At 35.4% G+C, this 122,987-nt stretch overlaps 3 protein-coding genes across 5 annotated transcripts; all 3 read left to right on the top strand.

The window, feature by feature from the left end:
* Positions 1 to 5,040: 5,040 nt before the first annotated feature.
* LOC149423127 (beta-1,4-glucuronyltransferase 1-like) lies at positions 5,041 to 24,430 on the top strand. The gene is made up of 7 exons (XM_089633051.1): positions 5,041 to 5,251; positions 6,277 to 6,607; positions 6,729 to 6,882; positions 19,373 to 19,681; positions 23,700 to 23,832; positions 23,929 to 24,065; positions 24,185 to 24,430. Exons 1-7 carry the CDS (start codon positions 5,041 to 5,043, stop codon positions 24,428 to 24,430), a joined length of 1,521 nt encoding a protein of 506 aa, XP_089489177.1.
* Positions 24,431 to 29,930: 5,500 nt separating this feature from the next.
* On the top strand, positions 29,931 to 52,187 carry LOC149423126 (carbonic anhydrase 2-like). Of its 3 annotated transcripts, none has more exons than XM_089632492.1 (10): positions 29,931 to 30,115; positions 33,213 to 33,313; positions 37,887 to 38,020; positions 39,214 to 39,265; positions 39,783 to 39,812; positions 44,577 to 44,741; positions 46,676 to 46,874; positions 49,945 to 50,011; positions 50,445 to 50,666; positions 51,907 to 52,187. In XM_089632492.1, the coding sequence occupies exons 2-10, from the start codon at positions 33,238 to 33,240 to the stop codon at positions 52,012 to 52,014; spliced, it is 1,053 nt and encodes a 350-aa protein (XP_089488618.1). In that variant the 5' UTR covers positions 29,931 to 30,115; positions 33,213 to 33,237; the 3' UTR covers positions 52,015 to 52,187. The 3 variants fall into 3 exon arrangements, with proteins under 3 accessions (XP_089488618.1, XP_089488619.1, XP_089488620.1); XM_089632493.1 differs by lacking the exon at positions 29,931 to 30,115 and adding an exon at positions 31,669 to 31,896; XM_089632494.1 differs by lacking the exon at positions 29,931 to 30,115 and adding an exon at positions 31,910 to 31,948.
* A 25,325-nt stretch (positions 52,188 to 77,512) lies between these two features.
* Positions 77,513 to 117,746, top strand: Ltn1 (E3 ubiquitin-protein ligase listerin). Its single transcript, XM_089632491.1, has 25 exons — positions 77,513 to 77,691; positions 79,887 to 80,087; positions 82,422 to 82,553; positions 82,902 to 83,036; positions 84,217 to 84,332; positions 85,947 to 86,132; positions 91,488 to 91,659; positions 93,382 to 93,566; positions 94,201 to 95,062; positions 95,858 to 96,056; positions 96,180 to 96,376; positions 97,994 to 98,136; positions 100,701 to 101,256; positions 103,695 to 103,997; positions 105,017 to 105,231; positions 105,813 to 105,996; positions 106,980 to 107,166; positions 108,408 to 108,641; positions 109,252 to 109,381; positions 109,628 to 109,771; positions 109,852 to 109,970; positions 111,822 to 112,045; positions 113,454 to 113,627; positions 115,689 to 115,856; positions 116,736 to 117,746. The coding sequence occupies exons 1-25, from the start codon at positions 77,641 to 77,643 to the stop codon at positions 116,799 to 116,801; spliced, it is 5,283 nt and encodes a 1,760-aa protein (XP_089488617.1). The 5' UTR covers positions 77,513 to 77,640; the 3' UTR covers positions 116,802 to 117,746.
* Positions 117,747 to 122,987: the final 5,241 nt, after the last annotated feature.

Raw genomic sequence — 122,987 nt, 5'->3', positions numbered from 1 at the left:
AATTATATGATATAAAAAAAATAATACTACCTATGAAGAAAAAAACGGAAAAAAAGTTACGTAATATTAGCACCAAGGAATGGCGCTGTGAGTTACGGTAAGTTCATTAATCTAGTTTTTAGTTAGTTAAATACATTCTCCGAAGAGTAAGGCGGAAGCAGCACTTCTCGGATCAATCATAATCTTAATTTAGGAAAAAATTGAGCTACGTGCGTGCTATTAGATTAAGGTAACGTAAAATAACACGGTACAGTAAAGAAATAAACAATATACAGAATATCAAGAATTTTACAAACTGATGGAGATCGAGAAATGGAAATCATTTATCACGCCAATCTTTAAAACAACTCAAACGCAAAACCATTATATTTACCAAGCCATAAAAAACTACAATAATCTCCCTTCCGAATTGCGCTGTATTACGAACCAACAAGAACAAATAAATAAAATCAAACTTTTTTCCAAAAACATTTATAGTAAAAAATAAATATTTATAGTAAAAAAAATATTATAGTAAAAAATTTATAGTAAAAAAATATATATTAAAAAAAATTATATATATATTATTATATATAGTTTACATTTAAGAATCTAAGTAAGAATCGTGGCTCCCTTATCAGGCACAAGAGCTCCTCTTTTCTGATAAGGTATACATGACCAATTATGAACCTAAATATTATATTTTGCAAAATATGTGTGTATTAATGTAACCCATATGATCTATATTAAAATAATAAAAAAATATATATATTTAATTATTGAAGAAAATATTAGCGATTCTTAAACGAAAAATTGGAAACAGAAAAATCAGAAAAAAGATACTGTCACATCTAGAACTTGAATTGCCTTTTGTGTTTCAAATTTATTGAAATATTGTCCTCAATAATTAAATATTACAAATTGAGATTTTACTCGATACTTTTTGAAATGTTGGCATTCAGAGCTCCGGGCCAAAAAGGCCCCTTTCTCTTTCATCATGATTTTAAAATAATGGTTGTTGATAAATTACTTTAGGCGGTTGTTTGTGAAAAAATATTTGCATAGGGAAATGGATGCAATATGGGGAGGTTAAACTTTACGAAGGATTTGTTTAGGTTTTTTATATGTGGTACGTACGTTTTCGTCGTACCGGGCGAGACAATTTATGAACGCGTTTTCATGGGTGGGAATACCCGCATAAAATGTTTCTGCGATGTGGTTTTTTAATAAGGGGATTTCAGAGTCTTTGTGAAGTGGGGTTACCCTTAACCATTTGGGGGCACCCAGGGCTATGCGTATGTCTTTATACTGAAATGTTTGAAGTTTTTTCAAAAGAGAATCTGAAACGTGAGGGTGGGTCCCAGATGGGACTTTCATAAGTTAGTTTCGGCCCTATAGTTGATAATATATAAATTAGGAGTTTATTTTGGTTGATAACTTTTTTTATTCTTTTTGCTTAGCGTGCAAAAATTTTATTTGCCGAGGCTAGGATTTCATTTATGTGCTTTTTCCAAGTTAGTCTACTGTCGAGGGCTCTCCGAGATATTTAATGCTTTTTTTCCACGGGACGTTTTTTCCGAACAAGTGAATATTAGGTGGCCTTTTAGGGTCGCGTAAATAAATGTTGAAGAGAGCTGGCGAGATAATAGAACCTTGAGGGACACCGGCTCTTATCAATCTCTTTGAGGAGAAGATGCCATCTAGTTTGATTCTAAATTTGCGGTCTTTATAATTTTTTTTAAGAGTTGGGTCATTGAGAGGGGAATACCTAAGAAGTTCATTTTATAAATGAGACTTCTGAGCCATACTTTGTCAAATGCTTTGCAGACGTCTAGGGAGAGGACTACCGTGTGTTGGCGATAATTGAAACCGTTAGTTATTTCGTTAGTTTTACTCAGGAAGTTATTAAAAAAGTGATTGTTATTTCCCTATGTTCATTACTTACTTCTCTATTTTTTCGGTCCTTAACTGGAGACTGCTGCCCGCCCCCCGCTCGCCCACCACTAACCTGGGAGCTGGGGTTTTCAAAGTTTTGTAGGTACCGAAGTATGAACACCGTTTCCATACAATCATAGTTCCACGGGTACAAGTCATTGCAGAAGCACGAAGCATGAAATCCAGTCTATCAGGAGAGCGATTTTAAACTTATTATTTTTTATTCTACATCTGATTATTAAATTATAATATGTACATACAATTAATGGAAAAGTAAAATATTTTACGTGGTTTTTAAGATATTTTCCTAACTATTCAAATTATTTATTTATTTTATATGTCACATCACTTGTTTACATAAAATTTCATCCGTAACCAAAACCATTTTATTAAAAATATAATTTTATTTCTGCTCTTGCGGTACGAGATTTCTGAAATGTAGAATAAAACTTTAATTTATTTTTGTATTTCAATGTAAATAAATAAAACCTTAAATTGAGTTTTAAATTGTTTAAGAATTAAAGGTTTCCTCAGACTTGACAATATAAATGGAACAAGAAACTCCATTTCATTTAAATTTTTTAACATAAATAACCTTTAAGGTGACACAGTACCCTGATAATGGGGATTTGCCCCGACGCTCACATTTTTATTATTTCTGATGAGCTTATTACTAAAATCTTAAATGTTTCTAGAGGGATTCGAAGGGATGGAAGTTATTTATATTTAAGATTGATAAAAACGGGACCTTACTATTAAATATATTATGTAAAACGATATGTACATTTTACTAAATGTAAAATGTTGTAAGATAAGCGACAAGCACAAGATTTTATTTTTCTAGATGATGAATTAGTAACTTCCCGACGAATCCCTCTAGAAACATTAGAGATTTTATTAATGTATTCATAAGAATTAATTAAAATATACCACTCGCAAAAATTCAATTTCTGGCCAGATAAAGCAAACTCGGCCGCGAGTTACTTCAAAACTCTGGATCGTGCATTGTTATATTTGTGTGCACGTCAGCAAGGACTTACTCCGTATTGCTTCAGTCGCCGCCAAAGTTTCGGCCTATAAGGTTGTCTGTCACCCGGCCCGTCGCTCCTGTTATTTCTTTTACGTATTTTTTTTATTTAATCAAACGATTACTTTTAAATCTATTAGTGATATTTTCTGTTTATTATAATTTAACTTCTTCCTCAAGTGAGTAAAGGTTTTTTGTATGTTTCACCAATATAAAAGAATACATTTTTTTAATAATTTGTACTTTAAATGTGCACAGTGGTCATGTTTCAGATAAATTTGGACATTGTTAAAAAAATATGAAAACAGTTTATTTGGTAGAAGTTTTTTTTAATTCTTAAGTTTCTTTATTTTAATAGTTAAATATTACCAAATATTTTTTTCAATAAAAAGTTCCGCTGTTATGTGTGATTTTCATTTGTAATTGTCACGCCTAAAAATGATTATCAAGTAAAACCATTTTCATATAAAAAGTATTTCAAATATAATAATATAATAAATTTGGATTTCCTTATTCTGTAAATAGAAAAAATGACTTTAAATATTAAATTGAATGTGGGCTCGCACGCTCGACCGACTCGTATGAGACATGATATAGTGACAATCTGACATGTAAAATAACTGTTTTGTAAAAAATATTTTTTGTGTAAAAGTTTTATTAGTAAAAATATTATATTTTTCTTTTTTTGTACTGTTTCGTATGTGCAACTTGTAATTTTGATCAAAATACAAACGTAAAATTGTACCTATTAACTCCCACCTATGTATTGTAAGTTCCTCCCGTCCTACAGGCAGTTTTGCAACTCATCGGGATTGCTTTAGCAAGAAATAATTAAAAAATCATTAATAATTAAAAACGTGCGAAATTTTTTTTTAGCTTTCTTTGGCTCCTATCAAAAGTGTCTACCAAATAAATATACATTTATTAACCAAAAAAGGATTTGTGATTTATATTTTTTTGGGATCCCTTACAAATTTTTTCACTGAACTAAGATACCATGAATTTCCAAACACCATGCAAATTATGCAATTCATTAACTAATGCTAGCAATAATAATTATTATTATTATCGTACCGAAATTTATATTTATAAAACTTGTCCGTGTGAAATCAAACCATGTCACACTGTGCAATATTTGGTCCGGTAGGGCGCGCAAATGAAACTTGATACTAAATGGATCGGTCTCTGGCTTCGCCCACTTAAAGCGCGTTCACGCCCATAACTGATATTTTTTTGGCGTCTTATTTCGCCTTCACGTCACTAATGTTATTGTACTAAACCAAAGTGCAAAAAAGCATCCATGACCACACCAGGTATGAGGTGTGGGTAAGAATCTGGGGGTCAATGTGTTTCTGGAGTGACGGACGTGTGAATCCATCCCCCCACTGCGGTGCAAGGCGATGGGTCGAGAGCGACTCCGGCCGGAGAGCTCAAAAGGTCTTCCTCAACCAGTCTCTACCGATCCAACCAACCACGCAGTATGTGGGTAAACGCATTCACGCCAAGTCCTACACAAACATCACCTCATGAACCCGGGACCCCTACAAACTCACCAAACGTAGCGAACCAGTTTGGAGTGAACTATGGCAGGGGTTATCCAATAAATGGTTTCCGGGGCGGCAGTACCATACCCGCCTCCCAAATTGAAATTACAACTAGGGAAAGTGATACAGAGAGCAAACGGTAAACTCAGCCTCAAAAACAGACTTCTCAATTACACACCGACAATCCGGCAAAAACAAACATAAGAATCACCCATATAATATGGTCTATATCAAACACAAAAAGGCTAGAATCCAGAACGCGTTGCTCCGACTTGTTGCTAGATGCTTATTCATCCGCGTCTGAGTCTATGAATCTAAGAAGATCGAAGTTATTTGTAGAAACGTTCAGTGAGTCTGTGTGTAAATTCGTACAAAGTCGGTATTTGTTCGCGGTCGTGTAGTCTCTTCATGTTGGTTCTCTTTAGTAGTCTCGAGTTGTATGTTGTTTTTTTGCAAATATATCGATGTTTGTGTCGTTGGCCAGAGCGAGCAGTTCGTCAGTCCTCACCACCTCTGAATTATCCATCGAGAGTGATAGTGATAAGGTCCATCAGGATGATGAGCTTCTCTTTGAAGTGTAGCAGGCAAGCTGGGATTGCACGCGCAGAAGACCTTGGAGCAGCTGGGAACCTGCTGTGCTGGGAGTTGGGGCTGTCCGGGTCGCTGCTGGAGCGTGGCGACGTATGGTACCCGCTTCGGGCAGCCTCTGCAGTTTGCCATATGTGGGCCTCTGTTGTTTCGGGGCAAACACTTCACACACCTTGCCGTATGTGAGCAGTTTCGGAATCCGTAACTGTAATAAACATTAATAAATACATAGTATTTTCTGATAAATTAGTTTTATAAGACCATTTCCTACAGTAATTATTTTAAAAGATAAGTAGGTATTTATTTACAAAAAACGCAATTCAACAACAAAACTTTTTTCGTAACGTGTTTAATTTTTTAAATACATATGTTTGAATTTCACTTTTGTTTTCTGTAATGAATGAATGAAAATCTTCGAAGCGGTAATTAACCCACTTTACGACATCCGATCGACCTGAAAGTCGGCAGATAGGCTCGTTGTCGATGACAATGCTTTCTAGTTGTTAGCGCGAGACTCCAGTCCCCGTGGAGAAAGGTTGAAGTATTTTTTAAATTTTAAAATACATTTGAAAAGAGATCATTCTTTAATAAAAATACAGTTATTTTAAAACCATCCTGATATCCCGTGTCACGGGATTTTATTTTAGTATTTTGGTAGGTATGTTATTTTATTACCCCTTCTAGCTAGAAATAAATTTAATGACACACGAATTGTCAATCAAAATAATATATATTTTTTAATTATCAATAAAATAAATATAAATAACCTTATATTGAAAAGAGAAAAACTAATTCATTCTTTTAGTTAGTTACAAACACCGGAGTGGAGTCGAACGCTGAAATTACGGTTGGAAGTTCGGCAGCGAGAACTTCTTCTTACCTACAATATACATATTTTATAAGTTTATATTTATAACATTTTCCTTAAACTTTTCTCACAAAATATTGTTCCCGTGCATATGATTAAGTTTTACGAAATGAAAATAAGAATCAAAAAATTAAACATCATTATATTTTTTGGTTTTTGTTTAGTTCCAACACTTATTATTATAATGCACTATTCATCAAACGAACCGATTGAACGGTATATGGAGGAAGCAGCCGAATTTCGTGGGAATTGTACAGATGACAAAATTGATAAAAGTGAGCAGGATTATAAAACCGTGACAGAATTCCCCAACACACATCAAAGTTCGATTTCAGCCAGCCAAGAAGGTGCACTTATGGTAGAGGAAAGTACTATTACGGGGAATGGTTTATCCGGTAACAAGAACAGAGCCGGGCAGATCGACACGATTGCAGGGAGTGATGTGCCCGATACAGAGTACAGAGCCGGGAAGGACGAGAGGCTGCGTCTGCTGTTGCAGTGTGGGGACAGGATCCAGCTGAGCCGCGTGGCACATCGGGGGCCCTACTGGGTGCTGCTGAACTGGGTGCCCGCGGAGCACGGGCACCTCCGCTGTCACCAGACCATCACGCTCACTACTCACGGGGACTACACATTCATGCACCACGTGCGAGCCACCGCCGCGAGGTCTGCCTTCTAATTCATTTGCGGTTATCTCCTCCTAGATCAGTTGGCTGATCCAGGTCCCTGCCGTTTGCCACGACCGAACTCGGTGCTGCAATCTGATAAGTGTATTCATTTGTTGCAGTTGGTTGGCCCCCGTCAGCCTGGCGATTCACGCTCCCGGCGACGATTATCCCCCAACTCTGGCTACCATAGAACAGCTTCGTCACTGCGATCCTCTCGTAAAAAAATGGGTGTCTTTCCACATATTTTTTCATCAAGATCACATGCCCTTGCAGGTTAGTGGTGCTAAGAGTACATTTAGATAATAATGTTTTACTCCCTTGAAATGCACGAGGGCGATGCCTTACCGCTAGGGCTGCCACCTTTCAAAAACAGTGGACCCGGAGATTTTAGAAATATAGTTTTTTTTACTAAAAAAAACTTTTTTTGTATGAATTATTTAACTAAGGCAAAATGTCATGGTAAATTACCATTGTTAATATTTTAATATAAATGAGCTAGTTAGTGCTAAGCTGACTTGGACCAGCCAGACACTTAAAACTATATTTTTCATTCTGAAGGCATTGTTTAAGCATCTTTTCTTGCTATCGAAAAAATTCTTGGCAATTCATATAGTAATTTTATTAATCTTTACAATTAACTCTGCCTTCACCATGTCCACTAACAAGCAGTTTCGCTCGTCTGTCCACAAATTTCCCATTAAAAAAAGACGCATTTTCATGCATAAATCAAAACTGGCGGATGGTGTTAAACGGGAATTTAAACCTAATCGCCACCTACGTAATGGTTGTTATTGATAGCGGCTAAATTTAAAATATCACACGACGTAGTGCATCGCCTTAACGACTTTGGTGTCAGAATATTTCTCATTAATTTTTTGGTACACGGAATTGTGAGCACCATAATTCACCGATGCATTGTCTGCAGAGAATGCAGACAACAAAGTTGTATCTAAGTCGTGTTGAAGCATTAAATTTTCAATTTTCTCAAAAATCTTTTGAGATATTTCGTTGGAATCCTCATAAAAATCCATTAATTTATCTTGAACACCTTTTTCTTGGTCAAAGTATCTGATGACTATTGGATACATTTTCTAGGATCCTTTATTTGAGGCGTCGATAGCAATCGAAAAGTGAACCCCATTTCCAGATTGAGACCTTTTTAGGCCTTGTATTATAGACTCTATTGAGTTCGGTGCTAGGACATTCAAAACAATGGCTTCAGCTTTGGTTCTGCCACAGTGAACTTTATGTGATAGTGGTAAATCGAAAAAAAGAGATGCATTCTATTTAATTCCGCGATCGGTGCTCAAATAACTGTGGTGGTTTCTAATTGCATGATAAATCGACGCAATTTCGATTGTCGCTACGTTTACCTCTTCAGAATAATTTTTCTTTGGTAGAAATGCGGTCATCAAAGAATTTAATTCAATGTTTCTCACCTTTTTCTTGTGCGTTTCACTGTTGAGATGAGTTGATAAAGTCTTTTCACCATCCAATTTCACTGTAAATTTCACATTACAAAATACACATTTCGCGTTTTTTTCATCGACTTTTCTCACCCATTTTCTAGCCACGATTGTTAAAAAATAATTTTGTCCTTTTTTTTCGATTTTGATTCTCCGTCTTCCATTATGCTAATTATACATCAACACACTACAACACTAGGTACTTTTAATTGGAAAAACGTTCTAAAATAATCTATGATTGAAATTAAAAAAATAAAGCATAAAACACTGCTGTTTGTGTTGACTGAGCTGAGCTATTGTTTCCATTCTAATGTTTGTCGCGCAGGTATTCCCCGCCCCGCCCCCGCGCGATGCACTCAGTCAGTCGTGACGGTCGTATGTCGCTTCGCTGCCACTGCCCGGTCTGACCCGGAGATATCGATGTTAAACCCGTAGCCCGGACATACACCATGCAAACCCGTAGACTCCGGGTCAAACCCGGAGATGTGGCAGCCCTACCTACCGCCTATACCAATCACTAATTCTCAAAATACAATTCACCTACCTGCTACTTGTTGACTGCTCAGTGAACGGACTCAATGTGAAGATTTTGAGGACGAGCTACAAAAATGATCTGTCATGCATCTGCCCTAATAATGGACACTGTAACACTATCGGACACGTTCGCAATGGTAGAAAGCACAACACGGCACAATACCCAATTTATACTTTTGGCCGTGAAATCAAATCGAGAAAAAAAAGAAAAATTATGTTTTATTCGGTTCAGGAAGATATTTTAGCCACGAAAATATTTTAAATATATTTTTTTTGATTCTTTCGAAAGTGAAACATTTTTTTATAAACCAGAAAAGCTATCTGTATTGAACCACCACAGCTATATTTGATGTAATTTTTTAACTTACACTCGAGCTCACATAGCCCAAAATACATATTCTGAGAACCTTGCACGTTAGTTACACGTTGGCTGTATGGATATTGACCTGGGCACATTTCGCATTCACAGCTCTCATCGAACTGTCATTGAGTTTACTGAAATTGAGCCATAATATGTATGTACAGAATAATATAGATATCCAACTATCACAGGGTTGATGATCATAGAAATGAATTAACTGTTTAATGATTTGTTTAAAGTCGTAACAACAACTTGCATTAGCAAAAACCGTTGATGTAATTGTTAAGCTGTGTCACCAGTGACAATATTACTACAAAAATGAACCAAATGTTTGTGCAAACATGACACAATAGGGCAGACCACAATATTTATTTGTTTTCCGTGCCGATGAAATAAAAATTCAGGCCTGACACAATGTTTTTGCTTTTATCGAAGATGCGCGCACGAACGCGAAAGGCGATCGGCGCAATGAAGCCGAAGCCCGCTATATCCATCCCAGAACCAAACTCTTTATTTACTACTCGCTTATCGCCCCGGTACTGTCCTATGCTATTCCTTTATGGAGTAGCATATCACACACAGACCACATAAAACTTCAGACCCTCCAAAATCATTACATCAAAATTACATACAGCACAAGATTCAGAACCAACTTGAAAAAACCACACGGCCGCGAACAAATACCGACTTTGTACGAATACACATACAGACCACCTGAAAGTTTTTACAAATTACTCATTCAATAAAAAAAAACAATACATTCTCAGAACGACTTTATTTATTTATTTATTTATTTATTAACGGACATCGTTCAAATTACAAAATAATAACATGAAAACAATAAAATGAAAAATACAGGATTAGACAAAGGTACATGAAAGCAAAGACATAAGGCAGATATAATATAAGAAAATAAAGTGACAAGTCGAATCAAGTCAAGACTACGCCGTGGGTCAGGACCACGGGACACTTATAATATTCCGTCACTTGTTTAGCGACCGGCAAAAATCATTCAGACTTATTCCAAAGAAGTTAAGGTTTTGACTTGAGTTGACCAGTATACACATTCTGGACAATGGTGAATAATATCCAAAATTTGTCGAATGATGGTTGAGGAAGAGCAGTTCATTATTTCTGAGTCTGTGCGAGGGGATATTGAAGGGAATGAGTTGCAGTAGAGTAGGTGAATCAATAATACCATTTATAATTTTGAAGAAGCAAATGAGGCCATTTCTTTCCCGACGGACTTCCAAAGGAGAGAGGTTTAGAGTTAGTTCAATTTCGTCATATGAGTATTTGCCTTTTTCTAATCCTAGCCTCCTAGCAATCCCGATGTTGAAGAGATTCAATGCGTCGAATGTGGACAGCATAAAAAGGAGACCAGATTACACAAGCATATTCAAGATGGGGGCGAACCAAAGAGTAGTAAAGAGTTCTAAGGGTATTTACGTTTTTGAAGTCCGAAGTGATTCTAGTGATGAAACCAAGTAGTTTGAGGGATTTATTAACGATTGCAGTTTTGTGATCCCGAAAAGAAAGCTTGCTATCTAGAGAGACACCAAGGTCTTTAATAGATGTAACAGTTGTTAAGCAAATATTATTAAGTTTGTATTCGAAGACAATCGGTTTTTTTGATCTATAGAAGGACATAATTTTGCATTTATCGACATTTAGTTTTAAACAATTAATTTTACACCAATCATAGAAAGAGTCGATATCCGATTGGAAAAGAAGGCAGTCATCGTGATTTTTTATTATTTTTAGAATCTTATTGTCGTCCGCAAAAAGCCAAAAGCTTGTATGAGAGAAAATACTTATAATGTCGTTTATAAATAAGTTAAAAATAAGTGGCGCTAGATGTGCTCCTTGAGGTACGCCGGACGTTACTTCAATAATAGTAGACACAAGGTTGTTTAATTTAACTCGTTGTTTTCTATAGCTTAAGTAAGAATTAAAGAAGGATAGCAAGGGGTTTCTAATACCGATAGCATATAGTTTGGCCATAAGGATTGAGTGGTTTACTTTGTCAAAAGCTTTAGAGAAGTCTGTATATAGAACGTCTATTTGTGGGTTATCTTCTAGGCCATTGACGATGGAATTGGTAAAGGATAGTAAGTTAGTAGTAGTAGATTTAGCAGATCTAAATCCATGCTGTTCTTCGATCAGTACGTTTTTAAAGATAGGTGTGATTTTCTTCGTGATTATTGACTCAAATATTTTAGGAATATGGGATAGTGTCGATATGGGTCTATAGTTTTCTACGTTCGACTTATTGCCGGATTTGAAAATAGGTCTGATATAAGAAACTTTCCAGGAGTCCGGAAAAGTGGCAGATGATATTGACAAGTTATATAACAAACAAATTGGCTTAGATATAGTAAATTAACATTCCTTCAGTAATATTTCTGGAATATCATCAGGACCAGTGCTTGTTTTGCTGGGGAGATTTTTTAAGGAGTTAAAGACATCTATGAGTGTGATTTGGCAATTATTTAAATCAATAGTATTAGTATAGTTGAGTGGAGGGATAGTGCACGAGGTATCAGAGTAGACGGAGGAGAAGTGTTCAGCGAAAAGGTTAGCAATGTCGAGACCGTTGGTAGCATGATTTTCATTAAAGAACATACTTGGAGGGAGATCATTATCATCAGTACGTTTTTGTTTAACAAATTTCCAGAATTGTTTAGGGTTAAGCTTTAATCGTGTCTCAGTGAGTTCGATGTAGGATTTGTAGCACCTAACAGATTCGATTTTGGATAGTTCTCTTAGCTGAGAAAATTTTTGATAATATTCTAAGTTGTTCGTACATTTGAATAATTTGTGTATTTTCTTTTTCTCGATTATCAACTTCTTTAGTTTCATGCTGAACCAAATGGGAAACTTAGGCTGGGAATAAGTTCCCTTAGGTACAAATAAGTCTATGGCATGAGTTATACATTCGTTGAATTTAAATGTAGCATCGTTAATATTGATGTTCGATTCAAGAAATGTCCAGTCAGTTTGGGCGAGATATCTGTTCATGCTAGTATAGTCACCTTTGTTAAATTTGTAGTGGTATGTAACCGTTGATTTTAAGGTAACATTTTTGAAAGGATTAGTGAAGTTGATATCGAGTAGTGGGTGATATTTATCTATTGGTAGTAATGAGTCCGGAGCTTCACTTACACAAACGCTAGGCGTGTTAGTAAAGATCAGGTCAAGACAGTAACCTTGACAATTATGGATCGAGTTTAGTTGGAACATGTTCAAGTAGGCAAATAGATTCATTATTATGGAAGCTTGAAGAGAAATATTACTAGGAGTTTTCACACCATGATTGTCATTAAGCCATATTACCTTCGGTAGATTGTAATCACCGCAAATAATTAATGAATCGGCATTTATGGAAATACGTTCAACAGCTTCAGTATGTGACTTGTAGATATCTGTTGAAGAGGATGGGGGAATGTAGACACAACCAATGACAAGTTTCTTGGAGCCAAGAAGAACACAAACAAATAGTTCTTCAGATACATCATTACGAGAATCAAGAATGTGGCAAGAGTATTTTTTTAACACATATCATGACCCTGCCACCTCTAGACTTGTTGGAAGATGAAGAGCGGTCACAGCGAAAAATATTATAATTATGCAGTCCAAGTTCGGTTGAAGCAATATTGTCTGATAACCATGTTTCAGTGAAAAATAAGAAATCATAAGGACTTATTATTATATTACTTATATTACCTTCAGTATACCCACAGACTATACCTACTAACATTATTTTAAAATAGAAAGACAAACATTCCCGTGTTACGAATAACCTGACAATATTTGAAAATCTCCTACTACCACCACAGCAAGCGGAAAATTTTGCTTGTGTTGTGAAGGAGGACTTAGCCAGCAGAGGAATTGAACAAACTACGCCTGGGTGGGACCCAAACGCGATGTCAACTCAGCCACCGACCGGTCATCATATCATGATGGACTTAGACAATATCTGGTCTGACCCAGATCCAGACTCGGACGAGTAAGCAACGAGCAGTAGGTATTTCCTAATCACCCTACCTCCATCCCATAAATCTATTTATATAATATTTTATAATTTCTATGTTTTTGTAAGTTTATTCTTTTTTTCCCCATAAACACACACACACAGAGACCTCACAATACAGGACATCATATTTTGATGTTACTGAAGGCCGTCCCTGTATCAAGTTGATAGACGGCGGCTTCCTCCTGAATATGGTTTTCTGCGATTTTCCCGATTCCACAAGCAAATGCGGAGGAATTCCTAAAAATATTGATTATAATTTCCCTCCAGATCCCAACGTAACACAAACAGACACGTATGTAGTCAATGGCCGCGGTTGACTGCTAGAGAGCTGATGATGCTGAATATGAGGATCACAAACATTTAATTTTAGTAAGGTTTTTAGTAAACACTTTTCTCCACACCCAGAAAATACAAGGCCTCTTAGTCTATACAGCGGACAGCCAGGTAACATTTGTAAAAAATGTGAGGCGCGATGACGCGATTCTATTTGCATAAAGAACATTAACTTTAAATTCACTACATTTAAATGATTCACGATTTCATGGAAAAAATAATCTGGAAAATCGTTAAAAAAAACTTTTATCGGATTTTTTTTTAAAAACTGGTCGCTGGAGACCCGACTTTGGAGATCGTCCAAGTCTAAGAATGGTTCCACTTTGGCATAGACATAAATTGGTCCAATAACAGTGTGATGGACTCGCCCTGGGATAATTTTTTTTTATTGTTGATTTATTATGGTGGGAAAGAAATTTTCAGTTGGTCTCACGACATAGGAGATTACCAGATGTTGGACAACTGATTTTAAAACAAGTGTTTAGATTTATTAGGGTAGAGAAAAAAAATAGGAACATGCACTGTATCGGCAGAGACCTCCGTGATGGTGGTTGATAATAGTAAGCCGAGCTAAAATGCTGGTGGGCCAACACGCCACTGGACTGGGGGTAGTCAAGTTTCATCCTTTGAACAAAGAATTAGACTTTACTGGAGAAGTAACAATTTATTGGTTTTGAAACGATTTAAAATTAATGTGACAGGTTCTAGGGCCATAATTGATGTGTTCCTTTAGTGCATTTCTGTCTTTTGAAAACAAAAAGCATTCAGAATTCAAAAGAACATAAATTAGAAATCGCATATGGTGATTTGGGGGGTTGGTTTGAGAAGGGGGAGTCTGGATTTGAAAGCGCGGGGAGACGGTCAAGGCAGTCAGCGTTGAAGGTCGGAAGAAGCAAGTCGATAGTCGTGGTTAAGGAGCGCGGGCGGGTAGTCAGTTTTTGGGAGTCTGGATTTGAAAGCGCGGGGAGACGGTCGGGACAGTCAGCGTTGAAGGTCGGAAGAAGCAAGTCGATAGTCGTGGTTAAGGAGCGCGGGCGGGTAGTCAGTTTTTGGGAGTCTGGATTTGAAAGCGCGGGGAGACGGTCGGGACAGTTAGCGTTGAAGATCGGAAGGAGGAAGTCGATAGTCGTGGTTAATGAGACGGTCGAGACAGTTAGCGTTGAAGAACGGAAGAAGGAAGTCGATAGTCGGTGGTTAGAAAAAGCGGTTCAAGATAGTCAGTTTGAAAACGTTGGGAGGCGGGAAATACAGTCAAGGGGTCAGAGTTTCAAGGTCTGGGAGACGGTCAGGAATAATCAGGATCGGTCAGCGTTTTAAGATAGTCGAGTTAGTAAAAACTAGGAAGCGCGTCAACAAGAATTAATCGTCGGGACGCGAACACGGCTAAAATCATTTAGTGTAGAAGGTGCGGTTTTCTAACAGCATGAGTTTTTCTGCATGTGACTTTTTATAATTATTTGGATTGTTGACACTAAGATGTATCGGTAAGTCTATTATAATCTAATTATTAACACTTATTTCCTTAATGTAAACCAAATAATCCAATTGTATTTTGAAGTAAGGGTATTCAACTTGAGCACTATAGGTACCCGTTAGCGAAGGAGGTCATAAATTACGAGACCTGGCCATTAAAAAAAAGGGACGAAGAACGGTTACCCTGAAACCGCTTTAGATCATCCAACAATAGACATTGTTTATGAGTTTAAAATGATTTAATAAATCTCTAGTAGTTATATTTAGCGCCAAAATTTAAAGAACACAAACCATTGTATTTATGCAGTGTTTTTATAGTAACGGATAGAACGGTAAATTAAATGCTTCAATGCCTGTTATTTGAAAATGAGTTGTCGTATCCTCCTTGGGAATTCAACTTATTCTATACGGAATTCATAAAATATATTTAATTAAATATAATTTATTCAAACATCGCTCTTTTAATTCATTTTTGAATCGGAATAACGCAGCGGATCGAGGCTAGTCGCCGAGAGAGTGCATCTGTCTGGCATTCCTATTCTATCAAGCGAGATTTTAATTTTTCATGGGTTTGACGGGGACGAAGTATACGAATTTTCCGTAGGCTGTCCTATCTTACCAAAGCGACAAAAGCGAAGGGAACGAAATTTGTAATTTGGCTTGCCTAATAGGGACTCTTGTGTTAGCAAAGTCGATAACCCTGGATACCGATATAACGTCTATTTTAGTATAGCAGCGCCGGCTTTTTCCCCTGCTATTGGTGTGGTTGAGTTATTCCCGTAAAAGCACCGGTGTCTGTCGAAGGTGTTGGCGGACCAGCCTTAGATAGTCACCCGGAATAGACCCCTGTTTCGAGTATTTTCAGCTGGTGAGAGGACGCTTTCACTGAGTTCAGATCGAAGGGAACGAAAATTGCTAATGGGCTTTCCTACTTGAGTTAGCTGGTAGACGAAGGAACAAAGCGGATAAGGGCTATGCTATTCTTGGCTGGCGGGTGAGGAGGATTTTCTCGCTGACAGAACGAAGGGATCGTGACGAATATGAAGTTGTTACGGCGCTTTCTGACGTCCTTCCTGTCAAATTCAATAAGTACTTACCCCACTATAGGAGGAGAAGTCATCCAGAATTAGGTTGGAAATTGACTCCGACTGAAACCGTTTGAGCTGACGGAGATCGGATGATTTCAGATTCACGACCTGATGATTCCAGTATCCCTGATCCTTAGCGCCGGAAGTCGAGGATATCAATTTCTACCATTCTTTGATATTTGAAGCGAACGGAGGGTAACAAACGATAGAGCGAATGACCATGACTTTGAAGTGGGGTAAAATCTCCCGTCTAGGAAACATTCGTTATGTCGGATGGACGCCCTCATCCAAATTAAATATTGACATGACTATTTTGAGTGTGGACAAAAGACTTGAAGTATGCTCTGTATTGTACATATGATAAATAGGTGTCATTACCTCTACTGGAACGAGAAGCTGTATAGACTGGAGCCAGGAGCTATTTGGAGTAGCGTGACTGCAGAGGCGAAGTCGAACAAACTGAAGCTGAATTCATCATTATCCTTACGAGCGTAAACCAGAGGGGTGTTCACGGGACTCCCGAACTCCTGACGTTGCTGATGCAAACCACTTCAGTATATGTTTATGTTTGAGGTTAGTAGAGTGGACTCCTAATTTTCGGCATGCTGGCGAAGCTCAACTCATCATCGATTTGGGGGAGGTTGACGCGACCTAAACCTCGCGCTACCCACGTGGCCCAAATGGTTCCTGACACCAGGCTATCATGCCACCGGACCGGAGCAGCCCTTGTACCTAACGGTATAAGATGAATCTTCATCATTCATCATCAACATCAACATCAACAGTTACCACCAAGGACCCACATTCCACCTTCATCACCCTCCGGCAGGAGGCAAAACATGTCATTATTTCATCTGTCGCTGAGCGATATTCAATTCATTTCTGGAGGTGTTGGGATTGGACCATCAACTTGGCTGCTCTCGAGCTGGTCACGTTGATGGATGGGATTTGGACGGAGACCAATCGAAAGCAACACATGTTTTGTCTCTAGCTATTCCCGAAAATACCTACTCATAGAAATAACTCACAAAACTAACAATCCATAGTCAAATCATTAACTTAGAATCTTGTGCATCTTGAATTGAATTGTCTATAGTGAATTTCATGTACTTAATTTGTAATTAATTGTCTCATTATATTAGCACATTATCAACTGCAGCAACCGGAAACGTTTGGGCGAGCAAACAAGGTAGGAAAAGGTAGTTAAAATCAGGGTAGTCGGTCATTGTCTTATTTTCAAACCATACAGAATGTAACACGCCTCATCTAAAAAGAACCAAAGTTACCACAACCAATTAAAATGATCCTTCAATGAATTAATCCCTGTCGAAACAAAAAATTGACACAACGTGACATATTAATTCGTTAAGATTGAAGGGTTGATAAACCGCGAGAAGTTGCAAATCAAACGTATAACAAAAGATTAATCCGTTAACGAGAACGATAAGGGGAGACGGGAAAACATTACAACAGCAAGTGCGGAAAGAATCTATCTATATGACGATAGTTGGTTGCTTGACACGTCTTGTCATATTTGTGTAAAGGGGTGACTTTCGACAGCTTCCATAATCTAGAAAAAGTCCATTTTGTATAAGTGGCTTAGATATGTTTCGGAACATCCCTTAATAACAAAGGGTGGAATTAAATCAGGATCGGTTGCTATTGATTTCAATTTTTGACTGCTAAACTGAAATGCATGTTTTCGATCAAAACCATCCTGTACATAAGATTCAGAATATTTTTTTCTGATTATAGACAGATTGAAAATACTTTGCGAAAGCTTCCGGTATGATAGGAGTCAAACGGGGCCTGGCGGGGCCTGTGTTAGGTATTACGTTTTGCATCACCAACGCCTTGACTCCTTGGTAAGTCAGCGCCAAGAGCGGATTGCTCCAATTACGCCAGCACAGGGCCGGCCCTGCTGTTATGTCGGTTCCCTTGTTTATTCTTGATGCGAGAACATAAACATACATTAATAATGAACACAGCAGCTGTTCATGAGAACTGTAGTTTTTTATGTACGCGTGCGCATAAAACTTGACGTATTAATTTGTCAGGGTAGCGTCCATGACAAATTAATAAACATACTACAACGCAAAAAAAATCTTACACTTTAATGGGATTATTCATTTTTTTAATTTTTTTTATTTATTTATTTCTATATAATATTTACAGTGTTCACATAATTATTTATATTTGTACATGTTACATTTCAAACTTATAACTATAATATGTTGTGTGTAAGGTAGGTTTGAGAAGGTGAAACTGTATGTGATTAATATTGTATGTTTCGTGAACACCTCACTAGGAGAACCTGTGCTGAGGTGTTTACGTGGTTATGTATAGGTGTGACAAGTATTTATGTGTTGTAGAAGAAAGTTTTTATTTTCTACATGTTTTAATTTTAATTGTTATAATTTTTTTTTGGTTTTTGTAAATTGAATATTCATAAAATATTAATAGTTTTTGTAAATTGAATATTCATAATGTATATGTAAAAAAAATATATTAATATATATTAAGAGCATATATTTGTATTGTAAGTGTGAGTATAGTTGGTAAAATCTCGAAAAACGTGTTTATTTATTATACACTTTTTATGTTTTAGTTATGTTTGGTTTGGAGTTATTATGTTTTGAAAAAATAAAATATCTTGGTTTTTGATCCAGGCTGTGATATGTTTTTTGTGAATTTTTGCGGATGTATTTGCAGTTAGTAGTTGCTTCAGAGTAATGGGCATACAATTAAACAGTTTAGTAGCGTAGTATTTAAAGTGTCTTTGTCCGTGTGTGGTGTGTGTTATAGGTATGTTTAGTGTTTTATTTGTTAAGGATCTGGTTTTTAACGAAGTTTTTGGTTGAATTCGAATATGGAGTTTGTGTTGGAGGAGGAGTAGCAATGCAGACTTGGCATAAAGTTGTCTTATTGACAAGACTTCTAATGTTTTGTAAATTTTGCTTGATTCTGTGTCGAATGGTACTTTTAGGATTATTTTAATTATCGCCTTTTGAATTTTTTGGATTGGGTTAATTGTCATTCTTGTAGCACTTCCCCAAGCCAGTATTCCATATGTGGCAATGGATTGACACAGTGCAAAATATATGGATCTGAGTATTGTTAGAGGGAAAATGTTTTTGATGGACTTCATTAGGTACATGACTCGTTTTAGTTTATTAGTGATGAAATTAATGTGGTCAGTCCAGCGTAAGTGTGTATCAATAATAACCCCTAGGTATTTTATTTGTTTTACCCTTTCTAAACGTTCGCATTGGCAATTAAATGAAGTTTGTTCACAGTCATGTAGTAATAGGTCTATGTTAGTTGGAGGTTGGCCTCTTTGTGTTATACTGTGTGTGATGTATTTTGTTTTAATTGTATTAATGGTAAGAGTATTACTATTTAGCCATTTTTTTACAATTGATAAACTTTTTTCGGCTATTATAAATACTAAATTGAATTTGAACATTTCCAGATCCTAAATATTTCTAGTATTCCGATGGAAGAGTTCAACTGTTGCTCGGCAGAAATAGAGAAAGTGATAAATCGCACGGTGCTGTACAAGGAGAGGTTGGGCCTCGAGTACCCGGTGAACACGGCGCGGAACATCGCACGTGACGCGGCCCTGACGCACCTTGTGTTTCCGCTGGACATAGAACTGGTGCCCAATCCGGGCCTAGCACCGGACCTCCTGCGACTGATAGCCGCAGATCCGCCAGAGCTCCACAGGAAGGTGCCTTTCGTCTTCGCGATGCCGGAATTTGAAGTTGAAAATGATCAACAGGTTAATTATGAGGAATTTACATTATTTAGTTTACCGTGGAGGGGAATCACTTTGTTGTCTGACATTTGAATTGAAATAATAGCACAATTGCTTTGTACCAACCAAAATAAAACCATCCAGTTGCCCACTACTTTCACTCACATCTAAGCTTCATTCAGAGCAATGCAATAAATTATTTTTATTTTAACTAGGAATACAGAGATTAAGCATCTTATGTCTTAGGACTATAAGCAGCGATTCCTGAGATTATTTGGAAGTAAAAAAATGTGGGTGTCTTTTTGGTCTATGGTGATGTTTTTTGTTAATGTTTCATTTTTATTTTATTAGTTTTTATTTTATTCAATTTACACCCGTAGGGCTTTCACATAAGTATAAGTGGTATAATTTAGAAAATGAGAAAGAAATGATAAAAAATAAAATTACTATAGACAAAAATACACACATTAAATTAAAATACATAAACAAACAAACAAAAACACAGTGATCAAACAGGTTTACAAAGAGACATTCAAAGGTTCAATAATAGGGTTGGAATAGTTTTTTAATATGATCCACAAAATTCACTAAGTTAACATTAAACATACATATTAATGTCACCTCAGTATTGAATTCCCATAGTGTGAAACCGCTGTACGGGAGAACTAACAATGTAGTTGCGCTTATGCACATTGCGGTGGGATAGAGTATTGTGTCGTGTTGTTCTAGTGGATATGTGTAAGTTTATAAGTTGCAGGAACAGTCTAATCTGGTGTTTATTATATTAAATAAGAATGTTAATCGATTTATTTTGCGTCTGTCTTCGAACGTATAAATATTAAGAGTATTTAAAATGAAAGAAAAATTTATGTATTATCCCTAGCGGGATATTTAATTTAAAATTTATGAAAGATAGTTTTTTTTGTATTCTCTCAATGTTATTATTACGAATTTTGTAAGAAGAAGACAAAACTACTGAGTTGTATTCGAATAAGCTTCTGACTAGAGACACGTATACCAGTTTAATGACTTGTACGGGATTAAAGTTATTGGTCGTTCTTAATATGAAGCCTAGTGTTTTATACCTTTGTTCGCAATTGGTGGATGTGACTAGCAAAGTTTAATTTTTCATTCAAAATGATACCAAAGTGTCTCATTTCCGTGACTCTTTCTAATGCCATGTTGTTTGAAATATTCAAATAAAACAGGAAAATTTATTGCGGTAGACAGTCAATAATTTGCACTTTTGACATTTAAGAATATATTATTTTCTTAATACCAATTAATTAATTACCAATCTGTAGTATTTGACAGTGATTTTCATTAGTATTTTTTCGGTATAGCTTGATGACATCAGCAAAGAGCAATAATTCGACATCTTAGAAGAAATTTGTAATATGGTTAATGAAGATGAGGAATAAAACTGGACCTAGGTGACTTACCTTGCGGTAAGCCACCAGTCGCACGGAAAGCTTTCGATAGCGAAGATTTTATTTCAATCAACAGTTTACGTTTTAAAAAATAACTAATTAACCATTTTAGCAAATTATCTCTTATTCCTAACATTAAGTAACATTATTTTTAATATATGAAGCTGCTTACTGAGATTTAAAGCCAACGAATCCACCTAGATTTCATTTCGATTATCGCCGGTGTGTAAAAGGGTACATAGGATTCAATAGTATTAGAAAATATTAAATATAGTTTTTCTAAGGATTTGTCAATATTTTCATCAGACAAAAACGATCTGCCTATATTTGAGAGATGGCAGATAATTGAATCGAAGTCGGCTCATTTTAAGTTCAATGTTCTATGTTCAGGTTTAGTATCGTTATCGCATAGTATGTTTAAATTGATGTATAGGTGAGGATGTCGGATATCTATAACAATACTTATAACCTTTAATATCTATAACAACAGACATTTTACGAATATTCGACAGTCAAGTAAGCGATCGTTATTGTTAAAAATAAAATTATGCTTGTATAGGTTAAGAAAATTTACTGCGTTCAAGATTTATCATACACGGTCGTTTTCACTTTATTTTGTGATGAATCCACTGTCTTTGGAATTTAAATTTACATTTGGGAGGTTGTGACTACAACATTTTGAGATATACATTTTCTTACAAATTTTGAGTTTTGGTATTTTGATGAGAGGTTTTCGACATCTTCAATGGTTTTTATACGTACTATATATTTAGTATCAGGTAGTGGTGGTAGAAAAGTTTCTCCAATGTTATTTTTTTTCAAGTTAAGTAGAGTTTCACGAATAAATGTTCAATGTTGTTGTTTTTCATGTGTAATTTTCTGGATGACACCTTTGTTTTATCGCTTTAGAACTCTTCCACCTCTTGACTTCGAAATTGATCTAGCATCTGTCACTGCGAAAAAAAATATAGTTATTGAGTCCGAGTTCAGATGATTTTATTACGAGGTCAAACCAATTTTCACTTAGTAAAAGGGTAGAGCTGCTTGTAGTTTTGTTCGTAGTCCACGGACGTTTGGTAGTATTTTTTTTTAGTTTCGCGTTACATCGTTTTTTGGATGAACCTTAACTCTTCTTGGTGACGAATCAATGTATTTTAACGTTATGTACGTTACTCCTTCGGCTTTTCGTTTTTCTAGTTCAGCCCTTAAATCCATTAGTTGCTTTTGTTGTGCCAGAATCAAGTCAGAGTAAATGCGCAAGTCATCATTTGGTGCTTTTTTGTGCCAGGGTCGTCAGAGTAAATGAGTAAGTTGTCCTTTGGGAGATTTTTTTCCTTGCAGTGCTTTTGCTGTCTGAGAGTTGTCAAAATATATTTATATTGGTCTAGGTTTTATAGTTGTATTTACCGAATCTGTACATTTTTACTATTAGTGTTGTTTTTACAGGTGTGTTTGGTTTGAAAATTATTTCGGTTACTGCAGTAAGGTCTTCTTTTTCTCCTTCTAAGGAGAACTTCAATTGAGGTTAAGATTTCGCTGTTGAATTTATTTCCAGGATCAAAAATTACCTTGTTCATAGCGTTGAATGGCTTTTCTGCGTCGAAGATAAACGATTAGATATCCATTGCAAAAGCAAAATATGCTTTTACAATATTGTTTCACTCTTGGGCAGTGGCGGTTTTCACCAAAGTGCGTTTACGCAGTGAACTCCATTTAAATATGAGATTATGAAACAAACTTGAATTTTAATAATATTAGCTCATTAAAAACAGCGTGGTATTAAAATTCTGATATTAAAATCGACGCTACCGAAAAATATGGTCTAAGAGCAACCCGATATTCCCATGCTGTGCGTTATAAAATCAGCACTCAGTACTTCATTCAACAAAAAGAAAGAAACACAATCCCACTGTAAAATCTTATAACCTACACCAAAACAAGACAATCTATGAGCGCCGGAATTTGAAGGGTGTCACGGAGATTGACCAAGCCTGGGCCAGCAGCTGAACTTTGCACTACATATGCAAGTTAACTGTTATTTTTCTTTAATGATTTATAGTATTTTTTTTTTTTTTTTTTCTTGTTTCTGATTTTTTTTTTCTAATGGCATTTGTAAATCACTAGTAAAAAAGATTTTGTCTTTATTGTCTTACTCGCTAATAATTGTGTTGCTTTTTCTCTAGATTGGATTAGAGGATTTTTCGCAGTTATTCTTGGCAGTTGCATATACTATTGTATAGCTTACATATTTTAGAATATTGTGTGTGAAAAAATAATTAAACGTTAGTTCAGAGCCAACAGTTTAACTTCACTGTCACGAGTTTCGGATAGATAGACGTATGTGTAGTATAGGTACTGTGCTTGTCGAAGACGTGTATTTTATGTTTTTCTTTCTACTCCGTTGATAAAGGGACACTAAACACAAAGCTTTTAACACTTTATTTTACTAATATTATTTTGATACTGTTAATATAATTTTGTACCCCAATAATAATTGACATATATGTATGAAAAATTATTTTGAATATAAAAAATAAAAAAAATTTAAGGTAACGGTAAAAGTTTAATTTTTTATTGTTAATTAAACATTCGTAAGTAAGTATGTATTTTAGATTCCTCTTAATAAGAGCGCACTAGTGAGCTTATTTCAAAAGAAGAAGGCGGTACCTTTCCACGAGCTCTTCGCCGCTCCGTGTCACACCATCCCGCTTGCTGACGAGTGGCTGCTGAGGCCACAGGAGGAGCGTGAGTAGAACCTAACAAATATCCAAACTTCCAAGCCACCAATCAACCGTATATATATGGAGCAGATTTCGACTAACCATAACAACAACCCTTTAGGGCTTGAGGTGCTAGGAGTGGGCAAGAGAATCGGACCCTACAAGCGCTGGGAGGCCATTCACATCGGGGCTCGGGATCTTCTCCCATCCTACGAGGAGCGTCTCTCCTGGGAGGGCAAGCAAGACAAAATTACCCAGGTACTTCAAAAATGTCAACATGAACAATTAAACATTTTAATTTTATGCCATTTTCACAGAACTATATTTTAAGTTCATTCCCCGGTTTAAAAAATAAACAGAGTTTGTAATCTTTCTAGGGCTATATATTCTGCCTCCAGGACTACGATTTTCTGATACTGAACAATGCCTTCGTGACTCACACTCCTGGAATCAAGGTTTATCAAATGGACCTAAAGCGCAAAAAGTTCTGCGATCAAACCAAAAAGTTCATCGCAAATAAACTCATCCCCGAGATTAATCTTCTATACGGCAAACGAGAGGAGTGTGACTTTGAGAAATCTCAAAGTGGAAAGCTAAAAGTACGTCAATTGTACGACTTTTAATTTCATAGTTTTAGTACTGTCACGCGTCGCGTAATGTTGTGTGCTACCTCTAAGTAAATTACATTTAAAAGTGCGAAGATTCCCCCATGTGTGACGAGAAAGTGTTTTAATTACTCGGTTATATGCTTGTGGTGAAAAAACATAAAAATCAGCTGTAACGAGTATCAATAAAAATCGCCGCCATTTACAAACTGTCGTTGTTATATTTATGGCACGCCACTGACGTAAGGCGAAGCTTAGTGCTTAATCACTAATTTGATTAATCTTTATCACGAATTGGTGTACATTATGAATACCAAAAATATGCTTTTGATAAATTGCGGGTTTTCCGCTTGAGTAGAATACAAATAAAAAATAAATTACACAGTAAAAAATATAAAGTAAACTACTAATAAAAATATTTTTTCAATAGAAATGTATGAACGCGTAAAATAAACAACTTAAAAAATACAGTATTATAGCTAAGATAATCTGTGACAGTTTCACTTGATAAAGTTTTTTGCTTTCTTATAAAATTATTTACAAAATAAATAAAAAAAACAGTTTTGTGCTTGAAATCGAACGTTTCTAGACTCTGTTTGTACACCGATTTTAATTCGTATTACCTACAATATAAGGTATACCAAGAATATACACATTTTTGGCTTGTAGCTTCCTCTTAATCATTTGACATCTCAAATCCGGCAGGCGCACAAGCCTAGCCGGCCTTGAAGTTGTATTCAACGCAACTTTTGAATACGAAAATGTCTCCCGGTCCTATCGTTTATTTCGTTAATATGTTAATCTTTGTCATACATTAGCAACGTTTGAATTAAGAATCCAACGGAAACATAAGAGTGTTTCTTACTTGCCACATTTTAACTTAATTTTGTGAGACAATAACAAGTCTAGATATATTGTAACGGCATTGGGTACAAATCATTGGAGAAGCACGAAATACGAGAAGCTATTTTTCAGGAGAGCGGTTTTAAACTAAGATAGTTTTTTATCCTAAATCTGATTATTTAATTATAATATGTACAAATTAAATGATAAAGTATAATATTTCAGGTGATATTTATGATATCTTCTTTAGTATTCAAATTATTTATTTATTTTAAAAGTTACATTAATTGTTAACCTAATATTTCATCCCTAACCAAAAACGGTTAGTAAAAAAATGTTAACATTATTTCTGTTTCTGCTTCTGTGGTACGAGATCTCTTAAATGCACAAAAATACTTTACTTTATTTTATGAAGCCCAAAAAGATATACATCTTTGTCCCAAAGGAACCATATAAAAAAATCTCAAAAATACCTTGTTTTTCAGCCCTTTAAAGTGAGATGATCCCCTAACTGACATGGTGTTATGATTGATGGAGATTTCGTCAGTGCTAGTACTTAGAGGGACTTTCAGTATAATTATCGTAATGGCTTTTAGGGTTTTAATTTGTGATTTTAGAATACTGTCATTTTGCACTGCCCCATCCCGTAAAACCGTATTCTAACAGTAATGTAGAAATGTACAAAAAACCTTACAGTAGCAATGGGCAGCCCTCTTCCCGGATTGAAACCTCTACCCACAGTTGACACAAGAAGAGGGACAACAAAATTTTCACTGACACTATACAAAAAAAGGTTTTGATTTATGCAAAAATGTTGAAGTTCAGGCAGAAATATTTAAATATTTTACAATAATCTTCTAATGTTCTTAATTTTCCATATTATACAATACAACCATTACCGAAAAGGGGTTCGTAAGTAGGAAATTTTTAAATTTAAAGCAGTTTTTATGGAACTATCAAAAATTCTCTTTTATTTCATAGATTATGTTTTCTGCTCGAGCACATACAATATTTCTAAGCAATCAAATTTTCAAAGCAAAAGCGCATGATTGTGCATTACTGGAAATAGCGTTTTTGATAAGATTGTCTTTAAAATATTTTTCACACTGTCAAATAGTTGTTCATCATTTATGTAAAATTAAAAACAAGTTTATTAGTAAGAGGGCTATTATTTATTTATACTTATGATTACTTATATAGAAAACAATATTTTTGTTCCTTCCAGTAAATAAGGAATGTTGTTGAAGGTTGAGAAACCAGTCCTCCTGGGTGCTAAGCATTAGGTACGTATATACTCGTATTATGTATTACACACAGTTACATAAATTAACTACGGTTAAGGTTGGTTCACACGGACTGATTTCGTCGCTGTTGAGCTGCCGTGGCGAGTGATCTCCACTTTACTCGTAGTGAGTGAAATATCTTACGTGTCGATAAATACATGCGGAAAATAACTAATTACTTTTTAATTTTTTCAACTTGTGTAGATGCATAGATCATAACGTATGGGTCATAGAATAAAGAGGAACACAGGAAATGCCCTGTGGGCGGGTTTCGTGATCCGAAATCTATTGAAAGGTTCAAAAACCACATAAAAATATGGTTAAGTAAAGATGAAGATGAGGAAATCTTAAAAATTATGTATTTACATCAACACAATCTACATGAAGATGATGAAATCAACAAACACGAAGTTGAGGAAATCTTGATGTAACACCAACACAACCTACACGAAGATGATGATATAAAAAAACACGAAGTTCAGGAAATCTTTATGTAACACCAACACAACCTACATGAAGATGATGAAATCAATAATCACGAAGTTGAGGAAATCTGGATGTAACACCAACACAACTAACTCATAACAGGACTCCCTAGCGAGGACTGTGAATTAACTACTATATTTAAAAAAATTTAATTAGTCATCAAAAAACATAGCGACTAGAAACTTGAGATGTCAGTCGAGGCTAATGGCGCGAATACATTTCCGAGCCAAGCCTCGAATTAAGGGAAAGGAACGAATGGCGCGAAACGCCGCTTGCGAGTTTCTGCTAGCAAATATATACGCAGCATAAGAGGTCACGTGACCGTCAACCAGTTTACTTGACCACCAAATTCGCGCGTTTATTGCGATCAAAGTTGAAAACGTGTTCTCATAATCGAACGCTGCCAACTGAGTCACTCTCAGCTAGGGTTGCCATCCGTCCGGGTTTCCCCGGATTGTCCTAGTTTAGAAGGCGTCCGGGGAGCGTCCGGGCGGGGTTTTATATGTGGTCCGGGTTTAAAAATTTAAAGTCTTGGGCCGCCCGCCACACACGGACTGTGCCTGCACGCCGCGACGAACCGACTCATAAATATACCACTCTCTAGATCGATATCTTCCGGCTTTTTGTATCCAATAGAATTATACAGTACTTAACCACAGATATACAACCAGTACCTACCGTGCGGAGCAGAGCAGTAGACAAGGTAGAGGAAACTCAAGGCCATTTAAAAAAAGATGCGACCATAGACAACATAATTGCTCTCAGCCTACTCTATTCATTCACTAGCCCAAAAAAACTATTATAAAAATAAAAATGTCCTTGAAGCAGAAAAATGTCGAAATGTTTTCCAAGGGCAAGGTTCATCTGACTAAGAAAATAAACTTTTACAGTGCATTTCCTTAAGATGAAACTTGTTAATCTGAGAAGAAGAAACCCAAAATGACAAGAAATTTGCAAAAACACTGAAGAAAATTTCCAAAACATGATTGTCCGACAGTACGACGAAAAATTCCGACATTTGTCAGCCTCATGAACTCATGGTTACATATGTTTAATAATCTTTAATTTCACCAAAACAATAAGATAATACAGGATAACACTAATCAATAACATGAATAAGTTTATCGATATAATAAATAACATTTATACGTTGTGGAGGAAGACATATGTCAAGTATGAAGCATTGTTCAAAAAACCGAACGAATAACCTAAAACTGTTAATTCACTTTAAACTTGAACTTACGTAGGTAGGTAGAATATAATATGTTTGTAACTCGCTAACACTATACTGGCTTATATTGTATTTTTATCACGAACAACTTTAACACGCAATATTTTCGACGGAAATGATAGTATTTCGGCAGAAAATGACAACCCGCGTGTATAAATAAACCACTCTCATTTTGTTTGAATGATTTGAAACTGTCAAACGCCAAAATTCCGTCATCTCTTTCTGTTACACGAGTCATTATGGTAGAGAGCGAGAGATCAAACCAATCCTTCTGTTCTCACCAATGAGATCTGAGCTTTTAGCCATATTATTCGTTTTCTATAAGAATTTTGAGGTGGGCGTGGCGGTTTCAAATGAGTTTCGAGGCCAAAGCTTAGTTAAATGCCCCTGAACCGACTCGTTAAATTCACCGTCCCCCCGCACCTCCCCATCGCAGTTGTACGGTGTTCACTTTGACTTCGCCGCCCACGCAGTCGCACTCCGCAGTGACACTGACTTTGTAGTCTGGCACTGTCTGGCAGTGAGTCGCAGGACGCAGGACAGTTGTGAGTGTGGACGTCGTTACAGTTAAGCGGGTTGTAGATACATACACGTGTTCACAACAATGGACAAAAGAAAGAAATTTACTAAACGTAGAAACAATCTCGTCAGTAATTAAAATTAAATTCAATTTCCTATAATACAGCTGCATTGATTTTTACAAATTCCTCTTAAAAAGGGAAGATATTCTAAAAGCTATCGGAAAGAGTGATAAATACAAAAAAAAATTGAAAAGTAAAAAGGCAAGAGGCTGAGGAAAAATCTTTAATAGCTAAATAATCAAATAATGTACTTACAAGTGCTATAATTTCTATTCATTTGTGTAGTTAAAGTTATGATTGTTTTTATTACGTAAAAGAAACGTAGAATTTTTATTTTTATTTTTTATTATTTCATAGATTCTTGAAATTACAATTGTTATGTTTTTTTACAACCATACTAGGCTAATGCCCGTGTTAAGGCAATATGGCTGTTGATTAAAATTTAAGGTGGTATAAATGAGAATAGTTTTGGATATTTTATGTTTTAAAAAATTAATAATGTAACTTACATTCCAGTGAGTTTTAAACTTTAAAAAGGGTCAATTTTGTTGCTTAAGATTTGAGAAGACTGAATTTAGTTCATATTATGTTAAGAGGTATTTTGTTGTGTAAATGGCTGCTGATACAAATTCAAAGAAGATAATTATTATTCAGTTAAAACAGTTACCTCAAAAATTGTAAAACTGAATACTAAAATGGTCTCAGTATTTTTAAGATTTTTGTTTAAAAATTTAATTGAATTTTGTTAAGTTTAATATTTTAATAAGGTTTAGTTTTCATAACATAGTATATTAATAATTTTTGTTTTATTTTAAGAATGAAAAAATTCTAACTGATTATGAAAACAATGTGTAACAAACTGTAATAAGATTCTGTTTTGTTAGGTACATTTAAAATGATGATAAAAGATGACAAAATTCAATTTTAAGGTCTCAAAATAAATAAAAAGGTGATTTATGAAATTTTAAACTGTTTTTATTACTGACTGTGTTTAAAAAAACCTGTTGACATGTCCGGGTTATGGGCTCTAAAATCCGGGGTTTTCACGCCTCTTGTCCTGGTTGCCAAATTTTAGAGATGGCAACCCTACTCTCAGCGAATACCTTGTTACTTGAAGCGATTCCGAAGCTACACATAATCTTATATCAAATTCCCGTTCATGTTCAGTCAGACAACATCTCGTTGAAGAGAGAAGCTAGGAAATTAATATTTCGATAGAAGTTCAATTTTTTTTAAAGTGTTAAAGTGATTTGATTTCTTGAGATACAGTTTTTAAAAGGTTAGTGTGAAAAAACTAATATTTTTATAACAAGCCCCGAAAATGCTATATTATTGTAACTTTTGCGATTTTAGATTGTGGTTACTTTTTTTGTAGAAATCGTAGTGACCTGAAATCTAAAGATATACATGTAATAGTTTGCATGCAAACCACACAGCTTTTCCTAGACTTTCCACTTCTTGTATCGACAGACATAACAATACTGAATGTAATATATAGGGTTATATATTATATGCTATATACTCGTACGTGTAATGTTCCAAACCGGGCTAAGCTCGACATTCCAACCAAGCCTAGCTTTAAATCAACCGTATACCGGGTCTATGTCGCCGGCAAGTGTTAAATGTACTCTAAAAACATAACTACCACACAATGTTTTGTCTCTACGTTTAAAATTTGGTATTTTTATACGCTGCGTTTATTGTTGTTATTATGACTCTTAACATGGCCTGACTGATAAGTATTTAGTTTAACTACTTATCGTGTCGTGAAGTTGTACTAAAACACTCACTCCGTTTATTCTTTCTAAAACAATGAACATTTAAATTCACACTAGGTACCTACCGTTGTTCTAAAATGTATTACGCTTTATGTCCCCGATAACTTCACTAGAGCCAGCAACACAGGTTTTTTATCTTTCCAAGAGGCAGGACCAATCTACCAACGATCATGCCGTTTTTTTTTTATTTCAACTTCTCCCCAACCATCTGAAGCCAGTGAGACTATGGCATCCCCAAACACGGCAAAAGCCATTTCAAGCCATTTGAATTGTAACGCTTTTTCTATAAATTTATCTATCCTTTCTACAACTCACTTGCTGTAACTTTCTAAACTGTAGTACATTATGTTTTCTCTTTACTTTTTATAATAACTAAAAACAAAAAAAACTTAGGTATTTTATACTTTAGGTAAGTACTTGGAAATATAGTAATCGTTTTTATATTACCCACACTCAGGCAGTGCCTTAGTTGGTTTTCATTTCTTGCTTATACTATTTGTATATATTATGTTATTATGTATTATATGTGTAAAGAAATGAGAATAAATAAAGGAAAAAAAATAATAGCGATAAAAATCAACGTTTCAATTCTGAATGGTGGTCTTACACCAGGGCGATACTGAGAGTGTTTTTTCGAAATAACACAAATTAAATTTACTTGAGCACTCCGTGATTAAAACCACCGAAGCCAATTTTTGGGTAGAATGAATCACACTCTCAATCACCTTTCTTCTGAGATAGACATTTTTCTGTTAAACTTCGGTGATTTCATGATTGCAATAAATATATTTTTTAAACAAGACTACTAAATAAATGGATTAACTGCATTTCACAGTGAACAAATAATACATTTTTAGTTGAAAAAAATTATAAATTTAAATGGGTACAAATTTAAATATGCATTTGATTAAACCTTATCTGTGTCTATATTTTAATTGGGTTTTAATTAGTGTTTTAAGTTAGTATTAGACACTAGATTTATTTATTTTATTTCTCTACATTACACAATAGGTACTTAATCATTTGACACAGTTACGATATTTATGATAACGGTGATTTGCATAGATTTTTATTATGTGGAGTCTAATGTAGGATTGAGAAGGTTATCTAAGAATGGAAAACACATAAACACGTCGCCAAGAGAACCTGTTCTTAAGTGTTCACGTTCCTGTGAATTGGAAGGAGGACCGGTGACTATAAGTACTTGACCTTCAGCGAAGGAAAAACAACAATTAATAACATAGATCATTCAATAGATTATTGAACAACATGCTGTGCTCAGGTAATTATGAGCGTCAAGGATTTCCTTCCGACAAAAATAATGTCTCAATAAGGTGAGTAGTCCCACGGTTCAGTAAGGAATCGATAAAAACCGAGTGCTGTAAAGACGCGGGAAATGTTGCGCGATGTATGTTCCACATTGACTAATCAATGATGTTGCATGATCTCTGTACTCGGCAAATATACATAGATAAGCCATGTAGCTTTTGGTAGCTTGAAGCTCAGTAAACTATCGGTAATGCAGATTTCGTAACAGGTAATTTAATATACTAATATAAATTGTAATTTGGCGCGTAAACATAAAACTAAAAGCCATATAGGGCCTTTTAAGTTTATAAAAAAAATGCTAACATGTAAACAGATGCTCATTTTTAAGAAAACAATTTAAATATGCGTATACACGCAGCTCCTTTTTAAATGTATGCAGCTATAGATATTTCCAGTACCTATACTATAGACCAGAGGTTATACAAAATGGTCTACATGAACCTCAGTCAGTAAAAACAGAATCTGGGGATCCTCGATATTACAGGAGTACACGCGAGTGAACTCCCATTTGCATCAAGTCATCATCAGCATTCAGGCTCTCCGAAAATGGCATAATACAATTAACACAGATTGTGCGTTCATAATGGGTACTGTATAGAAATAACTAATTTGATAATTAATAAAATTGTTGACATATACATAAATAGACTCCATGTTTCTTTTCTTATACTGAAGCAACACATTGGAGTTGACAGACGTACAGGAAAAATTAGGAATCCTAAAAATATGGAATAAACTATGAATTAAAGGATAACCGGGTAACTCGGGAGAGTTGGAATTAAACACACTCTTAAAAAGTGAAATAAAGTCTTGAAAATTGATGAAAAAACCGTGTTAAAGAGGTTACTGGCTGGGTTAGGTTTATGGGCCAATTTTTTGTTCCTTTTTTTTTTCATATCACACTTTTCAAAAGTGTGTTTAATTGCCACTCTACGGAGTTGCAATGTAATCAAAATAATAAAGGTGGAATATTGGCTTTGAACAACAGTAGCAGTTTATATGTCCGGAATTATGGTTTTTATGTAAACCTTCACCATCGACCTAGTATCTGGTGGATAATTACATTTAATTTATTACTAACCATTGTAAACCTTAGTACGATTGTAAGTTGTAACCTTATGTACCAAATGTAAACGCCTCATGGGCGTATAAAAATAAAAAATAAAATTAAATATTTTTTTAGAACACCGCTTTGTTAAAATTCCTTTTGTAATTTTTACTTTGTTAAAATGCAAAATGTAATAATTACTGTATTCATATTTTTTACAGACCTTGAAAACTTCACAGAACAGAAATGAAGTCGATTTATTTCATATTTATAACTTGGACTGTTATAATAAATAATTTCTTATCAAATTATTCAACTTCTGGTAAGTACAAAAACGAGTAAATCTGGATTTCATTTGTTTTCCATTTATTTCACATATATTTTTAAACTTTGGTAAATAAACATGAGAAAGCAATCAGCAAGATAAATAGTAATTTTTACATTAGGTCAAAATGGCTTCTATTAATAAATTAAAATCAACAGAACAAAATAAATTAATGAAGCAACAACAACAAAAAATACACCAGGATCCAAAGGTTATATTAATGAAGAAATCAAAAAAGGTTTAAGAAATTTAATAACTAGATGTCATTAAATATTTAAAGCTGAACTTTTCTTGGCGCAAAATCAGTAATCAGTAATTAATTAGCCACAAAAATTACAAAACTACACTTTAATTTTTTACTGTGCAAGTATTATTATTCTGTGCAATAGAACATGACAACTGGAAAATAAAAGGGTTGACTCACTTGCACTTTACCTACTCTCATGGCTTGGCCCATTTAAACATTTAAACAAAATTATCAACGACCGTCAATACGGATTCCGGCGGAACAGCTCGTGCTGTGATCTTCTCGCGTATGTGACGCATGTTTGGGGGCGATGCCTGGAACGTCACGGTAAGACCCAAACGGTCGCACTAGACATATCCAAGGCCTTTGACCGGGTCTGGCACCGAGGACTTGTCAACAAATTGCCTTCTTACGGACTTCCCGCATCCCCGTGTACGTGGATTGCTGAATTTTTAAGGGATAGGTCGATTCAGGCGGTTGCTGATGGTTTCACCTCTTCCTCGCACTCCATAAATGCTGGCGTCCCACAGGGATCGGTTCTATCTCCGACTTTGTTTTTGTTGCACATCAATGACCTTTTGACATGTGCACCGATTATTGTTACGCGGATGACAGTACAGTTCATGATAGCTTTTTGTTTGACAAGCCCCCAAAGGGCACACAAACTCCAACGGCTCGGAAGGCTTTGAAGCAGAGAATGGACGGTTATCTCAAGAGTATTTCCTCCTGGGGTAAAAATAATCTCGTCGAATTTAATGTTTCAAAGACCCAATCCTGTCTGATTACGTCTAAAAGGGATCCAAATGATAATCTAGTCTCCTTTAATGGAAGTAATCTTCCGAACAGGCCTTCCATTGATATGCTTGGTGTAACTATAAGTGACCAGCTCAGGTACGGGGGCTCCATGAAGCCAGAGTAAAGTTGGCATCTCAGAAGCTGGGCGTACTGTACAGGGCCCGCAGATACTTTAATAGTACACAACTGCTGACCTTGTACAAATCGCAAGTGCGCCCTACTGTCCAATTTGGCGCCATCTCTGGTCCGGAGCCCCTAAATACCTGAAAAAAACCCTTGACTCTGTGCAAAAACGGGCGGTCCGTTTGATAGATTCCCCAATCTTAACAAACGGACTGCAATCTTTAGAGCACAGGCGTCAGGTAGGTATGCTGTCCTTGTTCTATCGGTATTACAATGAAAGATGCTCTGAGGAACTAGCGTCATTGATCCCTTCGGCACCGGTGCGTAGTCGGGATACACGCCAAACTCGCGCACAACATTTGTACACGGTTGACATTTGTCACATGAGAACGGGTCGCTTCTACGATTCGTTCTTAAGTTCAACAGCTCGGCTGTGGAACGAACTGCCGGCCTCTGTGTTTCCTCCCTCCTACAACATGGGACTCTTCAAGACCCATGTTCACTCCTTCCTCTCCACAAAAAGACCCTCCACACAGCATCCCCAAAGATGACATATGCCCCAAGGGAAATTATTTTCTTCAGGGCCTCCTGTGTGAAGTTAATCTAAAAAATTTTTTTAAAAAAGCATATCGCTCGCCATACATTCTTATTGGTAGTGTATGGTGAGGGATAGGCTGAAATAGGCCAAGCCATAATGCGTGTAGTGTAATGTGTCACGTGTCTACTTTAAGAGTAAGCTACATGCCAAAAATGTGTATATTCTTGGTATACCTTATATCATAGGTAATAGACATTAAAATTGCTTGACAAACGGAGTCTAGAAACGTTCGATTTGAAGCACAAAACTGGCTTTTATTTATTTTGTAAATACTTTTATAAGAAAGCAAAAAAGTTAATCAAGTAAAACTGTCACAGATAATCTAAGCTATAATACTGTATTTTCAAAAATTCGTTTCCCTTACGCGTTCATACATTTCTATTGAATCAATATTTTTTTTAGTAGTTTACATTTATATTTTTTATTGAGTAATTTATTATTTTATTTGTATTCTACTCAAGCGAAACGATAGAAAAACCTTCAATTTATCTAAAACATATTTTTTGGTATTCATAATGTACACCAATTCGTTATAAAGATTAATCAAAACAGTGATTTGGCATTAAGCTTCGCATTAAGCGTGTCCCTATTTTTGGTTTACTAAAATTAAATTACAGTGACGAGATACACGGACACGTGACGAGAAATGTGAAGCAAATTAAATTATCAACAAGGAAAAATCAAGCACCCAGAAATCTATTTTTTATTTTTCTGTATCGAATTTTCGTTTGAGAATCGCTAATAATGTCTTCAATATGTTTTCCAAATAATGTCTATTGTTATATTATATTTATGTTTGTAAAATTATTAGCACATACGTTGATCTGAGCAAACTTAACAATAATTATTTAAATGGTAAATGTACAAAAAACGGGGACGTTTCCAGGAATCGAAAATGCATTTTAATAGTTATTTCGATAAAATTAAAATCCATTGTTCACTCGCCGGCCATTTGTTATTGACGTGAAAGTTTTAAGATTTTTTTTCTTGTCTCATTTAATCAAAAATATGAACCTAAGAACCTAAAATAGGTTCTTAGTTTGGGTTTATAAAAACATATACATAAATACAAAACAAGCCTAAAAAAACATGGCGTGGAGAATTAATAGATTTCAAGTTATCAGTTTTAACGAAATTAAAATGAAAGATTAATGCATTATTTTAGATTTTCGGCTATTGAAATGGTAATTGTTTATCTAAAAAATATCATGATAAAATATTAGTCATTCAGAATATATCGAGAACACATGTTCTTTTCCTAATAAATATCATGACGGAATGCAACAATATCAGTATGTCAATATCTATATTTGTATGAACACGTGTTCCACCGTCCTAATATAACATTCGCTTTTAACTGATTACGAAATTTGTTACAAACTCTGTCAATTCATTAGTTGAAGGCCTGCAGTTCCGTTTTTAAGAGGAAAATGAATAATTAGACCAGATCTTTAATAATGTAACAATATTTCATGTTGTTAAATAAGTTTTCTCCATGTCATTGTTATGATCTAACTTGTGCAGTGTTTTTAAAATAAAATTTGAACAGAAAGCCTGTCATTCTACGGGTCGGAAAGTAATCAACATAAACCGAATGCTACAAGACCCTGCGCAGAAAACGAAGTGTTTTATGGTAAGGCAACGGTCTGCAGCGCAGTTCAGTGTGGAACATTTCTGTTCAGGGTTTAAGAGCATTTGGTTTATGTCGATTTATGGCTAAATCTGACAAATCATGAAAAATCATTTGTTTATGCCAACTCCTTAGTACGCAGCAAGCAGTCAGCGCTCGCTTGGTGGTTACTCTGGTTGGTAAGAACGCCGAACGCTCGCATTGTGTCTAGAGTGTTCCCGCTACAATGCGTTTTGCATTGGCGAGCGTTCCAGAAAATTCTCGTAGCATTATTATTATTATTATTTAATGAGCAGGCAGCATTCTGCTGATGCGCTCATATCTGATTTCACAACAAGTTTGACAGTAATTGAGTTGTTTTAAGTTTGAACTAAGTCCTTTCTTCTCTCCAAATGTGAATCCAATAGAGCTTTGAATTGATTTATATTTGTTGCATCGATGACATGTTGTGGGAGTTTGTTCCAAGCATCCACTACTCTATTTGCAAGGAAGTGTTTTCTAGGATTAGATGCAAAAGGCGTTTTAGTAATTTTTTTTGAGTATCCACGGATATTTATATTTTTATTAGTAGTGAACTTGGATGCTAGGGCAACTGTAATGTCCGGATAAAATTTTGAAAGTCTCGATCAAGTCACCCCTTTCTCTTCTTTCTTGTAAGGTTGGTAATCTTAGTTCCTTGAGTCTATCTTCGTATCGTAGATCTTTCAGAGCTCTTGGTATTTTAGTGAAACATCTCTGTACTATCTCTTACAGATTTATATCTTTTGCGAAGTAAAGACTCCATATTTGGAAAGCATATTCCAGGAGAGGTCGCACATATATGTTTTATATATTTTTAACATCGTGTCCGGTGTTAGGTCAAGGAAGGTTTTCCTGATTAGATATGTTAGTGAATTTGCTCTTTTCACAATTCCAGCGATGTGTGGTTCCCATTTCAATTCCTGTGATATGGTAACTCCTAAGTCTTGTTCTAATGTCACTGCTTTTAGAGGTGTTCCATTAAGTTTGTAGGCAAGTGTAGGGTTAGTTTTTCCAACATGTAGGACAGTGCATTTTTCGACATTGAGTTTTAGAAGCCAATCATTTGTCCATTGATATATTTCGTTTAAATCGTTTTGCATCGCTACATATTAACCATACTTAATAGTCAATTAACCATATTTTTTTATTGTTTCAGGTTGTATATTTGAAAATGAATTGGAGTCCGTAAATACACGATACAATAGAAAAATAGATGTCCTCAATAAACTGTTGGCATCGCAGCTTTCGGAGAGTTTGTACAACATCCCACATGAGACTCTTTGGGAAAATGTGAGTAGTAAAAAAATTAAACATTAATATATATGTAATGGTACGTACACATATGTGAACTGAAACGCGAGCCGAGCCATGAATTACGGGAAGTAAACTAAGAAACTGTCATTTTCGGTTGCTTCGTTCCTTTCCCATAAGTTGAGGTTCAGGTCGGCAGTTCGGCTCGCGTATGTATACGAAGCATAATACAAGCGCAGACCCGTGAAAAATCATGGGTTTGTCATAGGTGAAGTGTTGAATAGTGTTCCACTATTATCACGCGAGTGGCAATGCGCGGGGACCGGATTCGGTGGTTTCCGATCGTTTGGCGTATTCTCGACAAATCAGTGAAAATTTTGAAAATGGAAATAAAAAAAAGTAATTTTCCATTAGAACTGTTATATTTAAGGTTGGTAATTTATCGTCTGAATTCTTCTCTTTTCAAAGTTCAAAGCTAGAAGCTCAAAGCTCAAAACAAAATGATGAATGAAAATGGCCGGTGAGAATAAGCTTTTCTTCAAAATAAAATAAATACACGTTATAAAAACCCAATTAAATTCGATTATAAGCTAAATGATGAAATACTAAGGGACCTCGACGAGGGAAATCAATGTTCAACAGCATTATACGATCAAAACTAGAATACGCTTATGCTGTTTGGGCCTCGTACCAGCAAAAATACATAGAATTTACTAGAACAAATTTAGTTTAAGTTACCAAGGTATCTTTATACTATAGTAACAGCATTTAAAATAAAATAAAACTATTTTATTGACAGCCCATACCTCCTGGAATGCTAAAAATTGTTCGTACCGAACACGACACGACTTGCTCTATATTTCACATGCCAGAAAGGACGTTCTAGCCCAGCATAGCATGACAAGAGGTATGGTGATGCTACTGATGCTAAATGAACTCTCTAAGTTTCTGGACATTATCAACATTGGCTTTGAAGGTTTCAACAGTCAATTTAGGAAAGAACCCTAAAACAAATTGTTGTTAAATATCTTAATCTATGTAAATTATGTCTTGTGTATTGTAATATGATTATATAAATCTGTAAAATACCTTATTAAAACAAAAAACCACCGACCTCATTGTTGTGGTTCAACTCTCACTTTAATAATCAACAAGTTCTTCGATTTCGGGATTTGTTTTAATCGTCTGGCTTGTTTTTTTGTCCATATTCATATGTTTTATTGTACTTTCAGTTGGATAACATCGCAGGACCTTTTAATATTTCAGAAGCATTTATGGAGCCAGGTGAGCACACAATACTTAACTAGTTTTAATAAACGTGTTGAATTTTATTTAGCCCAGACCCCAGACTACACACTGCTCTCTTAGCGTTTGAAGAAGTTTTCAACTAACAAATAATTGTTTTAGCAGCCAAAGAGGGAAACGAAATCAATTGTGTTAAATATTGCTTCATACCAGTTGAACTTGCTCGCATTTGTCTAGGTCATATATGTTGCACGTCGAACGCCTCCCGGACTCAGTACGGAACTAACACTAGTCATTCTTATTATATTAAATATTTAAAAGTGTGGAAGAAATAATATGATGTCTAATTTTATTCTACGATAGTTAATGAAAATTTAAATGATCCAAGGTGCACGATGGAAATCACGATGCAATCGACTTCCATACGGAAAACGCTGTGAAAATAATTTTGATGATTCAGAAAAAAAATTGTTTAAAAATCTAGATTTTTAAGCATTTTATAGTGTATTTTGTAGTGTACGTTTTGAAATATTTAAATAAATGGTATTTTTTGCAGGTAGTTCGGAATCACTCTGGGATCACACAGGTAATGTCATTTTTTTAATACGCAATTAGGTAGGTACCTAATGCATAAGCATTATGCCTGTGTCAGACTATTCTATACTTTCATGGCTTAGCCTATTTAAGTACATTGTTTGCCCACGCTCGCTATACATTCCCAATGGGAAAGTATGATGCGATTTGCTGAAATAGGCCAAGCCACTAGAGTATTGCACAAGTCCGTTAGTCCCATTAAGCATAACTTTGACCCGGGGCCATTGAATACATAACATCCCCCTATGTAAAAAAATGCTTTTCGAGGAGAAAACAACAAAATGTTTCTAGTTCGGTATTTTCAAAATAAATAGACGTACATGAGATAAACATCGAGATTAAGGTTTGTAATATATTATACTCAATGGAGATAATCGCCGAAATAGTCTGATACTTGTGATGGACCAAGGTCTTTCCCAAGGTAAATGATATAAACCGTCATAGTAGAGCCATCTATCGGGACAGACACATATGAATTACAGGGAACTGCATACATTTTTTTTTTTTTTTAAAAGAAAGACAAACATTCCCGGGTTACGAATAATCCAACAATGTTTGAAAATCTCCTACTACCACCACAGAAAGCCGAAAATGTTGCTTGTGTTGTGATGGAGGACTTAGCCAGTCGAGGAATCGAACACGCGACGCTCGGGTGAGACCCAAGCGCTATGCCCACTCAACCACTGACCGGTCAAACATGTGTGGGAGGTTTCCTTTGGGGTCGCAACGGGAGGACTGGATTGCCCAGTCATGATTACAGAAAAAAAAGGGGGCGCGACTTTCTGACAGGACAAAGAATATTTAAGAGGGGGGGTGTGTTTAAGCTTTGATTTATATGGCATCGACCTTGGAAATATTCCCACCAAATGATTAGGTGAACGCACTAGCTGTATTCAAGGCTGAACAACTTGACATTTTTAGGGGTTCAAAACCCTTTTTAGAGGCGTAGCATCACTGGAACGGAGCGAGATTTGGTGGCAACAGATCTGTTACTCGAGGTTAAAAGAAGGAGAAAGGTTGGCGATTTCTGGCACTCGAGCGGGTTAATTTTGGAAAAAATTCGAACATGGTTTTGCACCATTTAGACACTAATAATCATTTACGAAAGTAATAAAATTAACACGGGGCTTATGGAAGAAGAAAATACATTAAATAATCAAATTAAATCAAATTAATGGGTTAACCATTAACAGAGGAATTATGAGCAAGTACGTTCGGTTTTGTTGTGACGGGGGCTTGAGGCCTCTGATTAATGTGAAATGAGATGAGAGACGAAGACAAAAAATGGGCGTGTGGCAGTATCCTTAGGGTTAACACCCTTAATTGCAGAGAGGGGCCGTGAAAATTCAGTAATAATTCTTGAAATAAAACTGGCCGGAGGAATAAACAGGATATCAAATCGATGCGGTCTCGGGCAGAGGATAAAAAAAATAGGTGACATAATGAGTACTGGGACATTTCAACTAGAACGAGTACCGAGGGGACCTTAGGAGATTGAAATAATCGGTGAAGAATGAAATAGTTATACTAAACCAAGGAAAAAGGAAGATTACTAAATGTGAGGTGTAGGAGACGATCGTACGCAAGGGATTTAGCATACGCTGGAATGGGAATGATTGTCGGAAGTAATTGGTTCGGAAGGTAGAGGGGGGAACGGTCGTGTACACCATTTAATTCGACAAGAGGCGAGTTGCAAGTCCTATTCTTACACGGGGGAGAGGAGACCGGGGAGAGGCTATAGGAGATATTCACGAAAACGAAGAGTTAAAAGGAAAATTTTGAGTAGTTACGCGTAAGGGGCTGTCTCAACGCACAAAAGGAAAGGTCATCATTACACACACCACGGACCAAATAGAAACGCGAAAAATTTAGATTAGAAAAATAGGTCAATTCTGACGGATTAGAAGACATCTACCAGATGGGGCGAACTTGAGAATTTCACCAGTACGGGCCTGTGCTGTGAAACGGCAAATGCCCGTTTTTTCTGAGAAACGCAGAAGGGCAGACCCGATAAGATTTAAGGGACACAGAGAATATTGTGCGAGAAAGATAGGGCCGTAGCACTTCGATAAAGGTGGGATTGCAATGACAAACATAATTACTTGCCGGTATAAAACGTCATGCACGGGGAATAGAAGGGGAGTTCAACACAAATCGCCGGGAACCGTTCAAAGACATATACACGTCGCGCTACGTCTTAATATCACTTGGTAATTATTCGTGGACTTAGAAAAATTTCTAGTCAAACAATTAGTTAAACGGAGTTCGTCACAAATCGCCGGGAACCGTTCAAAGAAAATATACGCGTCGCGCTACGACCTAATCACGTGGTACTTTACTCTCTCGGAAATTTATTCTGGACTTAGAAAATTTTTCTGGTCAAAAACATACAGTTATTCAGTGTTTGAAGAAATAATAAACCCTGAAATTCCTTCTCGAATAAAATTAAACGCGATTGTAATGGATTTAAATAAAGTCGCGGATTATAAACAAAAATTGTAATCAAAAAAATAATAAACCCAAAAATTCCTTCTCGAATAAAATAAAACGCAAGTGTTAAGATCTCTCGTTGGGATTTTGATGAAGTCTCGGACTAAAATTAAATTTATAATTGAAAATCTATATACATAAGTGTCTTGCTATCGCGTGTGTTAGGCTCGATCGAAGCCGTGTTACAACGAAATTTTTTTCAATAATTACTAGGTTAGGGAGGGAAGATCGAAGTGCATTCATTACGGCGAATAGCGAGGGTAACACAATCAAAATTAGGGAAATAAGATTGAAGCTATCCAAAAATTAATCTAGTGGTTATGCGGGCACTCCACCCAAGGCAACGGTTGTGTAGATCCCACCTGGATGTTTGCTATTTAGCGGGTAGGAGCTGGGTAAGTGGTTTTCATTTCCAATTAAGGTGTACCAGTCTAACGTAGAACGTGCGCTGCTGACATCTGTCGACTAACAATTACCACTAATCCATTTTAATATGTAAATAAAATCAACATGTCAATTTTCAGGATTCCCCAACAAGACTGATATTATCATTCACAAACCTTACCTCATTCCCGAATTTAATCCTCGATTAAACTTCATAGTTGGTTAATGTCTGATAGTGTCGCTGCAAATTCGTCTCCCACAAATATGGACTAGTCAGAATGATTTTTTTTCTCACGCTATCACGTGATAGGGGTTGCCAACGCGGACGGATCGGACCGACGGGTTGTTGAAAACTTTTCCCTCTGACGGGACCGTGTTGAGTGATGGGCGTGAGAGTGGAATGAAAATTGAGATGCCACCTGGTAATGAACGGGAACATGGTCAGCAGTTGGGGCGTCTAGGATGGAGGCATCTTGAGCGTCTGTGAAAATCCACGTGGAGGGGGTGACGGCGTGGTATTACGTGAGAATAAGTCCGCAGCGCTATCACATTATCCAATGGTGTCGACCGGGAAGATGATGTAAGCCAACTGGAACGCTCCCTTGGCGGAATTACAGCAGCTTCTTTGAGGTGGAGTGTAGGTCTGACGGCACGTGGGAGTTTGAGCTTCATCAGACGAAACCTACACGACACACTTTTCGCGTTAGTATCGTGATATGGGATGCAATTACCTCCCCCATCTAGACTCAGTAAAGTAGTTCGTCCGGAGGAATGGGCGTTGGAGCGATTTCGGAAATGGCGTGATGACTTAATTCGCTTTTTCTCGGACGTGAACGGATCCGCATTGGTCAGGGTACCTTTATGAAATGGGTTGCCAGCAATGGGGGATAGTCTAGCCGCGTCGGAGTCAGCGTTTGATTTCTGATCACCATCCACCGCTATCGTATTGGTCAGTGGAGGAGCCAACGTAGTTTGAAAAAATATTTCGATCATATAGCTTACCCCTTCTCCCCCCCCCCCCCTTCTCATCCCTTCCCTTTAAAAGAATAAGGTGTCGAGTAACAAAATTAATATATAATAAAACAGATGGAGGCGACCCCGGAGCTGAGATGACAGGGAATTCCCCCGAAAACCGACGCTCTATGCATGTCAGTACTATACTATACTAGTTTGTGCAATAACGAAACTATTTCATGTTCTCGGATATATTTAAGGTCGGAAAGAGTTTAAAAAATAAATTTACAAGTGATTACTACTATATTAGAGTTAAGCGTACCGTAGGGGACAAGAGTAGGTTAAGCGCACGGTCTTATAAGAAAAGTAAAAAAAAAAATTCAATGGTAAAGGGATCACTCACTTTAATTTAAACGAAACAGGATTACCACAAACATATGCATTAATAGCTCGTTCATATCTCATATGAATTTCAAAACCAAAAAAAACACAACGCTTAAAAAGGGCATTATTGCGAAACAACTCTTAAGATCTTTTACCGTATGTTCCATACGGGAATCGAAAGGCTTAGCTAGGGTTTCCTTTAAGGTATTCCTTCTAAAGGGCGCCACCAACAGCTTAGGAAAATCGAAGGACAATGACCAGGATGTTACAACATTTTGCAAATCAGACAGGAGGAGTAATCATTATTTTAACGTAGGTATAAATGTAGAAGGGCGAACCGTTACATACTTGAAAATCAAAGTACGTAATGTAACAGACAGGTACATAAACAGAATAATATGCTTTGTTGTGTATGGTACGATTTGTATTATTTGCAAGATCTCGGTTGCGTAGTGGTAATCTTAAATCCATATCGTATAAAATAGAGTTGTCATTCATTATCCAAAAAAAAAAATAATAATATATTTGAAATAATTTTTCTCAGATCAATTTAACTGGGGTGCCCAGTTCCCACAGTGCGACGGCTTACATCAGTCTCCTATAAATATTGACACAGCTGAGGCGAGGGATATGGAGGCTCCTTGCATCAGATGGCACAACTACAATGATATCCACCCTCAGATGAACATAATCAACAATGGACACACAGGTAACGAACTTCTTTAATATAAATAGACTAAGAAATATTCTTAATTAATAAGGTAATTTAAAAAATGATTATTAGGCGTTATTCCAGTTATTAATTCAAAATGGATTAATGGGAAGGTTCGGTGACCGGGTATCTGATCAAAATGACAGTTCAACACATCCAAAGTCATGAAAAGCGATGAAAAAAAACTAGGTTATATAGGTTACCTAGGTAACTATTTAACCTAGTTTTTGTTGCATTACTTTTAATGACTATATCACTTTTTAAAGGTGTGTATTCATGGAACCGAATCCTAGTTATCTTACTAAAGTTTTTGTTTCACTTTCAACAAATAGCCACTTTCATACAAACTTTAAGATTTTTAATTAATTCTAATAATTCGGAAAAAAACTTAGTTTATCGTCTCCTGCAAAGCTTTGAAGGGTTTTACCAAACCACTGTCGAATGTAACTAGATTTGTTTTTAATCTAGTAAGCTAGTGAAGAAGGCAGTTGGTAAGCATGTCAAGCCAGGATAGTTTTATAGGTTTGGATTCTATTGTTTGAGGTAGTATGGCCCCCCACCACCGAAGTAACTATCCTGACTTTGTGTTTAGCTTCGTGTGGCTGGCGAAGCTAGTGCATGATCGGCTAGTGAAAATGTTTTTTTCCCTTAGGACGTGTTGTTACTGTATTCACTGCAATGATACTGGCTTAAAATTTCCTATCATCGTATAAACCGCTTGGTGATGATCTGGCTTGTAGTCACACAGACCATCAGGGATTAAATTAATTCCCTATGAAAAAAATGGATTGATTATTAAATTCACTCTGCAGGAGAAGTAACAACTTATAATCCAGCCATCAAATACATAAAAACAGAAGACTCACCAAAAAATATCACTCGCATTGAGTTTAGTTCCTTTATCTTCAAATCCGGCAGCGGACGGCAAATCGGCACAATAATATTTGCATTCGCACTATGAAATTATAATCTGTCAACCAGCTCTCAAGAGAGTAGAATTTAGAATAATAATGAATTAGCACATTGTAATTCCAAAAGTACTGCCACATTATTGTGACAAAAATATTTTAAACCTTTAGTGTTAAATCGACCTCTTTTGTCAAACGATATAATTCGGATCAATCCATCTGATTAATGCAAAGATGACTGTAATTCATTATCACTCATCTGCAGAGCAAAATCTATACAAAACTGACCAGAGATGTCTCTTCTGTCCACTATTTTTAATTTTAAAATTTTATTTCAAACTATATTTAAGTCTACTGCTTCTCCATCGCTCTAGCTTAGTGTAAGGACGGGTTGTTTCAGAGAATTTGAACACTTCTTCAAATTTCATAGTTAATTTTCAAGTTCTGTGAAATATTTTTCAAATTCTTGTATTATTTCAGTTCTGTCAAGCAACTAATAATGATATAATAACAAAACATGACTAAGACCTTCACAGAACCTTATAATGAACGCTGAAATTTGATGAATTGTTCAAATTATGTGAAAAAACCCATCCTTAATCTAATTATCAAAGTAATTAAAATAACAATCTACATTCCCATTAGCAACATCGTTCAAAATTTTCCAATTTCCAAAAATTAACGACTATAAAAAGAACCACTTTTACAAATATTCAAGGAAAACCCATTAAAACTAAATTCATCACAAAACTCCTTTATTTTCTTTATTTTAAGGATAAAATATTTTAATAGTCTTCCCGAAGTAAAAAATAACAGATTTGGTATTATTCTCTATGGCTTTTTCAACGATATGGGAAAGTGAATATTTAAATGGGTTTGGTTGATGTTAAAGTTCTGCAAAAATGTGTGGGTACATTTTGTTTTGATCCAGACTGCAACTTTTGGCTAGATTTTTTGTGTTGTGTGTTCTCTGCAGGTTGTTTTAATGAGACCAATTTGAACTAATATTAAACTCTTTTCCAGTGGAAGTGCGAGGCCCCTGGGGCAGCGGGGTCCCCAGCGAGCAGCCCACGATGGATGGCGGACCTCTCAACGGCAGCTACCGATTGGCCAACGTTCACGCCCATTGGGGGGACTCCGACATAGCAGGAGCGGAACATACTATCAATGAAAAGAAATACGCCATGGAGTTGCATTTCGTGCATTATAAAGCTACATTCCAGTGAGTGGTTATAATATATTGTGTATTTATTCTAACGACTAGATCTAATAATAATAAATTGTGACCTCAATAGCGGCGTTTTCTTCGGAAAATCACCCCAAGAAGGGCGTTTTATAATTATATGATTATAACTATTATAATTTAATTTATATGCCCTATAACTTTTCACTAAGGATGGGTTGCCTCGGAGAATTTGAAAAATTCTTCAAATTTTAAAGTTAATTTTCAAGTTCTGTGAAAGATTTTTTCAAGTTCTGTTATTTATCTCTATTATTTATCTCATTATTTTAGTTCTCTCATGCTAATAGCCTATGGTGATATAGTAACAGAAGTTGAATAGGACTTTCACAGAAAACGGAAATGAACTTTGAAATTTGATCAATTGTTCAAATTCTCCGAAACAACCCGTTCTAAGAATTAAACTAATAGCTTACAGCTAAAATTTATTTCAAATAGCTATGGCTTGTAACTTGCGACTATTTATAGCTAGTGACTTACAATTATTAAGACTTATAGCTAGCAACTAACTATGATACGTAGAACCTCGTTAATTCGAAATCCAGCGGACATCAAAAATCAAATTTCGAATTAACGAATTCCCACGTAATTCGAAATTTTATGAACAAAAAAAAACGGCGAAAATCGAGTTCCTCGGCCGCCCCTTCAAATTCGGGTGGTATCTTTGGAGTAAATTCGTATTGATACGAATTATTCCCGTTTAAATCGAATTTTTGCAGCCGATTTCCGCCGCGATTGGCCCTTCAAGTTCAGTTATTCTAAGCAAATTTATAAAAATACCACACATTTCCGCGTAAATCAAATTTTCGCGGCCGATTAACGTCGCGGCCGGTCCTTTAAACTCAGATATTCGAATAATACGATATATTTATGCGTAAACCGAAATTTCGCGGCCGATTTCGGCCGCGGCCTACTCTTCACATTGAATATTCGTAAAAATACGATATATTTACGCGTAAATAGAAATTTCGCGGCCGATTTCGGTCGCAGCCGACCTCTTAAATTCAGATATCCGCTATCCGTCGCGCCGGTTCTTTGAAATTCAGATATTTGAAATAAACTCGTTAAAATACGATATTTTTCCGCGTAAATCGCATTTTGTCGGCAGATTTTCGTCGCGGCCGGTCTTTTAAATTCAGATATTTGATGTATATTCGTCGTATTTCCGCGAAAATTGAAATTTAGCGTTCGAATTCCGTCGCAGCAGATGCTTTGAATTCAGATATTTGGTGTAAATTCATAAAACTACGACATATTTCCGCGTAAAACGAATTTTCTCGGTCCTTCAAACTCGGATATTCGAAATAAATTGGAAAAAAATACGACATTCCAGTGTAAATCGATTCCGATTTACAAAATAATAATACTAATAAGGACGTTGTATAATCACGTAAAAATACCCCTTTCGGCGTTTTACCGTCATGGCTGTCTTTTAGATTCAGATTTACGAAATTTTATGATTTATTTTCACAAAAATCGAACTTTTACGAATTACACAAACAAATTTTCGTGTGCGGATAAAAATAAATTTCTAATTAACGAGTTTCGAATTAAAAAACAATTTTGCATGAAAATTTTTTTCTGTGGATATTTTTTGGCAAAAATTTCGAATTACGTGTTTTTTAGAACTATCGGGGTTCGAATTAACGGGGTTCTACTTATTTATAACTAGTGACTTACATCTAAGACATATGACTAGTTACTTACAACTAAGACTTATAAGAAATTAGTTACTTAAAACTATGGACAAAGGTTCATAATTTCTACTCAAAATACTGCGAGGTATATGACTTACAACTATGATTTAAAATTAGAGATGTGGGTACAACTAACATATTTATTTCTTCTTCAATAGTTGATAAATTTGTGGCGTCATTTTGATTGTTAAATAATTTACTTACACCACTTTTAATTAATAAGTTTCTTCGTCAGGATAATTAAAATTAACGAATTTAAAAAGTATAGACAAAAATCTTATAATCAAAGGTGATTAACTGATTATTATTATAAAAAAAATTGAAAGATTTATCATAAAGTAGCATTTTTATACTATATAAAATAACACATTTATGTTTACATCGAAAACTTTAATAATTTAACATAAAATAATCAAAGAGTTACTAAGATTAAAAATATTATCAATACAGGTATCAACTCGAAAACAAATATAAGAGATGGCTATTTAAAAAAATATTTGATTATTAACAATGCTTAGCTCTAATATAAAAATTTTAGAAGTCGTACCTGTATAAAAATTTACAATCATTACAAATTCATTTATCAACCCCTCTCTGATTTGTGTAAAATATCATCCTTATTCTTGTTATATAAAATAAAATGTTTTAATTTATTTTTAGAATAAAAAGCTGATTGGATAGTTTTGGGATGTTTTTAATTATTAAATTTGAAGAATGATTATTTAATACTAATTTTCTCCACTTCTTAGAAATGTCAATTGTTTAAGTATACGATTTTTTTTCCTCTTTTTTTGATTAACATCTATTAATTTAGCACCAAACAAGTGTTTAATTTATATTTATATTTAAATTTAAAAATACACATTATGCTTATTGCCGCTGTCAGTGATAACAATAAACAAATAAAAATTAGAACTACGTAATAATAACAGTGGGGCGACTTTGTGTATGATACAACATAACTATGTATACCGTAGGTATATCTATTGAAAACCAGATATATCATTTCAGTTATTCATTTTTAAAACAGGTATTTTATTTCTGTTTCATTATAATAGTAAGTTACGTATATTATATTGCCTCTATATATTAACTCTAACTTGCTTTGAATTGTCATTTACAAAATTGCCAAATTGGAAATGATTGTAGCTCCATCCTGAATATTGTTTTACACGAGTTTATCACTTGTCAGATTCTCACTTTATTTTAGAGATTTAATGGGGCAAATTCAACCCCAGATCTGTCCAATACACAGGACCACTCATCGCATATTTTTGTGCACGGCTGCTTCACTTACGTCGTTAAGATTCTGGGTTTATTGTCTCGTCTTAATGGAGTTTCTATTATGGTTACAGAAATGCATCGGTTGCGCTTGCATCGGGTGATCCGGAAGCTATTGCGGTGGTTGCATTACTCTTCAAGGTAATACTTATTATTCATAATGTTAGCAATAATACTACAATGTCCATAACGGGTTGCATGTTATAAATGCCTTCCTTGAGCAGGGCCGGCCCCATGCGGACGCAATGGGAGCACTCCGCTCCGGGCGTCGAATTATCAAGGCCCCAAGGCGCTGATAAGGCGCTAATACTTAATAGTCCTGACACATCACCCTTGAGATTATTTTTCACAAAAACGGCTCTACACAAAATAACAAATCATCCGAAGATTATTGATTACTGTCTTCTAGAGAGTCTAGAGTACTTGTCACTCTGGGGAATACCAGAAAATCCTTGGGCTTAAGAAAAATACCTGAAATTTTGAAATTCTTATTAGTAACTTTTTGTTACAAAACATAAAGAACTGGAGCACTCGCTATTCTCTCATACAATAAATATGAATATTTGAATTCCAGTCTTCAAAACGAGTGTTGGCCTCCGTAGAGTCAATGCTGTCCACCTTGACCAAGGCCCAGAAAGGCCAGCTGATATTCCCGGCCATATTCCCCCTGAAGTTGGTGGAGGTCCCCTGGGGGAGCCATTACTACACCTTCAAGGGTTCTCTGACCACGCCGCAGTGCAACGAGAATGTGCGCTGGATAGTTTTCGAACAGCCTTTACCAATACCTTATGGATCTGTAAGTATTGTTTCCTTCAAGACCGGTAATGGAACAAACATAATGATTTGGAACAAATACAGAAACAAAATCTTAGGTGTCCATAATAAAGACAAAATTTCGGGTGCTCTTCGTGCATTCAGCGCCGGCCCTGTGCGATTGGAGCAGTTCTAATAATATCTGACACAGCGCCCTTGAGGTTTTTGCGAGCGGCAGGCGCGGTTTGACGGGTTGTTACGTTGTTTGTGGGCTGGCCCTTCATGTATCATGAAGATTTGCTCTCTGAGACTCGTTATCAAAGTCTCCTGTCGAGAAGGAGTGGGGTCCTTGCATTAACAGTAGCGTGCAAAACAATTACTTCTATGAACCCTACCACGATCTGCTATGCATACCACATGGCAGAACAGACTTATAGACTTGCACAACTTGACAGGGGTATTTTTTTATATTTTTTTTTTATATTAACTCCACACAGGAGGCCCTGAAGAAAATAATTTCCCTCAGGGTCTATGTCATCTTTGGGGATGCTGTGTGGAGGGTCTTTTTGTGGAGAGGAAGGAGTGAACATGGGTCTTGAAGAGTCCCATGTTGTAGGACGGAGGAAACACAGAGGCCGGCAGTTCGTTCCACAGCCGAGCTGTTGAACTTAAGAACGAATCGTAGAAGCGACCCGTTCTCATGTGACAAATGTCAACTGTGTACAAATGTTGGGCGCGCGTTTGGCGTGTATCCCGACTACGCACCGGTGCCGAAGGGATCAATGACGCTAGTTCCTTAGAGCATCTTCCATTGTAATACCGATAGAACAAGGACAGCATACCTACCTGACGCCTGTGCTCTAAAGATTGCAGTCCGTTTGCTAAGATTGGGGAATCTATCAAACGGACCGCCCGTTTTTGCACATAGTCAAGGGTTAATGGTCTGGTACATTCGTACAACAAACTACCCTGGTACCTATTCACAACAAACTACCCTTGTACATACATACAACAAACTACGCTGGTACATTCGTACAACAAACTACCCTGGTACATATTCACAACAAACTACCCTGGTACATACATACAACAAACTACCATGGTACATTCGTACAACAAACTACCCTGGTATATATCTACAATACAACAAACTATACTTATTTTTATATTAGTATGTACGGGAAAGCTGAAACTGCTGATCTCCTGTCACAAACTTTTTCTTTTTTACTCTGAAAAAGCAGGATTTTTTAAATATTAAAATTAATAATTTATTATTTTTCCAGGTGAACGTGTTCAAGAGTTACACAAATAACGGACCACCCATAGTAAACAATTTTAGGTACACACGATCTACGAAAAATAGAATTATATATAGACACGAGGCTTGTTAATTAATACAGTCCATCAGAAGCAAGCCTGCCCTGTGCAGGTGCAATTGGAGCAATCCGCTCCGGGCGCCAACTTGCCAAGGAGGCCAATAAGCCAACGAGCCAAGGCGCTGATCAGAGGCATCAGATCTGTACAAGAAATGTTATATTTATATAGGAATAACATATTTTTTAAACAAAGCACTCTTTTTAGGGAGAATTGCCTAACACAAATAAAAAAATAAAAATGTTTTTTTTTTAAATTAGTTTAATCGGACTGATTTGATTGAAACTGAATTCCTGTAAAGTAGTTATTTACAGCTTGGCATAGTATTCTAAAAAAATATACTAACGGTACTATTTTTTCACACTATTAATTTTTAAAACAAGCTATTCACTTTGTTTTAGAAATCAAATTTGTTATTTGCATTCAAATTTCATCACATTCGAGTTTTGACAGTTCGTAACTTGGTTTTACAAACATCAATGTCCAAAGGAAAAAGAACATAACTCGATTTTTTTTGTGAATTAGATTTTATTTTAATTCTAATAAATGGCTCTTTTGATGCATAAATTTCGATATATTTTTTTAAAATCGCCCTTCTTTTAGTTATATTCCTTTCAGGGCATTAAATAATAAAATAAAACGTTTCAAAATAAAATTTTCTAAAAATGTGACGTACACGGAGAAAAATCAACATGGCTCATTTATTGAAATCCTGCTAATGATGTGATTACAATACATTTCCTAATAAAATATTAGCCTATTCATAATATATCGGAACACGTGTTCATGTAGGCTTTCTTTTCCTAAAAAACATAGTGACGATATGTTATAATTTTAGAATTTTTATGAAAAATTATTCGTGTTTTTCTGTCAGTTTGCTCGGAAACCCGTCAATTCTTTGGTTGAAGGCCTGCAGTCCCGTTTTTAACATGAATTCGTATAATTTGAGCAGATTTTGAATAAATTAGCAATATTTTATATTCGTAATTTTTCTCCGTGTAAAATCATCTGCTTTCCGAAAGTACCTACCACCAATTTCTGAATTTGGTTAAAGTAAAAAACATGCACTTGAAGCATTGTGCTTTTTCAAACTTTAATCCATTCTTAAATCTTTTCTTATGAGTCAGCTTGGTGTTGCTATTTAAAATCTTTTACGAACGAAGCGCCATCAATCTTTGCCTACTACTAATTAAATGCATGAACCTCGGCTTTTTAGGTCCATGATAAGGTCAGGCTGTCAGTAAGTTATCTCACCAGTGTCAATGATTTCATCGAGGGTTCCTATGGTAATAATAATAACAATAAATTGGATCATTTCTTGAACAACTCTTTTGTGAAAAACCACCTCTAGGGCGCTGAACTGAACAATTTTCTTACTAAGCTAGGTATATCATATTACGTAGGTACAATCAGATATTGAAACATCCTTACCGGATGCTAAAGTTTTAGGTAGTTTTATATAACCTTATTTTTACATAAAGTAGTTTTATAAATATAACTGTGTTTTTATTTATATTGACTAAGCGCAGACCAGTGAAAAATCACAGGATAATCTGAATTCTCAACCTATTTGTAATATTTGATGGAATACGACGAGCATAAATAAACCACCCACGACAAGTTTGCAAGAAACAGTCATTTTGGTTAGATGGTCGTTTATTCTACACAGGTAACAACCATCTCTAGTTTTGGGACCTCTCATATCCTCACGATATAATTCTCCCTGCCGCCCGTTTAGCCACGTCACAAATCCGTTTTAACCCTTCCCTTACGGTATCCAAAAATTCCTCGTCCTCCGGTGCTATACACTCGGTAAATATTTATATATTGTAATTACTTAATGCAATACATAAATGCATTGCGGGGGAATACCTACAATTTTAACTCTGTTTTTAGTATACTTAGAGAGAAATTTTATTAATTAGAGACGATGTTCACTTAGTTGATAGCGCCGGCAAGGAAAGGTTAAACCATGAACTTACTGGTTTGTTAAACCGAAAGATACAGAGTAGGCCCCCAGATGTCCGACAGTCGGGCGCCGTTCACGTCTCTGAGTGAAAAACCAATTAATACTTAGATACTTTTAATCGTACAATTTTTTAAAAATATCTCCCGATAAAAAAGAGTAGTCGTTCTATTGAGCTGTGGTACGATTTACGGGGAGTCGTACGAATACCAGTCAATGTTATAAAATGAAAAATTTTAAAGTGATAATTTTAAAATGGAGTTTAAAGTTTAAAGAGAAAAGTTGCAAAATGATGTTTTAACGTGAAAGGTTACTGAGTGAAATTACGTGAAAAGTTAGGCATGTGTATTAATATAAAGTTTTAACAGAGCGAAGTGAAGTGATAAGTTAGACATACATAGTTACACATGTATATGTAAATTTATTATTATGTAAAAATGTAAAGTGAAGTTATAGAGTGTTAATTTTCAAAGTTTAAGGCTTAAAGTGAAAAGTTACAAAGTGAAAGGTTACAGAGTTAAGTTAAGTGAAAAGTTAGACATGCATATTAGTTAGACATGTATATTATTGTGTAAAGTTATAAAACGGAAATTTTAAAGTAAAGAACGACATTTGTAGTATTTTTGAAGACGTTGATGTACTAATGTTTGCAGATGATTTGAAGCTTTTGAAAGTAATTCGAAGCCTGAAAGACTGTTTTACTCTCTTAGCGAACTTGTTAGCCAATTATTTGAGTGGTATAGCGAAAACAAGCTCTACCTTAATGTTAATAAATGCACAACTACGATATTTAAAAAAATATATTTCAAATTTTGTTCAGTTACACCATAAATAACATAAATCTTGAATCTGCTTCCGAAATTAATGACTTAGGTATAACTTTTGCCACAAAATTTAGCTTCACACCACACATTGAACATATTTCAAATAAGGGCTTAAAAATCTTAGTTTTTGTAGTGAGAGTGGCCAAAGATTTTACCAATGTTAAAGCATTAAAAATTATAAACTCAATATACCTAAAGAACAATTAAACTACACATATCTGTTACAATTAAAGAATTTTTAAAATTTTAGTGACCGTAATAAATTTGACAGCCCTGAGTTACTGCAACTAATTAACACATTGGCCCCCATACCTTTATTCTTCCCAGAACTTCCTCTCCTCCCTTTCCATAAAAATATTATCCACATAACATCCCAAAGATGACATAGGCCCTGAGGGATTTCTTTTCCTCAGGGTTTCCTGGGTGGAGCTAATGTAAAAAACCGGAATTATTGTATTTCTTAACAAAAATAATACCTTTATTTATTAAGCAGTTGACGATGTAAATTGCTATCCATTGTAAAACGGTAGCCATAGGTATAAAATACCACTGGTACATAGTCACAGCACACGTCTTACAGAAAAAAGTGCTGAAAATACCTAAAATAACAAATAAGTACCTATGGAAGCCGAATGCTGGAGTACTGTGTACCAGTGATTTTTAATAAGCTCAAAAATAAATTTGCTTTTGGAGAAAATAAGAGTTTTAGCATGAAAACTGTAAAGATGTGGCTTATAAATGAAAAATCTGTATATCTATAAAAATAGAGTAAACAAAGAAGAAAAGGAAAGACATTATTTGAAAGTTTTAATTCTTATATAAATGAATGTATTTATTTTTTTTTCACTTACAAGCTTTTTATTTTCAGAAAAAAAAATAACATTTTTCACTTAGTTAACTAGAATTTTAATTCTATTGCATTGTGCTACAGTACGATGTTATTCACTTTCAATGTGTGTTATCGTATTGTCTTACTTTTGAATGTGTGTTATCTGTGTGCTATATTGTCTTGTACTTTTGAATGTACGTTATCGTATTGTCATTCAAAGTGTTAGTGTACTTGGGACGCATTAGTGAGTTCTATGATTGTATGTAAGAGTCTGTTATTTATTTTATATAACGGGAGACTTATATTGTATTATAATTGTATTTTGAGATAGAACCTGCAGGAGATAGAACCTGCAGACATTCAGCCATGTGGCAGCTTTGTGGGACTATCTATATATTGTCTAAAAAAAAGTGTAATTTTCAGTCAATAAAGGTCAGCTTAGTAAAAAAAATATAAAAAAGCAAGAAAATCTAATAAGAGACAAAAAGTGGCAAGAATAGACAAGATGAACCTAAAATGGTCGAGAAGATGCATGAACAGCCTAAAAGAGACGAGAAGCAGTGGTAAAAAGTAAGAAGAGACGAGACTAGCCAAGAAGGGGTGAGAAGCAATGGCGGCTCGTGACTTTTGGGTACTACAATGCTAATATTACAAAAAATGGCATTATTGATGTTGTTGTTGCCAAAAACATATTTTTTCTTTTGAATAAAGAGGTTCACACCTTGTCAATATGCTTTTAAGTGTTGATTTGATTCGAAACGTCTGAACTCGATTCGATTAATCATTTGATTAAAATATTTAAATCATGTAAATATTTCGATTATGCTCATTGCTATTTGGACAGTGTTGTAAATGTGTATGACTTGATGCTACTTGGCAGGCTTTTAGGTTCATAACTTGGCATGGGCGTATTAGGTTAGACACCTGGACGAAAATGCCAAAGCCTACTTAATTTTTTTACTGACATATCCCATTTTTTCTCTCATCAAAGATTTGGGCGCCGGTTCCAAACCGTGTCTTCAACCGATGAGAATGCTCCTTAACGGCCGATGATGATGTGTAAATTTATGATAAAATCTGCCTCCCGCACCCAGGCTTGGTGAATGTTGGGCACTGGGTGTGCTTTTATCTCTGCTCGCTCCTGGCGTTGGCGGTTTTCCAGAGTAGGGCCGGCTGATCTTGAGGAGGTAACACCAGAAGGTTTGGAGCAGAAGACTTGGCGAGGTGAGGCAGATGGTGGGCAGGAGTCACTTGTAGATAATAAAACGCTTGGTTTCGGTGGTAAAGATGAACTAATTTTTATTTTTTGTGTGGCTGCTTGTATGCAATAAGCATGACTCGCACCCGACATTGGGCTGTGAGTCAAAAAGTGGTGGGCGATTCTATCCGCGCCAGTAATGTGTTTATATGCCCCGGCAAAATGTCGCATATTCATTTTGCTGGTAGCATAGCCGAAGGTAGACGCTTGAATTTGCGAGTTTGAAAAGATTTTGAAGGCTTACATGAATAACAATTACATAGTTTAAATGCATATTAGTTATAAGAATGTGTATCTTGACAACTAGATTTTTAGTTTGCCAAGATACGACAAAAAATAAGAAAAGTTTGTAAATAAAAGTGTAAAAATGATCTTGAAGCGATCAAATTTGTAAAATATCGTTAAGTTAGTATTTTTCTCAGGTCCCCCGTAACATAACGCTCAGAAAGAGATAAGATTCACTATGCTACGAGGTTCCTGGATTTTTGTACACGCAAAAAAGGTAAAAATTATTGTAAAAAAATGGTTATACATATATGTGAAAAACAGCTTTTTTAATATCTCCTCAGTGGTAGCACATAGAAAATAGTGTTTATTTAACTACCGCTGAGGAGATGTACAAGTAAAATATAGACATTTGCAACATTTAAAAATTGATTTTTCCTAGTAAATTTTACATAGTAAAATGTTGAACATCGATCCGCTCGGCATAGATAGACGCGCGATGCGGTATCGACGCCGTTCGGAGACAAAGTTTTCAGGCCGCCTTGGCCGAAAATTGGAACAAAATGACCAGTGGCGGGGAGTGGAGATTTCGCCAGTGGCGTGGGGTAGGCACATTTTATAAATGTAAAACATATTTTTATGAAATTAAATAATGTGGCCAACTACTTCCGTTACAACCTACAAAAATAGTAAGCCGTTAAAATTGTATTAACAAAACAAAAATGAAATTATAATGGTTCATAATTTTTTGCATAAAAATCATTTCAAAAGTCTGTCATACAAGATGGCTGCTAGGCAATTTCCGCTAACCCTAGAGACTATTTGACTTCAATATCATTCATACAAAATCGCACTATCGCTCTGATCACATGGATCGGGATCTTTAGGTCCATGAATCTTGGCCTTTCCCTACATATCATAATCACACCATCACACCACTGCTTTATAGGTAGGTTAATAATCCTGATTTTTAGTTTTCGTATACATTCAGAAATATTCTAATTATTTGGATTTTATTGCTAAACGGAAATATTTCGACTCTCTGAAAAAATACTGTCGAGGCGTGAAGGGTAAAAGTTCGACGAAGGAAGTAACATAAAGTGGCTAATACCTCCTCTGAAATCCCGAAATCATACACATGATTAAAACTAAAACCCGGGATTAAGAACACACGAATTGGACTTTAAGTACTTAATAATATAATAACAAATAGGTATAATTACAAATTATTGATTTGCTTTAGTCTGGAAAACAAAACATTAGTATAAAACATTCGTTTTTACTTAGGTACTTTTAAATGCTGGTAGTTTTTCCCACTCACCACGATAATGTTTTTCATATTTACCTTGTTTACCAATTTTTCATAGAAACGAAAAACTAATTAAAGTAAACTATACAAAACAACTATAAAACACAATAAACGTGCAGGGGAAGTTGTGCAAAGCGAAAGTGACAATGGCTATGACAAATAGACGAATTCAGGGCTCAGGGTATTCCCCGAAACGAACGAATCATAAACAAATAGGGTGAATCATGTCAATATCAAATTGTACCTACCTACATTATGCACACACACACATTTACATTCGCGTGAAATATAATTTTTTTGTTTGGCTGATTTAAACGACTTGTCTCTGAAGTAGCCTAATAGGCGACCAGTCGCCTTTTAGATTTTTTCGTCGCCGAATCTCGTTCTGAGTAGCCTAAATGGCGATAAATCGCCTTCGTTGGCAACACTAAGGTGGTGCAGTGTTGCCAGATGTAGTTTTTACCATGTTTTCATATTTTTTTCTGGTCGTTTATAACAAATACCCCTTAATATTATAATACTACCAGAATGCCCCGTTTTGACAGAGCGATTTTAGTTGAACGACAATTGAACAAGATGTCGTTCAGACGTTTCAACTTAAGTCGAACAGATTTTGATCAAGATGGCGTCAAGTGAAGTTATCGCTTCGTTCGTCCCTATGATTTCGGACCTTTTGCGGAACGATCTTTAGAACATGAAAAAGCACAAAAAACTTAGTATGCGGGTTAAAAAATGGATTATAAAGATATAATTATAAGGCGTTAGAAGATACCGAAGGCTATCGCAATCATTTGCAAATTTCGGAAGAACAATTTGATGTACTGTAAAAAAAATCAAGAAAAAATCCAAAAACAGGACAAAGTTATGCACGCGGCTGTCCGGGCCAAAACTAAGTTACAAATTACGCTAAGATACCTGGCAACGGGGGATTCTTTTTCAAGTCTGGCTTATATATTATGTACAATATCTGCGTGCGTGTGTGACTATAACATCGCAGACCACAATACAACGGCTGTTAGTATACACTATAACTCGATAGATCATTTCAAATCTTCTGATTCTAATTACGTGAAAATTCTTTCGCAAAAACTGATCGATAAAAATATTTGTAATTATGATTGGAAATCGCTTCTAAAAGAAACCGAATGTTATGTTATATATTTAAAAATTAAAAATTATTTTGATGACTTGTACAAAAACAGCACGATTGAAATTAGCAAAAAATCTAAAAGCAGACCTCATGCCATAAATGACTGGATATCTACGGATGCACTATATAAAATTAAAAAAAGAGATTATTTATATAAACGTTGGAAAAATGCTCCAACAAACAAATACTCTGAAAAAGAATATAAGTGTTACCGAAATGTTTTAAATAAATTGTTACTTAAATTAAAAACCACATACTATAATGATAAATTCAAAAATCTTTTTCAAGATTCAAAAAAAACATGGGACGAGTGTAATCAAATTTTAGGAAAGAAATGTAAAAATAATTGTGACCAAGTTGCCTCCAAATATTTGATGAAAGATCAGACCAAAGAAAATGTAAATAATGATTTTGTTAATTATTTCTCTGATAGTGTTTGCAATATGTTACATAAATGTAATTACAGGACAACTGGGTTTGAACCAGAGGAGATGCCTCAAAGTATGTACCTACCAAGGGCCAAAATTTCTGATATAGAAAGCATTGTAAGACAACTTAAAAACTCTTCTCCTGGAATTGATAATATCAGAATGAGCGATATTAAAAAACACATATCTACCTTAGGTCCAATTATAACCCATTTTGTTAATAGAATCTTATTTGAGGCAAAAATTCCAGATGACTTAAAATGTAGTATCATCCGACCCATTTATAAATAATAATAATAATTGGATAATTTGTAAAGCGCCGTTTTTGTGAAAAATCAGGTGATCACACTGTATTGGGTAATTATAGACCGATTAGTATTTTGCCATCACTCGAAAAAATCCTTGAAAAATACATTCAGCTGAAATTGATTAAATATTTAGAAGATTTTTCTATTATTGATACAAATCAATACGGATTCCAGAAAAAAAAGGGCACTGAAATGCTAATTCAGAAGTTTGCCAGCCTAATAAATAATGAATTAAATAGTAAAAATCATGTTTTAGTCTTATTTATAGATTATTCCAAGGCATTTGACACTATTGATCATAAAAAAATATTGAAAATATTAGAAATCATAGGAATAAGAGGGAAACTTCTAAAACTCTTTGAAAATTACTTGAACAACCGATGCATGAAAATGAAACTTTTGAACACCTTAAGTAAACAAAGGAAAATATTAGCAGGCGTTCCTCAAGGTTCCATATTGGGACCAATTTTATATATTATTTATGTATCTTTTATTAAGTACATTTTTAAACATGTAAAACACTTTGTATATGCGGACGATACTGCATTGGTGATTACTCGCAGTGATTTGCAATTATGTATTGAACTATTACAAAAAGATTACATTGAACTTTTGAAATGGTCTCACGACTCTGGTTTAATTATAAATGCCAAAAAAACTAAATTTATACATATTAGATCACCCAATGCTAAGGCAAATATTATTACACCTGAAATAAAGACACACACTTCAAATTGCTTACATGTTGGTATTCCTGCAATATGTACATGTGAAAATATTGAACTGGTCACAGAGTATGTATATTTAGGTATTATTATTGATTGTTTTTTCAAATGGGACTTACAAATAAATAAAGTATGTGAACGTCTGAGATCTATTGTTAATAGATTATATAAATTAAAATTCTATGTTCCAATACGTACACTTAGAATAATTTATTTATCACTAGCTGAATCTATTATAAGGTATGGAATCACAGCTTGGGGGCTTTCATGTAAAACAAATATAAACCATGTTCAATCAGTTCAAAATTCACTAGTTAAATTATTAGCTCATAAAAGTTTATACGAACAAAGGCATAATGTTCCATACCTTTATCAGAATCTTAAAATTTTCTCAGTAAGATCAATTCTGTGGTATAAAATTATATTTCAGCATATGAATAGCCCTATATACATAAATAGACTGGACCACACTTACAATACTCGTTTTACGTTAAATGAAGGACTAATTGTACCTAAGCATTTAAACAAATATGGACAAAGAACACTGGACTACATGATACCTAGGTGCTTAAATATGTTACCTGCTGAAATAAAAAAATGTACAAATGTAAAAACAAATATTATGTTGAAAAATTGGCTCGCTGAAAGAAATAGTTTGTATTAGAGTCTAATACAAACTATAGGTAGATACTATCACTGTTGTGTATATGTTTTTTATATTTTTAAAACAAATTGTTATTTTTATTGTTATCACTGTTGTCATTAAGTAAAATAAGTTTTTATCTTTTTTAAATATTTTTTATGTGAAAAGTTGCCATCGACAAACTACTGAAAAGTAGTTTATTGGAACTTTTCTATTTTTTTCTGTATATTTTATTTTATTATTTACTGTAATATGTATTTTTTTTGTCTTGCTTTCTTTAAATAAAAAAAAAAATAAATGCACGGAGTTCCAAAAATACGAAATAATTGTTTATATAAGAAGTGTTCGTTAATGCCCTAAAATTTGTTATGAAGATAAAAAACTATTATTTTTTTAAACATTCAGAGACGTGTTATTTAATAATAATAACTATTGAGTTAAAGTAACATTTCAGAATAATATTATTAATTGCAGTGTCACGGGCATTCTTATTTTTGAAAACTTCTTGCTTCTGATCCCAAAGATATGAATGGATTTGGTATAGATCTCTTTCTCCTTCCTCCTCCTTCCTCTCCTTCTCTTATCCATCTCTTTCCCCTCCACACTACCTTCACCCTCACAATATACGAATATAAAATTTAAAAAAAAACTTTTTATTTGTGGTTACTCTTTTTTTTATTTACTTTTTTTTTATGATATTCCGGCTATATTTTCAATTCCTTGTTCGGGGTTTTTAATTTAAAACCTTCTTAATAATGTTTGAAAATATGTTTTGTCAACTTCTGGCATATATTTGTACATGATTTTTATCGTTTATTTTATTTTTCGAAATAGAAGTGCTAGGAGACTTAAGTTGAATGAATCTTCTTCTTCTTCGATGGCGCTACAGCCCATATCGAGCTTTGGCCTCCTGCAACAGTCGCCTCCAACTCCTCCTGTCCTCAGCGGCTGACTACAAGTTGAATGAATACTGGACAAAATTTTTATAAACTTTTTAGGTCGAGTATATCCCTCGAAGTAGTCTATCTAGAAAAGCGTGTTTTATAAGAGATAATATTTCAAGCACTTTTATTGTATGCCATGAATTTAGTTTTGAAGTAAGGAATTTGGGAAATGGAAAATTTCATTGCTTCTTCGTGAAAAAGACAAAAAATAGGAACCTGTGATTAATTTAACCTAATTGAATGAATTCATAATTGAAAGATTTGGACTTCATTTTCGTTCGTATGTAATAACGACCGTCGATAGATTACTTTTCAGGTGTCTATCCTGTTCACGCTCTTTATAGCCACCATCCTGTTTTATAACATGCTCTTCATATAATTGAGTACGTAGTTCATCCGGATCTGTGGTAGCACGGAACTCAAAACACAAATCGCAAGCATCTTTCTTGGGTTTAAAAAACGAAAGATTAAATTGCTCATTAATTATCTTTCGGTACATGTGTTCCTTCAGATGCTCACGATTTTTTTGCGCATACAGCGCATACATTTTAGATACGCTCAAAGACGTATCTAAATATATTATTTGAGAGGACGCTCTGCAAAAATGTGATTACTCGGTCGGAAAGGATGATATATGATTATAAAGTTCATCAACCTTTCGATTGTCAACACACTTGTTGATATATTTCCCTTTAGCTGGTGTTGGCGCCACCGCTCCTCCTTTCACCTTCCAGTTAAAGTAAAAGTGATACACCCTCGATTGAGAAATACTTAAAGTCACACAAAAAAATCATTTACACACTTGCCGCTTTTCCGAATTCCTTAAGAAAAAGTACTTGAATGAATATTTTTTCCGACTTTCCTCTTTACTTTTTCTCTGGATTTTCTCTGCTGGTATAAGTGTTGTGAAGCTGCTTTTTATTTGCATCAAATAATGAATAAAATTCTGAGCTTATTATCTCACGATCAGTTTTGAAGACACAAAATCGGGCATCTTGACTCGCACCCAGGCTTAACACTTTTAGCTAAATGCATTTTTCTTTTTACATAGATGTACTCCTCACCGCTTTCCCTTTGTTTTTTTCTGATATTTTTCGACCATGTTTCGGGATTTCTGAGTCGCTTTCTTGTGATGTTTTTTTTTGTGCTGGCGTGATATCTTCGATTATCTCGTCTTGGAGAGTGATTTATGACTCTAAATATTAGAACATTGCATCTATAGAAGTATCACAAGTTCTTAAACCGATTATATCATTATCTATAATGATGAATTCATTTGGATATTGAAGCTCTTCTGGGGTTATTATGACGACGTGATCATCGAAAGTAAGTTTCTTTTTAATCTCTTCATTTCTGAAACAAAAGGTGTAATATTTAGATATTTATTATGAGTAGGTACTATAAAAAATGAAATAAATTAACAAATTGTGCTTAAATCAAAAACAACAAAAATTTCGCGTTTCACAGAAAATACATTACTGAACAATGTTTAATTAAATACGTTTTTAGTGGTAAAGTCCTAAAATGGTTAATTTTAGGGTACGAACATTATTTTATCTGTAGAATATTTAAAAAGTAGCAAAAAAGAAATGTAGAATAAAAATAAGTTTTAATGCACTAATATAATTTACTAAGACTCATTTTAGGTAAAAGTAATAAGGGTGTAAACAAATAATTGAACAAATAAATAATAAATGGAGCACCTGTATTTTGCCTAGCAAATTTGGGAATGACATTTAAAATAAGGTATAAAAAACTATAAATAACATAATTTTAAGACTTACCTTTCTATTTGAGCTACTGGTCTAAGGTTAATTGATTCTAAAGTCAGTAAAGAAATTAATTAACCAAGATGGCTGCTCATCTTAACTAGCCGACTCCTGATTGGTTGAAAGTGGAGATGGAGTGGAGGTTCAAGCCCCCTCAACGTTTGGCGGGATGTTGAACAAATATATATGAACTTAATTAAAAAAATATTATATTTATAACGTTGAGATCAGCGAGTTTGAACAAATTGCTATGTTATGGTTAAACCCAACTGGAATCGAACCAGGGTTATAAATTGGTTAGCTCAGTAAAAAGGTAGGCAGATGAAACTCGGATTCAATCAGGGGTGGGGAACTTCTTAATTCATTACTTCGTCCATCGGTCAGGAGATTGGAAAGGCCCACACAATAATAACACATGAGTAAATGGCACAGGTATATTTAACATCTTCTAAAGAAACACAGGGTTGAAATAGAATCTCTACTCTCTCTCTCTCTCTGTGACGACCGGGTGAAACGGGGGTTTTACATGAAATTAACGATTTGAACACAATAAAAGAGTATGCCGAAGAAGCTTACGGGTTTCCGGGTTCTGATGAGGGGTTGGCATGACGTGACGAGCTGGAAATAGCCCGCGCTTCCGAGGGAAGCAGCGGTAGCTTTGGTATTGAGACGCACTAGGAATTTACCGGAAGCGAGACTCCATTGAGTAAGGTTTGAGTTGCCGTGTCGAAACATGTTTTGTGAATTGGCTGCGCGAAATATTTAGTTATATCCAAGAAGGAGATCGTTTCTAATAATACGTAATTTGCGCGCCATGTTTGCGAGTGTTGCAGTTTGCTCGCTAGGGACACTGTTGATGCAACTGGGGTCAAATTTGGACTGGCGAGCGCGGCGGGTTGCGACAAGTTTGTCGGAGCGGTCACTGTGGGTGGTCTGTCACGTGCACTGAACACGCCGCGGCCATCTGGCATGGGTAGAGTGGGGTTAGAGTGACCATCCTTTTTAATGTAAGGTGACTGTATTACGTAACAAAATAACAACTAAAAAATTGTTCCGTGAGTGGATATTGGCACTCTAAAAATGCTAAAAATGTCACTTAAAAAATGATGAAAAGACAACATACAAGGTTATGCAGTAATGACAGGACAAACATACAAGGTTATGCAATGATGAAAAGAACAACAAACAAAGTTATGCAGTGATGAAAAGAAAAACATACAAGGTTATGCAGTGATGAAAAGAACAAACATACAAGGTTATGCAGTGATGAAAAGAACAAACATACAAGGTTATGCAGTGATAAAAAGACAAACATACAAGGTTATGCAATGATGAAAAGAACAAACATACAAGGTTATGTAGTGATGAAAAGAACAACAAGGACTCTAAAATTTCATTGGTCTGTAAGCTAAGTTTGAAGAGCGTAGTGTTTTCGTAGAGTACCAAGTAGAAGTAATTTCACTGAAGTTATTAAAGTTATACTTTCACTGTAACTTGACCCATTTGAGATTGCACTCAAGTATCACTAGGGCCTTAGAAATTGAACTGTGCTTCTTGGTTGTGGTTGAGAGATGATGATGCGGAGGGCCAGAAGTATCCGGGTTTTGTTGTTGTACCAGCGTGAATTCCATTATGCTGATGTGGTGGAGCAGTGGTTGTCAAGGTGAAATGAAGTTGGTAATAACATGGAGTAATACCATTAAGTTGATTGATGGTTGATGCGTGTAATGGCTATTATGTTGAGTTTGCGCATCGGCAAGTGGTTGATTTGTACAAATGACTAGTGGTTGATTTGTACAACGGCAAGTAGTTGATTTGCACAAATGGCAAGTGGTTGATTTGTACAACGGCAAGTAGTTGATTTGCACAAACGGCAAGTAGTTGATTTGCACAAACGGCAAGTACCTACTTGATTTGCACAAACGGCAAGTAGTTGATTTGCACAAACGGCAAGTGGTTGATTTGCAGGAACATAACTAACCTTGAGCTGGCATGCTCTGAGGTTGGTTCTTTTGAATGTGGTTTGAATGATGAGACAACTTGATTTGCTACTGCACGCACGACTCACACCTAATTTGGGTGCGGTCTTGATAGAGATTGGAGAGATGTGAGTGATGGAAGTGAAGGCGGCAAAGAAGTGAAGCTCAGCTTGCAGGTGATGAGGAGGGCTGCTGGACTTCTTTTTAATCCAGGGACAGGTTATTATTAGAGTCAAAATTCTTGAAGTTTACCTGCCTGGTAGACCAATGATGCAAAAAAGTTTGGAGAGAAACAAATTGTGTTCACGAGAAAAGACAAAAAGACAAAAAAAACGTAGTTGGTTAGAGAGGAGAGAGAGTAGAGAGAGATTCATTATGCTGACTATGCCATGAGTATCCCAAGATTGGGGAGACAAAAAGTATCACGACTGGCGTGAGGTTACCTATTTGATATACAAGGTATAGGTAGGTGGTTGTACAGTAGTAACACCAAGTTTCTGAAAGAAGTTGGCCTTCCATGGCCGGTGTTAGCGCTTGAGCGATAGCAACTTACGACTTTCAAAATTAAAATAAATGTGTTGATTACCTAGGAATGGGGTGAAAAGGAGAGATTATTTAGAAGCAAATCTCATGGATAAAGATTGTCTTATAGACAGACGATGCGCTATGTGCGTAGGGTACACTTTCCAGATTCATGAAATTAACCTCAAGGATAATGAGGGATGAAAAAAAAGTTGAGCGAGAAGGTCTGTTGGTGATGGGGCTGATTCCCCATTCGATCTTTTTCAGAGAACGAAATATGGTCAACCAGCAGATTTCCTAACTCTTTACAAATGTACATGAATTTGATGGAAGGGTGAAGGGTGGAGAGTTGAGTAGCGAAAATTGATAGTGACTGAGCTAATTCTCAATTCGATCTCTATGTGAGGACGAAATATATCAACCAGCAAATTTCCTAACTCTTTACAAATGTACATGAGTTTGATGGAAGGGTGAAGGGTGGAGAGTTGAGTAGAGAAAATTGATAGTGACTGAGCTAATTCTCAATTCGATCTCTATGTGAGGACGAAATATATCAACCAGCAAATTTCCTAACTCTTTACAAATAAACATGAATTTAGAACAAAAATTCTCACTACAGTGAAGGACATTTCCCTCAGTGTCATGAGTTATATACAAGGATCCCAATTAAGGGCGACAAGTCAGGGTAAAATGATCTACGTCCGGTAGAACAAGTACATAGTGTCAACTTATTTAAAAAAAACAACTACAAGATATTGTATCGTTCGCACGAATCATGGTAAGTATTATAACGTCTCCACGTCTCATGTAGAAATTGAACGAATTACGAAAGAACCCTAGTATTGAAAGGACGGACTACATAAGATATTTATAACCATTTAATGGAACAAATTATCTCTTTGGCCACAGTGTATGTTAGCCAGTAAAAAAAGTAATTATAAAAAGCTTCTCGTATCATGGTAGATATTATAACATTCTCATGTATAGTGTTAGATTTTATAACGATCCCTCGTCTCATGGTGGATATTGTAACATTCTCATGTATAGTGTTAGATTTTATAACGATCCCTCGTCTTATGGTGGATATTGTAACATTCTTATGTATCATGAAAATAACATATCAACGTTCAATAATAAAAAAGGTACCATTTCAATACCGGAAAAAGATACATACACAATGTCAAAAACAATCAAGTAGTGGCTATTGGTATTATCAAAAAAAGGACGATGGCATAACCTTTGGTTGGGTTTATGCGTTAAGTTGGCAATAATACAAGACATATGCCTAAGGATGTCTTACACAAGACACACAATATATAGCAGAAGAGACCTGTTTGGTTTTAATAACTCTTTGCTTACAAAAGGCTTTGTAGTGGTTTATTTAAGACCTGATAGGGTTTTACCTACTTAAAATGACCAAAAAAAAAACTGGGAAACACACTTAGTGTTGCCAAAATTGTCACGAACACGAATGTTGTGAACTTTATGATACAAATTTAATACAAAAGGCACCTAGAGACACAGGATGATTTAAAATGAGTGACCTGGCTCGGTGTATTTGACAAGGCAAATTAATGCTATTTAAGTCAAAATATAGTGCACAATGCAACAAATTGGGGTCAGAAAGTTGAGATCTTTAAGATTTTACATACTCAATGTGACCGAAAGGTGTTATGTATGATACAATGTTATTGATGAGGAGGACAAATCGGCGTTTGTTCTCCTTTACAACAACTTTTTTCAGAATTGACGTGTCAATATCAAATTCTGAAAAAACAACAAATTAGAGCAAATGGGAATGTTGAGCGCCATTCAATTTTTTAGAAAAAACTGAAAAAACCTTAAACAAAGGTAATTGTTACTTTTATTTGTTACACCTGTGTAATTTGAATCAAATGACGATACCGAACTGGAATTTACACACGCATTATGATTACAAATTACAGGGGTAGAATATTCACCTCAATTGGGTGTATGTTGCAAAGGGCCATTGTTTTATGTACGATGGAACCCATTGGAACAAATGTGATGAACAAATGTGAAAGAACAATGTGAAGAACAATGTGAAGAACAAATGTGAAGAAAAAATGTGAAAGAACATGAGAGAAAAAATATATATATACAAAACAATGTTGTACGTGACTTTTTGTGGTAGTTATGACAAAAAATAGTTATGTATTTAGTGTCGTAAGTGTCAGAATGGTGACGACTAACAATTAATGTCCAGGGTCATGACTCCGGGAGCATCAATCGTTTGGGAGGCGGAAAAGTCTCTTGACTGGAATGATCAGTTCCAGAGAAGATACGTACAAAATATGAGTACAATTATAAACATTACACGGTGAGGTGTGAAAAAGAACAAAGGGTTTATACAAAAGAGCATAGTTGTACATGTATGGGTGAGAAATGATTTAAAAACCACAGTTGACACTTCTGTGTTTTAGAAAAAGGAGAAGGTTACCTTGCAGAGGTCTAAATGCGAGTTTTTATATGAAACTAAAGCGTTAAGACATGCTGTTTGTCTGCACGAGGGCCAAATCTCGTGGGACAAAGGTAGAGCCAAAAGTTTGTTAGTTATGGGTGTGGTGACCTAGTGAAGGTGGTGTCCATTGTGTCCACACTTCCTAGTTTGACAATATCATTCACGTGGTAGTTACCGATGTGTTTACCAGAGGCGTCCGATAAGGTATATACTACATTTGAGATTTTTCTCAGCACTTTTGCTTTAACAAAGCGAGGAGCTAGTTTTGCAGAGAAGTACAGAGCACCTTGTGAGAGTGTGTTGTTGCGTCTCCAAACTGTGTCGTTTTCCTTAAAGGTAACATGTTTCCTGCGTAAATTGTATCTGTTTGCACTCTTTTTGTGAGCAAGTATCAACGCATCTGTGACTTCGCTGTAAATAGCGGAAAGTTCTTCAAGACGGTGAGCGTAGTTCTCTGATGGGTTATCAGTAGAAAGAGAAGATGATGGGAGGCTAGCGTCCCAATGCAAGGATCCATGGACAATTTGTTCCATATCATGTTTGAGGAAGAAAGGGGTGTATCCAGTAGTGAGGTTCACCGTATTGTTTAGTGCAGCTTGAATATTTTTAGATTTTTGTACCATGTTCGTTGATCTTTGTCAACCAGGATTGCCAGAGCTGTGTTGATGGTCTGGTTGTAACGCTCTACCGTATTATTTTGAGGCGTGTAAAGGGTATTATAGAAAATATCTTTTATGCCGTATTTGGCCATAAATTCCTTGAATTCCAGAGCTATGAATTGTTTTCCACTGTCGCAAATGATGGTGCGAGGAGTGCCGTAGGGGATAAAAATGTTTTTTTCTAACAAGTTTATGATTGCAGATGCTGTGGCTCTTTTTAATGGGAAGATCCAACAGAACTTGGTGAATATATCCACTATGCTAAGTATATATGCATGTTTCCGGCGTAGCTTCTGGGGAAGGGGCCGATGACATCCATAGAGAGTGATTGTAATGGTCTGTCTGCTTGTTTGGGGTTATTCATGAGACCAGATGGGGGTGCAGTACTATTTTTGTATGCTTTGCAAATGTCGCACTTAGAGATGTAGCTGCGAACTTGTTTAAACAGGCCTGGCCAGTAATACCTTAAGGCTATTTTCTTATAAGTTTTGAAAGTTCCTGGGTGTATGGATCCGGGGCCGCTGTGATTGTTGATGATAATTTTCTGTGTGTCCTCTGAGGGAATGACTAGCTTCCAAGCATAGTCCTCGAGTATAGACAGTGGTGGTTTGCAGTTACGATATAACCGACCTTCCTTTATAATAAAGTTGGGAAATTTTTGCGGGTTGTTCCTGCATTCCTCGTAGGTTTTTAAATACCAAGTGTCTTTGGTGGTAGGAGTTGGTGTTGCTTCTTCGGAGGTCAGAGTGGCGAGTTCTATTCTGAGAGGGCGTCTGGGACAATATTGTCTGCGCCTTTGCGATGGATGACATCAAAGGTGTATTGGGATAGGCGAGACGACCAGCGGGCCAATCTGCCAGAAGGGTTGCTTAATGAAATCAACCATTTTAGGCTGCTGTGATCGGTGATGACTGAGAATTTACTGCCTTCGATATAGCCGCAGAAATGGTGGATAGAGTCCATGACTGCGAGTAGTTCTTTTTCCGTTATCCCATAGTTTTTTTTGTGTTTGTTTAGACTACGAGAGAAGTATGCCACTGGGTGTTCGCCGTCGGGGAATTCTTGTGTTAGGACTCCGCCGATTCCAAAGTTGGAGGCGTCTGTATGCAGGGTGAAAGGAAGGTTGAAATCTGGACAGTTTAGTACTGGTGCAGATTGCAGTGCTGTTTTTAGAGAGGTGAAAGCCTTTTCAGTTTCATTAGACCAAGTGAAGTTACTGACACCTTTTCGGGTACCGGTAATTTTATTAAGAGGGGCCGCTATTGTGAAGAAATCCCTTATGAATCTTCTGTAGTATCCGGCGAGACCAAGGAAACCTTTAACTTCTTTAGCGTTCTTTGGCCTGGGAAAGTTTGTCATAGCTTTGATTTTGGCAGGGTCGGTCCTTAGACCTTTTTCGTCTACTACAAAGCCGAGGTAGCGTAGGCGTGATTTGCAAAATTCTGATTTCTTTAGGTTAATTGTTAATCCGGCGAACTTGAGTTGTTGGAATACTTTTTCTAGGGTGGTGATGTGTTTTTCGAACGTGTCGCTGATGATTATTAGGTCGTCCAGGTAGCAGAACAAATTATTGTCGGATTCGTGGCCGAACAGTCTGTCCATCAGTCTTTGTAGCTCAGCAGGGCTGTTTTTTAAACCGAAAGGAAGTCTCTTAAAGTGGAACATTCCTCTGCCGGGCACTACAAATGCTGTTTTTTCACAAGAAACGTCATCCAGAGGTATTTGCCAGAATGCTTTGGACAGATCTATTGAAGAGATGAATTTTGCTTTGCGTAGTTTATCCAGGATTGCGTGTACAAGGGGAAGTGGGTACGCGTCAGCCTCAGTGCAGGCATTAAGTCTTCTGCTGTCGAGGCAGAATCGGGCGGAACCGTCTTTTTTGGATACCAGGAGTGTGGGGTTGGTCCAGGGGCTTCTGCTGGGAACCACGATGCTCATATTTAGCATATCATCCAGTTCCTTCTCCAACAGTTTTAGTTTCTGGGGAGCCAAATTGTAGTATCTTTGTTTGATAGGTGGGCCATTTGTCTTGATGTGATGTTTGACTAAGTTTGTCAAACCAAGTCCACACTTTTCGAACGAGATTGACTCAAATTTCTTGATCATGTCTTCCAGTTGTTCGGCCTGTGGTGGGTGAAGGTTCTCGTACGGAATTATTGTACGGATTTCGTTGATTGAGGTGGTGGGTGTGGTGTTGTTGCATGGGTTGAAAACCTGAGGTGCAATGTTGAAGGCTTTCCAAAAATCGACTCCAAGAATAAATTTCTGGGTGATGGTTGGTACGATTAGAAAATTTATTGGAAATGATTTGCTTCCACACTCGACAGGTAGGACAATTGCTCCTGTGACTTTTTGTGTGTTGTTGTCTGCAGTGGTGACGAAAGCGGGGTGTTTGTTGATTGTGAATCCATTGTTGACAAAGGGAATGTGGGCGTTACCGCCGAGGTAGCTAACTGAAGCTCCACTATCCAGTAGTACAGAGAAGACAACGTCATAGATAGACAACGTAGACAACGTCATAACATAACGTCACAGAAAAATGCGCGTATGGGCGACCATCTTTAGCTTGAGTGCAGCTCACCGTAGAAAGTTGTAAGGCCTCTTTGAAATATGCAATGTGTTTCAACCACTCGGTCCATTCAGTAGGCCTGGATATTGAATGAACTTTCGAGGGGTTGAATCTTAGTTTTTTGGAGTTTTCTTCGACCAATTTGGCGGAGGTTTAGAGAAATCTGTAGGTGGTCTTGCAATTAAGTTGTTAGAAGGATGTATTCTTTCAAGATTATTTCTTGATCTTTTGAAGATTTCTCTCAAGTTATCATGTTGAGGAGAATGGTCACGGGGGCGCTTTTGGTGGCCTCTGTTATCTTGGGTATACGAAAGTTTGGCTTGTCTGTAGCAAGATGATTGTGAGTATCCGGTTCTTTTGCAGAAGGTGCAAAATTTCTTCTCGTTAAACTCTGGTTTGATTTGATTGGTTGACCGAGAGGCGAGGCTTGGTAGAAGGGGCTCGTTAGAAGGCTTGGTGTTTCTTCTTTTATCTTGGTAGTTTTCTAGTAGTAGACAGACATCCTTGAGTTGTTCTACTGAGGATATTTTTTGAGAGGTTATTATGTTCTCATATCTTGCTTGGAGGTCATCAGTCAAGATAGGGACTAGCTCTGTTTCAGGGACTGGGGTTGTCAGTTTGATGTTTAGAAGATCTGCTCTCTGGGCGTATTGTGCTACTGTTTCGTCGGTGAATTGTTTGATTCAAAACAGGGTAGACTTAATCCTATGCTGTGTTTCTTTTGGTGCGAAACTTTTCAGGAGAGCAGCTTTGAGTTCGGGCCAGGAGTTTACTTTTTTCTTGTGGATTCTATGCCAGGAGAGTAGCTCGTGCGAGATGAGATCTATGAAGTTACGGTGTAGTATCTCAGTAGGAATGTTGCGTATCGCGGCTGTTTCTTCAATTCGGTCGATGAAGTCTTCTACGTTAGTACTGCCGTTGTACTTAATTTTCCATCCAGTTAGGTCGAAGGGTTTTGTGGTTTCCTTGATGGGTATAACTGGTGGTTTAATTTCTGTGCAAGTGGGTATGCTTGTGTCAGAGATTGTTATACTGCCGGGTTGAAATTGCAGTCTCCTAATATATTTCCTATTGTAGAATGTTGCGTTTTTAATCAGGACGTTTTTGGTTTTGTTGAAAGGAGAAATATTCCTGTCTTTTAATTCTTTTTCTAGGCTTTGAGTACTTTGAGAGCAGATGTTGGCTATTATGCCTAGGGTGTTGTTTTGAGGATTCATTTTGTGGAAGTCGAGTTAGACTTTGTGAGAAGAAAAAAGAATTGTCAGAGTGTGTGGCTGGTTAAAAAAACAGGGATTTGCTTGTGATGGTGGGTGAAGAATTTGTGAAATTTTTCTAAGTCCCAATATGGGAAAAAAATGACCAGCGGTTTCCCTGTATTTTTAATGAAAAAAATCCTGAGATGCGCGTTTTGAAAAAAAATTCCTAAAAAATTTCAAAGTCCTTGATTTGTGAAGAAAAATTTCAAAGTCTTCAATATGTGAAAAAAATGGCCAGGGGTTATCCTGTATTTTTAATGGAAAAGTCCCTGAGATGTGTGTTTTGAAAAAAATTTCCGAAAAAATTTCAAAGTCCTCAATGTGTGAAAAAAAAATGGCCAGGGGTTGTCCTGTATTTTTAATGGAAAAGTCCCCGAGATGTGTGTTTTGAAAAGTCCTTGATTTGTGAAGAAAAATTTCCGAAAAAATTTCAAAGTACAGATTTCGAGGGAGTATTGTTTGCTCTTTCAACAATTTTTGGGAGGTTGTTATGTGATTTGTGTCAAATTTTGTCTGAGTTTAAGCAAAACCAGTTTTTGGTTATTTACACGCTAGTTCCTTACATCCCGTCAAATCTGCTCCAATTAGCGAATAGTGACAGATGGGGAATTCACGTCAACGCGAATCTCAATTATATGTAAAGAGTAGGTCGGCTTTCTATTTTAAAAAAGATAACTCGACCCGCTTTCATTACATACAAAACGGATTATCAAATGGCAGAAGGATTTTAATTTTCCCCGGTTGTGTTCATGTCAACCTGGTTAACACGTTTTTCAGCGCGTTACATACTCGGGCCGCAGGCGTATACTACTTATCAATTGCACAAACAAGAAATTTATTTTGTATCATGTACAAGATTTGAAATTGTTGAATTGTAGTTTATTGTAGTTCGTTCCTATTAATAGTTGTACTTGAAAAGTAAACCTTTATGGTTTTAGATCACTATGTGATGTTTAAGATATCCGAAAAGAAGTAAACGTTGATTGCGCACTTTGTGATAGAATACCGGTGCTTGAATTATTATCGAGTGATGATTCGTAAAAGTTGTAATTTAACACAAAACAGTTTTAATGTGACACGGTTATTTTAGATTTGACGCGATGGTTTGTAGAACAGCTATGATTAGTTGGAAGAAAACATAGTATTCAATGGTTATTACAAAACAAGACAAAAAACACAGTGAAAGAGTACAAAGTTATTTCCAATTTGACCTCTTGATGGACGATTAATAAACTGAAAGAAAACCCACGTTGAAGCCAGTGCTATATTATGGTTAAACCCAACTGGAATCGAACCAGGGTTATAAATTGGTTAGCTCAGTAAAAAGGTAGGCAGATGAAACTCGGATTCAATCAGGGGTGGGGAACTTCTTAATTCATTACTTCGTCCATCGGTCAGGAGATTGGAAAGGCCCACACAATAATAATACATGAGTAAAAGGCACAGGTATATTTAACATCTTCTAAAGAAACACAGGGTTGAAATAGAATCTCTACTCTCTCTCTCTCTGTGACGACCGGGTGAAACGGGGGTTTTACATGAAATTAACGATTTGAACACAATAAAAGGGTATGCCGAAGAAGCTTACGGGTTTCCGGGTTCTGATGAGGGGTTGGCATGACGTGACGAGCTGGAAATAGCCCGCGCTTCCGAGGGAAGCAGCGGTAGCTTTGGTATTGAGACGCACTAGGAATTTACCGGAAGCGAGACTCCATTGAGTAAGGTTTGAGTTGCCGTGTCGAAACATGTTTTGTGAATTGGCTGCGCAAAATATTTAGTTATATCCAAGAAGGAGATCGTTTCTAATAATACGTAATTTGCGCGCCATGTTTGCGAGCGTTGCAGTTTGCTCGCTAGGGACACTGTTGATGCAACCGGGGTCGAATTCGGACTGGCGAGCGCGGCGGGTTGCGACAAGTTTGTCGGAGCGGTCACTGTGGGTGGTCTGTCACGTGCACTGAACACGCCGCGGCCATCTGGCATGGGTAGAGTGGGGTTAGAGTGACCATCCTTTTTAATGTAAGGTGACTGTATTACGTAACAAAAAAACAACTAAAAAATTGTTCCGTGAGTGGATATTGGCACTCTAAAAATGCTAAAAATGTCACTTAAAAACCAAAAAACATGTTTTTTTTAGCTTCATTAATGCCTAACAGTCTAATGAACATATTGGCATTCATAACTCAGTTTTGCTAAAAAAGGTATATTGAACATAAAATAAATAGGACAGCGACTTGCGCCTCCTATCAGCATGAGTTGTCCGCTTTGGCTTTATTTCACACATTTTAATGAATTTTATGTGAAATATATTCTTTATTAAATTATAGAAATATTATGTAAATCAAAAAAAAAGTTATCGCACACATACGACCTTACTGTTTTTTTTTGCTCATACATAAACAACATTAAAGCGGCTATTGTTTCTGTCTAAGAAAGGTAATAAAATAGTTATATAATTGTGAGAAGTTTTAGAAAAAAATAATATGGAAAACTGTATTATATATTAATATTATATTTCAATAATAAAAAAAATCAGAACATCCACTTTGACGATGATTTATAACTTTAACATGAATACAAAATGATACATGGAGCTTCCACTAACACAGCTATGCTTAATTTACCTTAAAAATTATTATTATATTTTTCGTGGTATAATTCACTTTTTACGTAATCAATATCATTGTATTTGCTAGGTTTTAACAAACTCATATTATATTTGACCACAATTCAGAATTGAAACGATGTTTGAAATGGCTTTGGCTGTGTTTGATAACCAGATCTGAATAGCCAGGTGCTTCCCCACTTCCCTCTTCCCCACTTTCATACCCACCCCCCCTCGTTACCTTCAGCCTCACAACATACCACAATGGGGATACCATACTTTTATTGGATTCAGACGGCTGAGAAGAATTGGAAATCTTGTGTTATTTCACATAAAAAAATAATAAAAAAGGCTACACTAGCGCCTCTAACGGCCAGAGTTGTTGATATTGCCACTATTTTACTGGAGTTGGATGTGTTCGTAATATTACGATGTATTTGTAAACCTCAATGGTGTTTTACCTGTCACCCAAAATCCCTAATCCAGGAATGTAGTTTTTGAAATTCAGCACGGGTTCACAATAGGTTCTCGTTTTATTAGTTTAAATTCATATAATATAATGTCCAATAATAGACTGTGGTGTAAACTGTTATCTTACTTTTCGACTTCTGCGCTGCGGCCTGGAGTGACGCGATGGTGACGCGTAGTCCAGCTGCTTCGAAGTGTATGTATGGCAGTGCTTAATGTCTTTATCTTATTAATATCTTAAAACTAAATTAATAAATTGTGTAACTTTAATTAGATAACTACAGTAAAGTACATAAAAAACATTATAAATTAGGAGTTGTGGAAGAATTTTGTTCTAATGTATCTGAATAAACTTAATTTTTTAAAGTTTTTTATATTTTAATATTATTATTTAATTTAAAATGGAGGTCTACAAATTAAACTTGATAATAGTAAAAAACAAAATAAGTTTTTCCGATCATGCCCATCACTAGTTTACGTAATATGTATATTATCTATGCACTATACATTATGCACTTCTATTATCTGTGGTTTATTTATGTCTAATGTCTATGGCTGAGTTGATTATTCAATTTATGTCTATGGCCGTCGCCGTCACTGGTTGTTGGCTGAAATATTATTATCGTGTTGAATGATTTATAATTTGTCAATCTGGACATGTGCTAACATTAAATTGGTCAACGTTTAAATTATTCTCCAGGTTTATTTGTATCCTTCATTGCAAAATGGGGGGCAAAAAACAAGGACAAGCTCAGAGAACTAAGAATAATGCTAGAGTGAGTATTATCAAAACTTCTTGCCGAGCTCGATATTCAATAATATTACCTTCTACTTTGCTAATAATGCTCTACGTGTACATTTTGGTCAATCAGCTGAAAGTCATAAAATAACCGATTTAGTCTTTGTGCCCCCTAAAAAACATTAACACAATTTCGCTGGCTTTTGCCAAATAAAAATTGGAAAATGTTTTGGGAGTCGTATGACTGTTTTACTCACTTTATAATAATGTTGTGAAATATGTTCTTAATTTTCACGGTTTTACTTGTGGGGAAATCTGAACAAAAAATTATCTCCGATAGTTCATAATTGCGATAGGAAGCAATATAGGTACCCATAGTTATCATTATTATTGATCGTTCCTCAAAAATAAAATTTCAGGTTATGTTGTTTTGATTTATTCCATTTTTTTTCTCTAAATTATCTATATGCATGTAGAACTTTGATATTCCAGGTGTGCAATGGTTCTCTACTGAATAAACACTGAACCACTTACTCTAGGGACTTCATTTCTCCTGACGTTCATTCAATTTCGTCTTTTCTTTGCTAGTTTTAAGCCTCATTCATGCAGTGGAGTCGACGTCAGAACCTTATTTCAACCGCTAGCCTTCCTTTCACAACATTTTACTAGCAACAACTGTGTTCAGTCAACTGTTAAAGTAAATTCCTTGCATTCACCTTTTTCCTACTGTTGATTTACTTGTTGCAGCGTTTCTGCCACGGATTCAATTCCTCTGCTAGTCAAGTTGTCCATCTTTGCACAGGCAACATCTTTCTCTTATTATGATGGTAGGCTTTCAAATATTGTCAGGTTATTTGTTAACCTGAAGTGTTTTTTCTTCTTTTTAAAACTACTTACCTGCAAGGCTGACTGCGCCATTTGAAAAAACACTATTTCGTCTATTGACATAAATACAAAAACGCATTATGTTCATAATAATCGAACAAAAAATATGGCACCATCTTGATTTTAGATTGAAATTCAAAAAACGAAACTTATAAGAAAAGAATAGCCATGACGAATATGTGTAAATGAATGAAATGGCTACAAATAACATAATTCATAGCTAAATGGAACGGAATGCATCAAAAAGAGATAGTCATTCGAAGAATATGTGTACGAGTGAAACAGCTATATTATTATGAATGCCCTTCGTTTCTGTATGCGTTCCTCGCGACACCAGTTACGGCCCACTGATGGTCGAGCGACGAGCATTTTTGTATGAATGTCAGTCGGATAAATCACGTGACGTCAGACTGCTCGCCGCGAATATGCTCACCCATCAGTGGGCCGCTTTTCCCCTACTTTTCGACAAACCAACGAGCGAGCAGAGTAGTAGAATACGAAACACGTACTATCACTAAGTTGTCCTTTATATGCTTATGTGTTTCTGCTTTCACTGTCTCATGTTATTTTATTTGACATTTAACATTTTCGTGTAGGAAAAAGCATTTTGAATAATTGTATTTTTTGAGGAAATAAGTGATTTTTAAGTATATGCGAATGGAAAGAAACTTGGAATCAAATTTGGTTTTTGCTCGAGAATGATTTGTGCATTTCTCAAGAACAGGAAAGCATTTTTTTCACAAAAAAGAACCTAGAGCGATGTGTTTGTGGCAGCCGATGACAGCTTACCTGACCGACAGACTTATGTGCGATACTAAACGCAGTAAATCACAGGTTTGTCCACTGGACGTAGTTCAGTGAAACCACGCGCATTCTCTCGGAAGATGTGGTCATGTTTTTTTTGACATTTGTGTCATGTTTTTTCATGTCAAATTTTTCATACTTGCAGCAGTTGTGGTCGAAAGCAAATACCCTATGTATACTCTGTGGTCCACTTTTTAGAATTACCTGCTAAACTAAGGCAGCCCGCAGAATTTAGCTGCGGCGATAGTTGCGTTGCAACAGTTGCAGGCAAAAAAATCCATTGCGGTATATGAAGTGGATTGGGAGACTTTTTTGAATTTGTAATTTTGGAATAGTTTCCAACCTTAACCAGATAGATGTATGTGAAATAATATAATTGCCTGCTAAAATATATTATGGGTAGGTATTTAATCACTTATCTGGATTTGAAAAGTTTCATTTCTTAATTTGATATTGTCTTGAAATCTGTCGGTTCCAATTTTGAAAACTTCATACTCATAAGGACGGACATTCTCACAAAGAAAATAATGTTGTTGTTTTCAGCCTTCAAGTAGCAGTCGCAGCGCTGAGATTCTCGGCGGGGTTGTTCCTACGTTTGTAGGATTTTCCACTGCTAAAGATGGTGGCCTGGTACCCATTTTACCAGGCTTTTCTGTCAAGGACGAAGTAGACCCAAATATTGATCCTAATTTCCAAATGGTTCTGAAGAAATTTGGCAAAAAGGATACAACTACTAAATTAAAGGTGAATATAAAAAAAATGTTTTCTGTGTGTTAATGCTGAAATTCATGTTGATTCCAATTTCAAATATGTATACAGGGTGTATCGGCACGTACCCGACAAACTTTAACCAGCTATTCCTTAGCACATTTTGAGTAAAAAATGTTATGGGCACTTTGCTGTCCGGTAATGTTTTTTTTTAATAAAATTTTATTTATTCATATTTTCACCACATGTCACCACTGTTTGAAATGATGTCAAAGTTTGAAAACCCATCTGGCAATATTTTATTCGAATTCCGTTGAATAATGTACGTGTGTACCTATATTGGCGCACTTTTACAATCACAACAAAATGGCACGGCACCATTCGTCTCATTTTTAACTATTATTATTTAGTGTGTGCGAAAGAGCGAAGACGCTTTTCGACATACTTGCTTTTAACAGCTGTTGAACACGAAAATCGATGCCAATGACAGTGATGAAGTGTAGAAATTTTTAATTTTTTTGTTTTTAATTGAAAAAAAAATGCTACCGGACAGCAAAGTGCCCATAACATTTTTTACTCCAAATGTGCTAAGGAATAGCCGGTTAAAGTTTGTCGGGTTAGTGCCGATACACCCTGTATAGATAGTTTTTTTTTTAAAACCACAAGTGAGGCGATGAGGGAAATAATTTCCTATATATCGTCTTCGAGGATGCTGCGTGATGAGACTTTTTGAGGAAAGGAAAGAGTCAACCTTGGTCTTGAAGAGAGACCCATGTTGTAGGAAGGAGGAAACACAGAGGCCGACAAATCATTCCAAAGTCGAGCTGCATTAGTGCATCTAGTGCTAAATACATTCCATTGTAACTGCACATGAATTATTTTCTGAATATTTTGTTTTGGGATAGATAACAATTATTTTAATGAAAATATTAAAATGCATAAATTAATTCATTGCACACCATCATCAGAATAAAAATAATAATAATTAATTTAAATTCAGTAACCAAACAAATACAGGGTTTTCCAATAAGAGGTGTTATTTTGATATTCAATCGTAAAAGATCAATAGTTTCGTTGCTTGTGCGGCACGTAGCGCCGTCTTGTTGAAAGTAAACGTTGTCCAGATTAATACCATCCAATTCCGGCCATAAAAAATCATTAATCATCTCTCGATAGCGCAATCCATTCACCGTAACTGTTGCTCCAGCCTCATTTTCGAAAAAGTAAGGTCCAATGACTCTGCCGGACCATAAACCGCACCAAACAGTCACACGTTGAGGATAGAGTGGATTTTCAACAATAACTCTTGGATTTTCCGAGCCCCAGATGAGACAATTTTGCTTGTTGACGAAGCCACCGAGGTGGAAATTGGCTTCATTACTCAGGATGATTTTTCGATGGAATTCTAATAATTAATAATAGTGAATTTTAATAATTTCAATGCGTTGTTGAAGCGTGTATCGTTCAATTTTTATTAAGTAGTTTCTACTTGTCAAACGTCAAAAAATGACAGCTTCAAAAGTAACATCTACCGAAATAGCGGACTATTTAAAATAACACCTCTTATTGGAAAAATCCTGTATAACAAAATTTAGGGACATGTAACTTTAGCATTATTTTCGCACTGTTTTTTGTGTAATTTTTTGGGAAAAGCGGCGTTATTATTTAGAAGCATAAGCGGCGGTATTTTGCAACAAAGATGATGTAATTTTTTTTTACAAAATCGAAAAATTGTAACACTACGCGGCGTTTACGATGTCAAGTTAGCTGCATTCCATTTTAAGGCTATTATTCAAGCTTGTCAAAACTATAGACAAAGAAATATTTAGAATGCATAATGGTACATTATTATTTTAAAATACCAGAAAATCATATAAAATATACTAATATATTTGCCCAAATATTGCAAATTTCGCTTGTTCTGTTAAAATGGCAAAATTTGCTTTAAAATGATGAATTTTGCATAAAAATTGACAGCATCCCGTCCTAGGTCCATTCCTTTTGCTTCTTACCATTCCCCAAATATTCAATAGAGTCACTGGTTCTTGGCAGTCACTCCTGTGTAGAGGTTACTTAAATAATTGCACTATTTGTCCTTTTGCAATTGGCAAAAAATTTCTCAAATTGTGATGAGCCACACTGATAATGATTGCATAAGGCTGGGCGACTTACTGGTTTAAACGAGTGCACGTCAAGGTACCCTACAGCTTACTTCGACACCGGTCCCAAAAACAGATTTAATTTCTGTCAGGATTTTTTCGAAAGCAGAAGGCAGTTGTAAAAGGATAAATCATTTCAAATTTTTAAACACACAATCTTGAATATTTTTCAAAATATTTGCACTTAAAACTTGTACATATTATTTTCCAGGCATTAAATGAGTTTACAGCGCTGGTCAATATGTCAGAAGAATCCGTGGTTTGCGCAGCTCTGTCCCTGTGGCCACGCTATTATGGCCAGTTAAGTACTGACGTGGAGCATCGCATTAGAGAAGCTGCCCAGGTCATTATTTTTTCATTACCAAATAATATATTTTTTGTTTCTCATGGCGACAGTAACATTGTTATCAATTGACCAATAAGCGTCATTTTAGGACCCCATTAAACGCCGGTTCTTCGCCTGTTTCAGCTTTTGAACAATTTTTGATATTTTTATTTTATTTTATTTGGTTTTACGCCCAGCCGGGCTTTTACATATTGTTATGTTTGTCAGATGATCACAATCTGATAGAATCGTCGTTTAACGGGGACCTTTCACTTGTCAAAAAAACAAATAACTTTGTTATTTCATGAAAGTGCAACATTTGAATTTTCTGCCGGACAGCCCAACCTAATAATTGTTTTTATTTAGGTCGCACACGGGGCTGTTGCACAGAAATGTGGTAGAAGTATAGCGCCTTATTTGAAACAATTAGCACCTGTTTGGATTACGTCTCAATACGACACCTATGTACCTGCTGCCCAACAAGCTCAAAGTGCTCTACAGGTAATATATATATTTTTTGCATCTTTTCGCTTAGATGGCTCCCAAACAGTTATGTGAATAATGGACAATGCCTGGTTCAGCAAAAAATGCAGATAATGTTAATTCATATCACACTGCAATGGATATATAGTAAAATACTTCATTACAAAATTGACTGTCCTGAGTTACTCCAATTTATCAGCATCCACATACCCAAAAGATCTTGCCGAAATTTACTACCCTTTTATTTTTACAACACCAGGACACTGTCTTATCAAAATTCCCCGATTCCAAGACTTCACAGTCTCGGAAATAAATATTCCGATCTGGGAGATATATTTCATCTTAAAAATATGTAATCAATATAAATATTGTTTATTTCAATTCTTTTATATATCGAGACACAAATAGACATCTATAATTTCCGCAATATATATTTTTTATTTTTATTTTGAATATCTATTTATGTGAGACTTCTTATCATTTTTACTAATGTATCTTATTTTATTATATGCTTTTGTTGTAACATTTAATATTTTTTCTTTTTTCGTTGTGTTATGTTTCCTTTATTGTTTTAATTTTGTAGAATTTATAATAACTGTGATACTCAACTATTAAACTTTGTAGTGTGTAAAAGCCCATTAGGGCGTGTAATAAATAAATAAATAAATTATGTAGCCCGTAAACTGTTGTATTGCAGTTACTGTTTTACCATTACACATTTAGTATGTCGTCGAGTGACTCAAGTGTCGGTGAGAATGAAGAATTTTAAATTTATTCACAATCCTTTTTGTGATATTATTAATGTGCCTAATTTATAAATTCGTAAGAATATTTCATAAGCATTTTTCAACTAAAATAAATGTTATAATAAAACAGTTAATTAAAATTTCATAGTGATCGCAGCGGTTACCCGTAAATATTGAGAAGCTATGGAAACCATGCACCACTTGTCTGCATACTGGAATTGTGCAACACTGCTCCAATACAAATACAAATTTCATACAAAAATGTATGAAACGGAGCATTCTCGGTATCATGCATTCTTATTGCACCCGGTTTATGTTGATTCCTTACCGACCCGTGAGGGAGCAAACTTAAAACTAATTATTATTGTGTTAAAAACATTGCCATTCTGACTCATTCCTTTAAAGATTCATAGTCCTATTTAATCGACTAATACTACATAATTTGATTTCAGACTGTTTTCCCTCCTGCCAAGCTTCCAGAGGTTCTATCTTTTTGCCGGACAGAAATTCTTTCCTACATTACTGATAATTTAGTTTTGCACACGCCCAATTCACTTTCTAATCCTAAGTAAGTATAATACGTAATACAGGTAGAGGTATCTGTAAAAAAGCATTGGCACTAAAATTATATGTATACTCCGTCATCTCATAACATAATTACTGTTAATTCGGCAATAATTGACTGAAGTAGCAAAGGTCAGTTTTAACCCGGACCTCTCAATTTGCATTTTGTCTTTCTGTAAATTTATTACGTTCCAGTTCCGGTTTTAATGACGGTGGCCGTTTTAACCTGTCGTGACCACAGAAGCCAATAGACACAGTCAAAAAAATAATTTCTCTCCATTTGAGTAGAGTTATTCTGGGAAAAATACTTGTGGTAGATTAAATAAAAAAAAAACTTTTATAAAAATTATATAAACACATTATGTATCTGGTAAGACAGGACAATTTAAAAAAACATAATTTTGCATTAAAAAAAATTATTGCCAAAATACAATCAGCTGATACACTGCGAAAATTTAGCTTCAGCACACACACCGGGTTAATGGTTCAGTAAATATTCTTATTTTAAATATCATCAATCATTGAATCGTTGTTTATTATTATTTAAGTAGGCACCTACTTAGGAATCATTAATATGGAAACTGCTTACTGTGAATAATAATAAATAATAATATTATTTATTATTAATATTATTATAACATACTGTGAATAATAATAAATAATAAAATTATCTTATACTTATAAGTTTTATAAAAATTTCGAGTATCGAAATAAATTGAAAGGAATATCAAATAATCTTCTACCTAAATTTATGCAGCCATCGCTCAAGGCCTAGAGTGATAAGATCTAAATATGGGTTTCCATCGTTCGAAAGGATAAGAGAAAATTCAAAACATACTTTTTTGGATGTAAGGTCTACTGTTTACAGAACTACAAGTATATTATGTGCAGAGATGTGCAAAATGGGTACCCAAAACCATTTGAAATGCAAAATGGAAATGGGTCAAAACTTTTCCATTTGAAAATGCAAAATACCTATTTTCAAAATGCATTGAAAATGCAAAATGGTTTCTCAGGTCAAACAATTAAAATAATTATAGAATTTTTAAACAATTTTGTCATTTAATAATGGACATCAATGTAGAACAAACATATTACATGATGGTAAATCCAAAAACACCACGACTACAGATTATGAAACCACAAAAAAATTGCGTTTAAAATCGCAAAAAATCTAAGATTACAGCGTTATTATTATTATTTTTATTACAGCGTCATGGCCCCATGTTCTGTATTTGAATCAGTATTTTTTATAATGGTATCACTCAATTGCCAGGGCTCCTACCAGGGAGCAACTTGACAAATATAAATTATCTCTCATAGCGAGGTTAAGGACCGACTGATATTTGGGGCTTATGAAAAAAAGATGAGTGGAGATAGTAGGAAGAATGTTGCAAAAAAGCATTTAAAATGGAAAATGCATTGAGAAAAGCATTTAAAATGCAAAATTCAAAATGGTTTTTAGAAAAGCATTTAAAATGCAAAATGGAAAATACCCATTTTGCATTTCCATTTGAAATGGATTTATTTGAAATAAAGCACATCTCTGATTATGTGTACATAGTAGAGTCTTAACTGGTAAAGGTTAATATTAGATTTATTTTTATTTGTTTTCCAGAACACATACTCCAGAAGAATGTGAAGCCAAGTATGAGAGGGTGATCATCTCAAGTCTCCAGGGGTACGGCTTGCTGATCAGCAATTTGCCAGAGTCACACCTGGAGTGGTTGTGCGAGGAGCAAGGGAAGATTCTAGATAATCCCAAGTTTTGGAACTACGGAACTCACAAAACCCCGCAAATAAGGTTTGAATAATAAAATTTATGGCTATACATTGAGTTAGAATATTGAACATGTTTTTAAAATTATGTAATCAAAATGCCATGCTTTCATTAGTGAGAAAGGTTATGGAATAGCGAAAGGGTACTTTAAATAAGTTCTTAGAAGAATTTTTGGAGCAGTACAAAAATTGTCTTGTGATGGTTCCTTGGGACTTGCAGTAGGGGTGGAAGCTATGTTCGTAATCCGGGAATGTTTGCTGTCTTTCTAAAATAAAACATTAAAATGTTTGCTTTCTTTCTAAAATAAAACATTATACGAGGGTGGTCTGAAAAGATTCCGTCCTAACAATGAAACAAGAATTTTTTATTTATTTTTCTACATAGTCTCCTTGTAACTCTACATACTTCTCCCAGCGATGCTCCCATCTCTCTAACCCGTCCAAATAGTACTCGGCGTTTTTCTCTGCAAAATAATTGTTCACAAATGTCCTCTGTCCTCCGAGCGCAGTTTTTAGATTAGGGAACAAAAAGAAGTCGCTTGGGGCTAGATCTGGTGAGTAAGGCTGATGGTCAAGTAGTTTAAACCGTAATTCGTGGATTTTTCCATGGCAACCGCTGAGGTGTGAGACGGCGCGTTGTCTTGGTGAAAGAGGATTTTCTTTTTCTGCAAATGTGGCCTTTTTTCCGCAATTTCTGCCTTCAGCTTGTCAAGTAACAATGCGTAGTATGCTCCTGTAATAGTTTTTCCTTTTTGAAGATAATCAACTAAGATAACTCCATGACTATCCCAAAAACAGTCACCATCACTTTCCCAGCCGAGAAAACAGTTTTTGCTTTTTTTGGAGCCGGTTCCCCCTTTGCAGTCCACTGTTTTGACTGTATTTTTGTTTTGGGCGTATAATGGTGTATCCAAGTTTCATCTACAGTAATTAATCGGCACCAAAACTCTATTTGCGCCGATTTTTTGCGCCTAAACTGTTTTTGGTCTAACGTGAGCAAACGCGGCACCCAACAGCTTTCTCATGTCTAAATCTTGATTTAATATGTGACAGATCTCTCTCACTTTAATTCGGCGGTCGTCTAACACTATTTGGTGAAGTTTCCCATACGTAGAGTCCAACTCATCTTTGATTTGCGTAGGCGTATTGCCTTTTAAAAACAAAAATTTAAAAAAAGCTCTATACTCAATTTTTTCCATTTTCACAAAAACACACACATCGACGCACTCAAACGACTATCAACTAAAAACTGCGCGTCCAAAATGGCCGAAACTGTAGTGAGTAACTGTCAAAAGATGCACAACTACATTCACTAGCTTTTATTGACGAGTACCGCCATCTTTGCGTTGAGGTCGGAAACTTTTCAGACCACCCTCGTAAATGACTATATTGTGAATTTAAATTTACATTATTAACGTAATAAACATATGTACTACTTTTAACAACACAACACGCGACGCACGTCTTCTGTCATCGGCTCTCGATAGTATTCATTTTAATCGTTGGTTCTAGTCTATTTACAAAATGGAAGAGTTTGGTGATATCATTCAGTCCCTGATTAAAACGGTCGATGTTTTGAGTGGCAAAATCGAGGGTTTCGGTAGCGAACTGACCACGATTCGTTCAATTTTAAGTGACGGTAGTGCTAAAATTGTGTGCCCTTCATGCAAGTACTCGTACAACGTAACTGCAGGTACTCCCCAGGTACTAGCGCCGGCGCCAGACTTAAATGTGTGTGTGCGCTCAGCGTACGGCGATATCACTAAGCAGCCGTCTGGGATACCTCCACCGCCCGGGCCCCCCGGCCACGCCCCCGCTCCTGCTATTACCTTAGCCGCTCTAGCCGGCCAGACTCACCTTCCCGTTAGCGGCGTCCAGCCGCTCACTACTCGCAAAATGACCACAAGATCCACTGCTAAAAAAGGAAAACCGGAGGAAGATCTACATTCTGCTTCCACATCTGCTGCAGCGGCGTCTTCTCCTCCACAACCACAGAGTACAATACAGCCTGTTGTGCCCAAGCTGCCAACCCAGCCAATAACATCGTATAGCGATGCCCTCGTCAACGGTAGACGACGATCTCGGCCAATCTGTAAAGGGACAGGGTCTATCGACGACAGCTTGGTCACTATTCCCAAAAACCTACATCTGCATGTATTCATGTTTCACCCGAATACCACAGAAGAAAATATATCTTCATTCTTAAAAAAGAAGAAGCCGGATTTAATTTACACTGTCGAAAAACTGGTTACGAGGCATGAACGTTATGCTGCCTTCAAAATAGGCATACCGGAAAATTACTTCCACTTTTTCCTGGACCCCACGATCTGGCCTGAAAACGTGGCCTTCAACGAATGGTCATTTCGGAGACCACGACCCCAAACTAGGACGGTCGATACGACGTCCGAAAAAGATAGACATTAGTGGAGTATACCAGAACGTTCGAAGTCTGAATAATAAAATTATCGACTTCATGACAAACGTAATGTGCCAGAAACCACTTCTGATTGCTCTTACCGAAACTTGGCTAACTTCAAGCACCTTTTCGTCGGAGCTATTCGAAAACCTATACCACGTCTACAGGAAGGATAGAGGCAGTCGCGGAGGAGGGACTCTCCTAGCCCTCCGAGCTGACAGCCACTCACACGCGGAAAGAATGGACTGCATAGAAACCCAAGGTGAAGACTTGTGGGTGAAAGTATCGCATAGAAATGTCATCATTTATATATGTGTTGTATATTTTCCTCCAAATACAACATCTGAACAGTATCAATTATTTTACGACAAAACTATAAGTGAAAGTGTAAAGTTACAATAAAAAAATATTATTATTTTCGGTGATTTTAACTTTCCCTCAGGGAAAAACCCAATTGACGTTTTCGATTACTTTTGTTCTTTTTATAATTTAACACAATTCAACACTGTTTATAACATAAATGCACACATGTTAGACCTAGTATTAAGTAATGTAAATTCTAAAAATGCTGTTATCTGCCGCCATGACTCCCCATTAGTCAGAGAGGATATTCATCACCCTTCACTTTCATTCACATTCGATTACTCAACTCAATCACATATACAAACAGACACATTGCCTCCAGACATAAACATGGGTTGGATTTTCCACGAAAGCTCAGATAACACACTTAAGAATGCCTTAGAACAACATCACTGGAATCATTACGATTGCCTTGACGTAAATCTAGCTGTCGAAATGTTTTATGAACAGCTCAATAATATTTTCAACATTTGTTTTAAGAAAAGATCTACACGTATGCTCAAAGATGTTAGACAATATCCGAAATGGTTTAATGGGGAAATCATTCACCTCATACGAGAAAAAACTAAAATGCACTATCTTTGGAAAAAAACAAAATCCGAACATGCCTTAGCTAACTTTAAAACTTTGCGAAAATCAATCAAACGGTTAATTGGTCAGGCCTACACTGACTTTACACGTGAGGCCGAGAACAGTATAATAACAGACCCAACTCAATTTTGGTCTTACACTAACGATAAACGCCGCGGCTGTGACAAACTTAACCACATGGACTACAAAGACAATAAATATGATGGATCGTCTGAAATCGCCGCAGGTTTCGCACACTATTTTCAATCAGTATTTAGCGACAATATCCCCAAACTTGACATATCCTCTATAGCTTCATCGTCATTTAACTCTTTACCTGTACAAATTCATGAAATTAACGATGACGATATTATTACAGCTTTCCATAAGCTAAAACCTAAATACTCCGTCGGCCCAGATTGTATTCCACCTATAATCCTTAAAAGATATGCAAGTTATTTTGTTCAACCTCTAAAACATATTTTTAACCTATCACTTCGCAAAAATATCTTTCCGGAAATGTGGAAACTAACGAAAGTAACGCCTATACATAAAAAAGGAAAAAAGTCAGAAATAGATAATTACAGACCTGTAGCTGTGTTGTCAGCACCCGCAAAACTTTTAGAAACCATAATTTATTCACAGATATATAACCAAACAAAACACGCACTCACCGAAAATCAGCACGGATTTCGTCCCACACTGTCACCTTCAACGAATCTTATGAATCTCATTACCTATATTAATAATTCATTTGAAAATTTTGTACCTGTTGATGTGATTTATACAGACTTCGAGAAAGCATTTGATAAAGTCGACCATGATATTTTATTAAAAAAATTAAGTGACATCGGATTCTCTCAGAATTTCCTCGCTTTTGTGGCTAGCTACTTACGCAATCGTCGTCAGTATGTCAGTTACGGACACCATATCTCTCACGAATACAAAACTAACTCCGGGATTCCCCAGGGATCGAATCTAGGACCCCTTCTCTTTCTCCTATTCATCAATGACATTGGCAACACTATAAACCACTCAAAATATCTCCTTTTTGCTGACGATATAAAACTTTTCAAAGCAATCAAAAGTTACATCGATTCCATTCTTCTGCAGAACGATCTTGATTCTCTTGTCAAATGGTCGGAACTGAACAACTTACCCTTCAGTATTCAGAAATGCAGTGTCGTTACATTTACAAGGTCCAAAGATACATTCCTGTTCCCCTACCACATTAATAAACATGAATTAACACGTAAAAATGAGATTCGAGACCTTGGCGTAATTTTTGAAGCAAATCTCTCTTTCAAATCCCATATATCTGATATTGTCTCCCGTGCCAACAAAATGCTTGGATTTGTTCTTCGTAATTCAAGATCATTTACCAACGGAATCGCAATCCGAAGAACGTATGAAGCACTTGTTCGCAGTATCTTGGAATATAGCTCCATTATTTGGGCCCCTTCTGAGCAAAACCATATTCTCGAAATAGAAAAAGTACAAAAGAGATTCATGCGTTACCTATATATGAGGGAATATATGTACTACCCTTTCCTGTATCCATCCTTATTCTTAGCAGGAATGCTCGATCTTAATACATTAGAAGCCCGCCGAAAAATATTTTTAGGAAAAAATTTTTTTAAGATAATCTCTGGAACTATACATAATCCACCTATTTTGAAAGAGATTAACTTATATGTCCCAGACAAGTATACTCGTGGAAGGTCCCATACCCTTTTTTATGCTCCAAAAGCGAGGACTTCTGCCTATCAGAACGCCCCAGTCAACAGAGCGACTGAACTGCTCAACGAGTCTGCATTGACCATCGACATTTTTAACGTAACCTACAGGCAGTTTAACAATTACCTTTTGACGTATGTCACAAAGTAGTGAAACTGACCTTTTTATGTGTTTTGCTATACTTTTTGTCTAATTTGTAATCTTCTCCATAATGTATTGGTGAATAACCGTTTTACGGAGAACATGAAAAATAAATAAATAAATAAATAAATAAATAAATAAATGTATTTTCAGGACGAGCTGCTATACGGTACTGGGCTGTTTGTGTCAGAGACTCCCCGGATCGTTTGGCCCGAAGTATGGAACCAAAGCAGCCCAGTTGCTCTTGACGCAGTTGAATGAAAACGAGCTAAATGTGACCATCTCCGTGTGGGAAAATGCCATTATATTGATGGCTAATTTACCGGTAGGTTTTTTTGTTGTTGTTTAAAAATATGCAGTGAAATTCTTTTTTTGGAAAGATGAAATGGGCCGAGAATAGGCATTTAACTGGTAGGTTACCGAGCTCCCGACCTCTTGCGTGCCGGCCATAAAATAGTTTTTTGTGCGCTATGTGCTAGCTGAAAGTAATTACTTACTGTTTCGAAAAATTATATTGTGTTTTTATAATTTTTTTGTTTGTTTATTGCATATTGCATTTTCCTAGAATGGCTACTTATATTCAGGGAAATGATTTTTTCTCCCGCACCGTGGGGCGGGCGGCTTTTGACTGATTTTTTACAACACTACTGTATTATTCCGAGATTGATAAAATTTTGCACCTTCAAAACAAGAGGAGTGTTAATGTCTAAGGTCTGATTTAATAAAGCAAAGCTTTTGCAACGCTGTTAATGTCTAAGGTCTGATTTCATAAAGCTTGTGCAACGCTGTTAATGTCTATGGTCTGATTTCATAAAGCTTGTGCAACGCTGGATCCAGCGGACAATCAAATTTCGAATTAACGAATTCCCACTTAATTCGAAATTTTATGAAAAAAAAAAAAAAAATTCGAAAATCGAGTTCCTCGGCCGCCCCTTCAAATTCGGGTGGTATCTTTGGAGGAAACTCGTATTAATACCAATTATTCCCGTATAAATCGAATTTTTGCAGCCGATTTCCGTCGCGGTCGGCCCTTCAAGTTCAGTTATTCTAAGCAAATTCATAAAAATACCACTCATTTCCACGTAAATCAAATTTCCGCGGCAGATTAACTTCGCAGCCGGTCCTTTAAACTCGGATATTCGAAAAATATGATATATTTATGCGTAAACCGAAATTTCGGTATCGGCCGATCTTTTAAATTCAGATATTTGAAGTAAATTTCGTAAAAATATGTCAAATTTCCGCGTGAATAGAAATTTTGCGGCCGATTTCCGTAGCTTCGGACCTTTTAACTCAGATATTCGAAGTAAATTTAGTAAAAAATACAAGATATTTTCCGCATAAATTGAAATTTCGGAGCCGATTTCCGTCGCGCCGGATATTTGAAATTCAGATATTCAAAATAAATTCGTAAAATACGATATATTTTTGCGTAAATCTAAATTTCGCGGCCGACCCTTTAAATTCAGATATTTTATTTATGTTATGGCTGTCTTTTAGATTCAAATTTACGAAATTTTATGATTTATTTTCGCCAAAATCGAATTTTTTCGAATTACACAAACAAATTTTCTTGTGCGGACAAAAATAAATTTCGAATTACGAATTAACGAATTTCGAATTACGAATTAACGAATTTCGAATTAAAAATCATTATGTATGAAAAAATCTTTGTGTGGATATTTTTTTGGCGAAAATTTTGAATTATGGGTTTTTTCGAATTATCAGGGTTTGAATTAACGGGGTTCTAACAAACAAACACTATTGCGTCATTAATGTTTCCACCTGTGATGCGCTTTTTCACAGATAAAATAAATATATTTGCAAGTGACAAAATGATAAGCTAGAAAAATCTTAAGATATATTATTTCTTTGCCAAGTGAATAAAATATATTTTAGTATGCTAGGAAAATTTTTTATGGTTCAAAATACCATAAAATCGAGTCAAGTGCAGTTGAGCTGCTAACATATTAGCTGGGGAAGATATATTATATCTCAATTTCCCACACTCGACTTAGCACAGATTAAAATTAAGATTTTTTTTCAGGAATGGTGGAAGTTGGTGCAGTTGGACGAGGGGGTTCTGCCTTCCATCTGCGAGACCCTGAGCGCTGGGGGCTGGGGCAGCGCTGGCCGCATGGCTCCCCTGCTGCTACCACTCCTGGCGCACCTGTCCGCCTCCACGCTCAGCCAGCAGTTTTACGACGCTTTCTTCGGGGCCATCTTGAAAGGGTAACTATTATGACAGTTCTAACCTATTTTTCTACACTTTGGGTATTCCAAACTCCATCAGACCGATTGCCATCTCTAATGCAGACACAATGTAGGCATGCTGAGTCTGTTCTACAGGTATTTCGTAGGAGGTAGCAGCATTGATCCCCTGCACACCATTGGACACATGTGAAACTTGACAGACACCCTTTCACAGTTAATTTTTCATGAAAATGGGTTTTTTCTTTGATTCGTTTTTGTCGGCTTGCATGTAGAAAGAACTATTGGCATCTGTTTTCTTCCTTCATGTAATCCAGGCCTCTTCAAGATTAGCATTTATAATTATTTTTCTACAGCCCCTACCTTTAACCCACCTCAGAATGCTGATATATTTCCCATGTCTTTACACTTTACAGACAGGGGAACTCTTATGAGGATTCACATTTAAATAATTAAATGAATGTGAAAATGTCTTGTGAAAAGTGGGGATATGATGTTGTTATCACTGTAATTTCTAGGTAGAGAGGATGGGATGCCATACAACTCTACTTTCATGTAACTCTCATCATTTAGTTCTTTAATTGCCAACCTGATATTAAAATGACTTTTCCTTTTTTATAGTAATTTATTAATGTTACATTTTTTTTGCTTGCAGAGCAGAGCAGCGGTGTGTTGTATCCTCAAAGTCAGAATGCTGTGCCTGGATGGGAGGTTTGGCAGAATGCCTGCGCTATGTTTCTGTGGGAGTCACTGACGCTGAATACACCATACAATCCCTCGGCAAGGCTTTACGGCTGTGGCTAACATTCATCGCACGATCCCACATATCAATCAATCCATATACACCACTGAAAGTCAGTGTTGGCTATATGTCAGACCTGATTAAATTCTGGACCAAACAATCCCTGTCTTCCAAGAATGCCAACTTTTTCTCCCAGTTACTGAGATTGTTCTGGAATAATGTGATGTTTGTTATAACATCTCAAGTGGAGAAGGCTGCGCCTGAAGATGACTTGAAAGAAATGACAGACGTCCATAGGGAATTGTTGGCTGGGCTTAAATCCAGCACTCACGTTAAAGTAAAGAAGGTCACGAGAGTTAAATTTGACTCCGATAATGCTGATACTAATGCTGTTGAGAAGAAACTTCCCGTAGAAGAACCTTTGCAAGATGCTAATGTAAAACAGACATATGAAAGGGAGCTATTTTCTACAGTGAATGATGTTTGTGCACTGTATCTTCAATGGGCCAAAACTAATAATATCTCGGCTCCTATTTTGGGGCCTCTGTACTCGCTTGTGTTAGAATTTGATTCTGCTCAAGTATTTAAGGCCATGTTGCACTCAATTTTAAAAGGAAATCAAGATGCCAAGTTATATAATCTCTATTCAGAAGTGTTCTTTGGCTGGTTGAAGGGAGACTCTATGAGATCGCAAGCTGTTGTGGACTTGACATTTGGTATGTTCACTTATTTGACAGAAGATGAGCAAAAGCAACTATTGAAGACATTTGAACAGGTAAATGGTACATCTCAGGGTAATTTTTTTGCTTTCGGGAACACCTTGTAAGGTCTCATAGAAATCGTTGTGTCTATGTTGTTTTATGGTGAGAAATATGATCTAAAATCTAAATGGTGTTAGAAGAAAACACCACGCTTTATATTCAAATCTAGAAGTTAACCACAAAATAATAAAAATGTGCACCCTGAAGTTTCCCACCAAGAAGTTTGTTGGTGGTAAAATGATGAATTTTTTTTAAATGACAAAGTAAGTGTGGTGACAATAATGTTAGTAATACATTAGTCTAATAAAAAGGGAGTGTGAGTTTTTTTTTTAATTTTCAATAATTTTAGTTAAAAACGTAAACGTAAACGTTGAGCCATTTTTAAAACTTTTTTATTTTTGCATTCGAAATTTAAATATTTCAAAAATTATGTTTACTTCTAATCATAAAATTTGAAAGCGTATTTTTCACCTTTCAAAAAGAGTTTTTAGTTTTCGGATACATTCAGAATTATTCCAATTTTTGTTCCATTTTATTGCGAAGTGACTTTCTGACAGAATATTCCAGAGGCCTTAGGGGTTAAAATTCCTACATATTATATATGTAGATACAGATATATGATAGAGATAGCTGACCACCAAAGAAGTTTTTTATAATCCATCCTTTGGCATAAGGAACTGGAGGGAGAAGACTGGCTAAAGTGGAGATATTACTTAGAGGTAGCTAGGACTCTCCGACGATAGTAGCTCTGGTGATAAATTCCTCTTTATAATTATTTTTTGAGTTATAAATTATGTTTTTTTTAACAGTTGCCGCTTTCTACAATCAAGTGGTGCATATCTCGTTGCTTAGCGTATCCTCATTCCTCTCGAGCATCTGTTCGGGAATGGCTGCAAGGCGACTTGGTTCACCAATCCATCGTATCGATGACCCATCTCGTAGTCAAAGAAGGAGACAGACATCACGCCACTTTACTTAAGATGTGCTTTGCTCAAGATAACAATGGAGGTAAAATCAACCCCTTTCCATTACATAATTAAAATAATACAATACATATTGATCAACACTCTGATGTTTTGTTTTGGGACTTCTTCTATGAGTTGCTAATAATGTTATGTATTACTTTTCTAGTGATTCTTATTAACGAGAAGACATGTTCGAGCATCATATCGATCTTATCTGAATCCTTGTCCCATGATGATTCCATACATTTGGATATGTGTGCGTCATTTGCATCTCAGTTGGCCGCCTCGTTGTGCTCAGACGATAAGTACAAAGGGGTTGATGAACTTCTTCTCAGCTTATTTGTGCTTAATTGTAATGTACAGGTAAAGCAATACAGTAGAACCCCGTTAATTCGAACCCCGATAATTCGAAAAAACGCGTAATTCGAAATTTTCGCAAAAAAAATTTCCGCTGAAAAATTTTTTCATACAAAATTTTTTTTAATTCGAAATTCGTTAATTCGTAATTCGAAATTTATTTTTGTCCGCGCACGAAAATTTGTTCGTGTAATTCGAAAAAATTTGATTTTTGCGAAAATAAATCATAATATTTCGTAAATCTGAATCTAAAAGTCAGCCGTGGCGGTAAAACGCCGAAAAATGTATTTTTACGTGGTTATACATCGTCCTAATTAGTATTATTATTTTGTAAATCTGAATCGATTTACACTGGAATGTCGTATTTTTTCAAATTTATTTCGAATATCCGAGTTTAAAGGGCCGAGAAAATACATTTTACGCGGATATATGTCGTAGTTTTACGAGTTTACACCAAATATCTGCATTTAAAGGGTCGGCCGCGACGAAACTCGGCCGCGTAATTTCGATTTACGCGTAAATATATCGTATTTTTACTAACTTTACTTCGAATATCCGCGTTGAAAAAATACGGCGCGATGGAAATCGGCCGAAAAATTTCGATCCATGCCGAAATATGACATATTTTTACGAATTTACTTCAAATATCTGAACTTAAAAGGCCGGCCGCGACGAAAAACTGCCGACAAAATTCGATTTACGCGGAAATATATCATATTTTTACGAATTTATTTCGAATAGGTATCTGAATTTGAAGAGCCGGCCGCGACGGAATACGGCCGCGAATTCTCGTTTTACGCGGAAATATATCGTATTTTTACGAATTCAAATTCAGATATTTGAAATAAAGGGCCGGCCGCGACAGAAAATTACCGCGAAATCTCGATTTACGCGGAAATATATCGTATTTTTACGAATATCTCAATTTAAAGGGTAGGCCGCGACCGAAATCGGCAGCGAAATCTCGATTTACGCGTAAATATATAGCATTTTTATGAATTTATTTCGAATATCTGAATTTGAAGAGCCGGCCGCGACGGAATACGGCCGCGAATCCTCGTTTTACGCGGAAATGTATCGTATTTTTACGAATTCAAATTCAGATATTTGAAATAAAGGGCCGGCCGCGACGGAAAATTACCGCGAAATCTCGATTTACGCGGAAATATATCGTATTTTTATGAATATCTCAATTTAAAGGGTAGGCCGCGACCGAAATCGGCAGCAAAATCTCGATTTACGCGTAAATATATAGCATTTTTACGAATTTATTGCGAATATCTGAATTTACAGGGCCGGCCGCTACGGTAACCGACCGCGAAAATAAAGAAATAATTGGTATTAATACGAATTTACAACTAAAATACCACCCGGATTTGAAGAGGCGGCCGAGAAAATCGATTTTCGGCGTATTTTTTTTTTTTTTTTTTCATAAAATTTCGAATTACGTGGGAATTCGTTAATTCGAAATTTGATTTTTGATGTCCGCTGGATTTCGAATTAACGAGGTTCTACTGTATTCGCTTAACAATAATTATAAACACATTCAGTAGAACTCGTGTAGTTCAATTTCTCTCTGCTTGAGTGGACTATATTTCATACATTGTTTGTCCTTTGTTTCAGGGGGGAAGTGAAGTTTTGTCCCGTGACACATGGTGGGAAGTGAATACCTCTTGGCAAGACGCTCTTTCTGCATTTTCCTGGGAAAAGCTGATCAATTTCACGGAGAAAGCATCAGATGTGGTGTTTAATAAATTAGTCAAAAAGTAAGTACACATAGATGCACAAAACAAGAACAAAGTTTAGGGTTTTCTTTGAATTTACTACAGTTTTCGTTCTTTGAAACTGGAATGAATTTGATAATGAAACAAACGTTTCAAAATACATATAATTTTTTGTTGTTTGTTTTTGGGGTGTTATGCCGTGTTGCGCTAACTCCTTCTTTAGCCGACGTTTCGGACAGCGTTGCAGTGTCCATCATCAGGGCAGATCCGGTAGATCCGAAGATGTGTAAATTTTGGTTGTCGAGTTTGTGCTTATTTATTTGTGGCCTGGGCCCGTCCAAGTGCGAAATGCCAACGGAAGTGGCGACATCTTGTGGCGAATTCTGAAAGCACAGTATTTATGATAGCCTGGGGCCCATCCAAGTGCGAAATGCCAACGGAAGTGGCGCCATCTTGTGGTGAATTCTAGAATTAGAAAACCGATTGACAGCGGTTAGAGTAGATGTACCCAGTATCAAGGTATAAATGCAATGGTTTTATATTGTATTATTATATGGTATTGGAGTATACTTAGACATGTTATTTGCGTTTAGCTTTGGTGTAGCCAGAATTCGCCACAAGATGTCGCCACTTCCGTTGGCATTTCGCACTTGGACGGGCCCAGGCCACAAATAAATAAGCACAAACTCGACAACCAAAATTTACACATCTTCGGATCTACCGGATCTGCCTTGATGATGGACACTGCAACGCTGTCCGAAACGTCGGCTAAAGAAGGAGTTAGCGCAACACGGCATAACACCCCAAAAACAAACAACAAAAAATGCTTTTGGCCGTGAGAATCTAAAAACTTACCTACATATAATTTTTTTTACATGTTTATTAGGTTGCGTAAACCAGTGGAGTTTCAGCATATTTATTGTAGATAGTGGAAATGAAAGACAAAAACAAATAAATTAAAATTAACCCTTATAAGCCGGACCCCTGCATATGCAGTGTTGAAGAATTGTGCTTACGTATGGTACGGAGCACTGCAATTGTAGTGTTGACCTTATCCGTTCATTTTGCCTTTGGATAATACCTCTCCATACTAGGCTAGTTAACCCATTGGCATCAAACCCCGCCGGCCCGGCAAACTAAATAACTTGAAAATCATATACACAGCGTGGGTAGGGACTTCGTAATTAGCCCTTTGATTTAATTTTTCCCGTAGTGATTTAGTAAATTCTCCTGAGGATAAATGGAAAATATCGGCATCTGAAAAAACTTTATTGTAATTTGTGCTTATCGTTCTGAAAACTTATCTTTGAATCTTAAAATTTGAAGAAGTCGATTCAAATTGTATCGATTTTAAAGCTAATTTAGTATTTCCTATTAAGTATTATTTACCATCCCTAATAACTCTGTTGTAATTTGTACCCAATCTTTCTCGTGAACTGTGCATGTAACAGATAAAGAGGTTAAAACAAAGCCATCAGCGGCAGTAGGATACTTGAGTATTACGTATATAAGAGTATGCTATGCCTCTCCTGGCCACATTGATGTGTATTATTTTACTTAATATTATCAACGTCCAGGAGTAAAGTGCGCTATCTTTGAGAGGTGATTCTAAATGATGGAGAAGTAAAAAAGTATTTTTCCGTGGAAGAATATTTATTTTTTCCATACAACAAAATTCAACTGAAAAAATTCCCTGAAAACTATCTTAACCTCTCAGAAAAAGACTTTTATTTACTTTGTGTTCCTTTGCGTACTGTCAAAACGTGAAAATTTTTGTGTTATTCACGAGTTTTGTTAAAAGCTTCATAACTCACGTTTTGGGAAACGTAGCCTCATTCTAAAAAATGTTTTGGAAAGATTATGAAATTCACTATCGTATTGTTTTGTTATATGTAAATATTTGCGTTTCTAAATATACATTTTCTGAAAACGTCAAAAATATGTAAAAATCGCTGACCATTATTTCAAAGCTGTGAAAAATGTACTTTTTTCTGAGTATCATAAAGAAATAACACTTTATATATTGAAGAAATATAATTAAAAACTATTAGTCACCTCAAAATATTAACCGTCCAAACTAAAATATTATTAATAAATTATTTAGAAACGCAATAAATTATGAACAAACAAGATGACAGATCCAATCGACTTAGATAATGCACCTCTACATTCCATAGATATTCTTGAATACAGACGCGTAGCGTTATTCATTATCGATACTCTGTTTTTTAAATCATGGCAATCCGTATACTAGTGATGGAAATAAATCGATTTTTGTAAAATCTCGCGCGTTTACGTGAAAAGACGTTCTAATGTCTTGACCGCTATTATCATATTTACGTCTTTTGACGTTCTAATGTTCTGAGTGGTTAAAATGTTTGAATTTCGTAAAAAGTTATTTATCTTTTTTATTTGTATAATCACTTAGAACCTCCCGAAGTTAGCGCAATTTACCCCCAACACCCTGCATTTAAAAGCTGATTTTCCATTCACACAGTTTCGTAAACTTCGCACTTATCTCAGTTAGTGCTAGAAAAACACCTGACTGTTCAATTATCACATTTCAATTAATTGGTTGTTATCTAACCATGTATTATTGTTTTCAGAAATTCAACATCATCTGATAAGGACTGTATGAGTACATTGGTTGACTTGTCCTACAACTTAATATGCTCTTGCGTGGACACATCTAATCTTATTACCAGTGACTTCAGCAAGTTATGCAAAGTCATTGAAATCATCATGAAAATGGAATCAAAAGACCTTGAGACGTGCTTTTCAAGCGTTTATTCGAAAGCCTTAATTGCCGACATATTGAACGGTAAAGTTGATTCTCCCATGGCTGGTGACTCGACAACTTTGAAATCCATTATCGAAGATTCACAAAAGGATAGAAAAGCCTACAACGAACTCACTGACGATGAATTACAGACCTTTTTGAAGTGGTTATTGTTTTGTACCAAGTTGATTGATAAAATATTAATTACTTCCAATCTTAAAAATTCTGAACCAGATTCTTCCGATGATGAAGGTGTAGTAGAAGAAATGGAATCCCAAAGTTTCCTGAATAATGCCGTGGACTGTGTTGACATGAAAAATATTCTTAGCAAGATTATTTATAATATTGCCATTGTTAAAACATTGTACAATGAATATCAAGCGGTAAGCACATTCTAAAATTTGATCAATAGCTCATTCTATATATTATTTTCATCTGTGCCGGTGGCCAAAAGAGGAACTAATTAACGAGGTTAGTTGTGCATTCAATCATTTACTAGCCAAGTCTTCCATAATTTTCCCCTTTCAATGATGGAAGTAGAAGGAATTCAAATATAAGGTCAGTTTGTTGTTAAGCTGGGAATGTTTGTCTTTCTTTAAAAAAAGATCAACTGAATTTTTTTCCGGGGATCATTTTGATAATTTACAAATAGTTTAATTTAGGTGGTCTTGTAAATGTTAACTATAAATTTAACCTATATTGTATTTGAAGTTTGTTTACACTTTGGTGATTCAACTGCGTATTTTCTTTTAAAAATACATGATAGTTTCAAGAATTTTTCCTTTGTGGTACGCATTATGTTAGAATTATTATAATCACCAATGATAATTTCGTATACCCATAATATTATTATGCAGATTACCGTATAAATATTAATGTGTTTTGATTTGGAACCTCAAAGAATCCTTTATAAATAATACACCTATCACTGGAGACACCCATTCATAGCTTTAATTTTTAAGAAATGTAGCATTAATTATTGAAAAAATAGCTTTTATAGCTTTAATTTTGCGTTTTCATAGCGTTTATAGCTAAATAGGATAACGTCAAGGAATGGGAGTCGGTAAGAGGGGAAAAACAATTAAATTAGCAACATCACATGAAACATGTTTATTGTTTTATTGATTGAAATTCAACTCAGTAGAATGTGTCATGTTCGTTCTACGATCTGTCAATACAAGATTATAGCGACTAAAAACTCTTTTTTATTATCGCTAAAAACACCATTTATCGCTTTAATCAGTGGCGGTTCTTCCCTTAGGTCAATTGGTGTTTGACCCCCCAAATTTATAAGACAACAATAATAATCAATTAAATTCATCAAAACAACTGGTATTATTCTTAATTTATTTAAAATGTAACGCGAAACAGCAGCGGCGGCGAGTGACTAGCAGTGGCATCTGTTGTCTCTAATGGAAGCTTTCATTCATAAGTCCACACGATTCGCTGGGTCAATTTAAAGAATGTCCACTTTTGCATCTTCTGTCCCTATGCGCGCCATAAAATAAACGAGATAGCAACATATTTTTCGTCGAAGTAAAAATTAGATACCGAATAAAGCTTAGGGACGCTTAGGTCATGACCGTGAGGGAGACAACACGATGAATATTATATGTTTTATAGAGATGGTGACATAAACAAATGTCGGTTTTTCATTTTACACGCTTGTAGTGTGTGTAACAATGGTTGTTTTTCAATTGGATAGTTCGGGAAAGATTTGGAATAATTATTTATGTTGTTATCCATTTAGAATGAAGCTGAATAACGAAACAAAACAAAAAACGTAAAAGATCTTTCTCAAATAGAATCGAACTCTTATTTTATTTACTTTAATGTACAACTACATTAAAACTTAAAATCTTAAAGATAATTTGCCGCAAGTAGGACTACATGGATTGTGTATTTATTTCAAATTTACCATATTAACATAATATGTATTTAGAGTCCGCGACCTATTGATATAGATAATAATATATGGGCATTTTTCACAATATCAAATAAAGATTAGTCACACATTTTTTTCAAATGACCTACCACGACTTTAACCCTAGAGCCGCCACTGGCTTTAATTCGCGAAAATATCGTTAATGCTATGAATGGGTCTCTACCTATCATCATTGATCAATTGTACGTTAATGACTATCGTTATCATTATTTTATAAAATATAAATTATTACAGGCTCCTAAATAATGTTTCAATTCCATCAGCACTGATAACAACAATGAAATCTTTTAAATCCAAACAATATTATCATTGGTTCAAATGTGGACATTGTACGCCATAGATATATTACTCACGTCGACTGGTTGGGATGTCAGAATCCGCAGATTCAGTTGTACCAACCCAGCGATGTGTTATTAGTTTTTAAATGAAGATTTATAAATTTTCCATATAATGGAAGGGATTATTGTGTACCTAATTAAATTTGTAATTTACTTCTTGGCGGTTTTTTTCATGCAAAACGTGATTTTTGATTTGAGGCCAAAATAGCCAACCAAACTAAGTTTTTGTCCGAAGTTATATATTTCTATGATACTCGGCCGACCGTGACCGGGTATGTCATCCAAATGACAATTCAACACGCCTCCAAAAAGTGAAATAAAGTCATGAAAAGTGATGAAACCAAAACTAGGTTACATAGGTAACTATTAATCCTAGTTTTTTTTCATCACTTTTAATGACTGTATATCACTTTTTAAAGGTGTGTTGAATTTTTATTTTGATGAAATATGGAACCTCGGCCGACGATATAACATTTTGACACTTGAGTTATATATACAGCATAGCATTTAATAATTAATGTTTTGTGTTTGATTCTAGTGGCGGTGGTATGTCACCCTGATAGAATACTACAAGCTTATTGAGACAACGGCTGCCAACGCTGTCAAGTCCTTGTCGGAGGACAATTATTACAATATCCTGTGCTTCGTCAAGGCCAAAGCTGAGTCAGAGGGAATGTACTGGTCCGTGGTGTACCAGATGTGTGCCACGACCCTGAGGGACACCCAGAAGTCACTAGATTATAACCTCCACTTCAAGACCACAATCCTGGCACTGCGCAAAATGGATGATATGAACAGTATTCGTGAATATTCCGCTAAACAGCTTTGTCACAATATGCACGTAAGAAAACATTATTGTACTTTTCTTCCTTCTCTTTCTGTAATGGCATAGGTAAATTTTATAATTATTATGTAAATCATTACCTAATTCTTCGATCGATTTTTGTTCATAAAGTATATAGATGTACTAGCGGAAGTCCCCGGTATTGCCCGGAAGTTTTTCAAAATCGGATGTAACCTTACTAAAAAATGTGGTGAATATTTTATTCAATTGATAATCGACCATGTGTGTGAAAACATTACTAATATAGAAACTAACATACATACATTGTTTACACAGCAAAGAGGGTTGTTTATCTCTTGTATTAACTTGAAATTTCTCATTGAATTTCGGAATATTTCCAACGTATTTTAAATGTGCTATATATTTCTTTTTTTTGAAGATGTCGTAATAACAAATACCATTTTAAGAAACTAGATAAAATTACCTTTTAGATTTTTGTATTTGAAATATACTTTCGTATTCAAAAAGTGCAATATTTTAATTTCGAACATGAAAACAGTTAGATATTTTTACTCCAAATGTGGAAAAATTGTAGAATGCGAAATTTTTAAAACATACCTTTTATTTAGGGAATCTGCAAGAAAACTGTCACCTCACTTGTTATCTCGTTTATACAATAAAAAAAAATAATATTCCCACAGAATGACAACTTTAGTCGTGCTATGTCAAGAGTCCTAATAAAATAAGAGTATGTATGACAAAATGTGTGAATGTGAATGAGGCAAGAAGTGTGTGCCAAGACCGAGTTGTTTGGCGGTCCGTCCTCTTTGCCTACCCCTGCGGGAAACGGTGTGATGGTTAGTTAGTTAGTTAACCCATATAGTGCTAATTATTAATTAATTATAATTTAAATACGGCTACATTTGCAGTCCAGTGAAATTATAAAAATATTTATAATTTCACTGGACTATTAAAAATATCGCCCTCTTTAGGAATCACTACTTTAAGTTGATCTAAAACAGACAATAATGGACATTTTTGAATAAAATTCTTTTCTGTATTATTTATTTTTCCAGATACCAAATCCATCCACCGCCTACACACAAGGTCAGGATTTGAATGTTTCAGCAACATTGGCATTGAGATCTATCTTTTTATCCAAAAGTAAAAAAGTTTCGGAAATTATAATAACAACAGAAGATTTCCTTAATTGTTCTGCATCTGCCATGTTGACTTTGTCATGGATTATTGATAAGTATTATCAATGCAAGGAACTGATGCTCTATGATGTGTAAGTATTGTATATTTTTCTGGTTTTGGACTTTACTGGAAACACTTTTGTCGTATTTTAACTTTTTTATTTCGTATCACAAAACATGCTTTTTCTAATATCTACGTTGACAATAACAATTTATTAATAACGGGCCCCGACCCTTGTACAGATAAACACTGTTTACTGTAATAAATTTCTGAAGGAAAGAACACTTTTTTACTGGGGACAGTCCCTTTATAGGTTAAAAATACTAATCCATTGACACTTGTTGATATAGACAATGAAAAAAAAGGCAACTGCTTATCGACCTATTAGAGCTCTAAAATGTTAGCACAGATTCACACCATTTCTAATAATCAACTATTCAAACAATCCATAGATGGCTACTGTATCCAGAATTTAATTAATAAAGAACTTATCATTACAAAATTAAACAAGTATATTCAAAAATACATATCTATTTTATCAACTTGGGGGCCATAATGGAACCTTGTCATTCAAACGAAAAAGTCTTCCAAAGAGGGCTACAGAGCATTGTACCGTCCCGTTATTGTCCATTAACCTGTAATACAATAAAGTTAATTTTTCTTGTATTTCAGTGACATCACATCGGCTGATTGGGAGTTGGTCAGCTGCAACGCATCCATTGTAAGATTTCTGACGGGTTGTGTTGAAACCACCGGCTGGGATCTGGAAGCTCATCACTGGGACTTCATCACTATCACCCTGTCCTCGCTAATGCAGTCCATCGATAAGTCTAAACAGTCTTGGGATACTACCAAGGTTTGTATTCCTAGTATATTAGGGTAGGTATATTCTGTTACGCATCCGTTGTGAGATTCCTGAAGGGTTGGGTTAAAACTATAGGCCGAGTTTGGGTAGCTTGTCAATGGGACTTCGTCACCATCACCCAGTCCTCGCCGATGCAGTCTATCATTTTTAACCATTTTGGGATACTACGTACTAAGGTTTATGTTCCTAGCAGTGGTGCCTCGTAATTTAAGACTTTCATTGTGAGATTCCTGATTTCATAACTGTTGTAATTTTGTGATTAAATTACTTACCACCGACAGCTTCAAATACGGTAGCTCTCTACCCTCACATACACCATTCTATATTATATTTTTACCTCATGAGGTTATATATTAGATATTTTGAAGGTTTCATGTATAAAGAATCATGATTTACGTCGACATTCAAGTTGATAGACCAGCCAATCAAGGAATGGAGAAGCGTGGAGCGGGGAAGCGGCGTGGCTGGTCTCCCTTTCCATGATTTGTTAATAAATGATCCTGACAGTACTCAGGCAACTCGCATTTTAATAATCACTATTTATTTAGTCCTCAAAAATAACGTCTGCTCATGAATTATTAGTCCCTTTTACAATGGCGCGCAAATTGCTGGCTGCGTCAAAACTTAACTACAAATTCCAAATCAGGTAAACAAAAGTTCAGGCTTGTTTACGAAATTGAATATTTTATTACTTTTTAGTTAGATAATTTTACAATGTGTTCGGTTAAAAACGAACATTCAGATACTACGCAGAAAAGTCCCACAATGGACTGCACTGCAATCCGTTGCTTTACTTTTCTGAGCAGGGTCTGGTTATTTCAATGTGCGCTCTTAGGTGGTCAACTTACCGTCAAACCCTCCTAGTGCCAAATACACTTGTTTTGAAATGATACCCAGATTTCATTTTAGGGTAAGTCTTACCAATTTGGATGTCCATAGTAATTTATAATATTAACTTGTATGTATTATTTTAGGTATCTCTCCTGGCGAGTGAAACATTCAAGCTGTTTTGTGCTGTGGATACTTTTATTTGGAATATTCCTTCAGAGTGCACTCGCCGGGAACCAACTCCTTCTGTTACCAACTTGCCACAGGAATGGGTGGACATATTCGCACCTGACATTCACCAACATTTAACAGAAGTGTTTGTTCATGTTCTCGGTGAGTTGACTTTTTTAACGTTCAATGTGATTATTCCATATCGTCGACGGCAATCCATCACTGCGTAAGTCATCCTGTAATGCCGTTTGACGGCGGTAACAAGTTTATATCGGTTGGATTAATATAGAATTTTTTCAATGTAAGGGAATAGTCTTACAATGAAAATAGAATCACAACACATCTCAATTGTCTTTCATTTGGGTAAAATCATCGCCTGTTTTTTGTCTCTCCTGAAAAGTGGCCAAATATGATTTACGCGGTGATGGATTGCCGTCGAAGATATATCAATCTTGAACATCGTTTATTCTTGACTCCTAAGGCTAATTTGTTCATTCTTGGACAGCTAGCAACAACCCGTAGAGTCAATTTGTTCGCTTTTGGGAACAGTTCATACGGTCTCATAGAAATTGTTGTCTCCCTTACTGTCATGGTGAGAAATATGATCTAAAAGGTGTTAGAAAGAGAAAACACCAAGCTTTATTATCAAATCTCGAAGTTAATCACATAAGAATTAAAATGTACATCTCTATGAAACCAATGGTTCCGACGCAATTTGAGAAATTTTTATTTAAGAAACAAACATCTTATATATATATACATAGAATACAAAGATAAATATGCATATTAAGTTAATTGAAGTTAAGCCATAAAAGTTTCTTATGCTAAAGTTGCTTAGAGTTGAAGTTTTATTGTATTTTAAAACTTATTTTAGGTAAGAGAGAGAGGAAGAGGAATATAGGATAAGGAAAAGGATAGGAGATGCTCCCGATACATTCCATACTCACATATTAATTTACAATCATAGGCGTTACTTCTATTAGATATTTCTGAAGGTTATTGCTAAAAATGCTTTATGTTGTGTAAATTATATTTTGTGTTAAATTCCACATGTACGGGGTTTTTTTTCTGATGTTGGTCTAGATGTGGGCAAATGAAATAAAGATAAGTACCGGCTTCCATTTCGGGTACCTCATTGAGGAGTGTTGAGGTTTCATGAATAAAATTATTTTACATTCACATATTGTTAGAAATTATTCTTCATTTTTTGGCACCACAACTTATTCATATTCAATATATTCATGCACATACTCAATATGACAGTTTGCTATACAATACATTGCATAGTGTCGGGTAATAAGAGCTGCATTGCAACATGTATGTATTGATTTTAGGCGTGACTTTTAATTTTGAAGGCTTTTGTATGAATCAATCAATGGAAATGAACTTTTGTGTGTTTTCAGAGGACAGCATATCTGCAGAACGAGCCACCTCTAAAGAAATGTTCTTCTTTCATTCGCTGTACAACACAATACAAAAATTCAAAGTGAAGTATTTGGTATCCAATCAAACGCACTCTGTTGAAACCATCATGCATTTGTGTCTGGACGTGCTGAGTTCTCCGTGTGTTCATTTATTAAAATATATTGCTCATAATATGTTGAAGTATCTGACACCAATATTGGTAGAGACTGATAGTAAGTACACTTTTATTCTCACTACTGTATGTTATCAATGTAAAGAAAGTATAATGATTAATGAGTTAACGATCTCGAGACGGTAACAATAATATGTATAGAAAGATAAACTAACGCGATGTCAACTTAGCCACCGACTGGTCAATCAGACCCCTTGGGTTGAAAGCTCTACTTAGTACCTTAACCTACTAGCCAATTTAGCACGCGCTCTGTCTCTCTTACACTTGCCTGTCGATCGTATTTTGACATTTTAAGAAGAAATATAAATATAAAAGAGAAATCGAATATTTTGTTAGTCCTCCTCATCAGGAGATCCTGTGCTTAAGGGAACTAGATTTTGGTTATCGCCATCCTATTTGAATTTTATAATGATGATTAAACACAGTTCTGCATATGAAATTTATGTGGAAAATCCTCAGAATTTTGGATCACTAAACATGCCCGTATGGCATTTCTTGTGTTCTTTATTCTATGCTTTAGATGTTACTGTTTAATGTGACCCGTAATTATTATTGATCTTTCTCTCCTTTAAGCCTTATGCCTGTTGCATAATGCAATAATTTAGTCTCTGTAATGTGCAATGTGTAATGCTGTATGTCTTATATTACAGGAGCTGCAGCCAATTCTACATTTACCGATGAAGAAGCAGTGGCCAAACCATTAATTTTATCGGTGCATAAGATGGTGACATCTATTACTCAGTTACAGGAATGCGTGGATGCTGTCCTCAGTCCTTACACGTAATTAATTTATACTTTTGAATCGACTTACTATAGAGAGTACAAATAACTTGAAGAAATAACTTCACACATGACTTGCTTATATTTTCCTTAGGGTTTGTCATCTTTGGGAATGTGATCACGTTCAGTATTCCCATCTGACACCTATGTTAAAACAGTTGTAATCCATCTGATAAAAGAGGGGGATCTTTCAAGCAATATTATACTGAATTATGAAATAATTACACTGAATTTGAATGCTTCCAGGATTGGAGAAGATAATTGTGTCCTACAACCCTATACGGATAGCTACAACATGACTCTTGGTTACCTTTTGCTTTGGGAAAACATGTTAAATATATCCCAAGAATCTGTTACATTCTTACAGTATCAGTACACGGAATTCTTCAGGTACATACATTTTATTTTCATTAAATGAAATTGGTTTAGTTTTATTTTTGCAGTAACGATTAATGCTTTTGTCATTTCAGGGAAGGTAAATATGTAGAACATTTGGTATGTGCACTGTTCCGTTTATTGCCCGATGAATCGCAGCAGACAGCCACTTCTCCAAATTATTTCAAGAATGCACCGGAACTTCTTACCAGAGGTAAATTACCAATTTTTTTTCAATTCATTTCATTGTTGAAAAGTCACAAGTGCACTGGTATCGGTCCATCAGTCTTTAGTGATTTATAGTACAGAGCTATATGCCGGGTCTATAGATTACTAGTCAGACTTACTATAATTAAGAAGGTGGTCTCAGAAGCCTACAGAGCATTTCACCCAAAAATGTATCTACATAGTGTGTAGGTTGTACAAGTGTATCAAATTAATTAATTGAAGGTACTGTAATTCATTCTTCACTCCGATAAGTTACATTTGTAAAATAATTGTAAAAATGATACTGCTCCGTCAGCATTCGAAAAATCATCTGGAGAACAAAGGGCACACAGTTCGTTGTTCAAGTCGCAGAAAATCTCATAAACCCTTTAAATTCACCTTGCACGTAGTGTCAATGTGTGAATGTTGTAGCGCTAACATTGTAAATTAGTTTTCCTAAAGTAATTCATTCTAGACGCATTGGATATGCAAATTCAAAGTGGTATAAAAGATTACAATAATGTAATACATGTGTCGATGATGATGCGTGAGAAAAATCTGTCCTGCTCATGTCACCGTTTCGGCGGGCCAAGCTGTCCTCGTAGTATGGGAAAGTAAAGGTTTGTGCACATCGAAATATGGATGGGCTCACTTGCGCTTCCGCAGTAGTCTTGTACTAGGAGATAGCTCAAGTGACCTGGCGAGAATTATGACTAGAGACTATTTTCGTATTTTGATGACTGGGGCACGAATTATGTTGTTTTAAGTTATGTGAAGACTAAAGACAAGCAGTGCAATGCACAACTGCATGTACCAAGGAACCGCCTCTGTTTATTGTACATAGTGTATCAAGTTTAATTTGTAGAACTCCATTTTAATTTTATGTTTTCTTTTTTCAATTTGTTAAAAAGACAATTTATTTGTAAACTAGTTTTGCTGTGTAATTATTACTACGGGTGACAGCTGTTTCGCTTTCTGAAGACGTTGTACTGTGGTTAGATCACTTACAGATTTATATTATTTCTATGTAGGTGAAAAACTAATTGCTTTTTTTACTACCCGTGCCCTTATCGATTTCTAAGTAAAATGTGGGAAATTGTTAACAGTTTTTCATTACCCTTTAAAGTTTCTTCATTTACTGTATTGTTTAACCGTTTGAGTGCCAAAAAATTCATACAGTTGCTTGTAAAATGCCACCAAAAAAACATCATTTTTTTATAAAACTATATATCTTTTTAAAACCCCATAAATTAAAAAAAAAAAAAAAAAAAATTCTTTGAATTTTCAAGGATTTCGATGATTTTTTCGGTGTTTTATTAAAGAAGTCCAGGCATTTCGAAAAAATGAGAATTTTACGTACCGACGTACGCGCGAATCAGAACACGACTGACGCAATCGACGGAAATCGACGATCGGCAATCTTCGTTAAAACACGAATCGACGAAAATCGACGATTGGCACTCAAACGGTTAAATTTGACTAAAGGTCGTTGAAGTAAGGTGTTTACCAATGAATATTTGGATGACTCGGCGTTCTTTTTCCCTACATAATGATTATACTAACTTGCATTTTTGTGTTCTCTAATAATTGGACTCAGCGTAACAATATATCTAGGAGTTATAATTTAGACATTGGATACACGATACGCATTCGTTGAAGAGATGCAGCCCATCTAAGTCGAGAGTTATGCATGCAATTCTTTTAGATATCCGCATCCCGGATCAGTTTCCGCTAGGGGCACTAGTGTATTGTAAGCTATTACGTGTTTTTGTCTGTGACAAGGAGTGGCTATCGGTTCAATATCGGACAAGTTATTCGTGTCAAGCAATTCAATAACCAATTAAATTCCATGTTACAGAATGGCCGCGTCCAGAACTACTCAGCGGGCTGGCCTGTGCATTTCTGGTCCAGTCTCTGCGCGTGGGGGCTGTGCACTGTGCCATCAGGGGGTGGTGGGGAGCACTGCCCTCGCGTACTGCGCAGTTTGTGGAGCGTACAGTGCGCGCGCACGTAGCCCCTATACTCATCTCGCACCAGCTGGCCGAGGTGGGGCGCAAACAGAAGGAGCTGCCCAATGTTGAGGTATTTCACAATAAATTATGCTTTTTTGACTAATGATTTGAAAATACAGTGGAACTTTCTTATAAAATTTTTCGAGAACCAGAAAAAAAATTACCTAAGAGTTCAGATTTCAAGGCACTTAATTCTTATTTTAGAACCTTATAAATTTTGTAAAAACAAACTAACACATGCCAAGGAAAGGCGCTGAAGAATGACTGCATGCTGTCCCATTTTGGTGTCCTGTAGTAATATACCCTCCTCTTAACACATTTTGGGGGGACGCCGCTACACCGTCACAGTTGCGTGCAGCGGGCAAAAACCAGCCGAAAATGCAATAAAAAATAATTTTACAAAAATCTTCTAAACCATCTGCCATTTTTTTATGAAATTTCTTATATGCACTGCTCGCCAATGTTGATTGCTTTTTTCACAAATTATTTATTATTGTGTTATAACATCTCTCGACATTTAGAGTAAGATATCCCAACCTGTTCGTTTCTAGGCACATAGCGGACTACTGAATTCCAGTAATTTTTTGGAGCCGGTTCCTCCTTTGCAGTCCACTGTTTTGACTGTATTTTTGTTTCGGGCGTATAATGGTGTATCTAAGTTTCATCTACAGTAATTAATCGGCGCCAGAACTCGGATTTATTGCGCCTAAACTGCGCCAACAGAGCGTTGGAACTGTTCATTTGAAAAAGATTTTGGTCTAACGTGAGCAAACCTGGCACCCAACGCCCGGACAGCTTTCTCATGTCTAAATCTTGATTTAATATGTGATAGACACGTTCTTTGGACATTTTCATAACCTCTGCTATCTCTTTCACTTTAATTCTGTGGTCGTCTAACACTATTTAGTGAAGTTTAGCAATGTTATCGTCAGTAGTCGCAGTTTTTGGACGTCCCGAACGTTTATCGTCTCCCAAGCTCTTACGACCACGTTTAAATTCAGCTGCCCAAAATTTCACTGTGGTAAATGATGGTGCAGAGTCCCCACACACAGAGTCCAACTCATCTTTGATTTGCGTAGGTGTATTGCCTTTCAAAAACAAAAATTTAATAAGAGCTCGACACTCAATTTTTTTCATTTTCACAAAAACACACACATCGACTCACTCAAACGACTGTCAACTAAAAACTGCGTGTCCAAAATGGCCGAAACTTTGGTGAGTAACTGTCAAAAGATGCACAGCTACATTCACTAGCTCTTATTGACGAGTACCACCATCTTTGCGTTAAGGTCGGAAACTTTTCAGACCACCCTCGTAGTCCTATAAAAGTGGATATCTGTTACACAGATAACAATACAGTGCTATAAAAATGAACAACAGACCCGTACTGACGGCAAAGATAGAAAACCCGACTATTATCAGGATCCGCATTGAAACGTTTAACCAACTTTACCTAACTGACAATTTTTTTTTTTCAGTTTTCAATCCATGGATCAGTGAATGAAGTGTATGCCAAGTACACCGTGGATAATACTAAAATGGAACTGATGATCCAACTTTGCAGCAATCACCCTCTGGGCATACCCAAGGTTATCTCCAGTGGCAGCCCCTCCAATAATGTGGCTTGGATCACCATGTTTCTGTCTCATCAGGTAATTAATGGCCGTTGTAACCGTAATGAAGAAAATGACTACAAGGCCAGTGTAAACACAATGAAGAAAATTAATACAAGGCCAGTGTAAGCGTAAAATGAGAAAAATTAATAGGTGGCATGAAAGCGAGACAACTGCAGGTAGGTATGTAAAGAGTTGCAAAGTCTCTCTTGTTGGAGTGGGAGGTCGCTGGTTCAAATCTCTGAGTGCGCAAATTTTTTTATTTGTTTAATTTGATTTATTTCACAAATTATTCTTTTAAAATAATATATAGTATATTTACTTCACTCCAGAGTGGAAGATACTCTCAGTATTGCCCTGGTGTAAGACCACCATTCATAATTGAAACATTGCTTGAAATGGCTTTGGCCGTGTTTGGTGACCAGATCTAAATAGCCAGCTACTTCCACACCTTCCTCTTCCCCGTCTTCTTCCCCTCCCCGCTATCTTCAGCCTCACAACGCACCCCAATTGGGTATGCTATATGCAGTTGTGACCTTTGTTCGGTTTGACATAAAAAAAGTTTTTTTTTTTTTTTTTTTTTTTTTTTTTTTTCTCATAGTTTCATGAGATGTTGCAATAATACACGGAAAAATAAAGTAAAGACAAAACATACTAAATAAAAAAAGATATTGCTTACATCACTTTAATGTATATATAACCTCTACATGTTTCATGAACAAAGTTCACCTCATCAGGAGTCAGTATATACTAAAGTCAAAAATTAAATATAGATTACAATTGAACAGTGGAAAGAGTGGGGAGGGGTTTCCCGTCTAACAATATTGTAATTCCTAATTCTGAAAAACTCCCCCCACTCTTACCCCTCCCCACTCCTTCCACTGTTCAATTGCAATCTATATTTAATTTTTGACTTTAGTATATACTGACTCCTGATGAGGTGAACTTCGTTCATGAAACATGTAGGGGTTGTATATAATAAAGTGATGTAAAAAAAGTTATTTGTTTTTTAATATCATAAATAATGTCATCACAAAGTGATTTCAAATACAATACAGTTAGTTACTTTCTTTCTTTCTGGGTTTATAATATCTCATTTCTAAAGTATTTTAGTTTTTATACAATATCTCATTTCCAAAGTGTAACAACTCCAAACGTATAGTTGTGAGATAATTACCAAACAAGATTTTGGGCAGGTTTAATCTTTTACCATTCAAGAGGTTTTAACAGGATTTTCATGGTTTTAATTTGGATCTAAGGTGTAATTTTGATATTTCTGATTTATTGTTGCATACTTACCTCCTCAGTAGTATGTTCTGCCTTCTTACCAATTCGGGTCGCTTGGGTGGGGACTAGGGAGGTTAATTTAATTAAGAACATCTATTAATTATGAGTCTCGATTTTAATTAGGTTTGTCAAGTTTTAATACTAAATCTAAATTATACTTCGATCTACTTACATCTATAACTTAACTAGTTGTCATATGGTTCGGGGTTGCTTCTCCACTATTCACATCGTCATTGTTCACTGTCTACACTGTTGTCACTGAGTTGGTTCTGTGCGTTGGCCTTAGTAAGGCTAAAGTCCTAGGCGGCAGCTTCTGCGGTTCTGCAACCCTGGCTTTCCCGGCCACGTCTGGTCACCGCACTTTCTTCGTCTCACGCCCAGCATTACGTCGCCGGGCGGAGGATAACATATCTTGCAAATCAATTTCTCAAACTCGACTAACTTCTTCATCCACCGCCCAGCATCACACACCGCTGGGCGGGGAACGCGTACTTCACCACCACTCCTGTCTCGGTCTCCTCTCTCTCCCGCCTTGCTCTTGACTGTCTTCCTTCCTTAGCTTGTAGGACCTTTCGCTCTACTTCTCCACTTCTTTCCTTACAACCCACGTCTGTCAACACTTTCTTTGTCTTTGGGTGCATAATGCAGGACGCACTCACTTTATATTTCAAATTTATACTGGATTGTACTATGAAATGTAAAATATTGTACCAAAATAAAAAATGTTTTCATCCTTACGTTTGTCAAAAAGCAGTGCCTTTTACCAACCTATGCTTCTTTCTTACGTGTCATTTTTTTGTTATTTTTTTTTAGAATGGCTCATTGTGGCAGACCATCACGCTGTGGTTAAATTCCATTCAACGTAAACTCGACAGTGTTCCCGAGTGCTATGTGTGCTATTGCAAACTACATCCTGTCACAGGGAAATTACCCAAAATAACATGTCACACTTGCAAGAACAAATCCCATCTTGTTTGTCTGGTAAGTTGTCTTGTTTGAGTGATTAATGGCCTTTGATATTTTGTTTTTAATTCACTTTAGTATGTCACTGTTTTAAGACGGGTTGTTTCGCAGAATTTGTGCAATTCATCAAATTTCATCTTCAATTTTCAAGTTCTGTGAAAGTCCTATTAAAGTTCTGTTATTATATCACTATGAGCGAGATGCTTCACAGAACTGAAATAGTAAAATAATTGGAATAGAACTTTCACTGAACTTGAAAATTAGCTTTGAAATTTGATGAATTGTTCAAATTTCTTAAAACAACCCGTACTAATTTTTTTTAAACTAGAATTAATTTTAAACTTGCTATACTCCTTGGATCTACTTTATATTTAATTTTAATTGTGGAACACAATTTTTGTATTTTTATTGAGTATAAAAGTTATAATACAATTTTGGCCTGTTTTTGCTTAAAGTTTTAAGAATTCTAAAGCTCAGTTTTGCAGAAATTCACGTGTGACAAAGTCATCAAATAGCCATTTTGTTTTTTTGACGGTTGAAAGGTTCCCTTTAAATGCTGATTCGAAGTCTGTTTCAGCTTTTGAACAAATTGTGACCAGCATCACAGGACAACTGTTATGTTGTTAAGCTTGTCAGCTTATTACAATTTGATAGAATGCTAAAACGGCGAATTGGCGTTTAATTGCCATTTGATTATATTATATTTGAATTTCTGCAAAACAACTGAGCCTAAGTTTCGATTAAAGATCTATGTTATGAATCGAAAATTCAGGCATGCCACCCTAACAAAAATATTTCAATTAAAAAAGAAGTAAGAAATTAAATTTCATGTATATTTTTCGAGTTTTTAAAAATTTAAAAATTCTTTACTTAATTTTTTGATTTTTTTTTTTTCAGAAAAAATGGTTCAGCACAAGTAGAAATACAACTTGTCCTATGTGCCGGTCACACATGACTCTATAAAGATACCAACGTCTGCTTTCACCAATCAAAATTGAGCGAATCCTGTGTGAAGAAAAATTTTACCGTTGGCGAACGATTACTCAATTAATTTTGAGCGTTTGCTCAACTCCAAGATGTGAAGAAATAGTCAATTGAAAACATTTCATAATAATAATAATAAATGTGAATTGACAGGAATTAAATACATAAATTAAATGTACATAATTTATATTTCGTTTATTTTATTTTTTATGGTAAAATTCACGAAACAATATTTTTAAACTTTTTACATCTCACATTTTATTGTCATTCCATACAAATATATTGATGTCTTTAAAATGAACCCCTAAATGAAAATTTCATTAGTCGTATTGTTGACATATTGCATCTGAAACATTTATCTGAGAGTTCACTAAGTTTGATTGGTGAAAGTGTCCATGTGTATTCTGAACTAGGTAATAATGTACAAGCACTTAATGGTATGGTTACATTCCTAATAATTGCTAGGACTCTATACAGCCTTGGTATTGGAACTCTGCTCATACTCATACCAGAAGTCGAGAGTGATGTGTAGGTACGAGTTTATCTGGCAGAAAAGTAAAACTCTACAAAACATGGATAGTATTATGTTTTGTTATTATGTGCAACACTAAATGATAATTATAATATTATTGAGCTCATTTGTGATAAAACCAAATTCCCTTCTTCTTTACAAAGGAAACTATTAATTTTTTAAATTATCGAAGATAGCAAACACTTTGTGGCTTGACATTATATAAATGATTTTTTTAAAACTCTTTAAAAATTTATTTTGTCCATTGTCCTGAAAAAGGTTGAGTACAACCTAAATTAATCCAACAAATTGGTTTAAAACAAAGTAAATTTGTTTTTCATTTATTAATTTTTTAGCTATTATATTTTTTACATTTTAAATCAGTTTTGGTAAACAGAGTAGGTGAATCTATTTTAGCCTTTTATTTTTCACATTGACTAGAAAAATTCTATGTAAAATATTATATAGTTTCATAATGTATGTAGATATATGAATTTAAAATAAAATAATGTTTAATATTAACTTTTGTATTTTTCTTACTTGTGGTCGGGTGACCTTTGCGGTCGAGTGGTTAAGATCCTCGACTACGAAGCTGGAGGTCGCAGGTTCAAAGACCAGCGTACGCAATTTTTTTTTATTGTGTGCTACGTATGTGTTACTTCTAATTCATGTAAAATAATATAATAGTACAGGAAAATTGAAAGTAAATTTTTTTTTTCAAACTAATTTGGAATACACGCCCACAGTCCATTCTTATCTTGCAAATGCCCATAGATACCAAGTGCGTACCGAGGTTTATCAATTGTATTGTTGTCATATAATTTCTATATCCGCTATACATTTCTATATAACTTACATTGATTTGGAGAAAACTGCAAAAAACTGTCGCTGCTTTAGCATAAATAAATAATTTGAATTTTTTATATAATGAATTGGGGTTACATAATTACGAAGTGTTAATTTTTTTATGTGTAGCAATTTTGTACTGACTGTACTTAAAAATATAAGAATCTTGTTTTATTTTGTCTTTAACTAAGTAAAAACCTTCATGAGATTTTCACACATCCTTCCGCTTAGATCCATACAGCTGAATGTTTTTTTTGTTATGGCGGCTTGTTGGCATTTTCGGTAACGTTTTCGACGAGTACCTAAAAAAAAATTACAAAAATCATTCTCCATAACACCGTTTCTAAGAAATACTAACAAATAAAAATGAAATGATAATAGAATGAACTCAGGTTTAATTTGGTAGTGATTTAATGTGATATCAAAAATTTAATTTCCTTATTTTAAATATTCAAATCTAGCACAGCAAAATCATCAGCAGTCACTGCGTCAGTTTCATGGGGAAGAAATGGGTTACTTAACATACATTTTTTCACGATTCTTATTGACTTTTCAAGTTTCAGGCATACGCATTCGTTTCCTTGCTTTGTTATTAACCTGTTAACCACTCAGAACATTAGAACGTCAAAAGACGTAAATATGATAATAGTGGTCAAGACATTAGAACGTCTTTTCACGTAAACGCGCGAGATTTTACAAAAATCGATTTATTTCCATCACTAGTATACGGATTGCCATGATTTAAAAAAAAGAGTATCGATAATGAATAACGCTACGCGTCTGTATTCAAGAATATCTATGGAACGTAGAGTTGCATTATCTAAGCCGATTGAATCTGTCATCTTGTTCGTTTACAATTTATTGCGTTTCTAAATAATTTATTAAAAATATTTTAGTTTGAACGGTTAATATTTTGAGGTGACTTATAGTTTTTAATTATATTTCTTCAATATATAAAGTGTTATTTCTTTATGATACTCAGAAAAAAGTACATTTTTCAAAGCTTTGAAATAATTGTAAGCGATTTTTACATATTTTTGATGTTTTCATAAAATGTATATTTAGAAATGCAAATATTTACGTATTACAACACAATGCGAAAGTGGATTTCATAATCTTTCCAAAACATTTTTTAGAATGAGGCTACGTTTCCCAAAACGTGAGTTATGAAGCTTTTAGCAAAACTCGTAAATAACACAAAAATTATCACGTTTTGACAGTTCTCAAAGGAACACATAGTAGATAAAAGTCTTTGTCTGAGAGGTTAACCAGGGAATTACGCAGTATATAACGGGCGCGAACTCTTTCACTAGGACGTGTCGGTACGTCACACCCGGAGGACCTAATTTCATAATATATTAAATATATTTTCATGTATTTATGCTTAAAATAAATTAAAAGACTATGAAATATATATTTTTTCGTTTATTTATATATAAAGCACAAAGGAAAATATAAAATTACAACGAAATAGAAAGGAATACCAAGAAAACAATGGAAACATTGAATCAAAAAATTAGAGATTTTACAAACTAATACCTTTGTTGCTCGGAAACATATGTCCCGCCTGTTCCAGGGCGCAACATATATTTCAAGGACGTATTCATATGTCCTACCCGTACCCGATATGTACTGTTTACGTTTGACGTATTTATACGTCCCGCTCGGTTAACAGGTTAAGCAATAAAACTACATTTTCACAGAAATCACTCATTATTTCTCTGTAAAAATGATAAAAACGGGACAGCTAAATATTTGTGTGACGTACGTAAACTCTATGGCCATGCGTGGGGTCACAGTGACAGCCATATTGTATTTTGGTAGAATAACTGCTCGTGATTGGTTGAATCCGATATAGCAGGCTTTGATAGTAACTTCCTGTATGATATAGCGGATTTAGTTTCTCATCCTGAGTTTTATTGTTTTTGTCATGATATGGGATGTTTTGAAACTAAATTTTAGGTTCCTCTTGTAGAGTGCAAAAATGTGAACATGATGTCAGATCGTCAAAAAATCGGATATAGAAATTATAGGACTCCATTCTGCTTTTAGACTTGCGATTCAATTCGACAATGCTCCGTTATGTTTTTTTGTTCCATTTTGAACTTAACTAATATAAACAATATTATTATTCAATTAAATTATTTTTGAATCTATCCAGTACATCACTACACAAGCAAGGGTCTCTTTAAAATGATTTACCTGTATATATGTCTGCACATTCCAAAGTAATAGGTAATCTCTATATTGGCCTGATGAGACTGCCATTCAGAATTGAAACGTCACTTGGAATAGCTTTAGCGGTGTTTGGAGACCTTCTTATCTCTCTCCTTTCCTTCTTATAGACATCAGTCTCATAACAAACCCCATCTGGGGATGACGTAGTCCCACTGGTCACACACAATTGGGACTCTTGTGTGGTACTCACAAAAAACCATGGATATAGGTAAACAATAATGAATATTACACTTTTATTTTGATATTTATTTATAACATTCATCGTATTATCATAGTGTATGTCATAATGTACATTTTGTTCAGTACCCAATGTAAGTTAATTGATTTGAATTTGGCGCATTCATAAATAAAGCACTCAAGGCGCACTAGAGGTGAAATGTCACAAAGTTGCGCTATAGAAATTATGATGTTATTACATCAATTAGCATAAAAAAAATATATATATTTTTGTTTTCAAATTGTAAATGGTGTTTTCAAAAAAATGGTTGATGATAATGACAAGTTATTATTTACTTAGGTATTCTTCATAGACATCCAAATCAATAGACTTTATAATGTAAAATCTGGGTATCATTTCGTCGTGTTTATTCATGTCTTTGGAACCAGGAGGGTTCGAGAGAGCTTTGAATTAACTACAACATCAGTCATAAGTTGACCGCCGAAGAGCGCACATTGAAATAACCAGACCCTGTATAGAAAAGTAAAGTTTGCTAATGTTACGCAACGGTTTGCAGCGCAGTCCGTTGTCCAACTTTTCTGCGCAGGATCTGAATGTATACCGCCTGGCAAAGTTTTTTACGCAGCCAGCAATTCGCACAACATTGTAAAAAAGACTAGTAATTCGTAAGCAAATTTTATTTTTGGGGACTAAATAGTGATATTACAGATTAATTTGTTAACAAATCATAGAAAGTGAGATGTTCTTACCACCTCCCCGCTTTGCACACAACTTGGTTTGTTCCCATTTCCCTGATTGGCTGGTCTATCAATTTGAATGGTTTTCTTCCTGACTTTATCTAAGTATTCATGATTTAATAAAATAATATATTTTTAAACAAGTACTTACATTGGTTACTTTCACATTATGTTAGAATTTTTTTGCCATTCAAGTTGAAAATTTATAGCAGACATATTCTTCGGTAATTTTAAGTATTGTAATTAAAAATATATCATTTTTGAAGATGATTTATGAAAACGTAATCAATCACTCTTTGGACTAAACCATACTTGAAATAATAAGAATATTCCATTGGTTGTAACTTAGTGCGAATGTTATGCATGATATTATTAATATTCTCATTACACATATTGTTTTCCTGCAATGTAGGAGTTATAAGAACAAAACTATTTTCATTTGATGAAAATGTACACAAATTATTGACATAATTATGTTTTTAAATTATGTAGACTTTTTTATATTTACATACAACCAGAGAGAGAGAGAGAGAACATTATTATGTCAAGTTTAATATATTTACATAACTTGCCAAAAATAATAAAAAATAAGACTTTATAAATAGACTTATTTTATTCAATAATAATTGATTTCGATACAGATAGCCATAATACATTCACCTTAAAAACATCAAACTTTACGTTTATTGAAGGGTATATAATACAGAAATTTATTGTTTAAAATTATGTTTTTCAAATGTCTTCAATAACCTTCTCATTACCTTCCAAAGTATCACAACTTTCTAACATTTTATGTTTCAGAAATAATACTCTTAGGACAGGTTGTTTCAGAGAATTTTAACAATTCTTCAATTTTCAAAGTTAATTTTCAAGTTCTGTGAAAGATGTTTTTAAGTTCTATATGTTCATAAAACGGATGTTGAAATTTGATGAATTGTTCATTTTCGAGTTCTGTGAATGTCCTATTCAAGTTCTGTTATTATATCATTATAGGCGAGTTACTTGACAGAACTGAAATAATAACAGAACTTGAAAAGAACTTTCACAGAACTCAAATTCTCTGAAACATCCCGTCCTTAATACATAAATACCTAACTATGATTATACAATTATATTTAAGATTTAATCTTGTCCTTATCTAAATTGATAGAATAATAATATGAGATACAACCATACTTTATAATTAAAATCGTCACCTACATACATACTATTTTGAAAATGTTCCATTTAGCCCAATAGCCCATTACTCCATCTCACTTACACTCGCCTGACATCGTAGATCTCCATCCCATTTGAATTTCGTAAATACAGTTTGCTAGTGGAAATTTAAGCCCCGATTGGAAAAATATTTGGATCATGAAATACAATCAATTTTACATAAAATTTCAAGTTTTTGACTAGATTTCTCTTCAGTTTTACTTTACCAAACATTCTATAGATGAAAAGTATAATTTGTATTTTTAAACCTATATTATTTCTTACATACGTAGGAATAAAAATACCAAAACTACGAAAATACTAAAGGTAAGCTGAAATATTCTCAAATAATATATAAAAAAACTTTTTTCATTTATTATGTGAGATATTTACAAAGTGATCTATTATAAATTGAAAATCCTACATATTGAAACATGATGATAAAATAATGTGCATAT

The sequence above is a fragment of the Hesperophylax consimilis genome, chromosome 6 (assembly GCF_061612785.1).
Source record: "Hesperophylax consimilis isolate HC1 chromosome 6, BYU_Hcon_1.0, whole genome shotgun sequence".
Classification (NCBI taxonomy): Eukaryota; Metazoa; Arthropoda; class Insecta; order Trichoptera; family Limnephilidae; genus Hesperophylax; species Hesperophylax consimilis.
The sequence above is the reverse complement of the archived record's forward strand: the minus strand, read 5'-3'. Positions and strand labels throughout refer to the sequence as shown.

What these genes read in the sequence shown, in the direction of transcription:
- LOC149423127 (XM_089633051.1), top strand. Translation starts at nt 5,041, where the DNA reads ATGATGAGCTTCTCTTTGAAGTGTAGCAGGCAAGCTGGGATTGCACGC. An exon ending in AAGATCACATGCCCTTGCAG is followed by an intron (nt 6,883 to 19,372) that starts GTTAGTGGTGCT and finishes GAACATTTCCAG; the next exon opens with ATCCTAAATATTTCTAGTAT. An exon ending in AGCAAGACAAAATTACCCAG is followed by an intron (nt 24,066 to 24,184) that starts GTACTTCAAAAA and finishes TAATCTTTCTAG; the next exon opens with GGCTATATATTCTGCCTCCA.
- LOC149423126 (XM_089632492.1), top strand. Translation starts at nt 33,238, where the DNA reads ATGAAGTCGATTTATTTCATATTTATAACTTGGACTGTTATAATAAAT. An exon ending in ATGAGACTCTTTGGGAAAAT is followed by an intron (nt 38,021 to 39,213) that starts GTGAGTAGTAAA and finishes TTGTACTTTCAG; the next exon opens with TTGGATAACATCGCAGGACC. An exon ending in CATTATAAAGCTACATTCCA is followed by an intron (nt 46,875 to 49,944) that starts GTGAGTGGTTAT and finishes TTATGGTTACAG; the next exon opens with AAATGCATCGGTTGCGCTTG.
- Ltn1 (XM_089632491.1), top strand. Translation starts at nt 77,641, where the DNA reads ATGGGGGGCAAAAAACAAGGACAAGCTCAGAGAACTAAGAATAATGCT. An exon ending in AATTCACTTTCTAATCCTAA is followed by an intron (nt 84,333 to 85,946) that starts GTAAGTATAATA and finishes TTTGTTTTCCAG; the next exon opens with AACACATACTCCAGAAGAAT. An exon ending in CACAAAACCCCGCAAATAAG is followed by an intron (nt 86,133 to 91,487) that starts GTTTGAATAATA and finishes ATGTATTTTCAG; the next exon opens with GACGAGCTGCTATACGGTAC.